Source organism: Bos indicus x Bos taurus, chromosome 4, assembly GCF_003369695.1.
Source record: "Bos indicus x Bos taurus breed Angus x Brahman F1 hybrid chromosome 4, Bos_hybrid_MaternalHap_v2.0, whole genome shotgun sequence".
Taxonomy (NCBI): Eukaryota; Metazoa; Chordata; class Mammalia; order Artiodactyla; family Bovidae; genus Bos; species Bos indicus x Bos taurus.
Genome location: NC_040079.1, coordinates 14,752,639 through 14,880,247, shown reverse-complemented (window position 1 = coordinate 14,880,247; position 127,609 = coordinate 14,752,639). Strand labels below are relative to the sequence as shown.

The window sequence follows — 127,609 nt, the reverse complement described above, 5'->3', positions numbered from 1 at the left end:
TTCCTGGTGAGAGGAACTGGTACTTGCCCACAGGTGGGTGGAGCTAGGTCTTGTCCCTCTGGTGGGCAGGGCTGTGTCAGGGACTGTTTTTATTGGGCAGCTGTTTTCTCAGGATTTTAAGCAGGCTGTCTGTTGCTGAGTGGAGCTGTGCTCCTGCCCTGTTGGTTGGTTGGCTTGAGGTGTCCTAGCACTGGCTGTTGGGTGGGGTCTTGGTGAGAAAATGGGGGCATCCAAGAGGGCTCACACCAGTAAGTGTTCCCTAGAACTATCACAACCAGTGTCCTTGTCCCTGCAGTGAGCCATAGCTGCCCCCTGCCTCCACAGGAGACCCTCCAATCCTAGCAGGTAAGTCTGGCCTAATCTCTTAAGAGGTCACTGCTTTTTTTCCCTGAGTCCTCATGTATATGAGACTCTGTACCCTCCAAGAGTGGAATTCCTACAGTCAAACCCCACTGGCCTTCAAAGCTGGATTCTCTGGAGCCACCTCCTCCTGTCACCAGACCTCCAGGCTGGGGAGCCCTTTGTGGGGCTCAGAACACTCACTCTTGGGGGAGAACTTCTGTGGTATATTTTCTAGTTTGTGGGTCCCCACCTGGTTCATTGGGATTTGATTTCATCTTGATTGTGCCCCGCTTGGATGTAGCACATCCTTTTTGGTGGGTTCCAGCATGTGTTTTGTTGTTGATGGTTGTTCTCCAGTTAGTTGTGATTCTGGTGTTTCCGTAAGAGGTGAGCTCACGCCCTTCTACATTGCCATCTTGTCTCCCCCCAAAGGATGATATTTACAGCTGAGACAGTGTTTAACATTATAGATGTAAATAGATGATAAATAAGCAGATGGGATAGAAAGATTCTGTTATGCAACTCAAAGAACTGCATGACATTGTCATATCAAAAATCATAATGATATATCAGCTTAAATGCTTAATTAGATCCTTTAGTTTGTTGAAAGCAGAGAACTAGACAGTCCTGGCCTTGCCATAGATTTGTTAGCCAGTCATTGTAATCACTTTGGTGCCCCTGAGGTTTTTATACTCCAGAGGGCAATGACTGCAATAAGGTGGATGAGACCTAAGGCACTTAAAAAAACACAGAAGGGAAAAGGGGAAGAATTGGCAGGCTTCTCAGGCAGATCAGTTTTAGGACACCGCATATACTTGCACCCACGGACCTTGTGAAGAGGGAAGACCAACATGCTTAAAGGATTACAAAGCAGTTATGATAAGACCATGACAAGCAGCTTAAAAAGCCCATAAAATAATGCTTACCTGTTTACCTCTGTATTCTTCAGAGTGGTGTTAAAAGCTGTACTTTTGCAAAAACTAATGAAACAAAAAGCAGGCAGGTCCAAACGTGCCAGGGAATGGGTGCTGTGGTCTGAGAAAATACAGTCTCTACGTGAGCCAAGAGAATCTGGCATATGCTGGTTGTATAATAGAGTGCAAAAGACCAGCACAGAATCTTGACTACCAGCAGGTATGTGTTTATTCAGTGATTCTAATTTTTCTATAGAAATAATGGAACATAGGATTGGGGAAGGATATTTTAATTCAGATTAGTGTTTTTATTCATTTTTAGATGTAAATATGTCCTAGTTGAAACTTTTTGTTTTCTTGATTCAGGCTTTTAACTGAGAACACAGTTGCCTTATCATCTACTGCCTTCTTGCCACTGTCCTTCCATATAAGGTCCACATAAAGGATGTTTAACACAACTATGACAGACTCACCCAAGTCAGCCAGACCTGAATGCAAAGGGGTCCAATGAGAACCTGAGTCCCCCCCCACACACACACCTTCTATTTAGTACAAACCTTATGTCAGATGAATGTCACTGAAAAACCAACAGCATTTCTATTCAAAACAGAGCAGATGTTTTATATTAAATATAGCTTAGTATAAAGTCTTTTGCTTCACCCCACAGCCAGTGTGTATGCATGGTTATAATTACTATGTGCCAGTGCTTTACACACACGACTGATTAGCTGTGTTCTCACCACCCGAGGAGCTAGGTAATACATGGTTGCGTCACTTGGAAGGTAGGAACCTGGCTTAGAACACAGAGCTAGCAGTGTTAGGAATTGACTCTATACTACTTTAAAATAAGTAACTGCACAAAAGGTTAAAAATAAGACGTGTGTGTACATCTCAGTATATAATGTTTTAAAGTGAACGTTCGTAGGAAGAAGATGTGAAACAAAAAGGCTTTGGTCTGGATGGGGTCCTCCTCCTGAAGTCGCCTGATGTGACTGAGAGCACGCAGTCTTGACTTTTTTTGATGGAATGGGATGGTTACTCCCAACTTCAGTTTCCCTTACCTGGAGTGTATCCAGACCGCGCAGCCTCCATCGTCACCCTAAGTGAGGTCAGCACCATACGTTCTGCTCATGCCTGCGGCTGCCACTCCTTCCCATCACAAAGGAGTGCAGCACACGTGTTCATGTTAAAATGTGAATTTTAATCGTAAAAACTGTTTTCTGTAAATATAGTTATATCAACCTCTCTGCATACAGCTTGGTTCAGATATATACAGATATGATATACACAGATGTTATCTGTAGCACAGAACATAATCAGTTCAAGAAACATGTGCCCGCTGGGATGAACCCCAGCTTTCCTTAGGCCTTCTAAATGATTACCACCGAAGAGAGAACAGCAGAGCCAGATGCAGGACATTCAGGGAGATGTATCAACTGTCTTACTAATTTCATCCTAGGAGCTAAAGAAACAAAACTAGATTCCGTTTCTCTTATTGCTATGACTCTTACACTGGGATATTCATCAAAATAGGGGTTTGACATTTAAGGCGACGGGGAGGCTATGCTGATCTTACACTTGGAAAACACAGAACTTCTCCCAAGTTTCTTTTTCAGAAAAGACTTACTTGTCAGACCGATTTAAAAAAAAAAAAAAATTCAGCCAACAAGCCTGAGATGTACAAAGGAGGTTAGTTTTGTTTTCCTTGACCCCATACCCCTCAGGTCTCCTACCCAGTCTTATCAAAAGCACAGAATCTACAGCTTTCCTCACTGGTCTTGGAGGGCTAGACTGAAACGCAATCTTTGATTTGGACAAAGGAAGGAGTTTTCACTCCAATGTCAACAATATATGTTGACAATCCGATAACTCAGTGACCAGTGTGTGGGTTTTTCATTTTGTGGATCATCTCTGGCTAGTTCATAAAACCCTACACCCCACCTCCGCATCCCCCAACTGTCCTTAGCAAAACAGATGTACCATTAGTGTAAAGAGGCATTCTATGGCAAAGAGAGGTGGTTCGTACCCATCTGTTTATGGTGATTAAATACATTTCCTGAATTGAGATCCTATTACCTGTAAAAGCCCATTCAGTGCTGAGCTTCTAGAATAAATGCTAAAGAGATGAGAGCAGGGCTTTACTTCTCCATCATCAGTTCTCTATATAGTACTAGAAAATTATTTCCTTTCTAAATGTGCAGTTTCATCTAACAGTCCCTGTATTCCAGCTCCAAAAAAATGAGCTAAAGTGACAGTTATAAAACTACCTCTGGCTCCCTCTAGTTAAGAGGCCTAGCAATCAGCCTGATCACATTCACCCCCTTTCGTACAGGAGTCTTACTTAAAGTTGGTGACTGTATGTCATCCTCCATAGGACTGTCAACTTTATCTCCTCAAAAGGCTGTTAGATTTCACAGGACAGTCCTTATTCACTCACCAGAACATTTAAATAAAAAACAAACAAAAGGGGGTCTCAGCTGCTTCCAAATGGTAATACTGCCCATTTCTTCCAGGATTATCATTTTGATATTTCCTTCCATTTCAACATCTGCATCCTCAATGCATCACATAGTCGTACCAATATAAAAATAAACTTCCATTTCTTATCAGAAAAACATTAACTTAATTCACAGTTAGCCTTTTTCCACCACACTCGGCCCTCCAGTAGCTCCTGGGAACAGAGGTATATTAGTAATACAAATGGAATATTAAAAAATCCATCCTTGACTTGGGAGTAAAAGGAGCCCTGAGCTCCTCTTCCCCTACACCTGAATCACAAAAGGGCTTTCCTGAAAGGAGAGGGGTGGGCTGGCCTGCTGAGGCGACCCCAGGCACACGGGAGCCTCAACACAGGGCACTACATGCAGGCAGAGCAGGAATGCAGAGAAGAGACCGAGGACTGGCCCTTTCAGAGTCCAGGCCCACAGCCAGGAGCCTACCGGGGAGATGAGAGCCCATTTGACACACACTGGTCCCCATATTACTACCTTTCCTGCCTGGTTGAGAACTGTCATCGCGCCAAGGCAAGTTCATTGTCAAGCTGAACGCTTGGTCTTATTCAGCAGCAACCCCCTCCACCCCGCCCCTTCCTGTACCTCTGTGAGTATGATCCTCCTGGGACGGGAGAAAGCACCTCAGTTCATTCCCTGGGCTCTGTGGTTTCTTTTCCTTCTTTGATTTAGCAGTCCAGAGTCAGGGCTGACTCTTTGCAACCCCATGGACTGTAGCTCACCAGGTTCCTCTGTCCATGGCAAGAACACTGGAGTGGGTTGCCATTTTCTTCTCCAGGGAATCTTCCTGATCCAGGGATTAAATCCACGTCTCTTGCATTAGCAGGAGACGCAAGTGGATTCTTTGCCACTTGCGCCACCTGGGTAGTTTCATTTCAAAACAAAAACAAGTTCCTGAGGTTCCCTTCTTCCTAGAGGGTTGTTGTACTGCCATTAAAAGGTTAACAAAAACTTCACATCACTGCCCTTTGCAAAAGCTTCCCCAAAGGCCTTGGTTTAAAGGTGAGTAAGCTCATCCTTTTTACTCTGTTTGAAGGGCTTTCAGTGTATTAAGACAAATAGCAAGTTTGCCCTCATAACCACCAGAATGAAAAGCTGGTTCAGCTATGATTTCATTTATCTTTACCTTTATCTTCTAGCTAAAACAGGTAGTTACACTGATCGATGACTCTTCACATGTGGTATTGAGAATTATCTGCACCCTGTGCTATACTTAAATTTCCCATCTTGCTTTTTCATGTGGGACAAACAAGTTATAAATGCAAATTCCTAGGCTAAATGATTTCTATCAATGAATTCAGCTTCCCTTCTCCAGCCAAATGGAAGACACGACGCCATGATGAATGACAGAGGCAGCCTTCTAATCCACAGCAATCACAACTTACTGAGGACTGTATGGGCACTTACCTTAGAAGGGATCTATGCCAGGCCTAAGGGGTGCTTCATGCTTAGCAAAAGCCAAAGCTAATTCAGAACTGTTATTTAGCCTATACTTTCTGGTCTGGGGAAAGATAAGTCCTATCATTTCTGATTCCTTCAGAAGAGTCCTAATCCAGAGGACAACTGGACATTGTCCCAAAGGCTGAAGAGTACCATCTGCCAAGCCTGCACAAGTGAAAAAAATCCATTTTTCCAGAACTTTGTCATATCCAACTAGACATCAGCAAACTCCAAGCCTGGATTCTAGGCCCACAAGGACTCTGACCACATAGAATTTCTCCTAACTTCATCCAGTGATGACCCAGTGGCCCCCACATCTCAAGTCAGCAATGTTTCCAGCTTAGGGCATGGCTCACAGCTTGGTTCAGCGGGTAAAGAATCACCTGCCAGTGCAGGAGACTCAAGAGACGGGGGTTTAATCCCTGGGTCAGGAAGATCCCTGGAGGAGGGCATGGCAACCCACTCCAGTATTCTTGCCTGAAAAATACCAGGGACACAGGAGCCTGGTGGGCTACACTCCACAGGGTCGCAAAGAGTTGGACATGACTGAGCAACTGAACACACACACACGTACAGCTTGGCTTTAGATCAGGCTTAAAGTTCCCCAAAAGGACCAAGCCAGCTGGCATAGGGTTGGGAGGAGGAGGTTTAAGAGTCGAGAGGGACAGAAGGTCACCATCAATCTAAGTACCCACACCTGAGTTTCCCAGCCAGCTCCTGAAGGTCACAGTAATATTATAATAAGCTCTGTTTCTACAGAGGACAGAGAAGGACATTCTTCAGTGACTTCCAAAAAAAAGCAGATGGTTTCTCTGAAAGTATTTCCATAGTGACACAAAAGTAGGTCTGGGTGGCTTCTAGCTTCTGCTGTGTCTGTGCAGGGAGCCCTGCCTGGTACCTCGCCAACAAATTCTCCTTTCAGAGACCTGGCAGCAAGTGATGCTGGTGTGCTGCTCACCTGAGAGACTGGGGAAGAAGGAGGGGTGGGGGGAGGCGTGGGAGGGAGCCTTCAAAAGATGAACTCCATCCATGTCTCCTTGGGGATGACAGTGACGAGGGTAAAACAGGGTAGAAGCGTGCTCTGCAGCCCAGCAGAGGGCGCTGCGCTAGATTCCTGGCCTCACCAGGAAGCTGGCAATGCAGGGAAGGACCAGCACTAGGGTATCCTCTTCAAAGGACTCTGTTGGGGAGGCGGAGGGGGTGAAGGGGAGCATAGGGGTTCTGCTCTGGGGTCAGCCAAACACAGGCTGCATTCGACTTCAGACGTGGCACTGCGATATGGGTGCACCCTCTCCCAGGGCCACTCCCAGCCCAGGGGATGCCAGATGGACGGCTGCCTAGAAGTGCACAGAGTTAAAAGGGGTGTGGAACCCTGGGCCCGCCATTCAAAGAGAAACACAGGAACCTCATTTTCATCTGATTACCTTTACATCAGCGGGTCTGAGCCTGGAGTTAACATAGCACAGAAACGAAAGCATTCGCATGCAGAAGCCCTCTGGAGCAGAAGGGCTTACAAAGAGTATTTGCCCAACAAATTCCCCAGTTCCACAGAACAAGGGCCTACCTGTGTCCTCCAAGAGAACCTGACCTTTCCTTTTACCCCACCCCTACTTCTGACTGCCCATCCCAACTTAGAAAGCCTTGAACCTTCTGATAATACTAAGAGTAACCATTACTTGACCCAAGTTACAAAGGCTGCTCCTTCTCCAGGAACAAGAGGAGATGGCCACTCTTCAAGGAAAAAGGCAGTGAAGCTTCAGCTTCTAAACAGATTCTTTTTTTTCTTCTGTAAACAAATATATTACTGAAATAGCTAAACCCACAGAGGAGAAAAATGTACAGTTTACATTTCAATGCCCAAACATTTATATATTTACATAAAAGACACTACCTTGATTAGTCAATGTCTGCATTTCCACACGTGAACTTCTTTAATCTTGAATTCTGTATCAGGGAGCTGCAGTGAGAATGGTTTTGAATAAAGCAATAAGCCCTACAAAGCTAGTCTCGAGACAAGACACATGATCCATCCATTTGAAAGTTATTTCTCTCTGACACTAGCCTGGCTGGAACTTGGTCCCGGACACATACACAGACACCTATTCCAATAACACAGCCAGGCAGGAATAGTGAAGGGGAGGAAGTTATATGTCACAAACAACCTAGGACCCCAAGTCAAAATCCTGAACTGGCCCAGAAGACCTCCACTCAACTCACAGGAGCCGGCTTCTCTAACAAACCATGGTTATCTCACCTAGGCTGACACCCACTGGACACTCCAGCCAAACAGAACAGGCAGGGCCGACAGGAGCTATCCCAGGTCCAAGCACTCCAGAGCACAGCAGAGCAACTCATCACTCACACATGGGGTTCCCAACCACTCCCCTGGGTACAGGCACTGCCACCTCTGCTAACAAGTCTGGTACTTCTCTGGTCCCAGTTTCCTAGCTTGAGGAATGTTGCCTCTGCTAAAGAGAAGTTTGTTTATAAAGGCTCCTTGCACAGCAGAGCAACTCATCACTCACACATGGGGTTCCCAACCACTCCCCTGGGTACAGGCACTGCCGCCTCTGCTAACAAGTCTGGTACTTCTCTGGTCCCAGTTTCCTAGCTTGAGGAATGTTGCCTCTGCTAAAGAGAAGTTTGTTTATAAAGGCTCCTAACTGGTACATATTCCTGTTGACATCAGCCCAGAGGAATGTGCCAGCCCGTCCCAGGAGGGGATTCAGAGAAACAAGACTATGACATGGAGCGGCCACTGTTAACTTAGAGAAAGGTTTCAAGGCTTCATTTTTACAGTTTTAGTTTTCAGCTGACTGAGAAGCCACCTCTCCCTGTCCTCTGTCTAGAGAAGCTTCATACCTGGTGACAGAAACATCCTTTGTCCCACTCTGAAGTCTCTACATGAACAGAGAAAACACAGATTTACTCTAATAAACCAGAAAGGGAATTTGACCGCAAGACAAGACTCCCAGAACTGATAAAAACCTTGGAAGGCCATCTGGTCTAGCTTCTGCTTTGGGCAGATGGATATGCAAGGCCCCACTGGACAGTGGTCTCGTTCTTGATACATCAAATGACAGAGACCAGACAGACTTTCCCAAGAGTCCAGCCAGGGTGTCCAGAGCTCCTGGTGATAGGTGGCCTTCACCCCATCACCTTAAGTCAATCATGAGGAGACGAGAGAGGCTGCCGTGATAACTCCTAAGTCTGAACCCAGCAGCAGCTCGGAAAATGGTAGCTTCCAACGACCTCCAAAATCAAGGTGCTCTCATCTTACCTCTTGGGAAGAAGGGAAGAAAGGAGATGCAAAAATTACATTTGTTGGAAGTATAAATACTCCTATGTGGCAATTAGAAATCAGGCCATCCCCATGTGATAGCGGCTCATCCTTCCTATGGGCAACAGGGGTTGTCAATGACCAACATGACGTCGATGCCGTAGGCCTCCAGCAGGTCCATAAGAAAACTCCGGTCTCCCTGGGGGTCTAAACCCATGCCCCGAGCATGCTCGGCTGTCAGAGTTTTGTCTTGACTGGAGGACACCTCCAACAAAGTCTGAAATATCCGGTTGTTTTGCTCAAGGAAAAACCTGCATTCACAAGACAAGACATGGAAAAGAGAGGGCAGAAAAGACACAAAAGTTTACCAAGTAAGCCACACATGGGGAACCAAAAGTACACTGTTTTGCTTCCTATACATTTAAACGGTTTCAAAAGTCAGATAACCTTTTAAAAGAAGAAAACAGGATAAAAGTGAAAAGAGTTACTCAAGTGCCACTGAGGTCAGCAAAGAACTGGTGTTAAGCCATTCTATGATTAGCAAAATCTCTGAGTGAGTGATGGCCTGACTGCCAGAAATCTATAGGAAGGTTCAGTTCAGTCGCTCAGTCGTGAAGGTTACTAGAGGTTTAAACACAGCTGTAGAGAGAGGCCCCATGAACCATGTTCCTCTCTTTCTGCTTAGTCCTAAGGTAAGAGAAAAATTAGACAGACAGACACCTGATAATGCAGTTCTGAGGTCAAGACTTAATGTGAGAAACTGAAATCTACCTTCAAAGTCCTGGATGGGTAATTAAAGCCAGTGACAGGAGGTGAGCCTTCCCAACACAGAGAAGGACTCTTAAAATGACTCTCCAGCCCCTGAGCCAACCACACAAAACAGGTGGAGCTCAGAGGTACTGGGGCAGGCACTGGGGAGTCAGAAGCCAGCCCCGGGGGCAGGCAGTGATGTAGGAGGGGGAGCGAGGCAGAGTTCTCCACAGCTCACCATCATCTGTGTATAACTCTGTGTTCCTTAGATGGCTTTATAGGACACCTAGAAAATACAGGACAAAGTTCCACTATGGTGAAGCTTAAATATAGTTCCTGTGTGTAACTGTATGTACATGGAACTCACATACAGTTCTACTATATATCACAATAACTTTTTATAGTAGATAAATTAAGATTTTTAGTTGGAGTTTCAATATCAAACTCTCAAAAATTACTAGAATGAATAGACAGAAAAGTAGAAGGATATAGTAGACCAGAAAAACACTATGAACCAATTCAGTGTAATTAAGATTTACACAATTTTCACCTAACAGTAAGATACAAACTCTATTCAAGTTCCCACAGACTATAAACCAGGAGACACTGGAACATATCCAGGGAAAACGAGGTACAAAAATTTCATGGTCTAAAGGTATTGAAATCGTACAGTCTGTTCTCTTACCACTGTGGAATTATGTTAGAAATCAATACTTCGATGGCTTTTTTGTTTTAATTTGCACAGGGCATATCTGAGTGTCACTGACTTATAGTTCTATATGAATATATGAGCCGTATTCAGATATGGTCTGATAACGTAACAGTCTAGACTTTTCATCTGTATTCCACAGAGCAAGGTGCTCAGTGCCCCAAGCAGCTTTGGGCGGTGAGGATTTTCAGATTCAAGAGAGATTCAAAAGCCTTGAGGAGACTCTGCTCAGCTCTCCACTCAGCTCCCAGATACTTTTACATCTCAACAGCAGGTGTGCATTAGAAAGTACACTTGATCAGAATCAAAGTTCTGCACCTTTGTTGCAACATCAAAAGCCAGTGCTAAGTCGTGTCCGACTCTCCCGATCCCATGAACTGTAGCCTGCCAGGCTTCTCTGTCCATGGGATTCTCCAGGCAATACTGGAGTGAGAGGCCATTTCTTCTCCAGGGGAACTGCCTGACCCAGGAATTGAACCCAGGTCTCCCACATTGCAGGCAGATGCTCAAAGGCAGAAACAGTTCTAACTGCAAGTGCTACTCCCCATCCCAAGACAGGAAGCTGGCAGAACTGTTTCCGGTCCAATTACATTTCTGTTCTTATCACCTGGCACTATTAAACACAGCTGTTTATGAATGAAATCAGTGCCTTAAAGGTATAGAGGCCACGGTTCTGATCCCGACCAACAACTGCTCTGGGGGGAAAGAAATGTCATTCAATTCAAGAGTTAAGTTTTTTATGATCCCATAATATTCCATACAAGGAAGTGCTCTATTCAAAGGCAGCAATGGATGACAAGCCCCCACATCCTGAGAGACAGCTTGTATGCAGCGGACATCTGGGTGTAAATGACCAATAGGAAGACAACTCCTGGGGCTCCCATTTCTCTTAATAACCTTTCCCTGCTCTTGAACTCTTCTGGGTGCCCCTAACAGCATTCTGGGGCTCAGGCTGACTCTGTGGAACCCAGCTCTAAGGGCAATAATGGGCATCCTTGCACTGCAGCACGTAATACAAGAGGTAATTGTTGTTTAGTTGCTAAGTTGTGTCTGACTCTTTGTGACGCCATGGACTGTAGCCTGCCAGGCTCCTCTGTCCATGGGATTTCCCCGGCAAGGATACTGGAGTGGGTTGCCATTTCCTCCTCCAGGGAATTTTCCCAACCTAGGGGTCGAACCTGCATCTCCTGCACTGGCAAGCGGATTCTTTACCGCTGAGCCACCAGGAAAGCCCAACACAGGAGGGATCCAGGCTAAAGCCGTCAAGTGCTAAGGGACCCTCAGGGAGGCCCATGACTACCACCCAGGCTGACTTACAGCACAAAGAGGTCCTCTTCACAAGGGTTGTAATCTTCTTCCACCTCCTGGGAATATAACAGCATCTGCCTGTTGGGAAGGAGATGACCATCAGCTTCTGGCGCAGCTACAAGGACCCCCAGGCCCCAGGCTAGGTCACTGGGCGGGCATCTGCATGGGTCACTGCCTCTCAAGGAGGAGGCTGAAAACCCAGAGCAACACCCCCACCGCTGCCCCGGCCAAAGGCAGGGACAGAAGGGGCAGCACAGGGCTTGGAGTCCAGGGCTGGGCCTGGCCCTGGGTAATCCAGGACGAGGGACAGCCTTTCCTAATTGTCATACAGTTGGGGTGAGGCCATGAAGCCATTTATCCCACCCCTGATACCAGCGTGCTGTTCCGGGCTTCACAGATTCTAGAGGCCACTAGAAAGGAGTCAGCCCAGGCATGCCTGCTGCCCATCAGTATAGGTGGGGAGCTTCCTCAACCCCCGCTCCCTGGGCAGATGGGCAAAAAATGTGCACAGAGGGAAGGGGCGGCAGGCAGCGGAGCTGGACCAGAGCCCCTCGGATGTCTGGACAGGGGCGGCTCCCCTTCCCCCAGCCTCACCTCTGCTCGTTGAGCCGCCGGTACTTCTCCCGGTCGGCGCTGTTGATCTTCAGCAGCGGCTGCAGGTGGTCGTGGTGCGTCTTCACGTTCTGGTTGTCCACGTAGACGTCGTAGAGCTCCCGCTTCTCCTCGAAAATCTTCTCCGTGGTGCCTGCGGGAGCTGGGGTTCAGGAGGTGGGGACCCCCCGCAGGGTGGCCCTACAGGGAACCAGGGACCCCGGGGAGGCGGGGGTGCCAGGGATGGGCGGGCCCCGTACTCACAGGCCACATAAGACACCTCTACCTCCAGGGTCTCGATGTCGGCCACGTTCACGTAGAAGAAAGGCTTGGACTCGGGCACGGTGCCCCCAATGCCAGGCAGGGAGACGTTGGCCAGGCAGCAGCAGCAGTACACTGGCGGGACAGCGGAAGTGAGGGCGCCCGGGGTCCTCCCTCCCAGCCTGCCCCCCTACCTCCCAGGCTGCCAGCATCACTAGGGTCTCCGTTCAGACACGGGTCAGTCTTTCTCTCAGGAGATCTTGCTTAGGATGTGGTACCAGTGACCTTCCCCCTCTCAGAACCCTTGCCCACGGCAACCCCTGCCTCTCCTGGTCCCCTCCCCTCTTCTGTCTGTGCCCCTCAGCCTCCTCTGTCTTCCTCTTCCTCTGGCTCACCTCCCCGGGCCAGCATGTTCCAAGTTGACACATTCCTCCTGATTCACACTCTCTCCAAGTGGCGGCACAGACAGCCCGGGCTGCCCCCCAAGGTCCTGACCCAACTAGACCACTGCCTAGCGTCCACCTCGAGAAGGTCTCAGAGCACCACACACATGTAGTGTCCAAGTGGACTCTATCACACCACCCCCCACCGTCCTTGTCATCCTAGACTCTTCCGCCCTGACCTCTCACACACATCAAAACCTTACAACCCAATCTGACACCAGCCTCTGCCAGCTTTCTCTTTTTATATCTGGAATCCATCCTCTCTGCTTTAATCCAGGCCCTTCTCTCTTCTGCCACCCGATCCATCTTCCCTATTGCCGGAGTCCACATTCTACTACATCAATCCAACCGTGGTCCTCCAGGGCTTCAAAGCAGTGAACCCCTGATACGGATCAGTCCCTCTGACCTTGGTCAAAAATGGAAAGAATGGGGCAGTTTCTGTCTCAGGGAGCTTGGGCAGAGTCCCTGACCTTGGCTTCTAGTTACCTCTATAGCATACAACGCCCACTGGAGGGGGAGAAAATATCAAAATGCGCTTTCGAAGTAAGGCAAATTTCCAAAGGATGAGGATCTGTTCGCCAAAGAACTTAATAAATTGAGACATGCAGCCAGCTGGGTGTGTGATCTGAAAAAATTAACAGAGGTGGGTGAGGGGGAGGGAGGAATAACTTGTTAGAAATATTGTGAAAAATATGCAATATAAGTGTGTGCTAACTACTCCTCCCCACCAAAAATGACCCAAGGTATAACTAAACAGATACACTAAGGGATGGGTACTTCTACATAAAACGGTATTTTTCACTTTGAAAGTCTTATCTTTAAACTAGAATTTTATCATTTAGCAGCTCCCCGAATGCACCGAAGTGAGAGTTTAGGATCATTAACTACTTCATCTGGGGAAGTGGTGCAGAGGAAGAGAAGCTGGATTGTAATATTTGAGTCTCTCCGGGATGACACACACCTTAGTGAGACCATTCAGCTCCCAAAGTGACTAAGCACAGGGAGGAAGGAAAGGATGAACTAACTGTCCTAGGTGACACCTCAAATATACAGGGAACCAGCTCCCGTGGGAGGTGACATGTGGAAACAGATTACAGGTTACCCCACTGGCACAAGGACTCCCAGCACCTAACCCCATTCCAGCACCTATCCCCACCCTCCTGCACCTAACTCCACCCTTGCACCTAACCCCACCCCACTGCCCCCTAACCCCGCCCTCTGCACCTAACTCCACCCTCTGCACCTAACTCCACCCCCTGCACCTAAACCCCACCTCCCTGTGCCTAACCCCACCCTCTGCACCTAACCCCACTCACCTACACATAACCCCACCCCCTGCACATAACCCCACCCCCATGCCTAACTCCACCTCCTTGTCCCAACTCCACCCCTGCCTCCTCTCAGTGCTGGATGCCAGGGCCCCTCTCAACTCTGAGGGTCGCCTCCCAGGCGCGCAGAGGAGCTAAGACATATTCCAGGAGCAACTGCATGAGCTCTGTCTAACCCAGGGGAAGTCAGAGGCCGGGGTTCTGCTCTGCCCTTTACTGACAGGGAGACCTCAGGAAAGCCAGCCCACGTTTCTGGTTCACTTTCTTTACCTGTAAAATGGGGATATTCCATCACATCCCTCATATGGCTAGAAGGACCACTTGAGAAAAGTCGTGTGCAACACTTGGCACATGGGAAAGCCACATGACACAACTGTCACTGACAAGACACCAGGCTTCAAGCCAAGTGCTCTGTGAATGTTTTGGAAGCTCACTTCCAGGACAAAGTGTGTAGTTTACAAGCCAGTGGAAGAAGCAGGCACACAAGCGCTTAAGCAACCAGCCCAATGAGAGCTGTGATCAAAGAGGGGCAGGGGGCTGCAGGAGGGCGCACAGAGGCCCTGGGGTGTGAGAACAAGCTGCTTTCTGGGAACAAGCAGCTGGGGGATGGGGGAGGGCCTGTGCCAGGGCAAATGGGCAGCAGCCCAGCTGCTGAGACGCGGCCCGAGGCTGCACCCCGACTGCAGGACACAACAGACTTCTGTGCTTTCACCTCAACACATTTCCCTTCTCTGGCCTTGGAGCTTTTACAGAGAACCTTCTTTTCTGGACTTGCACAGTTCCTAATTTTAGGTTTCCCTCCAACTTTTCATGTCAGGCACCCCATCCTCTTCTTACTCCCTAACTGTCGCTGGTAGGTCCCTCGGATTCACACTTCATCCCTCACCTTCCACCTTCATCCCCCTAGGAAATCCATCCACTCCTGGGGCTCAGTCCCCCGACTTCTCTCTCAGTTCCTTATTTCCCTGGGGGAGCATTTACTAGCTGCTGTTGGGCCTCTCAGAGAGGTCTCCATCAATCCTGCCTTCCTCTCACCTTCCAGGTTTTTCCTTCCCTCTAAGATCTGACCTCTACTTTATAAGTTTATTTTAAAATTTTCTTTATATATCTGTTCACTTTGTAAAAAAAAATTCATTGACCTATAAACTTACAGCTTTTCAACCAGTTGCAACATGTTATATTTCAATAGAAAGGTTACATAACAATTTCTTCGTATGTACACATATGTGATATATTTGAATAGGCTATCAAATATACCATGTTCATTAGTACTGTCATTTCTCACCCCTGGTCTTTTCCTCTTTTACATATACAAGCAGTGTCCCTCCAAACCCACCTCACCCCAAGGTAATACGTGTTAATAACCTACATCACAACCATCCATGTTTTTTTCCCACATTCATATATGTATGTGGACATGGATACATATATGTATGTGGATACATATATGTATATATGTTCATATATGAATATATCTACATGTTTGTACATACCCAAGGCAGTGATTATTTTACAGAAGTGATAACATCACATAGTTTTCAGCTCTTTGCTATTCTCTCACAGTACTTCCTAGTAGAGCATCCCTCGTCCACTGGTTATGCTCTAATTCATTACTCCGAATGGCTGTGTAATATACGGAGTGTTCTATTTGTCTGCCACTCTGAACAATATTGAATTAAACACGCTCATACGGACATCATGACACGCCGGTGGTTAACAGAGAGAAGACAGATCCTAAGGAGTGGGACTATCAGATCAAAGGGTGCAATATTTTGAATTTTAATAAGGCACTAACAAATTGTTTTTTTAAAAGAAGACTGTTCACATTTCTACCTGCAACCTATTAGTACCCTTTTCCCTGCATCTCCCAGGGTTTAACATGTCTGCTAATGAGCTGCCCACAATAAGGCAAAAAATAGAGGCAATTTCACTTTTTCTCCCTCTGGTCCCCTTCTTGGCATCTTGGGGAGAGGAATACAGGGCAGCCAGGTCAGATGCTGGTCACCTCCCTGTGGGTTTGGAGACAGCCTTGAACTCAGAAGGAAAAAGGGGGTCAGAGTTAGGAGTGAAGAGAAAGAAAGTAGGTTTTCATCAATACAGGCCCAGAACTGCCCTAATGATCCTCTGACAGCTTCTTAGTTATTGCCTCGCAGCTCATGCCCGGGAAATCTTCAAACTACATTTCCTAGACTCTTATGCCCGTGGCTACCTGTTAGGTTCTACCAATGGCGGGCAGTGACTGGAGACTGGAGGGCAGGAGGAAGCTTCTAGTTTCAGGGTCCAGCTTCCGCTGGTATTTCTCCAGGGGCAGAGGACACCTCCATTCTAGACTCCAGCTATTCCTGGCATCCCTGCCCACACCACGCCCAGGTGGTGCCTCCCTAAGCGGTCTGAGAACCACCTCCGCAGAGCCCCTCCTCCGAGCTCCTGCAGTTCAGATGTCACTTCCTGTCACTTTCCCCTCTTTCTTACTCCAGCCCCGGGAATGCATGGCAGGAAGCCCAGGTACACCACCAACTCCTCCCCCACTCATTGGTTATCTACTGCCTATCTATGCAATCCTCTTTTCCTCTTGAGTAACTTGCTTTTAACCACCAGAACATGGCAACACTACAGCACTGTGACTTCCACAATTAATACAACAGATTGTGACCTCCACCTTGCCAGCAGACTTTTTCACAGGTTGGCTTTGATGAAGGAAACCATCATGTTGGAGAGACCCAACGTGTGTGTTTGTTGCCGTAGGCACTAAAAAAGTCAGCAAGGCTCTCAGTCCAACAGGCCTCAAGGAACTCAATCCTCCCAACAACCATGTGAACTCACAAGTGGATATTCCCCCAGTCGAGCTGTCAGATAAGCCCCCAGTCATGAGGGACACCTTGACTACAGTCTTGCAGAGGGCCCAGCAAAGCCTGGATCCCTGACTCACAGAAACTGAGAGATGGGGCTCAGCTGGTAAAGAATCCGCCTGCGATGTGGGAGACCTGGGTTCGATCCCTGGGTTGGGAAGATCCCCCGGAGAAGGGAAAGGCTGCCCACTCCAGTATTCTGGCCTGGAGAATTCCATGGACTGTATAGTCCATGGGGTCACAAAGAGTCGGACACGACTGAGCGACTTTCACTGTTTTAAACCATTAATTTGAGGGCAACTTGTGATGCAGCAACAGATAACTATATAGGGTGGTAGCCACTGTCTGTATTTCTAGTGTTTAGGTTATTCTGTTACCTCTCTGTGACTTTGGTTTTCCAATTCCTGTATTACTGATTCTCTGTATTGAATCAGTCTGAAATACCTGGCATAGTTTGTGTTTTCCTAACGAGACCCTAATTGGTACTTATTCAGGTTCAAATACCATGGTCTAACAGTTAAGGTTCTTTCCAATCTGATTGCAACCTATTTTTCCACTTCTTTCTCCTGGCCAGATGACACTGATATTCGTCACAGTCAAACCAGTCTTCTCACACCCATGAACTCGCCCTGTGGTTTCTCATGCACATCCCCACAGGCAATGGAGTGGGAGGACTGAGCACTGGCCTTGGCACCAGGCCTGTGTTAATATCCTGGCTCTATCTCCTACTAGTTGTAAGGCCTTAAGCAAGTCACTGAATCTTTAAAAACCTCAGTTGGTTTATCTGTAAAACATGGATTAAAAAAAAATCCACTTTAAAGAGTGCTGCAACAGATACAGATAGAGAGTCAGCAGAACGTCTAACTCACAGAAGGTGCTGACAGAGTGCTGGACCACGGCCCCCACTGTGGCTCATGCCTTCTCTCAGCCTGGAGTTAGCATCCCTCACTTTCCCCTAGTTAAATACCTCAAATGCCTCTTCCAAGATACCTTCTCAGAGTCCTCTCAAAGTCACAGTATAATTTCTCTACCAGGGAGCCTGAAATTTCCACTGAAGTATCTTGTGGCCACCTGTAGGGGAGGGGAGAGGGGATGGAGGAGGAAGGTGGGGTGGAGGAGGAGGGAGGGGGTTAGAGGAGGAGAGGGGGTGGAAGATGGGGAGGGGAGGAGGTGAGGGGGGAGGGAGGAGGTGAGGGGGGAGGGAGGGAGTTAGAGGAGGAGAGGGGTAGAAGATGGAGGGGGGGAGGAGGAGGGGTATGGAGGAGGGGGAGGGGGATGGAGGAGGAGGTGGACGAGGAGGGGGGTGGAGGAGGAAGGGGTTGGAGGAGGGGGTGGAGGAGGAGGGGGGTGGAGGAAGAGGAGGGGGATGGAGAGGAGGGGGATGGAGAGGAGGAGGGGGATGGAGGAAGAGGAGGAGGGGATGGAAGAGGAGGAAGGGATGGAGGAGGAGGGAGATGGAGGAGGAGGAGGGGGAGGAGCAGGAGGGGGAAGAGAAGGAGGGGGAGGAGGAGGGGGATGGAGGAGGACAAGGAGGGGGAAGAGGAGGGGGATGGAGGAGGAGGAAGGGGAAGAAGAGGGGGAGGGAGGAGGGGGATGGAGGAGGGAGAGGGAGGAGGTGGAGGAGGAGGAGGCAGATGGAGGAGGAGGGGATGAGGAGGGGGAGGGCAGAGCTGGGGGAGGAGGGGAAGGGGGAGGCTCTTTGTACCCTCCTACCGCTGGCTTGGGTCTTTGGTTAATGGTAAATAAACATATTCTAGTACAAAGTAATTCAGAAAAAATACACAGTAAAGTAATATCAAAAATACGGTAACTAAGAAATATCTCAACTGTGGAAATGCTTCATTTTTAGTTCACTTGTCTGCCTTTAAAACTGAAGCAATCACGAGAATCAGATCCACGCATCACCCCAGGAGTCACCACAACTGGGCCCTCCATGTGGCTCTGCACCGCCATTACGGAAGTATTAGAAAGCACGTTAAGATAACCTGCCTTATGTTTTAAATAAGAACCAAATGCTGAGGTTACAATCCTGTTCTATCAAAAGCAGACTTTGGGTGTTAGCCCAAGACACAAATTTCCTTATTCATGAAAACAACAATCAGCAACTACTGTCCCCAGACCCAAGCCCAGGACTGCGTGAGACTTTGGCTGACCTACCTTCATCTCGGGGTACATGTATCGGTGGATGGAAGGCAGCCAGTAGACGGGGGGCAGGCTGCCACCTCTCCCCGGACCGGCGTGGAGCACCCCCTTCTTGTCCTCATAGAAGGCAGCCAGGTGAGAGTAATGACCCGGGGTCTCCAGCTGATGTCTGCACGAGACACGCGCACAGTGAGAACAGCTCAGACCACAGCCCTGCCACTCACTCCCCAGCCCCAGGGGCAGCAATACAAGCCTGGATAAACTAAAAGCCTCCCTTCCAGAGGCTGCCTAGGACACTTCCTTCAATGTTACAAGTTCCTTAGCAAAAGCTCTAAGATAGGCTCTGAAACTCCCTGACAGTGCTGTGGACACAAGCTCCTTCTCATGGGAAACAGGAGGAATTAACAGACTATTATTAACTAATGTCCATTGTTCTGGAGCGAAGGATGCTTCCCAGAGAATGGCTGTTGGTGATGAGAAGGGGAAACCTGGAAGACCACAGATGTTTCAAAGCAAGTTTGTCTTTGTTTAGAAAGCAAGTTTGTCTTCTTGCTTTGCTGTTGTCAAAGAATAAGAAGCAGCGTACTCTTCAACGTCTCACATAATGGAAGACAACTACTGGAGGTCGTGAGGGCTTATGTTTGAACCAAGTAATAAAGAGCACAAGACCTCTTCTCCCCCAACCCCATCCTGCACAAGGAGATTGTCTGTGGGTAATTCTGTCAACTGATCCCAAAGCCAAGAAAGCTACATTAAGGCCCTGGACCATTTGGTTAATGGCGAATCCAATCCTGCCTTGGGGTCAAGCACAGGAGGCCCATGGGTACCATTTAGGCACTATGTTTACTGAAAGTGTAAGAGAGGCTGAATTTAAAATGCAGTCATAATCCAGTATGACTGGTGTCTTTGGTTTTTATTTTTTGGCCACACTGTGCTGCATACGGGATCTTAGTGCCCCAACCACAGATCAAACCTGTGCCCCCATCAGTGGACGTGTGGCATCTTAATGACTGGACCACCAGGAAAGTCCCAACCAGTATCTTTGTAAAAGGGGAAATCTGGACGCACAGACACACACAAGAACCCGTGTGCAAGTGAAGGGTCGGAGTGATAAATCTACAAGCCAGGAACAGCCAAGACTGTTGGAAGCCAGGAGAGGAGCAACCACCAGCTTCTCTCTCAGAGCCCTGGGAAGAAACCAAGCCTGCTAACACCTTGATTTTAGACTTCCAGCTTCCAGAACTGTGAGACAATACATTTCTGTTGTTCTCAGTCATCACCTAGTTTGTGGTACTTTGTTACAGCAGCCTTAGGACACGAACAGAAGGGGGAAAATAAAAAACTAAAACTTTTTTAGTTCATTTAAATTACCTTAGAACTGTACAATTTCCATCATACTACAATGAAAGAATCAAAATAGAGCTTTACTGCGCCAGCGGAGGCTTCCCTAATTACAGCTGGCCCTGGCACAATGGTGACCGGAGGGCAATGCCCCCAGCCTGTCGCTGCTGGCTTCGCCCAAACGCCGTCATGCAATGTTCAGATTCAAGATCTGCACTGTCCACCAGGCACCCTGCTGCGCCCCACCCATCCCTGCTCCAGAGGGACCAATGGCTCCTGATGTCAAGGCTACAGCTGCCACTCTGTCACCGTGAGAGCTCAATGACATTACTGAACTTTCCCAAATCTGCTTTTCTTCCCGTAGATAGCAGTACCACCGCAGTATGATGGTGGTGTAAACGGAGCTGAGCAGAAAAAGTGCCCAGGACAGTTTGCGATATATTTCAGCTTCTTATGGAACACCTGGCGGGCTTCCCAGGTGACTCAGTGGTAAAGAATCCGCCTGCCAGTGCAGGAGACATGGGTTTGATTCCTAGGTGGGAAGGTGCCCTCGAGGAGGAAATGGCAACCCACTCCACTATTCTTGCCTAGGAAATCCCACGGACAGAAGAGCCTGGCGGGCTGCAGTCCACAGGGTTGCGAACAGTCAGGCATGACTGAGGGACTGAGCACAGCACACAAAAACTAGGTTCCTTCCTCCTCAGCATATGGGCAGAGTGTAGCCAGGCGCCCAGGGAAGGCTTGGAAACAGTGGGGAAATGGGAAGATTCAGGGCAAGCCCTGGAAGAGACCTTTAGGCAAATTTACATTTTAAAAACAAACAAACAAACAAAAAATCATCAAGTATACCCCAAAAATTCATTACTAAAATAAACTCCTCTCTGAGTGATAGCTCTCTACTTGGGAGGGAGTACAAGGAAGCAGTTGTGTGATGTAATAATAAATGACTCTGAGGGTGTGTGTGCTTATAATCATTTCTGGTTTTCTTTTATTGTGCTGCACAGCATGTTAGATCTAGTTCCCCGGCCAGGGATCAAACCCACACCTCCTGCATTGGAGGTGTGGAATCTTAACCACTGGACCACCAGGGAAGTCCCTATAATCCTTTCTTTCACTCTTAGAAATGTTCACAGTCTAGATGGGAAATCCATGAAGGCCACGCTGTGTCCAGCTATTCTGAGAAGATGGCAGACTTTAGACACCCTTCAAGGATATGTCAAAGAGACAAAAGCTTGATTACTAACAAAATAGCATGTAGACAATTAAGTTCAAGGGTATTTTTATTAGGACCTAATTTCCTTAAAAGGAACAGTGGGAAGCATTTTGTTGTATTTTTAATACTATTATCTTGGCTATGTTTTCTAGGTTCACTGTTCGCTGATTTGCTTCTCAATTAACAGTCTTACCTGTTTGACTCCATTAAACTCTATACTTAAACCAAGGGTCTAAAGAAAAGCTCACTATGAAGTTAGAATCTCTTACACTAAAAGGTAGTTTCAGAATCCTGTCCTCTGACAGCCTAAGATACCACTGGCTGATGGAACAGAATGAAGCAATGACATGGAGTATGGAAACGGACACAGACATACATATAAATTGGCAGTTCCTAGATACGTGTTAAACAGCCGTTTTATGAAGGCCTCAAAATCTAAACACAACATAGATTTTGCAACGAGCAAGAATGATTATCAAACCGTAACACCAAGATAAACCAAAAAGTACTAAAACAAGCCTGAGAGTTTAGATGATAAGCTGGGTTTCAAAGATGATTCAGGAGGGTGATCTATATGATGCAGAGATGAAGAAGCACAGGCCAAGCATCCATGGGAACTGCCCACGACACATGACATCATAAAAATGAGACAGTAACCGGCAGTCTGTGCTACTGATCTGAGCTGTGGTTCTGGGCCACATCAAGGATTCTTCTCAAGAACCAGAGACACTGGGTTGCTGCTTAGGCCCCTTCACTAACATGGCATAGGCTGTACGGCCACACCGACACTCACTGCGACTAACCCTGCCTTCCCTCAGCACACCGGGCCATCATGCGCCCAGTGTAAGCATCAGGGATCCCTCTGCACAGCAGTGACACTTCTTCACTCCCGACACTCATGACCGGTCTGAACCACTCTGTCTTCTGGCCTTGCAAGTACAGAAAAGCAGGCACTCCCGTTTATCGCTGGTGCAGTACTATCTTTCTGAAAGGGCACTTGAAATTTGCGTAAAAACTGCATACCCTGGATGTACCCTCCAACCCAATGATTCCATTTCCAGGATCAAGGCCTAAAGATCTGTATGTGGATACGAACAATCATTTGTTCATAAGGATATTCATGTTCATGGGGTGAAAAATAAGAACAACCTAAAAGCCCAAAAACAGTGAAGCAGGGACTTCCCTGGTGGTCCAGGGGTTAAGGCTTTACCCTCAGGGCAGAGGGTGTGGGCTCGGTCCCTGGTCGGGGAGCTCAGATCCCACATGACTCCCCGAAAACCAAAACATAAAAGAGGATATTGTAACAAATTCAGTAAAGACTATAAAAATGGTCCACATCAAAAAAAAAATCTTAAAACAGTGAAACAGTTAAATTGTGATACATCTATACACTGAAATGCTTACGTGCTGTCCTCTGTCACTTCAGTCGTGTCCAGCTCTTCGTGACCCCGTGGACTGTAGCCCACCGGGCTCCTCTGTCCATGGGATTCTCCAGGCAAGAATAGTGGAGTGGGTTGCCATTTCCTACTCCAGGGGATCTTCCCCAAGTGCTTGGAAACCACCAGAATGATGATAAGGACTATTATTCATGATACATTAAAAGGTTAAATATCTTTCAGTTAGAAAATTTAGACACTGAGTGACCTCAATGTTTTTTTAAAAAATTAATGTGTATGTACATATTTACACATGGGAAAAAGACCAGGAGGATATAAATGTTAACAGCAGATAGGTCTGGCTTGTGGGATCATGTTCGTTTTTAACCTGTTAGCCTTTGCCCGTTTTTCAGTTTTCTGTAATAACTCTATGTTAATTTTCTATCTAGTCTTTTTAAATTTTTCAATATGGAAAATTTCAAACATACACAAAAAGTAGAAAGAAGAGAATAATAGACCCCATTATCCACCACTTAGTTTCAACAAAAGTCAATATTTGATCAATATGGTTGTTACAGCTATACTTTATCCTCCCCAATGCCCATTACTCTTTTTCCTGAAATGTTTTAAAGCAGATCCCTTATAACATTTTACCCATAAATACATCAGTATGCATCTCTAACTAATAAAATCTTTAAAAATAATGTAACTATCATGCCATTATCTCACCCATCAAAATAATAATGCCTTTAACACAAACTAATAAGCAGTCCACTTTCAAATTATATCAACTGTCCCCTAAATGTTATTTTACAGTTGGTAGATCCTATCATGATCTAAGCAAGATCAAAAATGTGGTTACGTGTTTAAGTCCCTTTTATTTTATAACATGCCCTCATTTTTCTAACTAATCCTTTACAATTATAAAATAGTTCTCCAATATCTTCTGATTAATAAAAAAAGAATCATAGCAAAGACTAGGGAGATAGAGAAGTCAAGAGTTGTGGATGAAATACTAACAAAAAAAGGTTAAGATATGTAAAAATAAGTATAAAACATAGATGGAGTATTTTAGAAAATCAAGTCTAGTTAGTTTTTACAGAAGTCATTGCCACAATCATGTATTATCCCTGGCTACACCTGGGCTTTTATCACCATGCTTTCTCTCTTCCTCATACGCTCTCATGCAAGTCCTTCTCTTTGTGTTACCTGAGCCCTCTTTAATCATCAAGCTGGAAAACCTTTCTAGTTATGATTCAAAATCTATAAGCCATATAAAAGTATTGAATTCAGTGAAGAAAAAAAGAAAATGAAGAAAAATCTGCACAACAAAAAAAAGGAATGTGAAAAGACAAATGGCAGCAGCTTCCCTGGTGGCTCAGTGGTAACGAATCCGCCTGTCAGTGCAGGAGACGTGGGTTTGATCCCTGATCTGGGAAGATCCTACATACCATGGAGCACCAAAGCCCATGTGCCACAAATATGGAGCCTGTGCTCTGGAGCCCAGGAGCTGCAACTGCTGAAGCCACCCGCCCTATGAGCCTGTTCTCTGCAACAAGACAAGCCACTGCAGTGAGAAGCCTGCACACCCAACGAGACAGCAATCGCCACTCTCAGCAACTAGAGAAAAGCCCAGGCAGCAACAAAGACCTAGCACAGCCTAAATAAACAAATAATGTTTTAAAAGAGACAAATGAAAAAGTGGAAAAATATTTTCCATTTATATCACAAAGAAGAAAATCTCCATACTATACAAAGAACTAGAAATTAATAAGAAAAGACCAATGACCAAAAAATAACGTAGCAAAGGCTAGGAACAGTTCACGGAAAAAGAAATGGAAATAGCTCAAGCACATAAAAGGAGCTTGTCCTCACTCCTAAGAAAAATGTAAATTTATAATGTGTTTTATGGACTTCCCTGGTGGCTCAGACAGCAAAAAATCTGCCTGCAACGCAAGAGATGTGGTTTTGATCCCTGGTCTGGGAAGATCCCCTGGAGAAGGGAATGGCAACCCACTCCAGTACTCTTGCCTAGGAAATCCCATGGACAGAGAGGAGCCTGGTGAGCTACAGTCCATGGGGTCACAAAAGATTCAAACATGACTTAGAGAACAGCAACAACTGTGCTTTATGCATCAGAATGCCAAAAATCCAAAAGTTGTATTTTAGTGTGGGCAATGCTGTGAGGAAACAGTATTCTCCTGCATTACTGCTGGGCATGCAAAATGGTACAATCTCTGTGTAAAGCAATTTGACAGTATTAAAATTAGAAATACACATGTGTCGGGAGCTGGTGAGGCATTCCACTCATGACAAGGTCATGAGGAAGGAGGCTCGGCATACGCAAAGGCGGGATCGAGCCTCAGGAGTCCCCCTGGATATTCTCGAGCATCTAACCCCCAAAAACCAGAGTCTGCCTACTTTATTGCTTTGTGCTCTCACCTCTGACTCTACTGGGGGCTGTCCCCCACCACCATCTCGCTCTGTAAAAGAGTTAACTTACAGCTCCAATTAATAAAGTTCATGGGCAATTAGGAGTGTTTAAATCCAAACCCCTCAGATGGCTCTCTAACTCACCTGACAAGTTTACCCGGACTCCTACAGCTATGCATATGATTGTTTACAGTCTCCCAGCCTCAAGAGGCACGGGAAGCTTAAGATGTTCAAATAGCTTAGAGCCTCTCAGAAAGTTAGAAGCTGTCAGAATAAACTAGTAAAGGATTTCATTGATGAGCCAATGCTTGTTGCCAAGTTTTCACATCCCCTGTATTGTATCCTTGAATATGTATTAATTAATACAGTTGGTATGTAGAAAAAATAAGTAGTGGCCTTGGTGTTAGTAACTTTAGACCCTTAAGGTAATAAATTCTTTCCTTTGTTGTAAACCCATTACACATCTGCCCTATAGGAATGCAATTTTATCTTCGGAAGATGGCGCCAAACCTTAAAATAATTACTCTTAGAGAAAATAAGTCTTTGTTGATAAGTCTTTGTCAAGAGTCATAAAATATTAATAGGCCTTCTGGCCAGAAGATGATGTAAATCACCTAAACCATTTGTATACGATAAATTTGCAGGAAAGAAACCCTGGTTTTTGATAAGGATCAAAAACTGCTGACTTTGCATCCCCTATTATCCTCTATGTGTAACTTAGGGTATAAAAGCCCCTGTTAAAAATAAAGCTATGGGCCTTGCTCACCAGCGCTTGGTCTCCCCATGTCATTCTTTTCACATTCTGGCTGAAGTCTCCATCTGGAGCGCGGAACCCACCATGCTTACTAATTACGCCTGGGCTTCTAAGACCCACTCGAGAAGGTGTCTAGGGTGGGGCACCTTCTGCTATTCGAGAGGGCACCTGCGGCCTACGTAAGTGGTGCAAACTTCTTGTCTTGAAGTTTTATTGGTCTCCCGCGTAAACCAAGCTACTCAGCCTCTTTTCTCCACTGAATTTTCCTACTGAGCTATCTTCATTCTATTACTCTTTATATCTTTGATAAATATGTAAATAGTAGCCGACTCCGTCTCCCCTTCAAATACCCTGGATCAGCTGGGGCTGGACCCCGGCACACATGCCTTTTGAATCACCAATTTCACTTCTAGAAACTTAATGTACACATATACTGCTCACATGTGAAGTGATACTTGCTCATAGGTATCCAGTACAGCAGTACCACACAAAAGACCAAGTAAGAGACCTGAGTGCTGAAGAATGGATGCTTTTGAACTGTGGTATTGGAGAAGACTCTTGAGAGTCCATTGGACTGCAAAGAGATCAAACCAGTCAATCCTAAAGGAAATCAGTCCTGAATCTTCATTGGAAGGACTGATGCCAAAGCTCCAGTACTTTGGCCACCTGATGCGAAGAACTGACTCGTTGGAAAAGACCCTGATGCTGGGAAAGATTGAAGGCAGGTGGAGAAGGGATCGACAGAGGATGAGATGGTTGGATGGCATCACTGACACGATGGACATGAGTCTGAGCAGGCTCTGGGAGTTGGTGATGGGCAGGGAACGCCTGGCATGCTGCAGTCCATGGGGGTGGCAAGGAGTCGGACATGACTGATTAACTGAACTGAACTGAAGAGACCTGATAAAGCAAGCATGGTTCTTTTGTAATACAACTGTAATAAACAGTGAAGAAGGTCTCTGTGTATGAATATGAAAAGATCTCCCAGATATATTGTTGAATGAACAAGGCAAGGTGCAGATAACATGTATAATACGCTACCTTTTGTATGAAAGGGGGAAAATAAGAACGTACATTTGTATTTGTATATACACAAACACAGACTTAGGAAAAATGCATGGGAGATGAGCAGTGATGACCAGGATTACTGGATGGATGTGGGAACTCACTGAACACTTTGCTTTTTAATGCCAGTGGTTGATACTGCCACTCTCTTCTTCCCTTAGTAATAGAACCTTTCAAATTTTAGCTGGTCACATGACCAGCCAGTTAAATACCCCGTTTCCTAGACTGTCTTGCTCCTAAGTGGGGCTAGTAACTAAAACTTGGCCAATGAAATGTGGGCAGAAGTTATGTGTTCAATTTCTAAGATTTCTGCGTTGTTCCCCCTCCGGCAGCCTGGGACATGACCTGCTAACGGGGAATCTGTTTTTACCATGTGGGTGAGGACAATATTGTAGGAGATGGCAGGATACAAAACAGAAAGACTTGGGTCCTGAAATGACCCAGTGGAACAAAGCCTACCACACCGGACTACTTCCCTCGCTCTGGGATTATCATGCCAGGAAAGTTGTACTTCTGTCTCCAGGCCTGTCACTGTATTTTGGGTCTCTTTTTTACAGCAACTTAGCCTGGACTTGAGCTAAAGTAGAAAATGATATTTAGATATGAGTTTCCATGATCAACAATCGTTCATTGGCTTAGCAGCTGGCAAGGGAAAATGGTAAGAAAATAAAATTGCAGACTGACAAGCTGGTAATCCTTGTTATTACTGCGGCAAAAAATCTTTGCTAGAACATCAATAACTTGTAAGACAAGCCATGTGTCATCTGAACTTGTGCCTTTAGGGCAAACAGTGAGAAACAGAGTTCTGACGGCTCCTTGATGTTTTTAATGAGCTACTACAAGAGTTAAGATGAAAATAAGCAAGAACTGGTCAGCGTGCAAGCAGAAATAAATATAGCATAAGGGTGTACATTCTCAGTTCCACAATATGAACTAGTTGCGATTCAAAACATTTGGGACCCAGTGGGACTGGAAAAACCAATTTCTCTGGACCCGAAAAGCAGGAGGTAAGAATTTCTCTCAAAGCCTCCAAGAAATTCTCCAGTTAAGAATTCTTTGCCAGACATGAGCATCAGTTCATTTATAAAGATCAGATTTAGGCTACAGTCTCAAGACTGTTGCCATTAAAATGAGGCAAAGATGGGTTGACCACAAGCAAAGACCAGTAACTACTCCATAGTCCACTGACTTAAAAGCTCAGACTCAGAAGAGATGTTTGGCAGTGGTTATTTTTACCTGGAACTGACTGGAAGCAAACAGACCAGAAGCCTGCTGAGTTCTGAGGGGTCTGGACTGCCGCATGCTTGACTTGTACAAGCCTGGGACTTTTCTGGTCCCTTAAAGAAATCACTAGATTTCCAGACCTATACCTTCAGGAAACATGTTCTTAAGCTATGCAGCTTTCTCCAAAGTTCTCCAAAGCTGGATTTAAAAGCAGTAACAGTGGGAAACAGATAAAGAATCCCCTAGAAGGCAAAGCAGGGAGCCATGGAGGAAAATGGACAAGGGGATTCTAGTGACAGAACCAAGGTATAGCCAGGAGCTCCTGCTCTGTGACTACCAGACGTCTTTGCCATCCCTGCTGGGCAGAATTCCATTATCGTTATGATCTAACGACCGCTCGTATTTCTCATTCTCCTTTTTCAAACAGGAGTTTGAAATGGCTCCTACTCTATTTTCTATGTTGCATTTGGGAGGTGGGGAGTGGAGGACTTGACTGTTCTTTCACAGCTTTTACAAATAAGAGGAACCACGTCCTGACTGCCTCATATCGCACAGAAACCTTAGATTTTAGATGCCAACATTAACTGGATGAGACTCTGATGTCTCGGGATGGGAGGAATGTGCTGTGTGTGTGGGAAGAAGAGTACACACAGATCCAGGGGGGCAAATTGAAGCAGAGGCTGCTAAAGTTTCCCCTAAAACCATTCTTCTTCCTATACAGAAAAGGAGCCCCCGGTTTTAACCGGTCACAAGGCCACCCGATTAGAGACGACCCTCCCCGGTGTCCTTTGCTGTCAGGTGTGTCTTTGTGACTGAAGACTTGACCGTGGGTTATGAGAAGTTACATATGGAACTTCTGGCTTTTCCCTCCTACCTGTGGGCTGCAATGCAGACCTAGACACGGTGAGCAGCTCTGAACAGGTGAGGACATCTGAGAACACAAAAATCTCTCCTAGGATCTGGCAGCATAATAAGAGAAGCAGTGTGGGCCCCGAATGATTGTGGGAACAGCAGGCTGCCCACCCGGACCACCTGCCTACTTATAGACCATTCCATGGAGAAGAATCTTCTGTCTTATTTGAACCAGCGTATTTCAGGGCCTCTGTTACCACCATTTAGCCAGGACTCTAACTAACATAATACCTCCTTAAAATTTTGGGCTTTTGAACCATGAGAATGTATTGCCTCCTTGGAAAATTAATTTTTCAAGAGGAGTAATAAATTTTTAAGTGTCAAGATCCCAATAAAAATGTTCTTTTCCTCAGTATTATTTCTGAGACACAAAACTGAGGAAATATTTCAAATGCAGAAAAATATATATCACAGCTCCAAAATGCAGAGGAGCAGTTAAAAAAAATTAGAAACATGCCAACGCTCAAGCACAGGGAATAATGGAGTAGATTAATGGGACAGCTCTAACATTCGACAGCTATTAGAATAACCATCAGGGGCTCCCCTGGTGGCCCAGTCATTATGAATCCGTCTGCCAATGCAGGGCACACGGGTTCGATCCCTGCTCCGGGAAAATCCCATATGCCGTGGAGCAACTAAGCCCGTGTACCCCGACTGCAGAGCCTGTGCTCTAGAGCCTGAGAGCCACAGCTTCGGAGCCCACGTGCCACAGCTACTAAAGCCCTCACACCCGAGAGCCTGTGCTCCTCGACAAGAGAAGCCACCGCAATGAGAAGCTCGTGCACCACAACCAGCGTAGCCCCTGCTTGCCGCAATGAGAGAAAGCCCACGCGCGGCAAAGGAGACCCAGTGCAGCCAAAGGTGAATAAATAATTTTCTTAAACCATCAAAATGAAAAATACGTAGGACAATGGTAAGAAAACCTGAGCATAACTGGTGTTCATGAAGAAGGAAAAATGCAGAGGAAAAGCTGAGTGTTTCACAGTAGAAGAAAAGGTTCCTGAAATTAAAAGTCATGTCTCTAGATCAAAGGATGAACTATTCCAGGAAAAAAAAAAAAAAAACAGTTCAGAAACAGTTCAAAAACTGTTCAGATAAAGAATCTATAGGGACCTAGACAAAAGAGACTTTTCTGAAGCAACTAATATCAGGAGACAGCAAAGCAATATTTATAGTATCCTGAGAAGAAAAAAGAAAAGATATAAGAATCCTATACCTAGCCAAGAGTAAAGGGAAAAGACCAACACCATCAAGCACGCAAGATTTCAGAGAAGGCACCACCCATGGTCCTTTTATGACAAAAAAAAGTGCTTGATGGCAAAATCCAACCAATCAAGAAACGTATGAGGAGCTCAGCAAGTCACAGTTAAGCCCCGGATGTGGCTGTAAACATATAAATGAGACTTAAGAATCATGGGAATTATGATTACAGAACTAAATGTAATAAACCTCACAATATATAAAGTTAAGAAAAAAGAGGGGAGGAGTTCTGGGGAAAAGTATAAGATAACTGACTGACTGCACCTAAAACAACCTAAAAACACCAATGACCCCTACACAAAGATTTGTACACTTTACAGTATATACGCCATTTCTCAATAAGAATAATACTGTAGCTTCATGTTTTTCAGAGTCTTTTGTCTTAACTTGGGAGGAATATTCCAAGAAATAATACATCTTACTTAGTGAAAAAAAATATTCACTTAAAGTTTGACAATTTCTTCAGTTTCACTTACTCTTTTCCTCTGAAATATACAAATGCATTAAACCAATCCTACTTTTGGAAAATTATGTTTTTTAGAATGACAGTCACTGAATATTGACAATGAATATCTCATCTTACTGAGTGCTAAGATTTGGGAGAATTTTAAAAATTCATTTGTACTTTTAACTAATTTTTAAATAATAAACATTTTCCCCACAAACTACATTTCATATTCTTTCAAAGACAATGATCAAGACAGACAGTTATGTCAAAAATTAAAATAATGATATATTTTAAAAGGATAGGATGTAAAAATATGTATAATGTATGGTGCCAAGTTTATAAACAATTTTTTAAAGTACACACACAGACACACGCATACCAGAAGAGAGGCAAATGTGCTAACATTTTAACAGTGCTTCAGGGATTAGTGATAGATTTCTCCCCCCAAAACCTGAAATAAAATTAGGTTACTCACATGATGGAAAAAAATACAAAATATTAACAGTTTTGCAGCTTCTGTTAAAAATTCCCTTCCTATTAATCCCCTTCCATGATAATGATTACTCCAAATAATAAATGATGAGGTCTTAAAAGAGTTGAGGGTGGGAGTTGGAAAGGAGGTTTAAGAGAGAGGGGACATATGTATGCCTATGGCTGATTCATGCTGATGTATGGCAAAAACTAACACAACATTGCAAACAATTATCTTTCCATTAAAAATAAATTTTTAGAAAAGTTGAAAGTCTATTTGCCTGGGGCAAAGAGGTCATAACTGTGGTTGAGGGGAAGCAAAGATCACTGTACATGTCAACAAACTGATTAAACCAAACGGATGATAGTGTTAAAATAAACAAAGCAAAATCAACCGCAGCTTTCAATCGAGTATGAAGGATCAGTACGCAGGACGCAGGATGACACATAAAGACCACCGCCAAAGGCGTAAAACGTGGCCACAGAGGTTCCCGGAGAGGCACCTACTGCTCTGATGGGTGCACGACCTTTAACCCCGAGGGCCCATCACCATCCCCCCGCTGGCCCGCCGCCTCCCGCCCCGTCTGTGGGCCACGCACCGAACTTGGTTCTCCAGGAAGTGCATGTGCCGGTACAGCAGGGTGTAGGATGGAGACAGGATGCCCACGGACTTCATCCGGGCGCCACGCTCCAGCTCGCTTTCCACCGGCATGTTGGCGAAGCAGGCCAGGCCGAAGAAGGGCCCCTTCCGGAAATAGCTAAAAGAGACCCAATATGTAGCATAGCTCAAAATCAGAAATTTTATTTTTTTTTTCCCTTGACAAATGTGCTAAGTCGCTTCAGTCGTGTCCAACTGTTTGCGACTCCATGGACTGTAGCCTGCCAGGCTCCTCTGTCCATGGGGATTCTCCAGGCAAGGATACTGAAGTGGGTTGCATGCCCTCCTCCAGGTGGCATCCTCGCCACCCAGAGATGGAACCCACATCTCTTATGTCTCCTGCATTGGCAGGCAGGTTCTTTACCACTAGGACCATCTGGAAATCCCTTGAGAGGTGTCCCAAATAGAAGATTTAACTGTGCCCAGGGCTCTACATGAGAAAGTTCAGCCTGAGAAAAAACTTTTTTTAAAATCTCAGGGGGACAATGAGCCCAAGCCATTCAACCTTACAGATGGGACAATCAAGGCTCAAAAAAAAAAAAAAAAACTGGAACTCACTAAGGCTCATCCCACTGGAGCCAGGACTTGCTCTCCGAAAAGCCTACTGCTCAGCTGCCTTTGACCCCAGATCAATTGCCTGTGACCATGACCCTTCTTTCCTGCAATAACAGCTGACTTGATGTGTGACCTCTGTTTTATTAGCATAAACTGGGTTGATTCTCTCCTCACTTCCTGAGCCTCTGATGTTTTTAATAGAACATTCGACCAGAGCTGTCATTTGATTTCCTTCCCCTTTCTCACACTTGTGCCCGTCATGGTTCCAGCCCAAGGAGAAGATGAAAGCTACTCCGTCACCCTTATGTTCTAGTTGCTCCTCACAAGAATCTTAATCACACAGGACTACAAACCAGCCTTACTTAGAGCTGAAATTTCAAGTTTTAGCACAAACATGTCTTGAGTTAACCCACATGGAACCAAAAGTCTATTCTGTCATTAAAGCCAAACCTCAAGCGAGGATCAATCATTTCTTAGAAAAGGCAAGAACCTCTATGGCAGGAGTTCTTAATGTTTTCGGGTCATGGGAACCTAACAAAAGCTTGGGAGCTTCTTGTTACAAACCTGATATAAAAACACAAACCGGTACGTATATTTTCAGGGCATTTATACACACTTCCTGAAGATGCCCTGATGACAGCTCTTATTCTCTGGGGAAAGCAGAGGAGGAGCGGAAACAGTGCAGAGCAGACTGGCAATCAGCACTACTTACATGAAATCAGACTGAATTTTATGGGATCCGCTGGCCATAGACTTGAACTCCACACCTTCAAGGTCAATATCTTGGGGTAAGCACCATTCCACCATGTTTCCTGCGGGGAAGGGAAGATACAAGTTTAAAACAGACAAAATCATTCGAAGGGCTTAGTGCAGGGCTAAGCGCATGTGGCTTCCAAGTAAATGAACTGCTGACTCAGCCACCAAAATGCAGGCTCATCCCTCCACCGGCCACAGGCTGGCAGAGTGCCTGAGTCATCCTGCAGGCCAGGAGATGGGCACTGAAGGCACCTCTGATCTCTGCCTTTGAATGAACACAGTTCTTCTAGCGAGGCTGCTGGCTTCGCTTCTGCCATTCTGCTTGGCCACCTCCCAATCTGCTTTCTTTTGTAGCCTCACTTCAAAGGTGCATATTCTGACCCTCTACCTCCATTTCCTGGTCGCATACTCTCTCCTTAACCCCGCAGGATCCTGCTTCCATCTTGCTTTTCTATAGCTACTAATGATTTTGACAAACTTCCAAACTCTTTTTTAAATTTATTTTTAAAATGTATTTATATGGCCGCGCCAGGTTTTAGTTGCAGCATGCAGGATCTTTAGTTGCAGCATGCAGGATCTAGTTGCCCAGCCGGGGGTAAAACCTGAGCCCCCCTGCACTGGGAGTGCAGAGTCTTATCTGCTGAACCACTGGGAGGTCTGCCAAACTCTTTTCAATTCAAATCTTCATTGGTTTCATTGTGGCATTTGATAATTCCTCATAAACCTCTCCCATTTTTTCCTTGACTCCCACGATAGAACACTATCTTGGTTCTTTTCCTTCTTCTCTGGTCAGTATAGCTCTGCTGCCTTCCCTAACTCTCCTCCCTCCTCAAATGAGGCTCTTCCCCAAGGTCCATACACCAGTTCTTTGCTTCCAGAATTTAAGGGCTCATTCACTCATCCCTAATTACTGAGTTTCTACTGAGCCAGATGTTGGGGCTATGTCAAATAAGACATAGTCCCTGAACTCAAACAGATTAGATTTCAGGGCTAGATAAAGAGATAAAACAAGGAGAATGGTGATTACAGTTCTGGAGGTGTTATGCTAAATTCTATGACAGGGTATAATATGGGATTTTAGAATGTAGCAATGACAAGCCTCCATCAGACTGAGAGAATCAGAAAATTTCACAAGACCAGTGTTTCCTAGAGGCTTGAGAGGACACTACAGAATATGCCTGCTGTTTTCTTCCATATTCAAATTTTTTCCAAATAAAAATACTAAGATACTTGTGAAGATTTCCCTTTAGAACAAACTGCTTATCAACATGGCAAACCCTAATTTCCCAGGCAACAGAAATACCATTAATAATCCCTGACAACAATACTTTTCAGACAACTGTTTAGGGCATCAGAGGTCCACCTGTATACAACCCACTCTGAACAGGGCGGACATCAGAGGGAGTCAGCCTATCCTATATTCACAGCCTGCGGCCCTTTCAAGTAGTTAATTTTCAAGAGAGGAATCATAAACCCCAATGATGAACTAAAATAAAAAGCGTGGGAAAAGGAGTTATGATTTCACACAACAGGCTAGACCAATGTATTTGTCAGGGTTAAAGACAAGAAAAAGCATGCTGAACCAGGGGTAAACATGGGAGAAAGGTAAGGTTTCCAGCACCAAGGTCCCCTGACATGCCTGTCTTTCCTCTTAGCGTCCATGTCTACTGTCTGTTTAGTCCGGTGGCTTCCACTCTATGTCATGTCTCAGGAAACCCAGGAAACTTACAAACATGCTGAGACCCACTCCAAATCTACAGGATCTACTCCAGATCTATGATCTGTGCCACGTGGCTGCCTCTGCTGATGAGCCTCCTGTGTACAAGGTCCCAACTCTTTTTTAAAGTAATATTTATTTATTTATTTGGCTGCACCAGGTCTTAGTTGCAGCATACAGGATCTTCGATCTTTGATGTGGCAGGAGGGGTCTTTAGTTGCGGCATGTGGGATCTAGTTCCCTACCCAGGGATTGAACCTGGGCCCCCTGCATTGGGAGCAGAGTCTTGGCCACTGGACCACCTGAAACGACCCTCTAGTAGACTCTGTCCTCTCACTTATCTGCTGCTTCTAGTATTGGCTGCCTCGTTCCGTGCCCCCATGCCACTCCATACGAGGGTTCAACTCACTCTAACTTAATTCCCTTCCTTTAATCCAGCATGTCCACGAGCACTCAGTGACTTGTTAAAATGTTAATGCACCTAGACGTTGTGCTGAAGGATAAGTTTAGAAAAGTGCACAGATCAGAACCATGTGGCACATTGAGTTTTCCCAGCATGAACATACCTGGGTGAGAAGAACCCAGACCAAGAAGCAGGACGTTATCAGCACAGCAGAAACCCATCCGAGTCACTAACCCTCTCTCAAGGCTAATTATTATCCTGACTTCTAACACCACAAATGAGCTTTGCTCTTTTTGAAATTTACATAAATGCAATCATCATTTGCATTTAGAGAGCTCAGATTATGAACTCCTTATTGCAAAATTCAGACTTAAACTGAAGAAAGTAGGGAAAACCACTAGACCATTCAGGTATGACCTAAATCAAATCCCTTATGATTATACAGTGGAAGTGAGAAATAGGTTTAAGGGATTAGATCTGATAGACAGAGTCCCCAATGAACTATGGAAAGAGGTTTGTGACACTGTACAGGAGGGATCAAGACCATCCCCATGGAAAAGAAATGCAAAAAAGCAAAATGGCTGTCTGGGGAGACCTTACAAATAGCTGTGAAAAGAAGAGAAGTGAAAAGCAAAGGAGAAAAGGAAAGATATAAGCATCTGAATGCAGAGTTCCAAAGAATAGCAAGGAGAGATAAGAAAGCCTTCCTCAGCGATCAATGCAAAGAAATGAAGGAAAACAACAGAATGGGAAAGACTAGAGATCTCGTCAAGAAAATTAGAGCTACCCAGGGAACATTTCACGCAAAGATGGGCTCGATAAAGGACAGAAATTGTATGGACCTAACAGAAGCAGAAGATATTAAGAAGAGGTGGCAAGAATACACAGGAGAACTGTACAAAAAAGATCTTCATGACCCAGATAATCACGATGGTGTGATCACTCACTTTGAGCCAGACATCCTGGAATGTAAAGTCAGGTGGACCTTAGAAAGCATCACCATGAACAAAGCTAGTGGAGGTGATGGAATTCCAGTTGAGCTATTTTGAATCCTAAAAGATGATGCTGTGAAAGTGTTGCATTCAATATGCCAGCAAATTTGGAAAACTCAGCAATGGCTACAGGACTGGAAAAAGTCAGTTTTCATTCCAATCCCAAAGAAAGGCAATGCCAAAGAATGCTCAAACTACTGCACAATTGCACTCATCTCACACACTAGTAAAGTAATGCTTAAAATTCTCCAAGCCAGGCTTCAGCAATACATGAACCATGAACTTCCAAATGTTCAAGCTGGTTTTAGAAGAGGCAGAGGAACCAGAGATCAAATTGCCAACATCCGCTGGATCATGGAAAAAGCAAGAGAGTTCCAGAAAAACATCTATTTCTGCTTTATTGACTATGCCAAAGCCTTTGACTGTGTGAATCACAAAATGACCAACCTACATAGCATATTAAAAAGCAGAGACATTACTTTGCCAACAAAGATCCGTCTGGTCAAGGCTATGGTTTTTCCAGTGGTCCTGTATGGATGTGAGAGTTAGACTGTGGAGAAAGCTGAGTGCCGAAGAATTGATGCTTTTGAAGTGTGGTGTTGGAGAAGACTCTTGTGAGTCCCTTGGACTGCAAGGAGATCCAACCAATCCATCCTAAAAGAGATCATTCCTGGGTGTTCATTGGAAGGACTGATGCTGAGGCTGAAACTCCAATACTTTGGCGACCTCATGCGAAGAGTTGACTCATTGGAAAAGACCCTGATGCTGGGAGGGATTGGTGGCAGGAGGAGAAGGGGACGACAGAGGATGAGATGGCTGGATGGCATCACCGACTCGATGCACATGAATTTGGGTGAACTCCGGGAGTTGGTGATGGACAGGGAGGCCTGGCATGCTGTGATTCATGGGGTCGCAAAGAGCCGGACATGACTGAGCGACTGAACTGAACTGAATCATCATTTGTATTCGTGTCTTTTTTTTTTGCTCCATATTTTTTGCAAGATTCATCCATGGGGATGCATATAGCAATAATTTGTTCATTTATTATTTCCACGCTATGCTAGTGATACAACTTACATATCTACTTAACTGTTGATGCACACTTAGCTTGTTTCTTATTTGAAGCCATTAGAAATAGCACTGCTGTAAACAATTCCACACTTGTCATCTGGTGACTGCACATGCAGTAGCTTTGTAACGCATGACCCAGCTGGGCTAATACACATTTCTCAGAATTCCCTTCTTTGTACATTTCCAGTTGAGACTGGGAAGGGGAAGTGAAGCAGTAGCCATATTATGTTTGTGTGGGAAGGTCAGTGAGGGAGCTTCAGGTAAGCTGATACCTGTTGTTGCTTATCTTGTAGGCTCATCGCACTTTGGTGGGGGTGGGGGGCACCAGGTCTGCTGCTGATGGATCCTCTTTCCCTAGATCGCTTTCGGCTTCTGACTCACACCCCAGGTGTGCGCTTAGTTCCACAAAGAAGGGCATCAGCATCATCAGGCCAGGACACTACATCATTAGAACCGGAGGCAATGACAGACTGACTTGTTGTTCCTACCCACTCTCATGAGTTCCAGCTTATTCTCCTTTTCAAATTTCTTCTAACTGCTTTACTCAAGAGACCTCAATCAGATACAAAGACAGTAGCCTTATGCAGACTATCTACCCAGCTCCCACAAATGCACAAGATCAAGTCTCTGCAGTAAATCCCTCTATTTATCTCCAGTGGTTCTGTTTCTTTGACTAAACCTTGATTTTGACTGACACAATGTGCACACCTTTCTGTTGACAAAATCCCTGGGAGTGAAAGTCTTGCAAAACTGTTTGCATTGCTGCAAACTAAGAAACAACTTCAATAATTCCCAAAGCAGTGTTTCCCAAAGCTTAGGGCTTCAGCAAATATATATAAAGGGATTTTTCAGGTTAAACAGACACGTTCTGTTTAAGTTTAAACAGACAAGTTCTGCAGAACTTCTCAGAGCCTTAAATGTTATTCTGCATTATGAATATCTATGAGATCAATACCATGCTTAAAGTTCCAAAATTATTCTGCTGATAAACCTATTTTTAAGTAGCATCTTAAGGGTTCAATCTTATAGAAGGCTTTTTTTTTTTTTTTTTTAAGAAATACTAGTATATAACGGGCTGCAAGCTGACCCTTAGTACATATCACTGTACCTTTCTTATAGGGGATAGAACTTATCCTTAGCATGGCATATGGTCTTCCAAATGATGACTTTGTTTCTCTGTACCTTCTTGTAAATAGGTATGGCTACACAAGTAAATTCTGGCTAATGGGATCTGGACAGAAATTAGGTGTGTCTTTCTAAAGCATGCGTTAAAATGAAGGCGTATGCTGCCCCCTTCTTCCATCCTATTGCCTGGCATGTGGATGTAGAGACAAGCCATTTTGCATTATTCAGGTGAGGGCATCAGCCCACATATCACGAAAGGGAGGATAGAGCAATAGCCAGCATGAGTCTAGGTCCCTGGATGACCCCATGGATCTGAGCCGGCACTCCAGCCCTGGACCATTGATCTCCTGTTAAGTGAAAGCTAAACTTTTATCTTGATTAAGTCACTGTTAATTTGGGTCTCTGGTATTCATCTTTCCTGGTGGCTCAGTGGTAAAGAATCTGCCTGCCAATGCAGAAGACATGGGTTCGATCCCTGGGTTGGGAGATCCCCTGGAGAAGGAAATGGCAACCCATTCCAGTATTCTTGCCTGGGAAATCCCATGAACAGAGAAACCTGGCGGGCTACAGTCCATGGGGTGGCAAAAAGTCAGACATGAATGAGCGACTGAGCACACACACTTCTGGTATTCATGGCCAAACATATATCTTAATATATGTTAATACATATAGTAATACACCTTATACAGCTTAATACAGCTGATCTGAAGAATAAAGCCCCCAATTCCTCAGCTCAGTTCTCAAAGCTTCTTTCTCATTCTTCTGTGCCTGGCCAACCCTCATTGCACAGAAATTGAAAGAATCAGATGAAGGGAATGACACTCTGTTATTTGCATCCTTCACTGCTAGATGGATGCAAGCCCCTCTTGGTTGGGAAGGAAGGTCCATCACGGTCAGGCTGAATCACAGAATGGAGTGTGGACTCCAGGACACCACTCTGGGAATGGTTCTTTATCCCACAGAAAGAACATTTCTGCTGACATACTCCTTGAATGAAAGGAAAGTAGATAAATCTACTATGGCCCTCATCCCAGCCTAATACAATCACTCTCTTAGATGTCTGTCTCCCCAGGAGACTGGACTTCTTAAAGGCAGGAACTCTGCTTGTTTATCTTTATATCCCAGCAGAGCACAGTGCTTAGCATATGACAGGATGAACATTAAAAAACAAAAACCCAGCTTTACTGAGGACAAGCGTGATTTTTAAAAGCTAGTGGTAATGATACTGTGGTGTTTTTTTTAAGTTTTTTTTTTTTAATGTGGGACTGTTTTTAAAGTCTTTATTGAATATGTTACAATATTGCTTCTGTTTTATGTTTCGGTTTTTTTGGCTGCAAAGCATGCATGGTCTTAGCTCCCCAACCAGAGATCGAATCTGTACCCCCTGTACTGGAAGGTGAAGTCTTATCCAATGAATCACAAGGGAAGTCCTAGATATTGTAGTTAGGTAGAAAAATGTCCTTTTTCTCAGGATGTTTATTCTGAAAGGAGTGAAGTCATGTCTGCATTTAGTTTGAAATGGTTGAGGAAGAGAGTTTATATCTGCATTTAGTAAGTTCTGATACAATGCTTCCTGAATTTGTGTCAGTTGATATATATTGAGAATAATGTGCACACAGGGAATTTCACATTTGCTAATGCTAATAGATTCAATGTGATCTCAATGAAAACCCCAGTAAGCTATTTGTGGATATTGACAAGTTTTAATTCTAAAGTTTACATGGAAAGGCACAAGGCTGAAATTAGCCAGCACGATACTGAAGAGAACCAACTCTACCTGATTCTAAGACTGACTATAAAGCGACAGGAATCCAGACAGTGTGGCACTGGCACAGATAGATCAATGGAGCAAAACAGACAGCCCCAAAACATACCCACATGAATACAATCAACTGATCTTTGCCAAAGGAGCTAAGGTTATAAATGGGAAAAAAGACAGTCTTTTCAACAAGTGGTGTTAGAACAACTGGACATTCATATGCAAAAAATGAATCCAGACACAGACTTTACACAACAACTAACTCAATATGAATAGTATGCTTAAATGTAAAATGCAAAATTATAAAACTTCTAGAATATTAGAAAAAAATCTAGGTGACTTTGGGTTTAGCAATATTTTTAGATACATCAAAATCATCATCCATGTAGTTGTACTTCATTAAAATTAAAAACTTCTCATCTATGAAAGATGCTATTAAAAGAATAAAAAGAAAAACTAATGATGGGGTAAAATATGTGCAAAAACATATCTGATAAAGGCTTAAATCCAAATACCCAAAGAACTCTTAAAACTCAACAATAAGAAAACTCAATTTAAAAAATGGACAAAAGATCTAAATAGAATCTCACCAAAGAAGATACGCAGATGGCAAACACACACATGAAAACCTGCTCGATACTATGCCATCAAGGAACTGCCAATTAAAATAATGAGATCGTACTACACACCTATTAGAATGGTCTGGAATACTCTTGCCTAGAAAATCCCATGGACGGAGGAGCCTGGTGGGCTGCAGTCCATGGGGCCGCTATGAGTCAGGCATGACTGAGCGACTTCACTTTCACTTTTCACTTTTATGCATTGGAGAAGGAAATGGCAACCCACTCCAGTATTCTTGCCTGGAGAATCCCAGGGACGGGGGAGCCTGGTGGGCTGCCGTCTATGGGGTCACACAGAGTCGGACATGACTGAAGCGACTTAGCAGCAGCAGCAGCATGGTCAAAATCCAAGGGCTTCTTCCCTGGTGGCTCAGACTGTAAGAAAACCTCCTGCAATGCAGGAGACTTGGGTTCAATCCCTGGGTTGGGAAGATCCCCTGGAGGAGGAAATGGCAATCCACTCAGGTATTCTTGCCTGGAGAATCCCCATGAACAGAGGAGCCTGATAGGCTACCGTCCATGGGGTTGCAAAGAGTTGGACAGGACTGAGTGACTAAGCACACACAGAATGGTCAAAATCCAAAACGCTGAAAACACCAAATACTGACGAGGATGTGGATCAACAGGAAAGCTTATCCACTGATGGTGGGAGTGCAAAATGGTACAGCCACTTAGAATGACAGTTTGACAGTTTAGTTTACAAAAATCAAATATATGTGTACCACACGATCCAGCAACCATGCTCCTTCATATTTATCCAACAAGTTGAAAACTTATGTCCACACAAAAGCCTGTACTTTGATGTTTACAACAGCTTTACTTACAATTGTCTATAACTGGAAGCAACCAAAATGTCCTTCAAAAAGGTGAATGGATTAAAAAACTGTAGGATATCCATATAAAACACACTGTGCTGGGCTTAGTCACTCAGTCGTGTCCAACTCTTTGCGACCCCATGAACCTTAGCCCGCCAGGCTCCTCTGTCCATGGGGATTCTCCAGGCAAGAATACTGGAGTAGGTTGCCATGCCCTCTTTCCAGGGGTTCTTCCCAACCCAGGAATCGAGCCCAGATCTCCTGCATTGCAGGCAGATTCTTAGCCATCTGAGTCAACAAAACACCATTCAACAACAAAAGGAAATGAGCCACCAAGCCACACAAAGGCATGGAGGGAACTTCTTAAAAGCATATCGCTAAATGAAAGAAGCCAATCCAAAAAAGATATATTCTGTATAATCCTAACTATATGACATTTTGGAAAGGAAAAACTACGGACAGTAAAAAAAAAAAAAAAAAAGATCTGGGGGTAATCAGGGATGAATAACCAGAGCATAGAGGATTTTTAGGGCAGCAAAATCATTCCGTATGATACTGTTATGGTAGATAACCTAACACTGTGCATTTTTCAAAACCCATAGAAAGTACAACACAAAGAATGAACCCTAATGAAACTATGAACTTCAGTTAATAATAATGTATGAATACTGGTTCAACAATTGTATCAAATATGCCACACTAATGCAAGATGTCAATAACAGGTAATGTAGGTGGGTGGGTAAGGGAAGAAGGTATATGATATGGAAATTCTGTATTTGCTGCTTAATTTTCCAATAAACCTAAAACTGTTAAAAATAAAATGTATTAATTAAAAAAGCTAATAAATGAACTGCTGCTGCTGCTGCTAAGTCACTTCAGTCGTGTCCAACTCTGTGCGACCCCATAGACGGCAGCCCACCAGGCTCCCCTGTCCCTGGGATTCTCCAGGCAAGAACACTGGAGTGGGTTGCCATTTCCTTCTCCAGTGCGTGAAAGTGAAAATGAAGTCGCTCAGTTGTGTCCGACTCTTCGAGACCCCATGGACTGCAGCCTATCAGGCTCCTCCGTCCATGAGATTTTCCAGGCAAGAGTACTGGAGTGGGCTGCCATTGCCTTCTCCGTAATAAATGAACTAACCTAGGTTAATTATCCTGGGGGTAGAAACGATATTGTGGTTAGGCAGGGTAATGGCCTTTTTCTTAGGAGATTTATACTTAAGTATTTAGAAATGAAATGCCATGATGCCTGCAAGTTACTTTCAAACAGTTCAGAAAAAAGTATATCTATACATCCTCAGTTCTGCTCTAATGCTGGCTGAATTTGTCCAAAGCAAGTGACATATTAACAGTTTGATCACAGAGAATTTCATGTGTGCTGATATGTGGTTTTGATCTCAAGGATTACAATGTGCATACAGAAAACTGCACCCAGCTGCAGAAATATACAAGATGAATCCCAACACAACACTCAAACCCCTGCCTGCTACCTCGGTTCATCATGTGTGTTCTGAGCCACATTTACCTCCTCTAGTGTTACGACTTTCCATCCAATTTCACAAAGCTCTTTTCCACTGCTTCATAATAACTCACAGACTCCACCCTTCCAACAACCACCTCTGTAAGCAAACCACACGTCTTTTTTTTTTTTTAAGTAGAGTGCTATATTTAAAGTAGTGATGTATTTCTTAGCTATTTAATATATGTACAGTCGTCCTACCACTTTTTATTATGTTCCTATGTTTAAAGTGTTACTCAAGAGGTTTTTAAATGCTGTGCCCCTCACCCCATCTTCCCCATAAATGCTATGGTTTTTACTGCAGGATTTGCTTAGCACGGTGGTTTTTAGAAATGCATATTTCACATCATGGTAGAACTGACTTTACAAGGATAAAGCAAATATGGCAAAATGTCATCAAACGGGGAGTGAAGGATATACCTAAGTGAGGGACATACAGGTTTTTAAAATTTCCTAAGGTGTAAAAAAATTCAACATATGAGAGGGAGACAAGAAGATAGAGTAGAAGGACTTGAGCTTACCTCCTCTCACAACTACCTGTTGAACAACTATCAACAAAAAAAGACTGGAACCTATCAAAAAAGACACTCCACATCCAACACACACAGTCACAACTAGATGTTCTTCCAAGGACAAACCAGGAAGAAATGGCAAATACCAACAGACTAACCACAAGTGCTGAAATTGCAACTGTCATTGAAAAACTTCCAACAACAGAAGTCCAAGGCTAGATGACTTCACAGGTGAATTCTATCAAACATTTAGGGATGAGTTAACACCTGTCCTTAGGAAACTCTTCCAAAAAACTGAGGAGGAAGGAAGACTCCCAGACTCATTCTATTAGGCCACCATCACCCTGATACCAAAACCAGACAAAACCAACACACAAAAAAGAAAATTACAGGCTAACATCACTGATGAATACAAATGCAAAAACCCTCAACAAAATACTAGCAAGTCAAATCCAACAGTATATTAAAAAGATCATACACCATGATCAAGTGGGATTTATCCCAAGGATGCAAGGATTTTTCAATATCCATAAAACAATTAGTGTGATATACCATATTAACAAACTTAAGAATAAAAACCATATGATCATCTCAATAGATGCAGAAAAAGCTTTTGACAAAATTCAACACCAATTTATGATCAACAAACAAACAAACACTCTCCAGAAAGTGGACACAGAGGGAACGTACCTCAACATAATAAAGGCCATGTATGACAGATCCACAGCTAACGTCATACTCAATGGTGAAAACATGAAAGCATTTCCTCTAAGATCAGGAACAAGACATGGATGTCTACTCTTGCCACTTTAATTCAACATAGCTTTGCAAGTCCTAGCCATGGCAAACAGGAAAAAAAGAAATAAAAGGAATCCAAACTGGATAAGAAGTTAAACTGTCACTGTTTTCAAATGACATGATACCATACATAGAAGATCCTAAAGACGCTAGTAATACCAGAAAACTACTAGAGTTCATTAATGAATTCAGGAAGGTTACAAGATACAAAATTAATACAGAAATCTCTTGTATTTCTATACACTAACAACAAAAGATCAGAAAGAGAAATTAAGGAAACAATTCCACTTACAATTGCATAAAAAAATAAAATACCTAGGAATAAACCTACCTAAGGAGGCAAAAGATCTGTACTCTAAAAACTATAAGATGCTAATAAAAGAAACTGAAGATAACACAAGCAGATGCAAAGATACACCATGTTCTTGGATTGGAAGAATCAACACTATCAGGATGCTTATACTATCCAAGGCAATCTATAGAGTCAATATAATCCGTAACACATTACCAACGGCATTCTTCCACAAACTAGAACATTTTTTTTTTTTAATTTGTATGAAAATACAGAAGGCCCTGAATAGCCAAAGCAATCCTGAGAAAGAAAAATGGAGCTGGCCCCCTGACTTTAAACTATAAAGCTACACTAATCAAAACAGTATGGTACTGGCACAAAAGTAGAAATATAGATCAATGGAACGGGAAGCCCAGAAATAAACCCACACACCTATGGTCAATTAATCTAGGACAAAGAAGGCAAGAATGTACAATGGAGAAAAAAGTCTCTTCAATAAGTGGTGTTGGGAAAACTGGACAGCTACATGTAAAAGACAGCTACATGTAAATCAGAATATTCTCTAACACCAAACACAAAAATAAACTCAAAATTGGTTAAAGACCTATAGGTAAGGCCAGATACTGTAAAACTCTTAGAGGAAAACATAGGCAGAATACTCTTTGACATAAATCACAGTAATATCTTTTTGGATCCACCTCTGAGAGTACCGAAAAACAAAAATAAACAAATGGAACCTAAGTAAACCTAAAAAGCTTTTACACAGCAAAGGAATCATAAACAAAATGAAAAGAGAACCCACACAATGGGAGAAAATATTTGCAAACAAAGTGACTGACAAGGAATTAATCTTCAAAATATACAAACAGCTCATGCAACTCAATATTAAAGAACAAACAGCCCAATCAAGAAGTGGGTGCTCAGTTGCTCAGTCGTATCCGACTCTTTGCTACCCGTGAACTGTAGCCTGCAGACTCCTCTGTCCATGGGGTTTTCCAGGCAAGAACTGTAGAGTGGGTTTCCATTTCCTTCTCCAAAGAAGTGGGTGGAAAATCTAACTATGTATGTCTTCAAAGACGACCTACAGATGGCCAAAAGGCACACAAAAAGAAGCTCAACATCACTAATCATTAGAGAAATGCATATCAAAACTACAGTGAGGCACCACCTCACATCAGTCAGAATAGCCAACATGAAAAAGTCTACAAATAAATGCTGGAGAGGCTGTGGAGAAAAGGGAAGCCTCCTTTATTGTTGGCAGGAACGTAAACTGGCACACCCATTATGGACAATACGGAGGTTCCTTAAAAAAGACCTACCATATGATCCAGCAATCCCAGTTCTGGGCATGTATCTGGAGAAAACTATAATTTGAAAAGATACATGCACCCCAGTGTTCACTGCAGCCCTACTTGCAATAGCCAAGACAAGCTAAATGTCCACTGACAGACGAACGGCTAAAGGTATGGTACATATCAATATATACCATGAAATAGCAGTCATGAAAAAGAATGAAATAATGCCATTTGCTGCAACATGAAAGGACCTGGAGATTATCATACCAAGTGAATTAAGTCAGAGAAAGACAAATACCATATATTTATATGTGGAATCTAAGATGAAACAAACGAACTTATTTACAAAACAGAGACAAACTCACAGGCTTTGAAAACAAATTTATGGTACCAAAGGGGAAAGGTGAGGAGGAGAGATAAATTAGGAATTAGGTATTAACTGTGAAGGAAAGTTATGACCAACCTAGAGAGCATATTCAAAAGCAGAGACATTACTTTGCCAACAAAGGTCCATCTAGTCAAGGCTATGGTTTTTCCAGTGGTCATGTATGTATGGATGTGAGTTGGACTGTGAAGAAAGCTGAGCACCGAAGAATTGATGGCTTTGAACTGTGGTGTTGGAGAAGACTCTTGAGAGTCCCTTGGACTGCAAGGAGATCCAACCAGTCCATTCTGAAGGAGATCAGCTCTGGGATTTCTTTGGAGGGAATGATGCTAAAGCTGAAACTCCAGTACTTTCGTCACCTCATGTGAAGAGTTGACTCATTGAAAAGACTCTGATGCTGGAGGGATTGGGGGCAGGAGGAGAAGGGGATGACAGAGGATGAGATGGCTGGATGGCATCACTGACTCGACGAACGTGAGTCTGGGTGAACTCCAGGAGTTGGTGATGGACAGGGAGGCCTGGCGTGCTGCTATTCATGGGGTCGCAAAGAGTCGGACACAACTGAGCGACTGAACTGATTAACATACACAAACTACTATGTATAAAACAATCAACAAGGACCTACTGTACGGCGCAGGGAACTCAATACTCTATAATAACCTCTATGAGGAAAGAATCTGAAAAAGAATGGATATATGTTTGTGCATAACAGAAGCACTTTGCTGTACATTTGAAACTAACAACACTGCAAATCAACTATATCCCAGGATAAAAGAAAAATGAAAAAATGTATCCTATGAATTAAGGAACATAACTGAAATAACAGAGTTGGGAAAAACCATAAGCTAAGCATAAAGGACTTTGCAAAAGCAAAAAATAATTGAGACAATGTGCTATATTTAGGGGGATGAAGCAGCATGATGGCTAAAGGTCATTCTTTAACAGAAAGAAAACACGATGCTCAAAAATTAGAAGCCCGTTTATATAAGAAACTTGTACAGGCTTAAAGGAAAGTGATTTTGCAAAAATAACAATCCTTGTGGTGAGCCATGTAGGGCCAGAAAAACCTCACACAGAATGCTACCTACCGCAGGCTCAGCCCTCACATGCAAAGCCATTCCGTTTTCCAAATCTCACACTTCAGGAACCCAGCCAGGGAGCTGAGGCCTGGCAAGATTGAACAGGAGGGCTGATCCCAGGGGTAAGCAATTAAAGAGAGGGGGCGATCAACAAGACAGGTGCCTTGTTTCCCAGCTTGCTCTCCTTCCATCTCCAAGTCTCCCCCTGCCTTGGGCCCATCACAGGTACGCACGGGCCCTGCCTAGCCTCCCGCTGCTAAGACAACTTATGTGGAGGGATGGACATGACAGCACGAAGAACAGACGTGGCAATCTGCTTTGTGTGCCTTCAGCCAGTCATTCAATAAATATTGGTGGAACATAACTTGGCAGCCTGGAGCCAGATGCTGGGCTGGGGCAAAGAACTTGCACTAACAGATTACTGAGTTGGCAGCTCACTGAACCCAGGGAAGCTAGACGACAATGCTGAGCCTGGTTGTGGATGTAGAGACGGTCTGAACCCCATGGCCTGGTGGGCCAGGGCCTCCCAGGGTTGATGTTTCATAAGCTCCTGTGCTAGGTGAGATGTACTCTGTCTTATCTCCTCCATACAGGGCTGCCTCTATCTTCTCTTTCAGTCAAAATGTGGAATGACCACCCCTCGCCCCAGCATATTTGGACTTCATCAACCATCATTTCTCCAGAGAGAAGAGAATGTCAGCTGCCACTGTTGATGCCTGCGAGAAAGCTGATCTCAGAAAACCGAAAGCGGAGAAAGCAATGGTCTTGAACCAAAATAATCTCTTTCTAACGGGAAATATGTGACTTTCCTTCCTCCTTTTCTCCTTCCTTGCTAGGCGGTTCCCAACCAACAATTTCCTCCTGAGGTCTTGATTTCATAATCAGCGACTGATGCAAAGGTCCTGTTACCACTCCTTTGACCTCAAGTAGGGAGCTATGTACCAGTTCTCCTCTCAGAAGAAATGTGCCTTGATTTTCAGTCTTTCCTTCAGGTTCCACCCATCAGCATACATACAGGCCCTCACTCCAGTCCAGAGGTACAAAGGAATCCTGTCTCATGAAAAAAGGCAAGAATCCAGGAGTGCTCGTGGTCCCCACTTCTGCAGTAGGCCTCCAACCCCAAATGGAAGAAACCTCAGAAGCTTACACGGTTCAGATTCTAACACCAGGGATGTCAACAGCCCATATCATTCGACTAGGTCTTACATAGCTTTGAATTGTCGTAACATCACCTAGGATGAGAGTCTATCCAAAGCCAAGGAAGAAGGGGTCAGGATAAAGAAACCTGAGGCAGGAAGAAATTAATCCCGGTGATTTCAAGTCAGCCATATGCCAATCCATGGCTGAATTCCAATGCATTAATTTTACATGGAAGAAACTTTCCATTTCACGGACGCCGTATCATTTTGCACCAGGCAGTGGTGTGGTGTGACGTGGGAAGGACCACAGACATTGGATGCAGGCAGAGCCAGCCTGCCTCTGGGTTCTGCCCCCACCTCTGCTCTGTGACTTAAGATGACTTCACGGCCCCGTGCCTGTCTGCCTCATGACTGCGAATGCTGTAAAGGATTGGATAATTCCTGGTCCATGGTGGGCATTCGGTAAGCGGTGGGTGTTATGACTTCCCCTCCTACTTGAGTCTCCATCAGCTTTCAAGAGAAGAAACAGAAGTCACAGCAGATGGTCAACAACTGACTTCTCCCTGAAAACCGCAAGTAGGTGAATCACCAACAGCCTGGGAAAGAGTCTGCCAACATGGGAACTAAAGAAATCCACCAGTTGTAATCCACCGACTTCTGACTGAAAGTACAGAGAAAAGCCATGGCCGAATTACATCACTTGAAGAGGCTTGCTTGCCTTGGCTATCAGAACCAGCCTTCTCTTGGCCTCTATGAGCTGGCCATCCCTAGGACTGCTCTTCTTGCTTCAAAACTACACTCCAAATTTTCCACTCTCATTCTCCTCTGTCACTTTCCCACCAGTGGCTGGAGCCATTTATTATTTGCACGAGTCAGATGACCTGGGCAGTCCTCCAAGTTATGCCTCAGATACCACACCTGGCCCTGCCTCCCTGGGCCTCCGTGTCACTGTTGTTAAAAAGAAAATAGCTTGTGTTTTGTTGACTGTAAGGAGAATGTATGGAGGTTAAAACTTGTGCATGTGAGTGATTTTAATACTATAGTCATTTGAAGCATGCACTAAATTAAATAAGGGGTTCAGATGTAACTGAGGCACTGGCTAGAGGTTGAGGGAGGAACAGGTAATTCATCCCTAATCAGGAAGAACAAAGGAAAAAGAGACATCCTATAAACCGCGGCAGGTGTCCCACCCCTCAGTCATCCCCACATAAACACACACACACACAGGAGTTTTCCCTAGACACCCACAAAATAACTCTGAGGAAAATGGAGCTGTTGAAAGTGGATCTCTTATAAACAAACAGTCCAACAAGGCTGAATCACAGGTATCATCCATCGTAGGTTCAAAGCTCTACCTGCCTCAGGCCCATACACAGGCCCTCAGTTGCACGGTGAGACGCTATGTCACTTTCATAGAGGGGGTTGGGGAGGGGGGAGGCTGATTTCCAAGCATGGTATTACCTTTTCCCTTAATTAGGCAGAGGAAGAAAATTTAGTTCCTAGAGACCCAAAGAACAGAGTCAAAGCTCTAAATGATGGGTTGGACACAATAAAAAAGCAATATTCTGGCTGCCAATCTCTCCCACCCGGCTCGTAGAGTCAGCATCTGGGCCTGCTTTCAATAGCAGCTTTGTAGCCCAGATGGCCGGCACCACCACATCCCAGGGACTCCCTGCTCCAGATAAAGACTGAGTGTGTCAGCGAGTGAGTGTGTGAGAGAGAGACAGAGAGGACGGAGCGAGAGTGCGTGTCAGAGAGAGGGAGGCTGTACCTCTCTTGACCCTGAAGCCCTGGTCCTCACATCATCTATGGAGCCAACAACCATAATCTTCAAACCGTAGCTCCAATGAAAATAACATTCTTTATGCCCCTACAGTCTTCTCTGATTCTTCCTACAGATGCTCAACCCCAAACCTGTATCCAAAAGTATATACTCTCTTATTCCCATATAACAGTCTGAGAATCACTGAACATTCCCTGTTCAAGTGTGTGTGTGTAACCAGGTCCACTTCTCCCTCTCACCTGTCCAAGTGTGTGTGTGTGTGTGTGTGTGTGCGTGCGTGTGCGCGCGCGTGCGCCTGTAACCAGGGTCCACTCCTCCGTTTCATTCCCTTTCAGCGCACAGACCACTCACGCCCTGACAGATGACCCACAGGGGTGGATTCTCTCCTCCCCATCCCTTCTTGTACTCTCGCAGGCTCACACACCAACGTGTTGTTACCTGTACCAGGAGGGAAGATGAATGAAATACCCACGGCCTGGGCAGTAAGCGCCTGGGGAGGTTTGGGGAGAAGGGAGAAAGCTCCGAGGGGAGGACGCGGAGGACACAGTGGGAGACGTGGGGCACAGATGGGCGGTCATAGAGACGACAGTGTCTCCTATGTAAGAACTTCTGTGATACGATCTGATTTGGGTAAAGAAGCCAGTGTTCACTTTACTACTTTGGCTATCATAGGTTTAGGAAGGCACAAGTCTTGGTGGACCAAGATTAAACAGCAACATAGAGCAGACCTGCCTCCATAGCAGGATAAAGGTTGAGACACTCAAATGAAACTGGGAGACAGAAGCCTGGCCCCAGTGACGTCTGCCTGGGTATCTGATACCTCCCTGGGTATCCGAGGGCCTATGTGTCACCTCTGCAGCCCGAGACTCCCCCAGCCCTCACACAAGGGACAGGCTCTCTGAGGCCCTCGTCCCAGTGTTGACCTTTGTGGCCCTGGGAACCCCAGGAGCATTCATTCATTCATTCATCCCATCTTTTACTTTTAGGTGCTTCATCACACAATTTTTACTCAATACAGATACTATCAGAATTTTTTTTTTTTTTTTCAGAATGTAAAGTGCCATTCGGAACTAGGATAATGACGAATGAGAATTATGGGCAGGAAACAGCAGCTTTCCAAAAAAAACAAAAAGTATCACTCATAATTAAAAACACACTCTGTCTCCTGCCCACCCCACTTTCTCCCATCCTTTCCCCTCTTTGCACACAGTTAACAGGAAAAGTTAGGAGGGCAGATGTTCAGGTCATGTTGAATATACTTGAAAGACAACCAGACTCACAGCCACAGCTAGTTAATATTTCCAAATTACTTAATCATCTTTGTTCTGTTTGCTCATGTATAAAATGGGGTATAAATGATCATCCAGTTAGAACGGTGGTGAGAATTAAGTGAAACACCATTATGGTAAAACACCTACACAAATCAAGTGTCCAAATGCCTGTTACATCCCTTCTTTCCACACTAATCTCAATCTGAAAGCCATTACAAATACACACTCGTGTACATGTGTGTCTCCACACAAATACTTACACACATACCCACAAAACCATGCGCACCAGCTGTGACTAACAAGGCAGGGGGAGGGGCCCAGCTCTGAAGTACTTTTCGGTATTATTAACTCCACCTGTGGTCAGCCCAGTTGTTTTTTTTTTTTTTCCGCCTCCTCCTCTACCCCTCTGTCTCTACCCCCAGTGCAACCACTGCTAAATCAGATCCTGTGAATGCTCCCTCTCCATTTCTTCTAGTTACTCTTAAACACTTTTCAGAAAGAATTTCATGTGCACATCTATGTACAGCAGGAATAAGGAATATTATGAGTTACAAAATAGTATGTTTTTCTCTAGCGATAAAGGTTACTTCGGTCAAAAAAGAACAGTTTTCCTGTCTGGGAGTCCCAACCATATGTCAGTTAGGCAGCCTATGCGATGAGCATTAAAAAACAAAAAATAGAAAATGACAGTATGTACTACATGTGAAAGGGATTAGTTCTATTTCATGAAACTTTAATTTCAGTTACATATGTATGTATGGAGCAAACTGATTGGTATGTACAATGAATTTCATATGTTGGGTCACAGTCAAAAAAGTTTGAAAGCCATAGGGAAGGGGCCAAGGAATCGCCAGGAGTCAGAAAGCTCTAGTCTCCCCACAGCTGTTCCTATTTCCTCCTGGGCCTTGCTGAGTTCTAATCCTGCCCATCTTCTGACATCCCAAGATCCTCACCACTTTTCCTTTCCCTTTCATTCCATCGCACCCTTTCATGTTTTTCAGAAAGGTTTCTACAGTTCATCCTTGGAGGACCAGGTAGGGACCTAGAGAAAAAAGCTGACACTCCACATAATTAGACACTCCACATTCCAGCAACTTCAGTGGACTGAGAACAGAAAGACCCATCTGGGTTTCTTAACCCCAATTCCATGGACAGAGGAGCCTGGCAGGCTCAGGTCCGTGGGGTTGAGACTAACCCTACACGACTGAGCGACTAACACTTTTCAGAACCATGAGCTCTCCTCCCTCCACTCCTGAGAGCCGAACCCTTCCCCGACCACCTGAGGCTCTCCGAGGGAGGTATTAGCGACTGAACAACAACTTAACGCCTTCACTTTTGAACCCCAGGAATTCGCTCACCAGTAAAATGCACACTTCCTTACCGGATGGTTAGGCTAAAGATTATGCGAGATCACCCTTTAACTCTCCAAACACACCCGCAAAGAGCCTACCGAGGAGGTTTCTCTTTTAATCCGTCCCCAGCTTAATCCCTCCGTGCCATCCCTTAATACTCCAGGCGTTAATTCCTCAAAATAATGCCGTCAGAGAGACTGAACTTGGGCGCTCACAAAGTTACCAGGCGGAGAGGGATGGGGAGCGAGGGCGGGAAGCAGAGAACCTGGAGGCTTAGGACGATCTGTTTCCGAAGGAGTTCACCTGGAGGGGTGGAGGGGCGTTCCTCCTCTTCACAGGAGAAACCGATGAGCCAAGCCCGAAAAGAAAACAAAAGCTAGCGTGCCCGTGGCCACGAACAGGATCCTCTATCACCACAGAAGTCCAAACAGGACTGTGGGGACTGGGGCGCCGGCTGGGGACCCGCCGGGAGGCAGCGGGACGGAACGGGAGAGGGGGGCCCGGGGGCGCAGGGAACAAAGCCCCACGCCCCCAACCCGCTGAGGCACCCCCTGCCCGCCCGGGGGGCCCCCAGCCGGCGGGGAGAGGGGTGCAGGTGTGCGGGTGCGCGCGCAGCGAGCCCCTCCCCCGCCGTCCCCGAAGCCCGGTTGGGGGACGACCCTCGCCCCGGTCCCGGGGCGGCTCTCACCCGAGCGGGGATCGAAGGTGACCACGAACACGGCCACCACCTGGTCCTCCTCCACGTCTCCCAGCTCGAGGCGCCCCGGTTGCCGCAGCTCCTCGGGCTCCCGCCTCCTCGGAGGCTCCGCGGCCGCCCAGCCGCCCCCACCGCCGCCCCATCCCCGGCCTCCAGCCTGCGGGACTGGGGCCCGCGGCGGGGAGACGGCGGGGCCCTCGGCCCAGCGCAGCAGCGGCGCCGCGTCTCCGCGCTCCACCATGGCGAGGCGAGGCGCGGCGCGGCGGCGAGGAGGAGCCGCGGGCCGCGAGGGGCGGGCGCAGGGGCGGGCTGCGGGAACTCCCCTCGCCCGGCGGGCTGCCCGCCGCCGCCGCCCGGGCCTCCGCGCACCCGCCGCGCCGCCGCCGCCCCAGGCCCGCACCTGCCCCAGCCGCCCCGCCCCGCGCCCAGCGCCCTCCCACCCCGCTCGGCTGCGTGCCGATCCCGCCCGAGGAGGCGTCCTCCCTACCCGCTTCGCGGAACTGCGTGCCGGGTTTGAGATTTCACGGATGCATCTGCGCTCTCCGGGATGGGGAAAAGTGCGGTGACCGGGACGCGAAGCCACTTGCATCTGTCTACCTGTGCTTTCTCACTTAAGATTCCGTGGGATGACCGTACCGCCGTGAATTGTTATTCGCCACCATTATTTTGCAAGTCCCCTGGACATGCAGACCGTGACAGATAGGTGTTACATAACCCTCGATGTGCAGCCAGAGCTCCCGCGGTGCTGCGAGTGAAGCAGAAGAGGGGAGCCGTGGCTGCCCGCGTTGTTTGCACTTGGGATGTGGCCTGATCCCCTGAAGCTGTGGGATTTGGTGTCCGGCCAGGAGCAGTTGTGTGTGTATCACCGTGTCCGTGTGCCCTTGAATGGGCTGGAGAGTGCCTGACCCTGGTCTTCCTGGACCCTGCTTGGGACGCCATCCATTGCAGTGACTTAGTCTTTACAGAGAGTGGTGGACCGTCACTTACTTGCCCTTGGCGCGGGGTGGGGGTGGGGGCGGAGAGGTTGCACTAAATAATCGCCGTGAGGAAAGCAGTCCCTATTCTTTAGGGTAGAATGCTGCCCGGATTCTGTACTGTTCTTAATTTTGGTCTGGAAGCAGCAACCTTGGGTCATCACTGATGATCTCCTTGGGAAGAGGGGTTAGACCGTGTTATCACTGCCCTTCTGGCTCGTAAATATGACTCTTTATCAACACCCCCTGGGTGACAACTAGTAAGCAAATCCACTGGGTCCTTCTGAGGGCAGGCGAAAACCCCAGGCTGTCCTGAACCGTGGAGAAACTGGGTGTCTGAACTAGTCTCTCTCCTCATCTTATTCTTTCTCATTACTTTAATGGCTATTCCTATTTTTCCCACCTCCTCTGATGACATAACCACCAGATTTACCCCAAGGGTTGAGGCATTCAAAAATGTTACTTCTAAATAGAAAATGGAGGTTCATAGAATATCCTTAATCCATTCCTAAAGCCATCAGCTTTAGTCTGACTTTCCTACCCCCCCACCCCCCCACACACCAAAGGACTTCTTTTTTCTGATTTTTTGTGTGGACTCACCCCACCCAGAATCCCCTAGTTTTAATACCCTCAACTTGTATATATATATACCAGGAAATAAACTCATAATCTCCATCCCAATTGATTTTCTGTATAAACAGAAGACCAAAATGTTCACACCCTAAATCTAGCAGCTTTTCCAATCTTCATTTAAGCAGAAGGTCTAGCTCACGGTGAGCCATCGTGTCATTCTTAAGACCTGTGAGTGCTCAGTCACGTCTGACTCTTTGTGACCCCGTGGGCTGTAGTCTGCCAGTCTCCTCTGTCCATGAGATTTCCCAGGCAAGAATACTGGAGTGGGTTGCCATTTCCTTCTCCAGGGGATCTTCCCTACCCAGGGATCAAACTTGCATCTCCTGTATTGGTTCTTTACCACTGAGCCCCCAGGGAAGCCCTGCATAATGGGTGCTCAACAAATATTTGTCAGCTAAGTAAATGAACGAAAGTAGAGACTTAAGCCTCTATACAACTGGCCCCTCCCACCAGGCTTAATCTAATATCTTGCACATAGAGCTCAAAAACGTTAATGATGCTGATGACACCTTGCTTAACACATTCACAGTATGAAAGAGGCTCTGTACCTGACCATCAGATTGATCTTTTCTGTGTCTATTTATTGAATTTCACAGGGTGATAGGAAGGGAACTAATTGAACTTAGCTGTTGGAATAGAACTGGAGAAACTAGTGTTGAAGACAAGAAGAAATAAAGATCTGTCACATTCAGAGACCTGAGGATAATGTTGAATTTATTTTATTTTCTGGTGATGCCACACAGCGTTGTTGTTGTTCACCCTCTAAGTCATCTCCGACTTTTTATATGACTCCATGGATTGCAGCATGCTAGGCTTCCTTGTTCTTCCGCTCAAGCTCATGTCCATTGAGCTGGTGATGCCATTCAACCATCTCATCCCCTGTCGCCCCCTTCTCTTGCCCTTAATCTTTCCCAACATCAGGGTCTTCTCCAATAAGTTGGTTCTCCACATCAGGTAGCCAAGTATTGGAGCTTCAGCTTCAGCATCAGTCCTTCCAATGAATATTCAGGCTTGATTTCCTTTACGACTGACTGGTTTGATCTCCTGGTGTCCAAGGGATTCTCAAGAGTCTTCTCTAGCACCACAGTTTGAAAGCATCAATTCTTTGGCGCTCAGCCACACAGCATACAAAATCTTTATTCCCCAACCAGGTACTGAATCCATGCCCTCTGCAGTGGAAGCATGGCATCGTAGACACTAGACCACCAGGGAAGCCCCAATGTTAAATTTTTTAGTGAGTTCCCCTAGAATCCCATATATCTCAAATTTTAAATGAAATTATTTTACTTTTCCAAATACCAATATGTCTACATTATGTAAAACACATTGCATAAAACATATCTATATTATGTATATATAATATATAAAAATACAATGTATATAAGATATATATTAAAGTATTTTTGCTTTATCATCTTACCACTGAGTTGGCCCCTGTTAAGATTTTGTTTAGTCTATCTCATCAATTGTAGGGTGCAAAATTTTTCATCTGTTAGGATTGCTATGGTGGCTCATGTATGCTGCCAGCCCTGCTGAGGTCTCACAGGGGAGATGTGTGTCTGTTTTTGCAGCCGTCTGAGGCAACATCAACCTGAGCTGATGCTCTGAGTTAAATTCTCTGCTGGAGGTTCTTTGGACCACCCTGGTAGTGTGAATTCAAAATGCAAGCTAGTGCGAGCCCTACCTTGTAATTCTTAGGTGAGATACTTTTTTTTCTTCTCTGCACCCAATGACAAATTTGAGACAAGCAAGCTCCCTTGCCCAGCCTTCTTCTCTACATGGGAGGTTTATTTGTCGAAGCTATGTAGACAACATCATATTAGACTCAGCATCACGGGCATTTTTTATTCTCAGTGGTATGTGAAAATAACAGTAAAATAATGGTATATCTTAAAATAAATGATAGATTTAGATGTTTTTCTTCCTGAGTGTTTACATGTTGAAATCATACTGTATATCAATTTTGTATTCTTTTTTCACTTATCAAACTGTGAATAATTTGCCATTCATCATTTTAATGGTTCCCCTTGTATGCATTCTGAAAATTTATTTACCCATTCTCATTGTTGGACAATCAAGCTTTTTCCTTTTTTTGCTGTGGCTGAATTTCACTCTGAACTCACAATAGGTAGCTATTCTATGCCAAGTCCTGCTGTGAAGAAAACAGACATCCCTTCCCATCAGGCTTTCAGCCTAGCAGACAAGGCAGCTATCAGGAAAAAAATGAAATCTAGAATGAGGGACGACAAACAGGGCAAGTGCAATCGGTCGCTCAGGCTGCTGACTTATGACAGACTGCCAGAGGTGGCCAAACCGGGTTAGGGTGCGTCCATATTGTGATTGGACTGCCAAATTGTTGAGTCACAGGTGTACAAGGGCCTCAATCTCACTTCCCTCTCATCCCAATTAGATCGTGCCATTTAAAATCTTTTTTTTTTTTTTGCCAGTTGTCAGATGGCCATGGTATTTTAAATTAATCTTTTGTGACTGAATCTAATCATGGTTTTGAAATAAATGTTGGTGTTTTGTGGTTCCTCTTCAGGGTAGTGTCAGAAGACACTGTCTGAAGAATTGTTATCAACTGGCATGAGTTCTTTATGCAGCAAGAATATTCACCTTGTATGTATGTTATTAATGTAGAATTTTAATATATGTATGTGTGTGTGCTGTGCTGTGTGCTCAGTCCCTCAGTCGTGTCCAACTCTTTGTGACCCCGTGGACTGTAGCCTGCTAGGCTCCTCTGTCCATGGGATTCTCCAGGCAAGAATACTGGAGTGGCATGCCATTTCCTATTCCAGGGGATTTTCCCAACCAAGGGATCAAACCTGTATTTCTTGTGTCTCCCGAATTGGCAGTCAGGTCCTTTACCACTGAATTACCTGGAAAACCACATATATAAATTCACATATAAATTTCTGTTTCTAAGAGAGGTAGTCTTCTTTCTTTACTAATTTTTTTTTAAAAAGTCATCAGCTATTTCTTTGACAATCATTTTCCCATGTGAAATTTAAAATCATTTTATCTAGTTTCAAAAAAACTACGAATTATTTTCAGGTCAAACTGAATGAGATTTGACCCCTAAATAATGCAGGTTTGAACCACATGACATCTGCTGGATCACCAAAAAAAGTAAGAGAGTTCCAGAAAAACATCTATTTCTGTTTTATGGACTATGCCAAAGCCTTTGACTGTGTGGATCACAATAAACGTGGAAAATTCTGAAAGAGATGGGAATACCAGACCACCTGACCTGCCTCTTGAGAAACCTGTATGCAGGTCAGGAAGCAACAGTTAGAACTGGACATGGAACAACAGACTGGTTCCAAATAGGAAAAGGAGTACGTCAAGGCTGTATACTGTCACCCTGCTTATTTAACTTATATGCAGAGTACATCATGAGAAACGCTGGGCTGGAGAAAGCACAAGCTGGAATCAAGATTGCCGGGAGAAATATCAGTAACCTCAAATATGCAGATGGCACCACCCTTATGGCAGAAAGTGAAGAAGAACTAAAGAGCCTCTTGATGAAAGTGAAAGAGGGGAGTGAAAAAGTTGGCTTAAAGCTCAACATTCAGAAAACTAAAATCATGGCATCCAGTCCCATCACTTCATGGCAAATAGATGGGCAAACAGTGGAAACAGTGGCTGACTGTTTTTTTAGGCTCCAAAATCACTGCAGATGGTGATTGCAGCCATGAAATTAAAAGATGCTTGCTCCTTGGAAGGAAAGTTATGACCAACATAGACAGCATACTAAAAAGCAGAGACATTACTTTGCCCACAAAGGTCCATCTAGTCACGGCTATGGTTTTTCCAGTGGTCATATATGAATGTGAGAGTTGGACTATAAAGAAAGCAGAGTGCAGAAGAATGGATGCTTTTGAACTGTGGTGTTGGAGAAGTCTCTTGAGAGTCCCTTGGACTGCAAGGTGATCCAACCAGTCCATCCTAAAGGAGATCAGTCCTGGGTGTTCATTGGAAGGACTGATGCTGAAGCTGAAACTCCAATACTTTGGCTACCTGATGCGAAGAGCTGACTCATTTGAAAAGACCCTGATGTTGGGAAAGATTGAAGGCAGGAGGAGATGGGGACGACAGAGGATGAGATGGTTGGATGGCATCAGTGACTCAATCAATGGACATGGGTTTGGGTGGACTCTGGGAGTTGGTGATGGACAGGGAGGCCTGGCATGCTGCGGTTCATGGGGTCACAAAGAGTCGGACATGACTGAGCAACTGAACTGAACTGAACTGATGAAGGCAAAACTTCAGTGTGGGGATCTTATCATTGGATCAGAAGTAGGAAGAAATGACTGAGAATGTTTGGGAAAATTTTTTTGGACTTCTTGTCTCTGTGCACTCTCTCTTAGTTGAGGGAGGAGCTCAAGATAAAGTCTCCTTCATGGCTCTTGGCTTTGCTGACCACCCTTGTCATGGGAGAGCTTCCCTGGTAGCTCAGCTGGTAAAGAATCTGCCTGCAATGAAGAATGACCCCGGTTTGATTCCTGGGTTGGGAAGATCCCCTGGTGAAGGGATAGACTACCCACTCCAGTTTTCTTGGGCTTCTCTGGTGGCTCAGCTGGTAAAGAATCCACCCGCAGTGCAGGAAACCTGGGCTTGATCCCTGGGTTGGGAAGATCCCCTGGAGGAGGGAAAGGCTACCCATTCCAGTATTCTGGCCTGGAGAATTCCATGGACTGTATAGTCCATGGGATTGCAAAGAGTCAGATATGTCTGACTTTCGGTTTCTTTTTGATTTGTCTTGGGAAGAGGGCTCTTAGAAGCAGGAACACCCGGGACCCCTGGATGGGTCCAGGACTGGGACAGCTGCACCCGTCTTTGGACCTGCTCTAGGCCACAGCCGCTGAGGAACTGTCCAGGTTGCTAAGTAACACATGTCACATGTCCGTAATGAACGTGTTCTGCTTTTCTCTAAGTTATTGCAAGTTTCCACCCCAACACCCCTCCCCCACCCCCACCAGGGTTGAAGCAACATTTCCGGATTTCTGGTTGTGATGAGAGACTGAGCAAGATAAGTTCAAGGAAGACAATGGGGTTGAAGCCTGAGGGATGTTCGAGATATCACTGCCTCGACTTCCTATTTCCTCAGTGACCTGGCAGTGACGCCTCTACCTGTTAACGAGGCCCGCAGGCCCTTTCCTGAAAACCTTGACTGCTGCTCTGTTTCCTCTGTGGTTGTCGTTCAGTCGTTCCGTCGTGTCTGACTCTTTGTGACCCCATGGACTGCAGCACGCCAGGCTTCCCTGTCCTTCACTATCTCCCTGTTGCCTCTACCGGGCACATGCTGGAGATAAAGGTCAGCTTTTCTCCTCTTCCCAGAAAGTCTGGCGGTAAAAACGCCCAATTCTTACCTGGGAAACCAGACCCCCCAGTGGTTCCCAGTGGGAGAGTCCTATCAAATACACCATGATCCAACATTGGTATTTTTTCAGAGTCTGGATTGACTGACTCACTCTTAATTCAGTCTTCAGGAAAAAATGTGGCAGAGCTTCACTTTAGCTTGTTCAAACGTTTTTTACATTTCTCCTTCCGGATTGAGGAGATCAGGTCGTCATGTCCCTTCTTGAAGCAATAGACTCTCAAATATTTCCCATGGCCTTAGTTTTACTTTTGAAAAGGAACGGTATGCCTTTTCAATGTAAATGTAGATTTCTGCTGCTGCTACTAAGTCGCTTCAGTCGTGTCCGACTCTGTGCGACCCCATAGACGGCAGCTCACCGTCCCTGGGATTCTCCAGGCAAGAACACTGGAGTGGGTTGCCATTTCCTTCTCCAATGCATGAAAGTGAAAAGTGAAAGTGAAGTCACTCAGTTGCGTTCAACCCTCAGCAACCCCATGGACTGCAGCCTTCCAGGCTCCTCCGTCCATGGGATTTTCCAGGCAAGAGTACTGGAGTGGGTGAAATGTAAATTTCTACCTCTTGCAAATCCGACTGGAATTAGCTGGATTTTCCTGCTTCTGTTCTTCCCATCAGAGATTGTCAGCGATGTTCAGAGCCGTCAAAATTGAAGTTTGGTCAGAGCTCTGAGTTTGGGAGCTTTCTCATCACTCAGCAGTGTCAGTAGAATGAGAGCTTTCCCCAGGCACGTGGTTTGGGGAACCTGGCCCTGAGATTCAAAGATGAGTTCCTCCTTGTGTATCTCACTCCTGAGGACATGACTTTCCTGCTCTGCAGAAATCCTTATAACGATATGAGAAATGTTTGAATTAAAAAAAAAAAGTCCAATACTGAGTACTTTTAACAAAAATTGAGATACATTAATTTTATTTTCCCAAGTCCATTCAAAAACAGCTTATGGAACACCCATAACGTGTTCCACTTTAAGAGAAAAATCCTTCCCTCGCTTTTCCTCTTATTGCCACAGATTATTTGGGTTCCCCTTCTGACGTCTCATCTCAACTGTGATGGGAAGCTTTGTGCCTGGGATGGGAGCCTATTAACACGCGCTGAAGCAAAGATGCAATCTTGCACAATGTAAAGAGGATAAGGACAAAGAAAAGAGTAAAGTGTGACACCAAAAACAACAGGGCTGTGGACCAGACAGAGATGTGCATCTCCAGGGACCCTTGGGCCATCAAGGTCAGTGACTGCCCAATCCTGACTGTTCTATTTTCCAGATTGGGAAAATTTTTTTTTGTACTTGTTATTATAACTAGTTGGGATTTCCAGGTGGCACTTGCCGGAAAGAACCTGCCTGCCAATGCAAGAGATGCAACAGACGTGGGTTTGATCCCTGGGTTGGGAAGAGCTCCTGGAGGACGAGGTGGCAACACACTCCAGTATTCTTGCCTGGAGAATTCCATGGACAGAGGAGCCTGGCGGGCTACAGTCCACAGGCCCACAGAGTCAGACACAACTGAAGCGACTTAGCACGCATGCATGCATTATAACTAGTAATATCTGAGGCCTTAGCGACAATCATCAGTTCAGTTCAGTTGCTCAGTCATGTCTGACTCTCTGCAACCCTATGGACTGCAGCATTCCAGGCTTCCCTGTTCATCACCAACTCCTGGAGCCTATTCAAACTCATGCCCATTGAGTAGGTGATGCCATCCAACCATCTCATCCTCTGTCATCCCCTTCTTCTCCCGCTTTCAATCTTTCCCAGCATCAGGGTCTTTTCCAATGAGTCAGTTCTTCGCATCAGGTGGCCAAAGTATTGCAGTTTCGGCTTTAGCGTCAGTCCTTCCAATGAATATTCAGGACTGATTTCCTTTAGGATGGACTGGTTGGATCTCCTTGCAGTCCAAGGGACTCTCAAGAGTCTTCTCCAACACCACAGTTAAAAAGCATCAATTCTTCAGCACTCAGCTTTTTTTATAGTTCAACTCTCACGTCCCTACATGACTACTGGAAAAACCATAGCCTTGACTAGATGGACCTTTGTTGGCAAAGTAATGTCTCTGTTTTTTAATATGCTGTCTAGATTGGTCATAACTTTTCTTTCGAGGAGCAAGTGTCTTTTAATTTCGTGGCTGCAGTCACCATCTGCAGTGATTTTGGAGCCCCCAAAAATAAAGTCTGTCACTGTTTCCACTGTTTCCCCATCTATTTGCCATGAAGTGATGGGACCAGATGCCAAGATCTTAATTTTCTGAATGTTGAGCTTTAAGCCAACTTTTTCGCTCCCCTCTTTCACTTTCATCAAGAGGCTCTTTAGTTCTTCTTCACTTTCTGCCATAAGAGTGGTGTCATCTGCATATCTGAGATTATTGATATTTCTCCTAGCAATCTTGATTCTATCTTGTGCTTCCTCCAGCCCAGCATTTCTCATGACATACTCTGCATATAAGTTAAATAAGCATGGTGACAATATACAGCCTTGATGTACTCCTTTCCTGATTTGGAACCAGTCTGTCGCTCCATGTTTGGTTCCAACCATTGCTTCCTGACCTGCATACAGATTTCTCAGGAGGCAGGTCAGGTGGTCTGGTATTCCCATCTCTTGAAGAATTTTCTGCAGTTTATTGTGATCCACACAGTCAAAGGCTTTGGCATAGTCAATAAAGCAGAAATAGATGTTTTTCTGGAACTCTCTTGATTTTTTGATAATCCAACAGATGCTGGCAATTTGATCTCTGGTTCCTCTGCCTTTTCTAAAACAAACTTGAACATCTGGAATTTCACAGTTCCACATCTCAAAATTCCATCTGGAATTTCCACGGTTATGTACTGTTGAAGCCTGGCTTGGAGAATTTTGAGCATTACTTTACTAACATGTAAGACGAGTACAATTGTGTGGTAGTTTGAGCATTCTTTGGCATTGCCTTTCTTTGGGATTGGAATGAACTGACCTTTTCCAGTCCTGTGGCCACTGCTGAGTTTTCCAAATTTGCTAGCATTTTGAGTGCAAATTCATCTGCTGAGTGCTAATACACGGAAGGTGAATGGCACAAGTTTCTGATAGAATTACTACTGATAACATAAGATCTAGGTCATCATGATGGCATAGTTGCCGCCCTAGGCAAACAGTGCAGTCCTAAATAAAGGTAATTCAGAATTCAAGCAAGGCAGAGAGGAAAGGCAGGGGTGATGGTGAAAACAAATGGACCAACCCTGTGCTCTGCCTGCAGGCCTGTGATCCAGACTGTTTCAGGTTAGTCTCATCCTCCCTGAGAGCAGAACCAGTGTCCAGCTGCCCTGGAGAGGTGAGAATGACTAGTTACGACCTCAAGAAGGGAAAATTGATAGCCACCAAGGCTGTAGTGAAGGAATTATATCATATGGCCTCCTGGTTTGTAAACAAGAACCCAACTCCAAAGCCCAGAATCTCAGTTAACAGGAACTTCTTTGTGAAAAAGTGAAAGCATTAGTTGCTCAGTCATGTCCGACTCCTTGTAACCCCATGGACCCCACCAGGCTCCTCTGTCCGTGGAATTCCCCAGGCAAGAACACTGGAGTAGGTTGCTATTTCCTTCTCCAGGGGATCTTCCTAACCCAGGGGATCTTCCTGAAGACTCAGGGATCAGACCCAGGCCTCCTGCATTGCAGGCAGATTCTTTACCATCTGAGCCACCAGGGAAGCCTGTGGGATGCCAGCTCTCTGACCAAGGTGAGCAGGGAGCTACCCTGTTGAATGATCTGGAAAGTCGGCATAGCAGGAGGGACCGGGAAGGACAAAAGAAGGCTTGGGTGCTGTGCACACCTAAAAAGCTGGGGCATGAGAAGGTTTTTAGCTGAGAAGACACTTTCGTATGTCCCTAGTTACTCTTCTCTTGGATTAAGCTCCTCATGAGTTCAGGTGGGGAATAGGAAGAGAGTGAGAGGGGAGAAAGGAGTGGAAGGATTGGTAAAGAGAGAGAAGGTGAAAAGTGGGTGCCAAGTAATGGGTGACCGAAGACCATCAAGAGATGGGACAGTGAGTTTGTTTCATTCAAGACCAAACCCAGGACCACCTTGGGGGTCCAGTGGCTAAAAATCCCTGCTGTCAATTCGGGGGACCTGGGTTCGATCCCTGGTTAGGAGCTAGATCCCACTTGCTGCAGCTGAGAGTTGGCATGCCACGGCTGAGACCTAGCACAGCCAACTCATCCTCACCAGTTCTCTCACTTTGGGTCCACATCTGTCATGCAAGTACTTTTTCCTGTCCAGTCCCTCCAGAGTCTCCCCTGAGGGCACCAGGGGCTCATTACATCATTTTTGTTTTTCACAGATTGCTTTCACACGGTTTCTCCTATAAAATGATATCAGTGGCCTTATTTTGCTCCTCAAAGTGTTTTTTATTTTTATCCCCCACCCCCATATGGACTACTCTGAGAAAGAAATTGAATAACGTATGTAAAAGATATCTAAACAGTAAGAAAATACATTTTACAAAATAAGGCATTTGGGGCCCAAGTAGTCACCATTTTCTAGTAATACATTTATCTGTTTCTGGGTTGCTGATCTTTCTACCTTTCCTTTTTCTTTGGGGTATAAAAATGTGTCCAGTTCTCTAAAAGCTTTAACTGCTCATACCCAGGGGTGAGAGGAGAGTGTGGAGATGCCTGAATTAGGACAGTTGTGTCTGGTAGAGATCTCAGGTATGTGTCTGTTAGAGAGATGAACTCCAGCCAAGATACGTTAGCTGCCGTTTGACGATTATTATGCTATCCAGGTGATACTGAATTCTAAGGAACTGCTTTTACCCACTGGGCGGGTGGTGAGTGGGGGGAGAGAAGAGGGCTGTATTTCTAAATGGGAGGTAGAAAAGAGTTGATGTCTTTCCAATAATAAGCTTGTTCCTAATTAGCAAATGTGTGTTTTTAAAAATTAATTGTAATATTTTATTGTTAAGTAAAATTACAGATACCAATGTGTATGTTTAAAGCCATGCTAAAGTAAAGAATCCAAGTGGCTCCCTAGTAGTTGGTAGCACGTGGGTTCAGGGAGACTGCGGGAGTTCTATACATAAATTGGATTTAATTGCTCAAAAAGTTACTGCAGCCTTCTTTAATCAGAATGGAAATAGGGAGAAGCTGAGATCTTACAGGTGCACGGTACTTAAGTGAGAAAACCAACGGCATGTCTCCGTGTAGCTGTTAGTTGGCCGAAGGAAAGCAGGGCTGGAACTGGGGAACGTGTCAGCTTACATTCTCTCTCCTCCTTGTTTCAGTAGCTCTGTTTCCTTCTGCTAGGCCTTCTTGCCCAGGTGGTAAAGCTCTTTGGCTGAGATGGGTGACCACAATGAGAACAAAGAACTGAAGCAGAAGTTAAACTTTTCCTGTTGTGAAGAGGAGCATGAGAACAAGGGGCAGGAGGAAGCACAGGAGAGCGAGGAGGCCCAGACTCAAACCCCAGAGAGGCCTAGAGGTCAGGATTCAGAGGTGAAGCTCACACCTCCCAGGACGCCCCTTGGTAACGAATATGACCTCAGTGCACTTTACGAAAGAGACCAAGCGAGTCCAGATCAGGGTCTCAGGACTCCAGTGTCACACTCCCTCGCACGCCCTGAAACACCACCAGCCCCACCAGACAAGAGCAGGCCGTCACACTGCGAGAGCCCCTTCACTCCCAAAGTAAGTTCACTATGGGGGGAGAGGGAGCCAGGCCACCTAGGCCTGTGGTCCTTCAGTTCAGCTGATAGAGAATGAGGGTGCAGTCCTAGGCGTGTGACGGATGTGCTTCATGCTCTGTATATGTCTTCAATTATGTATTTGCTGGTGAAAATGAAGAAGAGTCGAAAGCTACCATAAAACAGAATTAAGTATCTTGCCAGCTGTCTACTGAAAACCATTGCTGTAGGCCCCAGATAAATCTTGGATGGGGAAAACTTTCCTAGTGAAAGAATACTGGATCTGGAAAAAATAGAGGTCTATAGGCCAACTTGTACTCTGTTGTTGTTTAGTCGCAAAGTCATGTCCAACTTTTTGTGACCCCCTACGAGGCTCCTCTGTCCATGGGATTTCCCAGGTAAAAATACTGGAGTGGGTTGCATTTCCTTTTCCAGGGAATCTTCCCGACCTAGGGATCAAACCCATGTCTCCTGCATTGGCTGGCAGATTCTTTACCACTGAGCCACCAGGGAAGCTCAACCTGTACTCTACCTATGAGAAAACCAAGGTCTTAGGAGAAAAACTGGCCTGTTATTCAGCCAATGGGAGCGAAAGGACTGGATATGCAATCTTTGGAGCTTAGTCTATTGTTCTTTATATTATGCCAACTAGCTGTATTTTTCTGTGATTATTTACTATTATTGCCTAATATGTTTACTTCACTGTTTGAACATATATATATCTATATATATCTTTGCTGATGCTCTTTTCAGAAAGAAGTCCTCACCCTTTCTTGGTCTAGTGATGAACAGGCTCTTATAGGTGAACAAAGAGGTAATGTTGATACTACTTTATAACTTGAGGATGGCAACAAGCAAAAGTCCCGAGAAAGCATTTTCCTTTCTCTTTTGCTGTGCTTGGTCTCCTATTACATCATGCATTCTATTAAAGCTAGGATTGGACAGGGGTACCTCTGATAGACTGGTGCCATGGCACAAGAGCCTTAGGCCTGGAATTAGCTCTGCTTCCTGCTGGCTCAGCTTGAGGCACTTAAGATCACGGCAATAACATCTCTGCTTCCAATGGCAGCACAGTCACTGTCAGAGGTCTCCTTTGTACCTGCTGAGGGTGGTTGCCACATCTACCAGGAAATACCAGGCTTCTTGTCTGAGTGGTAGACAAATTACTTTCATACCTTCATGCATCCATCTGTGGGGTTTTCAATGGTCCCTATAACCAATCAATCATCCATTTATTTTTTGAGAACCCACTGTGGGCTGGGAGCATATGGCAGTCTCCAGGAGGGGAGATGTGTCTGCAGATACCATGTGGTAGGTGATTCAGGAGTGGTCAGAGTTCTCTGGGTGGATTGCTTCTCAGTGGCTGGTCAGGAAAGAAATGAAAGTAAAGCAAGTATAAGAAGGTCAATGAAAGTTGGTATGGCTTTAACGCTTGGCATTTAGGGGGAGAGTGGATACAGAGCATATGGTTCTGAGCAAGAGTGCCCAGGCAAGGAGACGGCGTGGTATGTGTATTTTCATTCATTCGCTGAAGACTTTTAACACCTTGATATGCTAGCAGACCTTCTGCTGATAAGCCACACACTGCCTCAGCAAGTGCCTGCAAAATGGTGTGAGGCAATAGCTCACTGTAGTTTTGACTTGCATTTCTCTAATGATTAGTGATGTTGAACATCTTTTCATGTACCTCTTGGCCATCTGTCTGTCTTTTTTTTTTTTTTGACAAATGTCTATTCAGGGCTTCTGCCCAGTTTTTGATTGGATTGTTTGTTTCAGTGATATTAAGCCTCACAAGCTGTTTGTCAATTTTGGAGGCTAAATCTCTTGTCGATCGCATCATTTGCAAACGTTTTTTCCCTATCTGAGGGCTGTCTTTTGATTTTGTTTATGGTTTCCTTTGCTGTGCAAAGGCTTTTGAGTTTAATTAGGTCCCCTTTGTTTATTTTTGTTTTTATTTCCATCATTCTGGGAGACAGATTGAAAAAGACATATAAAAGTAAGCAATAATAAGTTAAGAGCAGGTATGCCAGAGGAGTGGTAGTGTGGTGAAAATTAATGAGGCATGAAGTCTCAAGACAGCCAGGAAACCTTTCCAAAGAAAGCAATGTTTGAGAGCAATCTTACAGAATGAGTTGGAGTTTGCTAGGAAGAGAAGGATTGAGCACTCAAGGCCAAGGGAAAAATATCTACTGAGTCCTGGAGGGAAAATATCATGCCACACCTGGAAGACTACATGTTATCCAGAGCAGCAGGGGTCTGGGTGTGCGAGGGGGCGGGTAGAGGGGCAAGAGTAGGTAGGTAGGTAGGAGCTAGACCAAGATTTTATCCTGAAAGTGTTGAGAGAGCCAGTAAGTGGTTTTGGTCAGAGGCATTTTTGAGAAATCATGACTTTCATGTGAAGGATGGAATGGAGTGGGAGAGACCAACGAGGCAGGGCAGTGTTCACAATAGATCTGTTGAGAAAAGAGAAGGGCCTCTTCTCAAAAAGGCCTGAACTAGGACAGTGGTGGATTGTGGTAAGCTGAGAGATGTTTAGGAATCGGTAACTGACTTGATGGAGGGGTTGCTGGGAAAGGAGTGGTCTCAGGCGCTGTGAGGCTTCCTGCTTGTCTGATTGAGTAGGTGGTACTTTGAATCAAGGTAGGTGACATTAGAGGTTGTATAGGTTTGGAGAAAGAGATATGGTGTAAGTTGTTGGATACATGGCTCTGCACTGCAGGAAAACAACCCCAGTTGGAGAGCTATACTTGGATTTCACCGGCATTTCGGAAGCTGTTGAAGCCATGGGTGTGTTTAAGTTTATGTAACCTGTCTGCCAGAGTAAGAAGAGAAGTGGTACAAGTTAGGAACTCTAGAAATACCAAGATTTAAGGGACAGAAAGAAAACAGAGCCTGGGAGGGAAACTGGAAAGCAACCGAAAAAGTACACACTTTATGAAAAATATAGCTGGGATCAAGATCAGAGGAGAGAGGCCAGGGTGATGGTAATTGGTGATGTTATACTAAAGATGGGCTTCCCAGGTGGCTCAGTGGTAAAGAATCGACCTGCCAGTGCAGGAGATATAGCAGATGTGGGTTTGATCCCTCAGTCAGGAAGATCCCCTGGAGAAGGGAATGGTAACCCACTCCAGTATTCTTGCCTGGAAAATATCATGGACAGAGGAGCCTTGTGGGCTACAGTCCATGGGGTCGCAAAGAGTTGCACGTGACTGAACACACAACACACGTATACTAAAGACAGGGATGCAGAGCAAAGGAGGATTGGCTTAACTCAGCCTTGCTGCAGGGATAGGACCAGAAATCATGTGAAATGACCAGGTTACCATAAGGCCTTCCTAGCAAAATTATCTAGATATAGAAGAGTTTCCTTAGGGGGTAGCAAGTTCCCTGTGGCTAAATGTGTGGAACACTAGTTGACGACTAGTGTAGGAATACTGTAGCAGGGATTCAAGCATCAGGAAGCTAACAGTTGGTTCAGTTCAGTTCAGTTGCTCAGTCATGTCTGACTCTATGCGATCCCATGAATCACAGCACACCAGGCCTCCCTGTCTATCACCAACTCCTGGAGTTCACTCAAACTCATGTCCATCGAGTCGGTGATGCCATCCAGCCATCTCATCCTTTGTCATCCCCTTCTCCTCCTGCCCCCAATCCCTCCCAGCATCAGGGTCTTTTCCAGTAAGTCAGCTCTTCGCATCAGGTGGCCAAAGTACTGTAGTTTCAGCTTCAGCATCAGTCCTTCCAATGAACACCCAGGACTGATCTCCTTTAGGATGGACTGGTTGGTACTGGGCCTTAAAAGTCTTTCCCAGTCCCTGTGATGTTGTGTCTTATGGGAGGTTGCCACCTTCTCTCACCATCTTCGGAAGTCAAGGAGCTATTCCCCAAATTTCCTTTCTCTTAATCACTACTATAAGAGCTGCTACTTACACAGAACTAGCTATACTCTCTGGGACACACTTTTGCTTTCCACCTGGTCCTCTTTCCATGTTTTCAGTCTGTTTTATTTCCAAGCAGAGCTCATTTTCATCATAAATCTTCTTGCAAACTGTGTTCTTTTGGATTTCAAAAGGATTACTCATAATTCTGTCACTCTGGCAACAAAATCTGTATTAATATCTTTCCCTATATTTTAAGTGGTGTTCACAAAATCAGCCTTCATGTTTCTTGACTAGGAATTCCGGTACTGTCTGCCTTGATACGAACACTTTCCCTTACTTTTAGCTGAAAGGTTTCTAGGCCCTTTTTGTTGTCTTCGAATTGCAGCAACTGGAATTTTATGTGCACTGTTCCAGGAGCGGGTGCCCTACTGCTTCGTACGTGACAGGTGTAATTTTATTTTCTGTGATAATCAGCATCACACACACACAAAATTGTTTCAGAAAAATGATTTACTATAATTCTAAATTCGCTTTCTGAATCACATTGACCATTGAGAAATACCATATTGTATAGTTTTTATTTCTTTTGAACCAATACTCAACCCTTACAGTAAACTTATGGGAAAATTGATCGTTGTTGATGGCTTTGAACAATGATAGCCCCAAGGTTGTTGACCCTCTGAACTCTAAGACCTATGTAGTTAAGTCGCTCAGTCATGTCCGACCCTTTGTGACCCCGTGGACTGTGTAGTCTACTCTGTCCATGGGATTCTCCAGGCAAGAATACTGGAGTGGGTTGCCATTTCCTTCTCCAGGGGATCTTCCCGACCCAGGGATTGAACCCAGGTCTCCTGCACGGCGGGCAGACGCTTTAACCTCTGAGCCACCAGGGAAGCCTAAGACCTATGTAAGCCCTTATCAAAACTCTTCACTGAGTCCATTTTTCCTTCTTTTAAAACAATGTTAGGTTACTATGTGTACTCTGTTGCTTCCTTCATTTCTGCTTCTATCAATCATTTGATGAGTATTTATTAATAAGTTCAGGATACATTCCTTGTAGACTCACATCTTTAATTACCTTTTTATGTAGTGAGTCATGTTGTAACCTAGCTTCAGCTTCTACACTCAAAAATCATGGGCAGAGACAATCAAAATGGTAAGAATTCTTTCTGAAAGAGCCTCACAATACAGTGGCTATAGTTAGTCACTCAATTGTGTCCTACTCTTGGTGACCTCATGATCCCTAGTCCGCCAGCCTCTTCTATCCGCGGAATTCTCCAGGCAAGAATACTGAAATGAGTAGCCACACCCAAAGATTGAACCTGGGTCTCCTGCATGGCAGGCAGATTCTTTACCATCTGAGCCACCAGGGAAACCCAGAGTAATTATACTGTGAGGTAATATCTTGGCCCCAGGGTCTACTACTGTCCTCTTGAATCTATACCACAGCCATTCCTCTGGCTCCTGGTGCTTAGGTCATAATAGCATCCTGCTGTCTCATCAGAATTGTTTGATTTCTTACCTCTGTGGTTTGATTTAATTCTGGTTAGGTTTTAGGCTGGTGCTCGTTCACTGTACCCCACTTGGAGTGGTAAGTCCTGCATGTTTTCCTATGGATTAGTATGCTAGTTACAGCCCTTGCAGAGCCTTGCATCTTAAGGGCTTAGACTATTCCTTTTCAATCTCTCTACCCCATTTCATGGAGCTCCTCTCAACTGGTGCTACATTTTCAGTGGAATTGGAAACTTCTTCCATGCTTAGTCTATGAAATCTTTCCCTTACAAAGTGATTGTGAGCTGCTGACTAGTGGACTTCATGTTTTTTAAGAGCTGGAATTCACCCTTCAGCACTTAGCCCAGCAAGAACCCAGGTCTCCAGAATTACAGGCAAATCCTTTACTGTTTGAGCCACCAGGGAAGCCCACCTGCTACTTGCTGCTGCTGCTGCTGCTAAGTCGCTTCAGTCGTGTCCGACTCGGTGCGACCCCATAGACGGCAGCCCACCAGGCTCCCCCGTCCCTGGGATTCTCCAGGCAAGAACACTGGAGTGGGTTGACATTGCCTTCTCCAATGCATGAAAGTGAAACGTGAAAGTGAAGTCGCTCAGTCGTGTCTGACTCTTAGCGACCCCATGGACTGTGGTCCACTAGGCTCCTCCATCCATGGGATTTTCCAGGCAAGAGTACTAGAGTGGGGTGCCATTGCCTTCTCCGATCTGCTACTTAGTAGGCAACAAATATTGGTATGAATAACTGAGGGGAAATTAAAGTATACACTCTGGGAGCCAAAGTGCCGGGTCTTTTAGAGTCATTTTTGTTTGTCTAAGCTTCAGTGTCACCTTTAAAAAGCTGGAGGTAGGACTAGAACTGGTGGTCTCATAGCTGGCTAACCAGAATCGCCCAGGGGAAGCAGGTGGAACTTGACACAAGTACAGATTGCGTGAGAGTTGTACACCAGTGTGAACGTACTTACTGCCACTGAACATACTGAACGTAACAGTTAAGTATGGTTAAAATAGTATGTTTTATATTCTGTGACTTTTACCACAATTAAAAAAAAACATTAAAATGAAAGTACAGATTGCTGTTTGGATCCCATGAATCAAAATGTCTAGAGGTAGTCTGGGGATCTGTATGTTTCACAAGAGGACTAGTCACCATGCAACTAGTTTGCACTGCACCAGGTACCCTCTAAGATCCCTTTCAGTGTTAACTACCTAACTGATACAGAATCTTTTTTTTTTTTTTTTAAATTAACTCCATTCTGATGTGCCTTTTGTCATCCTCATTCAGGGCCAGGTGAGCCAGTCAATGATTTCTTCATCAGGGAAGCCTCTCCCCCGAAGCTCTAAGCATCTGAAGCTCACACCCGGCCCCTTCATTGATGAGATGACCTCATTGGCTCTGGTCAACATTAATCCCTTCACTCCGGAGTCCTATAGAAAACAATTCCTTAAATCCAATGGCAAGAGGAAAACCCGTGGCGATCTGTAAGTGTCCTGTTGCTATGACTCTTGAGAACTGGTCTTAACTATTGTCAAAAGGAAAGGAGAGTGTTAAAGACTAGCAATAAACAATGTCTGTTTGAATGATAAACATTATGTTTATATATACCCTCCTTCCTAAATGTCAGTGTTGGCTATAACCTTCTTCATCACAGAGATCCTAACACCTTTCCATAAGGAAAGAAAGAAAGAAAGAAAGTGAAGTTGCTCAGTTGTGTCCGACTCTTTGCAACCCCATGGACTGTAGCCTACCAGGCTCCTCTGTCCGTGGAATTTTCCAAGCAAGAGTACTGGAGTGGGTTGCCAGAAGTGCATGGTAAAATGCCTTCTCTTGAAAGAACAGAGCAGAGTAAGTGAAGATCTGACTTTAATATTAGGAAGTGTAACAGGCGGTGGAATTGCTCTCAAGGGCTCCCCTCTGGTTACTATGAAGCTTGCAGTTGGGGAAGGTGTCGTTCTCATTTCAGAGAGTACATTGCTGTTTTGAATTCAGTGGTATGACTGGCAATGAGAGCTATAGAGCCAGAATTTGAACTCCTCTGCAGGTGATGGAAGATTGGCTGAAGAGAAAAAGAGCGTTGCTTTTGGAGGTGCTAATAGATGGAAAGCTGACTACACTATTCTAGAAAGGTCACTCGGTGGCAGAAATTGACTACATAAGGAGTTTGCAGATTACTCAGGGGCTTTTTTTTTTTTTTTTTTTAAAGTGACCCTATCCGTATTGGAGAAGGAAATAGCAACCCACTCCAGTGTTCTTGCTTGGAGAATCCCAGGGACGGGGGAGCCTGGTGGGCTGCCGTCCATGGGGTCACACAGAGTCGGCCACGACTGAAACGACTTAGCAGCAGCAGCAGCAGCATCCATATGTGAGGGAGTGAAGGGGTACTTGCTTTCATTTTTATTTATTTATTTTTTGGCAGCATATGGGATCTTAGTTCCCTTACCAGGGATGGGGGAATCTGTGCCCCTTTCAAGGAAATGAGGAATCATAACCACAAGACCATCAGGGAAGTCCCACAAGGACATTTCTTTATCTTCAGTGCTGCTTTTTTTTTTTTTTAATAGAATGGAAGCACCTCTAAAACAGGCCAGTCTTTTGTGCTCAGATGTACTTGGCAAAATAAAGGTAGAGCTAACAATCTTAAAGTCTACAGAGCATTTAACGTGCTGTGTTCTTTTGGAATCAGTGACCCTATATTAATCAGCCTTGTAGCCAGAATAGGCTTCTCTCAATACTGTTTCTTGGATCTTAAGTAAATAGGACTCGAGCACAAGTACACTGGATCTATTCTTGTTACTGAGTATTCCACTGGTTTTTAGCTCTTCAGGATTCTTTGTAAACCTGCAGAGTGAATGGACTCATCTCTCACTGAAGCTAGCAGGAAAACACTGCTGATTTGAATTCCTGACCCTGAAAGTGATGACACTTTCATAAAATCACTTAGTGACTCTGAGAGGGTATTTTCCCTTCTTTTTCATTGTGGTGGTGTTATTTTATAAAGATTAGAATGTAGTATTAAATTTAAGTCACAAGTTTGCCTGCATCAATTTCTTTGTGTGAGTATAATCTCCTCCATTTGCCATTTTGACCCTGTCCTTGTCCAGAAAAGAAACCTAACTGATCTAGAAACTGAAATTTTGTTTAAAGATTCCAGAATGCATCTGCTCATGCCAAAAGAGAATATCCATCAGAGACTTCAGCTTATTGAAAAGTAATTGAAAACATCTTAGCTAGGATTAGAGTGCATTTTGCTATGCCTACAGTCAGCTTGTGAACCTAAGACAGGCCAGGCTCTGGGGAGGCAAGCATGGCAGGGGACATGTTATACTGTGGGGCTGAACAGCCTTAGAGTTCCTCATATGTTCTGTAAGCTCTCTTGACTCCATCTCAGCATACCTTGTTCTGTTTGTCTGAAACCCTTTTTCTTTTCTCTTAGCTGGTTCCTCCTCATTTTTGGAATCTTAGCTTATATATCCTCTTTTTTGCAGAAAGGCTTTTACTTTCAAAATAGAGTACATAGTACTGTCTAGAGTATTCTTCATATCTTGTTTTTAATACTGTCCTAGGTTCTTGTATTAAAAACTTCTGTTTATTCCTGCTTCTAAATATAGACTGAAGAGGGAGAATAATTGTCTTACTTACTTGTACTGTACCCAAACCCAGCACAGTACCAGGGTCCATAAGTGTTAATCATACACTGATAATCATTTTTTTCCCCCCAAGTGAGGAATCCAGTCCAGGAGAAGGCAAGGGAGAACAAGGGCTGCCTGCTAAGGTGAGCACTGCTCTTTGGTCCAGATGTTGTAACACAGCCATTTCATTCTAATACCTCTTCTTTCTCCCTCCCTCCCTCCCTCCCTCCCCAAACCTTGACACTTGTAGTAAATATGTCTTGCAGGTGAATTTATCTGGACTGTAACCAGGGTCTATATTCTTAGCTAGTTGTTACTTTATCAGACAGTGTCTAACATCTATACTGCTGAATCATTACCTTGGACTATTCTTAAATTCAAAGCTACTGTTTCTGTCTTTGATCTGGGGGAAAGTTCTGTATTCCTGGGATATAGAAGTAAAGGGAACATCAAGATATCTAAGGTCCAAAAAGGAAAAAAAAAAAAAAAAAACAGAAAAATAGCGTAAAGCCAGAGGTTTATATGTAAAAGTTTTAGCTCTTAAATGTGTCAATATTTATTGATTTTATAATGTTCACAATCTTTGATCTAATATCACTCATTTGATAATCTAAACTAAGAAAATAATGCCGTAAATATTACCACCAGAGATGTTTGTTTCAGCCTTAACTATAAGAGCAGAAAAGAAAAGAAAATAGGGGCAGTACCAAATATCCAATAATGGAAGAATGGTTATGTAAATTAGACCATAAAGTCAGTGGAATATTAAATTGCCATCAAGGTGACATGTTGGACATAGGCATGTTTTCATGATATTATAATGTTCAGTGTCCGTACAGGGCAGGGAGGACAATGGGGAAGGGGCGATATGGATAGTAAGCTGGTACTTGGTGTCTGAGATGAGGATATAAGGGAGCAGGTAAGCACTACCAGAGCCTTCAGGCCTCTGATCAGAGGTGAGGATTCCTCATGGGAAACAATTAGGTATGTCTCATTCTATGGCATCATTTCACAAAAATAATCTTACTGATAGAGGAGACAGAGAAAGGGCGGGCAGCTGGAGCAAGTCCAGAGGTGGAGGAAATTGAGCTTGAGACTGGTAAGGGCAAGGGAAATTATCGATCTTGTTGATGAAGACTGACTGGGCTTGGATGTTGAAAATGAAGAGCTGGTAAGAGTCAAGATTTTTTAAACATTTAAAGTTAGAAGGAAAAAGTTCTTGCTAATGGAGATATTGGGAAAAGGTGATTTCACAGGGATGAATCAGTTTGGACTGAGATTCTTATAAATCTATGGATATTTCCATCATCAGCTACTGTTTACTGAGAATTTATATATATTCGTGATATATGTGATTCTCAAACAATATTTGAAAGGACCATGAGACATAGTTGCTCTGATCCTCATCTGACAAATGAGACAACTGATACAGGAGTTCAGTGACTTGCTCGAGTTCCTTACTTAGCAATGAGTGATGTCACGGTTGGCCCGTAGGGGGAGCGGTTGCTGCAGCTGAGCACACAGTCTGAAATAAATCAATTTGACAATTTTGTTCTCTAGACTAAGGCTTTGGGGGAAGCAAACTAAAAAGTATGTTTATTGCACTTAAGATGAAACATTAGCAGCCAGAGTGTGAGACAAGTAAGCAAGAGGCAAAGCGAGGTGTTCTGTTTGGCATCCTCCTCCAAGAGCCCGTCACTCCTTTCCGCTGAGGACAGTAGCTCTGGCTATGGGGGCAGTGTTCCCTCCAGGGACAAACAGAGGGAAGAAGACCCAGGCAGAGGAAATAATACAGAGTAAGATTTAATAAGTTAGCCAAGAGAAATGTCGGTACAGCGTTGTATGGAAGGCTATAAAGAGCACAGAGAAGGTAGTCAGCAGCTGTGGCAGGGCGGTGGGAAAGGGGTGCTTCTTGCCACCATGAATATTGACACAGACAGAATCCAATGGATTTGCCTCAAAAGTATTTTTGGAAACTTAGGGAAATTGAGGGATATAATATGCCTTAATTTTATTCTAAACTATTTCACTTTTTGCTAAAATATTTCAGAGATGTGTCTTACGAGAAACCAACATGGCTTCCCGCTATGAAAAAGAATTCTTGGAGGTAGAAAAAATTGGGGTCGGGGACTTTGGTACAGTCTACAAGTGCATTAAGAGGCTGGATGGATGTGTTTATGCAATAAAACGCTCCACGAAACCTTTGGGAGGATTATCAGATGAGTGAGTACCTTTAAAATGTACTAGAAATACACACTTGGATTTATCAAAACATTTTCAATAAGAGCACTGATGTCATTTGCTACTGTTAAAAATTCAACCTTACCACTGAAAGTTGTCTCACATTTGTAACCTTTCTGAATTTTTAAGATCAGAGATAAGTTATTTCCTGAAATATACCATGAGCAATTGGAATTGTGTTGTTTGTTTGTTTTGTATTTCTCATGGCTTTTACTACTGGTCTTACTACTTTTTTTTTTTTTTTTCTCTAATGAATGGATTTAGGAAAGGATCTTCTGGTATCTGTTTAGTTCATCAGAAATACTACCAAGTTATTGTTGACTTACTGGTTATCTCTACTTTGTATTAATAATAAATTCAACAGTCAAGTTTGAAAAACTCCAAGCCAGGAAAAACTAACAAAAATTTAAATTTCATTCCTAGAACTAATTGTTCAAAAGTTCTTCCTTTTCACAAGGAAAACAAATATGTTCAGATTCAGCCATTGCTTTTTGTGAACTCTGGGAGATATAATACTAAAATGCCGAATCTTAGTCTTTGGAATTCTTCATTTATATACTGAAATCGATCAAGCACTGCATTTTGCTTCTTTTTTTGTGTGTTGGATTTCCTATTCCATGATGGATATCTGTCTTCAGGACTGTCCCTGTGGCTACATCATACCAGCAGAGTTTAGTATTGACTATAATTAAGGCTTCCCTGTTGGCTCAGTGGGTAAAGAATCTGCCTGCAATTCAGGAGAAACAGGAGGCCCAGGTTCGATCCCTGGGTCTGGCAGATGCCCTGGAGTAGGAAATGGCAACCCACTCCAGTAATCTTGCCTGGAAAATTCCAAGGACACAGGAGCCTGGCAGACTATAGTCCAAGGGGTCGCAAAGAGTCGGACACGACTGAGCGACTAAGCACACACACAGCAACTGTCTAGCTTTCATAGGGATGGTAGAGGGCCCATTGCAATATCCACAATCAAGCACGTTTCTTGTTAAGCCCATCAGGGTTTTTAGATTGTGAAAATTAGAATCAAAACAAGTCTGCTCCTGAGGTAACGGACACCTAAGATGCCTCTCTACATATATCCTGTTCAATGAAAAAAAACGTGGACTTGGGCCCAGGACAACCAAGGTTCTGGTCTTAGATCTGCTATCACCAGCTCAACTTTGGGCCAATCACTTAACCTTTTAAAGGCGTCATCCTTGTTACTGTATCATATAGAGGAGTTACAAACATTAAATGTGGTAAGATAGTAAGTAAGCAAGCAGTGAGCATTCAACAAATGTGAATAATGCCTCATATCTCATCTTTAAAGAATTTGTATGTGTGTTATTTTCAGTTTCCTCAATGCTTTCCCGTCTCTTAGGACTCTGGCTATGCATGAAGTTTATGCCCATGCGGTGCTGGGACAACACCCCCATGTGGTGCGTTACTACTCTGCGTGGGCAGAAGATGACTACATGATCATTCAAAATGAATACTGCAATGGTAAGCATGTGGGCTCATATCTATGGAGAGGGAGGATTAGCTTTTAAGTCTTTGGGAAAAAAAAATCTTTGCTTTCTTCTTTTACTTAATAGCAGGTATAGCAGAATCATATCTAAAAGTCTGTACTACTGTTTTGCTTAGAAGCAGAGAGCTGGAGGAAATGAGTTGAGCTGGAAAGGAATTTCAGGCTTATGCTGTAAGGTGCTTCTTTCAAAGCTGATGTGTAGTTGGTACATAGGAGCTATCACGTCCTTCACACTTTAATTAATACTTAGAAAACTTTTATGCTAGTGGTTTGAATGGTAAATCATCTTTTTACCATTTACTAGGTGCTCTAGAAGAGGTAAGCCATAGTCTCTACTATTTTGGAGGAGGGAGTGGTAAACTTACATAGCCAACTTCTGATTAATTTGGAAGTGGATTCCTGTGTTTGGGGATTGTTCATGTTTCTTGCTGCTTCTTACTTTGGAGCTTTAAGTGTTCTCACAAGAGTAGGGGCATGGGGTGGGGTGCTGGGACTGAAGTCTAGTGACTTCAGATACATCCTCCTAGGTTCTTCAGGACTATGTATACACAGTAACCAGTAAAACTTCTTTCTGGGCTACTTAAATCACAAAGTGTGGTCCTTTGGATTAACATATTTCTAATCCATGATTTAATAGTTCTTATCTATAATTAAGGGGTTACATAACAGCAGTTATGTGTTGTTATTCTTGGAAATACATTTTCATCAAAACATCTAGGGATATAGTAGGAAAGTGCTACCAATTGGATAGAAGATCATCATCGTTTTAGGATGCATCCACATTTTGCAATCCATATTTTAGCCCCAGTAATACTGGATAATGGCATCCCCCCAACATATACACCTACCCTGAGTTTTTTTTTTTTTTTAATGGTGCAGTCTGTCTTTGGGTAAGTTTAGTTATCACCAGATAGCCTGGCTTTTGAGGACAGTGATCAGTGATAAAGCTTCAACACTGTATATAAGATTACTTTCACCAGTAGGTAAGTAAATAACATTATGAGATGCTAGAAGCATAGAAAATGATACACATATTCTACGAGATAATAATTTGGCATCTTCCTTGTTATTTCCTTATAGCCTGATTTTCCCATAGCCTTACTTGTGAACTTCAGGAGTTTTTTTCTTTAATAAGCTCACCCCAAATCCCTTTTTATAATAGTTTCTTTGGGTTAAAACGAAATGGACCCTTTCCTTATACTTGTGATTGAGTAGTTGAGACCTTTTTTTTTTTTTTAAATCATCTCTTAATTTCTTCTTATCATAACCTGAGAGTCCCTATTCTTTTTTTCTTCCCTCTCTCTATAGAGAAGATTGATTTTATTTCCGTAACATTTACCTATTTACAAAGATAATATCAAATTTAAAAATCAGTCAGTAAAGCAAAATTAACAAATTTTAACCTGTGGGCAATGTAAAATTTTAACTGGGGCAATGTAAAAGTTTCAAATTTTCAAAAAGAATAAGATGAAGCAACCTATTACAAAATCATCTCATTTTTTTCAACATTTGAATATCTTCTTCGGGCTTGACACTCTATTAAGCTTTTGGGTGCAAAATCCTGTAGAGTGAGGTAAGTTCTTACTTCCAGAAGCTTTATTCCATTTGCTCTCTTACAATGAGCACACAAAGTGGCCGGAGATGGTGAACGCGGGCAAAGGTAGCAGGGTGTGGTGGGATGGGCCTGGGCTTTAAAGTCGGCAGACTGGAGTTCAAAGCCCAGCTCTGTCACATAGCTGCCTGCCATGCAGGAGACCCCAGTTTGATTCCTGGGTGGGGAAGATCTCCTGGAGAAAGGATAGGCTACCCACCCCAGTATTTTGGGGCTTCCCTGTGGCTCAGCTTGTAAAGAATTTGCCTGCAATGCAGGAGACCTGGGTTCGATCCCTGGGTTGGGAAGATCCCCTGAAGAAGGGAAAGGCTACCCACTCCAGTATTCTGGCCTGGAGAATTCCATGGACTATGCAGCCCATGGGGTCGAAAAGTGTCAGACACGACTGAGTGACTTTCACTTCAGTTCAGTTCTCTCAGGATCACTGAGACATCATTTAATCTCACTGAGTAAAGAGACAGTAATATTTACCTGAGTCATTTGCGAAATTATCAACAGTGTATGTCAAATGCTAGCACATCATTAAGTCCGAATACATAGTAAGAACATGGTAATACTTGTTATTAGCATAGCCTGAGAAAATGTCATGAAGGAGCTAAGACTTGAACGAGACCTTGCAGGAGGATTCCTTGAGTTTATGGAAGCAGAGGGAAGACCAGCATGCAGGCTAGAAGCATGGACTGGGCTTGCGTCTGGCCTAGTAGATAGAAAGGAGACTAAACAGGACTGAGCTGACCCCGTAGGAGGAAGTCAGACCAGCAAGGTGAAGTGTGGGAAGCCTGTAGTGGGCGTTGAAAGCCAGCTAGTGAGTGTGGACTAGATAGATGTAAGATACTATGGGAAATCAGTGTTTGTTCATTGTGGTGCTTCAGCTAACTTCACTCTGCTGCTGCTGCTGTTGCTAAGTCACTTCAGTCATGTCCGACTCTGTGTGACCCCATAGATACTTGCCAACTCAAACGTAACTGAGATTTAGCAAATGTAATTCACATACATTGAACCTTTCAAATGTGAACTGATAATGGAAAATAAAGCATGCTCTTTTGTGGGACTTCCTGGGTGGTACTAGTGGTAAAGTACCCCACAGGCCAATGAAGGTAGACGAAGAGACACAAGTTTGATCCCTAGGTCGGGAAGGCCCTCTGAAGGAGGGCTCAGCAACCCACTCCAGTACTCTTGCCTGGAGAATCCCATGGACAGAGAAGCCTGGCAGGCTGCAGCACATAGGGTCGCACAGAGTTGGACACGACTGAAGTGACTTCGCACACTTGCAAATCTTGTTTGTCGTTTTGGATAATCCATGTTGAGACTTTTCCCGGTGGTGGTGGTGGTTTAGTCGCTAAGTGGTGTCGGACTCTTGTGACCCCATGGACTGTAGCCTGCCAGGCTCCTCTGTCCAGGGGATTCTCCAGGCAAGAATACTGGAGTGGGTCTAAGTAAAGGATAAGAAATCCAAAGTATGTGTCAGGTAGCCGGTGCTTCTTTCCTTCTGCTCCCACATTCTCTCTCTCCCGCTCTGTCTCACCTCTCCACCCTATGTCCTGTTTCCCCATACCCACCCTTACCTACCCATATCGACCCAAGCCCCTCTACCCAGCCTCTCATAGCAGTCAGGGTGGAACATGCACGGTTACGGTTTTAACTTCAATTATAAATTAGGTGATGTAGATAACATAGATTTTAACTGTGAGAGACTAACAGTCATCTGATTTGCCTCTTGTCCCTCATAAACCCTGAACCAATCACAAGTTTCCACCCTCTCTGCCACCCTAGCCAAGGTCCCCTACAAGGTCACCTCTGGGCCAGCCTCAGAAATCTGAGGTCTCCAGTAGCCGGCTGATTCTGCAACAACCAGGATTCTAACCGGCTCAGCGCTGGATAATTACTCTCTCCCTGTGTGTGTGTGCGTGCTCAGTCGCTTCAGTCATCTCCGACTCATTGTGACCCTATAGGCTGTAGTTCCGCAGGCTCCTCTGTCCATGGGATTCTCCAGGCAACAATACTAGAGTAGGTTGCCATGCCCTCCTCCAGGGGATCTTCCCGATTCAGGGATCAAACCCGTGTGTCCTACATCTCCTGCTTTGGCAGGCAGGTTCTTTACCACTAGTACCACCTGGGAAGCCCAATCTCTCCCTAATCGCAGAGTATTCTTGTGACGTCTTCTGGCGTAGAAGTTTTACAGAGCACGATCCCCTAGAATACTGGTTCTCACATTTGCTCAAGTGATGTGACATCCAGAAGTTGGAACACCATGAATACAGGTTATATTTTCCCACCAGATAAGGGACAATTTTACCAGCAGAAAAGTAGGCTTGTGTCATTGGCAGCAAAGTAGCATAGTAAGAATACAAATACATAAATAAGACGTGCTGTTGAACTGTTGGCCTGCTTTTTGCATTTCATTGTCAGAAGGTATTTGCTATTTCTTTGTTTTGGCATCTGTTAGGTCTTATGAGCAGACAGGAAAACAAGTATATGTTTTTCTGAAGTATCTTTTCTCCTACCAAGTGGGGCGAGTACATTTATCTAAAGGAAGGAAGTCATCAACTCATCTCACAAAGATGGTTTGAAAAGAACTGCCTGGGAGCTGGCTGTATTCCTCCTAGGGCACCTCCTAAGGCACCGAGCCAATGCCAGGGGCTACCTTGGGTTAAGGAGCTAAGGCTTCAGTGCACCCGGGTGAGATTAGGAGGGATGAAGTTTACAGTTCATTCAGTATTGCTATGTCTGTAAATGCATGAAAGTGAAGTGAAATGAATTAGTCACTCAGTCATGTCTGACTCTTTGTGACCCCACAGACTGTAGCCCGCCAGGTTCCTCTGTACATGGAATTCTCCAGGCAAGAATACTGGGATGGGTAGCCATTCCTTTCTCCAGGGGATCTTCCCGATCCAGGGATCGAACCCGGGTCTTCTGCATGGCAGCTGGATTCTTTACCATCTGAGTCACTGGGGAAGCCCCCTGTCAATGGATACTTCTTGTTAATACTGTTTAGTAAAGAACAGTTCATTATGCTGTTCTATAAGTGTGTGGACAATCAGTTTTAGCTCAAGCAAAATAAGGATATTCTAATACAGTAATATGAATGAATACTTTTCAGTAACTTCTCTTCTACTATTTTATCACTTGGCTAACTTTAACACTACCTATAGAGATTCTAAGTAATTGAAAGTGCTGCTATCACTGGTCTAGTTCCCCTTACTAAATACCTAGTTCCCCTTACTAAATACCTATCACACTTCAGGGGATTAGAAATCCCTCCACTTATAATCTAAAGGAACATATTAAAGGAATGCTAAGTAACTTACGATGCTTATTTCTTTCCATACATTTCATAGGGGCCTTCACTCAGTCTTTCCCCTCTGTTGCCAGGATAGACATTCAGTTCAGAAAATACTGATTACATGCCAGACCATGGGACAGGAAGGATGAATGAGCTGTGGGCCTGTCCTAAAGGAACAGCCAGGCTAGTGGAGACCCAGGGGCCTTGATGCAACCTCCCTTTTCCTCCATCACATCTCATAAACTCATCTGAAACTTCACCTCAAGGTGGCTTTGTTTATAATAACCCCAATGTACTCTTTATTTATTCTTCCTTTGTAATGTCATCTACAGTTCATAAATTCTTTCCTAAGGTGATTCCCAGGGAAAAACAAAAACCTTCTACTTTAGCCCTTTTTTTTTTGTTTGTTTCTGAAAGGTGCTGAATTTGCCTTTCTGAATTTATTTGAATGTGGCAGTTCAACCTTTACATTCAATTTTACATAAGAGAGTTTTAAATATAGATTTCCTTAAAAGTACAGTTACCATCTCAGACCCTACTGCTCTGATACACACCTGAAGGGGGGATTTACAGGCCTTATAACTGATGGGGGTCCCAGAATTCCCTAATTTGACTGAGGAGGCTACAGACAAATGCTAATTAATGAATCAAAAGGTTGAGAAGCATTCTAATGCCTTAGGGCAGGGGCATCTGAGGTCAGGTAGTCAGATGAGCTCAGGGCTTATCTTTTTATTGACGACAGTGATAGAGTTGCTACAAACAGTGGCTCAAAGAGGGTTTAGGTGTACATGGAGGTTTTATATTTTCTTTGGGTCATCCATCATTAAATGTTCTTATTTCGTGATATATATTTTAATGGAAGGAAACTTGAAATCAATTACATTAAAGTTACTAATGGCCTATAATCACTAGCTTGACACCAGATTGGAATTATTCATCGACACCATAGTAGCTATATGACTAGGCCTGGCTGATCTTCTGTTGATAACAAGGTAAAGCTTTTTAAATGTTAGTTGGGGGCATACTCAAGGCAATAGAGCCACATATTGGTTACCTAGGATATAGCATTTTCTTTTCCTCTTTAAAGAGGAAAGCCCTTATTCTTTCCAATATGTTTGTGGTATAGACAGGGAGCTGATATTATGTTTCACACCGACACTGAAGCAGTTTAGACTTGTTCGACTGAGTTCATTCATGAGGAATGTATTGAATATGTACTAGGCTTTCACATATAAGATTCACACTTTTTTCTCTCACTTGGTGGGGCTATTCTGTTGTTCTTTCCTAGGTGGGAGCTTGCAGGCTGCAGTAACTGAAAACACAAAGTCTGGCAGTCATTTCCCAGAGCCCAGACTCAAGGACATCCTTCTACAGATTTCCCTCGGGCTCAAATACATCCACAGCTCCGGCATGGTGCACCTGGACATCAAGCCCAGTCAGTCCAGCTCTCCTCTGCTCCTCTGGCCGTGTTGAATTCCTTCCCCATTGTTGTCAGAATCTGTGCCTGCATGACTGTCAAAGAGGCTGTTAGCTGGCAGAATCCCTCCACGTCCCTCTCCCCCTGCCCACATTCCAGTTAAAGAGCTTTAACTACTTTCCCATTGCGCCAAGAGGACAGAAAGAAAAGACTCCCAGATAGTGAAGCCCAAGTATGAAAATAAGTATTGAATTTACTGCATAGATAAGAGACTGCATCCTGACTGTTTACAACTAGTGGGTTAAGGCACTCATGCATGTGAAATGCAAGGAAATGTTGTTACTATCCTGTGTTGTTGATTATTTCTTTGTTTTGAGGTCACCAGCCTCTTCAAAGAGGTTTGAGGTTTAAGTTCCACTGAAATAGGTATTATCAATCACTGAGCTGTTTGGAAGTAGTGTGAGAGATTCCATGGAGGAAAAGAAACCTTGGTAGTCTTGTTACCTGCACACACAGAAGAGGAGGAGGATTGAAATGTCATTTACAGAAAAGAATCTCTGAGGTGAAAAGGTTTAGGAATCATTCCTTACTACAGTTCTGTATTTTTTTTCAGGTAACATCTTCATTTGTCATAAGATGCAAAGCGACTCCCCCGTAGTCCTGGAAGAGGCTGAAAATGAAGCTGATTGGTTTTTCTCTGCTGATGTGATGTACAAAATTGGTGAGTCTGTGTTGTAACTTGATTGGTATACTCTTATCCTACAAAATGTATGCTGATGACTCTAATCCGTTTATTCCAGTTTTAAGAAAAACATGCTTTGAAAGAACTCTACTTCTTTTTTCTTTTTTTAGGTGACTTGGGTCATGTGACATCAATAAGCAATCCCAAAGTGGAAGAGGGGGACAGTCGCTTCTTGGCTAATGAAATTTTGCAAGAGGTATAGATTTGGAGAACAAAGGGTTTTTAATAGTCCCTTGAAATGTTTGCAAAGAGGGTGGCTCAATCAATGGATTAATCACCATTTTTACTGTTTTTTTGTAAAGGTCCTTTGCTATTTCTAATATTTTTTAGAATTCTTAGCATTATGAATTTCCTAGCAGGAAGGAAGCCTTTATTGGTCCAACCCAACCTTTATCATGCGACTAACCTTTTGACAGCACCACCAGTCTTGGTCACTGAAATGGCCTTCAGTTATTGCTCATCTTTTAACATGTCTATGAGTCTGGCCTAGGAAAGATATAACTTTCTACAGGATGATAGCTGGGGGAAAAAAAAGGAGTCTTTCCTCTTTATGATCAGTCAATCTAAGTTTCAAGCCTCTTTGAACCTGAGAGAACAAAAGAGTACTGAGATTCTGACTCTGACTCTTCAGGGCAGCATATTTTTAAAAAAATTTTATTTAGTTTTTAATTGGAGGGTAATTACTGTACAACATTGTGATGGTTTCCGCCATACATCAGCATGAATCAGCCATAGGTACACATACATCCTCCCCCTCCTAAGCCGCCCTCCCACCTCCTTCTCCATCCCACCCGTCTAGGTCATCACAGGGTACCAGCTTTGGGTTCCCAGGACCAGGGCAGTATTACTCAGGTGGACTGATGCCCTGTCCTCTGTCTTCTCTAGAAAGAGACTACCAACCATAGCAGATACGACCTCCCCACTGTGTTTGTTTAAGGTCATGCGCGTTCAAGCAACTCTCTTACCAGTTGTGTTTTAGACCGGACACTCTTCACTTGGCAAAGTAACCAGCCTTCCTGTCTTCTGTTTTGAAGAATTACCAGCACCTCCCCAAAGCAGACATATTTGCCTTGGGGTTGACCATCGCGGTGGCTGCAGGAGCAGGGCTGTTGCCCACCAACGGCACCGAGTGGCATCATATTCGTGAGGGGAACCTTCCAGACATTCCTCAGGAGCTCTCCAAGGAATTCCACCAACTACTCGAGGTGCTGTCTCTTGTGAAGAAAAGATGGAAATGTCTTTTTATTTTTTTTAATGTAATGGCAAATAGATGTCCACCTATTTCTGTGTGTAAATCATTCTTAGAGTTAGTTGATACTTATACTTACTGAGGAGCTCAGTGTTGGTTCTGTGCTAGGTAATAAGTATATGCTAATTCATTTAATTCTCACAACAGTCCAGAAGGTGAATATTGCTATTCCAAATGCCAGTAAAGGAAGACTGAGTTTCAGCAAAATGTTGTGACTTGCTCAAGGCTACATACTAAGTAGTGGAGCGGACTCTGAACATTGCTCCTCAAATGGAAGGGTCAGTGTTCTCTTCATTATTTGAAACTAATTGCTGTTTACAGTTAGGTATATTCTACTGTATTCCAGTCATCGTAGGCTATAGGCATCCTCTGAAGATAAAGGCTATAGGAATACTGTCATGGTGGGATATCCTTAATTAATCTTAAGTGAAAACTGGACACATGGTGGAAGTGAGTGAGCTGAACTAGCAGTTGGGTAACCCAGGTTTTAGCCTTGGTCCTGTCAATAACTCGGACAAGCCACTTTATCTCAGGACCTCAGTTTCCTCTCTTGAAAATTAAGGCATTAGACTAGTTCATCATTCAGTTAGCTTTAAAAGCTGATACTTGAGAAAGTCAAAGGTATGGATGATGGATGCTATCACATATGGATGGTATTTCTGTCCTGGGTGGAGCTAAGTTTTCATTTATTTCTTCCCTTTGCACAAAGGAGAATTGAGTTTCAAAAAAACCCACCAGCAGAAGCTGGGTTGGAGTTGGTTGGGTGGGGGGATTTTCCTAAGAATGAAGCTTCTGTTTCCTCCCTTTTGGTCCCACCTCATCAGAGCATGATCCACCCTGATCCAGCAGAGAGACCGTCTGCAGCAGCTCTGGCCAAGAGTCGAGTCCTCTGTCCCTCCCTGGGGAAAACAGAAGAGCTTCAGCACCAGTTGAACTTGGAAAAGTTCAAGACAGCCACACTGCAAAGGTAGATTTTTGGATGTTGGGGTTGAGGAAGAACCTATTTATGCGGTACTCACAGTGACACAACTGGTCTGGTGTATCTTTTCTATGGATTCAAGTGGAATCCAACATTGTGACACAGAGGCTCCTGCTCACAAAGAGGGGCCCTGTGTAACAAGGGGCTGGATGCTCTGTGAGTAGACAGCTCAAGAGAGACAATTCCAGTTAATGCAAATGAATGCAAGGAAATACTGGTAAAGAAAAATTAGGATTCTAAGTGACAACAGTGTTCAAGTAACTGGTAGATGACTACCCAAAGTAAGATAACCATAACTAAGGTGGGAAGAGACCCATTAGAAGTCCATTAAATCATGGGGCAGACAGATATTCTGTCTTGATTGTTACAGAGCCTATGGCTGATTCATGTTGATGTATGGCAGAAGCCAATGCAATATTGTGGAGCAATTATCCTTCAAGTAAAAATAAATAAATTAAAAAAACAGCAAAAAAAAATTCTGTCTTGACCCATGTTTAAGACAGAGGTATTTTTCTAAGCCTAAGGAAGCAATCCTATTTCTTATGCATGTAAGCTTGTATTCATGCATGCATTTATTAATCTATTCCTTCATTTAACAAGTAGGAATTAATTAGATAGCATGGACCTGGTATTATAAAGGTCAGGCAGTGATGGTTGAGCAGGATCCTGAAGGCATTTTAAAATAATCATTACATCCAGTGAATTGTTGAAAATATAAAAGGAGATGAAAAGACCCAGCATCAGGGGCATTTCCAATGAGTCAGTTCTTCACATCATGTGGCCAAAGTATTGGAGTTTTAGCTTCAGTATCAGTCCTTCCAATGAATATTCAGGACTGATTTCCTTTAGAATGGACTGGTTGGATCTCCTGCAGTCCAAGGGACTCTCAAGTGTCTTCTCCAACACCACAGTTCAAAAGCATCAATTCTTCAGGGCTCAGCTTTCTTTATAGTCCAACTCACATTCATACATGACAACTGGAAAAACCATAGCTTTGACTAGATGGACCTTTGTTGGCAAAGTAATGTCAGTTTTTTAAATATGCTGTCTAGGTTGGTCATAACTTTTCTTTCAAGGAGCAAGTGTCTTTTAATTTCATGGCTGCAGTCATCATCTGCATTGATTTTTGGAACCCCCCCAAAATAAAGTCTGCCACTGTTTCCACTGCTTCTCCATCTATTTGCCATGAAGTGATGGGACTGGATGCCACGATCTTAGTTTTCTGAATGTTGAGCTTTAAGCCGACTTTTTCACTCTCCTCTTTCACTTTCATCAAGAAGCTCTTTAGTTCTTCTTTGCTTTCTGCCATAAGTGTGGTGTCATCTGTATATCTGAGGCTATTGATATTTCTCCCGGCAATCTTGATTCTATCTTGTGCTTTGTCCATTCTAGCATTTCGCATGATGTACTCTGCATATAAGTTAAATAAGCAGGGTGACAATATACAGCCTTGACATACTCCTTTTCCTATTTGGAACCAGTCTGTTGTTCCATGTCCAGTTCTAACTGTTGCTTCCGGACCTACATATAGGTTTCTCAAGAGGCAGGTCAGGTGGTCTGGTATGCCCATCTCTTTCAGAATTTTCCACAGTTTATTGTGATCCACACAGTCAAAGGCTTTGGCATACTCAATAAAGCAGAAGTAGATATTTTTCTGAAACTCTCTTGCTCTTTTGATAATCCATGGATGTTGGCAATTTAATCTCTGGTTCCTCTGCCTTTTCTAAATCCAGCTTGAACATCTGGAAGTTCACAGTTCACGTACTATTGAATCTGGCTTGGAGAATTTTGAGCATTACTTCACTAGCGTGTGATATGATTGCAATTGTGTGGTAGTTTGAGCTTTCTTTGGCATTGCCTTTCTTTGGGATTGGAATGAAAACTGACCTTTTCCAGTCCTGTGGCCACTGCTGAGTTTTCCAATTTTACTGGCATATTGAGTGCAGCACTTTCACAGCATCATCTTTCAGGATTTGAAAAAGCTCAACTGGAATTCCATCACCTCCACTGGTTTTGTTCGTACTGATGCTTCCTAAGGCCCAATTGACTTCACATTCCAGGATGTCTGGCTCTAGGTGAGTTATCAGACCATCGTGATTATCTGGGTCATGAAGATTTTTTTTGTATAGTTCTTCTGTCTATTCTTGCCACCTTTTCTTAATATTTTCTGCTTCTGTTAGGTCCATACCATTTCTGTCCTTTATGGAGCTCATCTTTGCATGAAAAGTTCCCTTGGTATCTCTAATTTTCTTGAAGAGATCTCTCGTCTTTCCCATTCTGTTGTTTTCCTCTATTTTTTTACACGGGTTGCTGAGGAAGGCTTTCTTATCTCTCCTTGCTATTCTTTGGAACTCTGCATTCAAATGGGTGTATCTTTCCTTTTCTCCTTTGCCTTTAGCTTCTCATCTTTTCATAGCTATTTATAAGGCTTCCTCAGACAGCCATTTTGCCTTTTTTGCATTTCTTTTTTTGGGGATGGTCTTGATCCCTGTCTCCTGCACAATGTCACAAACCTCCGTCCATAGGTCTTCAGGCACTGTCAGATCTAATCTGTCTATAAGATCTAATCCCTGCAATCTATTTGTCACTTCCACTGTCTAAAATATACTTAAGTCCAATTTCTTTTGGATACACAGTCCATCTTAGAATGATTAGCTTTAAAGTCCTCCCAGATAATTTCTTGGCAATGAGTTGTGGAAACTCTAATAAAGACTTTAGTGAAGTAATCCTTCCTTGTAAGCAATTTCCTAATATTTGTTTTTTTTTGCGCTATTTCTGCTAACAAATACAAATATATATGCTGTCACAGGACTATAAGTATTCCTTAAGGTGTGGTGTGTATATCTGTGAAGCTGGATGTGGACGCACAGGTGTGTGTCATCAGTCCTTCCCAGTAGTGAGCACCCATCATGGAGATGAGGCAGACGCCTTCTTGAAATTGTCTAGACCAGGGGCTGGCACACTCTTCTGTAAGACCAAGGTAGTATTTTATCCTTTGTGGGCCATATGGTCTTAGCTGCAATGACTCAACTCTGCTGGAGTGATATGAAAGTGATCAGAGACCATACAAAAATGAATGTGAATGGCTGAATTCCAGTAAGACTTTATTTACAAAAACAGGTGGCAGGCCAAATTTGACCCATGGGCTGTCCTTTGATGACCCCTGTAGAGTCATCACCTTATTTCTCTTTAATTTTAAAGATCATTTATGCCCCAATCAGTAGAATTCTGGAGAAGTACCACTCCAGTACTCTTGCCTGGAAACTCCCTTGGACGGAGGAGCCTGGTAGGCTGCAGTCCATGGGGTGAAGAGTTGGACACAACTGAAGCAACTTAGCAGCAGCAGCAGTAGAATTCAGCAAGGCAAACTTGCAATGTGTTGAGGCACTTGTGTGCTAGCCCTTTCTAAAGATAATCACAGGAGTTAATTTTCTATTCTGTGTATCATTCATGCTTGTTTTTATAAATACTGAAATAAAAAGAAAAATCTATGCTGGTTTTGATCATAAATATCATCTCTAATTTAGGACCGAGAAATGTACACTTTTCCTTTTTTGTTGTCAGGGAACTGAAAGAAGCCCAGCAGGCCCAGTCCCCCAAGGATGGCCACAGTGTACCCGGGGTCTCTGATACCCCCACCGGGTTAAGAAATGCCAAATGTCTGGTAGGAGGAAAGAGTGCCAAGTCTTCAAGCTTCACCTCGGGGCAGACTTCCCCATAAGAATGTCTCTCCAATCAACTTACTCTTTATCCCCAAAATAGATACTGGCTGTGTCGACCTTTCTTGTATAAAGGGAGGAACTAACAGACTTGAGAGGCTGAAGATTTCAAGAGCCACCCTAATTTAGCATTTTCAGCCAAGATCCTATAGCCACCAAGGCTTCCTAGCAGCACCAGTGGCAGGTACTACCATTAGCAGCCATTTTTCTTCTCTTGTTACATCCCTAACACCACCTGTAATCAGCTCAGTGACTCCTCAGATTTGCTGATGGTCAACAGGAAAGCATGGGCCTCTGAACTGAAAGCAGCCGCCCCCCCACTCCCCCCCAGCCCCTGCAGCCTGTGGACTACGAGCCTGCCCTACCTACCTGCCTACCAACCAAGGATCCCAGGGACTCTCCTGGCACACAGAAAGAAAGTCAATTTTGTTTAGAGTTGAGGTAGCATTTTTGTAAGGAAGTATGCCTGGATTTCAACAACACTTCCCAGGGTAGGTGATTTTATTCCTCAAAAAATTCTCAGTCGCTTTGAGAGAGTGGTTTTCCTACTGTATTCTCTGAACGGAGACAATCCCTTTCTCTGATACTGTTTTTACCAAGTAAATGACTTCACTATGTGAGGTAGGTAGAAATAAGACTCTATGTGACTTGAATTTCTGAACTGGCTATTAACTTATGGAACAAAAACACTGGCTAGAGGGTTTGAGGGAAATCTGATGTGGTTTGTTGTCCCCCAATCTATTTGCTTTGATTCTCTTGTAACTGTTATAATGGATTTTGATTTTTCTGAGTGTTACTAATTTCTCCTGGATTTTATGAAAAGTTGGCTTTGATTCCTGTGATTTTATCCTATTTTATCCAAATTCTTTACTCTGTATATATATTCAAAGGAAATAGAACATTTGTAAATAAAGTTTTTTTTTTTTTAAATCTTGTCCAAAGCCAAATAGGAATAAAGCACTCTTCTTTGTAAATATGTAACTAACAAAGACTGAGAAATGCATGTTGGAAACCACAGTAGGTAGGAGAGAGAATTTAGTAGGCTAGGGCTAACAGCCCTTGGCTTTAAGGTTCAGTTTCACAGCCTTCACAGCTAATAATGGCCAGGCTATGACCCAAAATCATGTTGGTCACAAAAGCATTTGAGAACAACTAGTTGTGTCTTTTAATGATGTTACTCCTGTTGTGGCTTATAGGCTTTTTGGCTACCTTATTTTCTTCTTTCCCTTAATTTTTAAAAGCAAATTAAGTTTTAAAAATTGAATAAACCAGTGAACAAATCATCACATCATTCTTATGTTTTGGAGTAGTAATTTCTTCCCTGCAATTAAATGAGATATAGTGCTCTGTACTGCCCATTGACATTTTAAAAAATTAGTCTTTATTCAAAATTTTTTTCTGTATACACTTGTGTATTTTATTTTTATTTATTTTTAAAATATATTGGAATATAGTTGATATTTAGGTTTTCAAATTGAATTTATGTCTTGCCTCCCTGACAATAGCCATGTCCCTTGCAGTATAGTGCAAGGTCAACCACACTTTGTGATTTATAAACAGGTATATTATTGAGTAAGCAATGTATTGGACTTCCCAGGTGGCGCAGTGGTAAAGCATCCACCTGCCAATGCAGGAGACACAGGAGACCAGTGTTTGATCCCTGGGTTGGGAAGATGCCCTGGAGGAGGAAATGGCAACCCACTCCAGTATTCTTGCCTGGAAAATTCCATGGACAGAGGAATCCGGTAAGCTGCAGTCAAAAGGGTTGCAAAGAGTTGGACATGACTGAGCAACTGAGCACAAGCAATATGTAGCCCCAAGTTCTGTGGCTACACCTGTCTTCTTCAAGTGAAGTGAAAGTGGCTCAGTCGTGTCCACTCTTTGCGATCCCATGGACTATACGGTCCATGGAATTCTCCAGGCCAGAATACTGGAGTGGGTAGACTTTCCCTTCTCCAGGGGATCTTCCCAACCAGGGGTTGAACCCAGGTCTCCCGCATTGTAGGCGGGTTCTTTACCAGCTGAGCCACCAGGGAAGACACTGACAACTATTACTAGGGCCTGTGACCCCTTCTCTACAGTGTTCTTCAGAGCCTCTTCTAGCACCTGAATGGATCTGATGCCAGACTGTTGGTTTCCCTCCCTCCCTCCCTCTCTCTGCTGCGCTCCACGGTAGCAGGAAGTCACCAGAAGAGCAAGAAGCTGCATAGACACTGCACGTGACACGGACTGGGTCTTCTCTGGGCTCAGGGCTTAATCTCTTCCATTTCAGTTGGAAGTTGACCCCTGGCCTCAGTGAGAAGCTCCATCCTCAGGCATGAAGTTCTGTTCCTTAAATATGAACACTGACAATCAGGTGCCAACAGATCATCTTGAGTTTAAGAAACCTTATAAAGAAATACTACTGGGCTTTCCTGAGGCTTCCCTGGTGGCTCAGTCAGTAAAGAATACACATGCAATGCAGGAGACTGCCTGCAATACAGGAGTCCAGAGTTTGATCCCTGGGTTGGGAAGTTCCTCTGGAGAATAAAATGGCAACCTACTCCAGTATTCTTGCCTGGAAAACCCCAAGGACAGGGGAGCCTTGCAGGCAACAGCCCATAGGGTTGCAAAGAATTGACACAACTGAGTGACTAAACCACCAATGTATCTACCAATTCCTAGAAGCTGTTTATCTAAAAGCTGTAGAAAGATGAACACTAAAAGATAAATGTCAATATTTTGGCCTGAACAATTAGGTTTAAAAAATCTCTGTATGAACCATTATGTCAATCTTTAATTGCATAAAAATTGTTAGGTTTTTTGAAATTCAACAAAAAGTAGCCATGATTAACTATAGAGTATTGCTAAAGTAGATTTGAATCACTGTAAAATAGAAGCTAGTAATCAGGTTAGGTAATAAGTGCTGTAATTTTTTTCCAACAGTTATTATGAGGCTTCAGGAAAAACTGATTTAAGAGCAAAGTGAAAACTTTGATTAAAATATATAAAAAGTGTACTTGTACAGCATTGGAATTGTCCAAAGCTTCCTATCTGTGAGAAAGCATTGCCAACCATGGTTTCTACCAGTTGATACCTACAGCTGAGACTTTCTTTTAATTTAGGGGGGGGAAAAAAGGCAAGGCCAAAGATAGCTCTGTGGCCTTGGGCATACACTGTAGACTTGTCTCTTTCTCAGCTAGCTTTGCAAAGGATGAAAGCCCTGAATTATTCCACTAAGACCAGCGGTAATGGTAGCTGACTAAAGGCACAATGCTTTCACCACTTCTCAGTATTGGGAAGGTCCTTCCTTTCTGGGTCCACGGATGAACTACAGAGCTTATGATTATGTTAAAGAGTGGGTGGAGGTCTCTGCACATCATGAAGAGGTTTCAGGAATTCCTCACCAAAATGCAAACTGTAGATTTCTTGCAAAAGCAGTATGTTTAATAAATTTTTTTCAGCTACTCTTCCAGATTATTATTTTTTTTAATTTTCTTATTTCAGGCCTATTTGAGTATCCTTCTGTGTTCTATTTATTTGTTCTTGCCTGTGGTCTACTCTTGTTTAAAGCACAACTGCTGACTGGATATTCACAAGAAGGTCCCTGTTCTCTAAGAGCTCACAGTCAATGCGGAAGAGGAGGCACCTTCATGGGCATTTAAATTTTAATACAAGATAAGACTTAGGGTGTAAAGAAAGTGAAATGGGAAAACGAAGGATGATTTGCATAAAGAATTTTGAAATTACAGGAAAGAACTCTTCTGATGATGAAGACAGAGCAAAGCAACACTGAAGTATCTGCCATGTTGGGAAGGAGGATCTATTTGATAACAGAAGATGTTTTAACTCTATTCTGCCATGATATCATACATCTTAATATGATTTTCTTTGTCAAAGAAGACAGCACTTGCAACTTTCTCCAGCCAACAAAGAATGTGAATTGATAATTCCCATCTGAGAGAGAATTCAGATTAGCCCAGATTCCCCACTAAGATATTATTCATAAAGTTTTGCATGTGACTTTCAATTTGCACAGTGCTTTCTGCCTTTTTTTTAAAAATAAACTTTTCCACATTCCTTTCTCCAAAGTGTTTGTGAACAGAAAGAAAGAGGGAGTGATTTGAGGCCTAATAAAGAACTTTTAAGGCCAAGTGATTGGATGTGGATGAGCAAATGTGGGTGATCAGGAAGAAGTTTCAAAGGTGATTTCAAGTTCAGGTCTGGCAGAATCTTGGCACCATTAAAACACACAAGGCACTTAGAAGAGGGAAACTGGCTTTGAAGGAAAGGATGAATCTGGTTTTTCACTTGACTCAACAGCTCAAGTGAAAGTAGGATTTTAAAATAGGAAATCATCAGAGGGCAAGTTACAGTAGTAAAGGGGGGCATGTAGGATGATTAGTGTCTGAGCAAGGCCTGAAGGCAATTAACATGGTATGTTTCCAGGACAAAACATGTTGAAGGTAGAAGTAAAACAGGTAAGCATCATGAAATATATCAACTAGGAAGTCATACTATTAAGACTGGGTTAAGGTATGTGTTGGAAACCACATGAAATAGTTGATATTTTTTCCTTTTAGGGCAAAAATGGGCCGTTGAAGAGTTTTAAGTAAGGTTCTGAGGAGATTTGCTGATTAGGATGATGTGGCTGTACCTTTTCCAGAAGTTGGACAGTGCCAGGACCAGATGATGGAGAGGCCCGGGGAGGTGCCCCCCAGCCTGTATTCTGCAATCTGTCTTCCTTCTTTCCCCTCTGTCAACAAGGCCAGGATTAGCGGGCACAAGACAAAATTTAAGGGGTGGCTAGGAAATCCAGCATTCAAGACTAGTGCTTCATTTTAAAATTATTAAAATTAATGAAATCCACAATGAATTCTAAATAAAGGCAAGATCGGTAAGCTTAAGTTAATTAAGAATGCCACTTCCTCGAGAAAAATTATCAGAGATGGAAATTCTTGCAGTTGGAAATAAGGTAAGCAAAGGCTTTTGAAAATATTATCAGTTGTTATACTTCCAATCAAGGTAAAATTATAATTTTGTTTTTGGCGTTAAAAAATAACAGTGTTGTGAGTTTTAATACACCTAATTTTTAAATATTCAATATTTCTTCAAGTACTTTAATGTTCTGGGGAAAAAATGTTCAAATACATAACATGTACATAGGCGTGCACGTTTTTCCTGGTGCCTTAGGAATCTACTTGGCTTATATACTGTATTTAATACAAGTTATATTTTATTCACGGATGTGTTCCTTAATTCTGACTTTAAAATATTGCACTAATATTTATTTTGATACCCCCCCCCCCTTTTTTTGTGACCCTTAAATTTTGCACTTTCGGCTCTTTCCCCATGCCTTTTTCTGTTTTATTTTTATTTGTTACTGTTTTTTTCTTCTTGTTTTTGGAGGCTTGATCCTTTCTAGTTTTTCCAGAGGCACAGCTATCCTTTGTTTCGCTCACGTTGCCGAGTCCTGGGCGGACCTCGGAAACTCTTCAAATACAGTAATTTCATTTCATTACAAAGTTAAAATCAGGTTAGCGCGCCAATAGGCAGTGTTGATATATTGCTCCCGCCCGAAAGGAGGCTCCCGGAACTACCGCGTTAAGGGGGCGTGTTTCCCGCAGCGCCGGCTGGCTGCATTTTCACGATGCACTCAGAAGACTTTCCGGTTCTTCCTTCTCGCGAGCCTTGAGTCCCGGCAGCACCCGGAAGCGATTCCCTGCCTGGAGGCTGTGCGGACCAGAGTCTCAGGTAAGGGCGGGAGAAAGGGCGGAAGGCCGCAGTCCTGCGTTAGGTGTGCGTACGGCTGTGCGCGGGCCGGGAGGAATTGCTTTGTCGGCGTATAGACCTCCTCTTCTTGCGCGGAGGACTCTGTGGTTTCGTCTCACCTCCCAGGCCCTATACATTGTTGGTTGGGAGCGTCGGGTTTGAGCAAGGGGGCCCGCACATTTCACCGGTGAGACGGCGAAGCCCAGGGATCGCCTTGTTCTTTGCAAACGGGATTGGAGGCAGTAATTTTTGCGGCAGCACGTTCCAGATTGAAGCGCCATGATAACATTTTAGTATTTGCTGAGCTCTTTGTCTTAGGAGCTGTTTTAGAAGTATTGGGTGTAACAGTGAAGAAGCAGAAATCCTTGCCAGAAGGGAACTTGCGTTTTAACTGAATTTGGGAAAACAGTGGAATAGAAATGGGGGTAGAATCAGAATTTTTGTATGGGTTAAAAGGAAGTTAAGGGGGACCAAAAAAAAAAACCGGAAAGGTGCGAGAGATTTTGGGGAGTGGGAGAGGATCCTTGTCTAATGTGCAGGGGCGTAATATGTTACGGTCTCAAGGTTCGTTGCGTAAAAGCCCTGAATGCCGTTAGGAATTTAGGACTTCAGTGAAATCGTGTTCTTGCTATAGGATATAATCTCTTTTTCTTCAGGAAAAGACTAAAGATTAGATTGGAAGAAGAGAGAGTAGAAGCCATGTTTCGAAGACCTGTAGTACAGGTAATCACTTCTCCATGTTAATGTTGAGATGTGTTATTATAAACCATGGCGATCACATTTCTTTAGGGTTTTGCCTGCAGAGGCAGAAGTCTTTTGAGCCCACCTGTCTTATGTGTACTTAGTTGATATGAGGGTTGGGGACAGATTTTGGTGGTAGATTGCAAGCTCAGTCGTTTCTGACTCTTTGCGACCCCCATAGACTGTAGCCCACCAGGCTTCTCTGCCCTTGGGCTTCTCCAGGCAAGAGTACTGGAATGGGTGGCCATTTCCTGCTCCAGGGGATCTTCCCGACCCGGGGATCGAACCGCATCTCTGGCATCTTCTGCATTGGCATGCAGATTCTTTACCACTTGAATAAATAGTGTTCATTAAAGCAAAAACAAAACGTTTCTAGTTTACTCACATATATGATGAGAGTAGTTAACTTTTTAAAACGTGTTACTTGTGTGTAGAGCAGTTAGCATTTAAAGTCCTTATTGATCTAAAGTCTATGAGAATTGTTTCAGCTTTTTTTTTTTAAATCACGTGGTTTGTTTTCTGACCACCTGCTTCTTTTGTTGTCAGTCTGCCTCCCCCACCACACGCCATCTCCCTCCTGAGGAGAGCAGGTCAAGTCTCAGCAACTCTACAGATGAACTGTGTTCAGAACTCCTCATTTCACCCAGTCAGGCTCCTCACCTAATCTCTTCAGTCAGTCTAGCCAGCCTTGAGTCAGCCTAGACCCGCTTTTCCTCACTTACCTCATTTGGGCACCGAGTTGTATAGATTCTCCTTTATAACACCTCTCGTAACTCCCATCTTGTTAAGGAAGAATCATTTCCTCAGTGGAACCTGTTCAGGTCTCCTCCACTCTGCTGCAGAATTGGCTGTATATCCTTGGATCCCTGTTTTAACTTATACATACTTTTAAAATATATACCTTTTAATGTGTTGAAACGTGGAAAAGTTTCTCGTGTCTTAATACACAATTCTACAGTATTAAGGTAAATTTAATACCATATATAAAAGGGTTAAAAGTTTAGTTTTAAAAAATTATCCCAGTTAAATAATTCATTCCCTATTTTTGCTTCTCTGGTAGGTCTTGATTTTTGTGTGCCCCCAGTGGGACAGATTATTATTCCATAAAACATGTGAGCTCTGGCTCATCTGAGCATCAGGTTAGTACATTTCTAGAATCATGACATAGGTACCAGTTAGCAGGTTGATTCTTTAGTATGTGGTAACTCATATTTTGGCCACCTCATGCGAAGAGTTGACTCATTGGGAAAGACTCTGATGCTGGGAGGGATTGGGAGCAGGAGGAGAAGGGGACAACAGAGGATGAGATGGCTGGATGGCATCACTGATTTGATGGACGTGAGTCTGAGTGAACTCCGGGAGTTGTTGATGGACAGGGAGGCCTGGCGTGCTGCAATTCATGGGGTTGCAAAGAGTCGGACACGACTGAGCGACTGAACTGAACTGAACTGAACTCATATTTTTATTTTTCTACCCACCTTCTGCCCCCAAGCGTAGTGCTGGGATTCCACAGCCAAAAGTACCCTGGAATGGGTGTTGTTTCCATTGGTAGATACCTACTGTATGTTAACAGTGCCACTTCTGGACACATGTTTCTCTGATATAATGGTTAGCTCTCTGAATCCAGTAATGTTCTCAGTAATGTGTACTCAAATCTTGGCAGTAGCCCTTGAACAGAGGCAGCAAAGGGCAGTGGGAAAGCCAGCAGCCTTGGGGTTGGGGGCCCTGAGTTCCAGCTGTGACTTGCCACTTCTTTCCTGTAGGATTTTGGGCAAGTTACTCACTCTGTCTCTGAACTTCATTTTTGTCATCTGTAAAGTGGTGGTAATTTTACATAGTTTATAGGTTTATTCTGAGGATTAATTGATAAGAGACAAAGCACTTACCTAGTATTCATTAATGATGAACTACTATGGACTATAGCTTGCCAAGCTCCTCTGTCTGTAGAATTTTCCAGACAAGATACAGAGTGGGTTGCCATTTCCTTCTCCAGGGGGTCTTCTCGACCCAGGGATCGAACCTTCGTCTCTTGCATTTGGCAGGCAGTCTTTACCACTGCGCTATCTGGGAAGCCCTTTCAGTAATGATGGCTTTGGTTATCACTGAGTGCTACTGTTACATGGCAGCGACTGTCTTTCTCTGATAGACTGATTTGAACAGTCCTATTTTTGTACTTAATCAAAGAATCATGTTTGTTTATCTTAAATTTTTTCCTTGGGGCTGTCAGAAGCACCAATTTTTCCAACATATGTTGTTTACCGTTTTGTGTGCAAGCACAGAAGCACCATGCTGCTGCTGCTAAGTCGCTTCAGTCGTGTCTGACTCTGTGCGACCCCAGAGACGGCAGCCCACCAGGCTCCCCTGTCCCTGGGATTCTCCAGGCAAGAACACTGGAGTGGGTTGCCATGTCCTTCTTCAATGCATGAAAGTGAAAAGTGAAAGTGAAGTCGCTCAGTCGCGTCTGACTCTTAGCGACCCCATGGACTATAGCCTTCCAGGCTCCTCCGTCCATGGGATTTTCCAGGCAAGAGTACTGGAGTGGGGTGCCATTGCCTTCTCCGGAAGCACCAGAGAGGCCTGGGAATGGACTCTTGTGGACTCCCCGAGGCTTCTTTGTGCCTGTGGGCTTCTGCAGGAGGCTGCCCCTGTGTGTGGTCCTCCTGGCTGTGGGGTTTCCCCAGTGGTTCAGTGGTAAAGAATCTCCCTGCAGTGCAGGAGATGCAGGAGATGTGGGTTCAGTCCCTGGGTTGGAAAGATCCCCTGGAGGAGGGCATGGAAACCCACTCTAGTATTCTTGCCTAGAGAATCCCATGGACAGGGGAGCCTGGCAGGCTATAGTCCATAGGTTTGCATAGAGTTGGACGTGACTGAAGCCACTGAGCATGCATACGTGCCTGGCACTGTGATGGGTGCACCTCTCTTGTGTGGGTGTGTGCCTTAGGGGCTGCTGACTGGGTGGTGACCAGGTGTGAACGGGTCTTCTGTTTACACTTGCCTTTGCCCCTGTACTAACGCTGTTTTACTTATTTGTTCCACTTTAGGTACTTCGTCAGTTTGTAAGGCATGAGTCTGAAGTAGCTAGCAGTTTGGTTCTTGAAAGATGTAAGTAGTAGCTGATTTCCAGTTTTTACAGCAATGTGCTCATGTTCTCAGATACGTTGCAGAAGAGGTGCATCCATGGGGTTATACTCTGTTAACCGTCATGCTTTTGGTTCATATCTGCCTCTCTGTCCTTGGCTTCTTATCTCTTCCTATCAGGCTGCAGGAGCCTTCTGTAAACCTGGTTCTTCTTCCCTTATCATACACTTTTTACCCACTCTTATTGTCGCTTTCCTGCCGAAGAAATTCCTTTGGTCCTTTTTGGTTATCTAAGACATCCAAGGCTGTGTGCTAGTTGGCTGAAGCCGTGAACGTTTGTGAAAAGTGATTGTTTCACAGAAAGAGTCCCTGTATTTATAAAGATTTTCAGATCTCAATTTTGTTCTTTTAACCATACAAACAGTTTAAAAATTTTTTTAAAAGGTATTTAAAAGATGAATTGATGGTTTTGAACTGTGGTGTTGGAGAAGACTCTTGAGAGTCCCTTGGATAGTAAGGAGATCAAACCAGTCCATCCTAAAGGAAATCAGTCCTGAATATTCATTGGAAGGACTGATGCTGAAGCTGAAACTCCAATATTTTGGCCGCCTGATGCGAAGAACTGACTCATTGGAAAAGACCCTGGTGCTGGGAAAGATTGGTGGCAGGAGGCAAAGGGGACAACAGAGGATGAGATGGTTGAATGGCATCACTGACTCGATGGACTTGAGTTTGAGCAAGCTTCGTGAGTTTGTGATGGACAGGGAAGCCTGGTGTGCTGCAGTCATGAGGTCGCAAAGAGTTGGACACGACTGAGTGACTGAACTGAAAAGAAGAATTTAGATAAAGAGCTTAATGCTTGTTTTGTGGGGTTCTATGGATAGTTTCTCCTTTCTTATCAGTCCTGTTTTTTCCCCTGAGCCTCTTTTTATTTGCTCCTCACACTTGTTTTCTGACCTTCTAGTGCCTGGGTTTTGCTTAATGCCGAGATTGAAGTTGAAGTAGTGGTTGTAGCTGTTCCTCTTCTGGACATTTCTGTCAGTCTTATGTTATCTACAAATTGCTTTTCAGCTCTGAATCGCGTGCAGTTGCTCGGTCGAGTAGGTCAGGACCCTGTCATGAGACAGGTAGAAGGAAAAAACCCAGTCACGATATTTTCCCTAGCAACAAATGAGATGTGGCGATCAGGGGAAAATGAAACCTACCAAATGGGTGAGTATAAAAGACTGGGGTTTTAGTTTTATCCGCAGCAAATAGACATTATTTAGTGTGAATTGTCTAATTAGATACTTTAAGAATACTTTCGGAAAGGATCTTCCCTAACTCTGTCCTGTCTCTTAGAAACCATGGCGTAGCTTAGCTGGACATGATGTCCTTTTGCAGTTGTCCTTTGCATTTGTAACCACATTCCCTGTCCTTGTGATTCTTGTGACTTAGGTGATGTCAGTCAGAAGACAACATGGCATAGAATTTCAGTGTTCCGACCGGGCCTCAGAGATGTGGCGTATCAGTATGTGAAAAAGGGGTAAGTTGAAGAAGGAGGGAGCTTACAGGTTGAATGGTTTAAAATACAAACTAGGAGCGTGTTTTCATGGAGTCTGTAGCTCTTCTATTTATAAAGTACCACTCATTACTTCGGGTTAGCCCAAGAGGTATTTATTCAGTGCTTAATACTGTATGTGTAGTGTCATATGTGACTAGTTTAAAGGTTTTAACATGGTTTAGCCTTTTAAGAACTTAGAACTTAGGACAGTAGGATGTGAACTTGAACAGCACTGATGAGGTGAGAGAGAAGGCAGAGGGCGCCGTGTGCCTGTCACGGGTGCAGCAGTGCTCATGAGGGTTCCCAGGCCACCATGGCCAGCGACCCCAATGCTGGCTGTCTTGTCCTTGGCATCACGTGGTGGCTTGACAGAGGGTCTGGGAGGTTGGGAGCCTGATGCAGTGAGGTATTCTGGTGATAATTCAGGGCAGTTAGTTCATATTTGATAATTTTATATGAACTTAGCAATTCCGTTTTGAAATGTTTGGATTATGTATAAGAAGTGTCTTTTCCAAACCCTCAGAAGGACAAAAGGTTGTGTTTAACAGCAGCTGTAGTCATAGTTTAGAAATGTATTATAGAAATAAAACATTTCATGAAACATAAGTTTAGCAATAATTAAAATTTCTGTTTTTTTCAATAATCGCATACCTTTTCTTCAGATGAGCTTCCATTGTCGTGTGTGTATGGTATGTAGAGGACGTTTCAAGGAAAAGGCATCGATTTCACATGCTGGTTGGTGAATCTGTGTGGCCGTTCCCTTTGGCACCCAGTCGTTTTACTAGTCTGCTTTCTGTATTGTGCAGTAGCAGTGCTGTTAAATTCTGAAATTGGTGCCACTGTGGCCATTTTCTACCCTTTAAAGTCGGCGTTACATTTGTCTTCTAGTTCAGCCTTTTAGAGAGTGCAGAATAGTCTTAGTAATTAACTCTGGGTGAAATAATACTAAGCTGAAAACTTGTATTTTGAATTTTAATAATCTAAAGTCATTTGAGAGTAAGTTCATGAACCTCACTATAGAAAGGAACTGAAAAATAAGTGAAAAAAAAATCAACGAATCTGTTAGATAATTCAGGGTCAAAGGGGATAGAAAAATCACATGTTGGAAATCAATCATAGAGATTTAAATGATGCTCTTCATTTTCAGGGTCTTAAGGTTGCTTTTTTTTTTTTTAATTAAAACTTGGAACTTTTTTTTTTAAACTTCATAAGGGTCACAGGCAGCTAAAGGATGAAAACATCCTTTTTTCCAGTGTGGCAAGGCAAGTCCACGTGTACTTTATGGTTCGGTACTCTTATTCTTTGCCTGTGCCTCGTGGCTTGCAGGATCTCAGTTCCTGGATCAGGCAGTGAAGGCGCGGCGTCCTAACCATCAGGAAACTGTTTTAGCGCTCTTAATTCTGAATTTTGAGAAGTGGTATGTGTGATTATCTATTTCATCCTTGAAGACTATACTCATTGCTCTTTTCTGACCTGGCTCTCTGCTGTAAAGCATATTGAAATCTCCAGACTAAAACTGGTAAATTTTATTTTATCAGGTCTCGAATTTATGTGGAAGGGAAAGTAGACTATGGTGAATATACGGATAAAAATAATGTCAGACGACAAGCAACAACAATTATAGCTGGTAAGGCTCTTGTGATAATCGCTATTCTTTTTTTTTTTTCTTTGAACGCTTGGCTATGTTGCAGCCTTACCTGAGGCTATTAGTACTGATGCTTATGAGATTGTAAGGCACCTCACCAGGAGAATCCCGAGTGGAGTTTGTGAGCCTGCTCTAAGTTTCTGTGTATATATATCTCTTCTTTCAGAAAGCGATCTCTGTACTCACAGTTTTAGTTCACAAGTAACTTTAGAATTATCCATTGCACTGTTGCCTCTTTGAAGGACATGACCTAAATGGAAAAGCATGTACCAAGAAGAGTTAAACTAATACTGGCATCAGACATTTGTACAGCTTCATTCAGAGCCTGTTTGGTACTTAACATGATGATTTTGTTTTAAACTCCTGTTGTTCTCATTAAACAAAATACAAAACAACATGGAAACATGGACGCACAGAGCTTAAAGGAGGTTAAGAAGATATTCTCTAGAGGAGAGTGTTCAAGCTTTTCTGAAAATTCTGCAAGAATTTTGAAACCAATATATACCCCTTTGAACATGTTTAAGTTGACATTAAGAGTTTTTTTCAATATAAAATTATGTTGCTTTTAAAGGTATTAAGGGATCTAAATACCATAACAATTGGGTATCCATCATCATTAAAAAGATACAAGCTCTTCGACATTTGGAAAGTTTATGATTCCCTTTTCTCTGAACTTGTTTTTCAATCCCATTTTCTCCTTAGAAGTGTATCTTAATATATCTTAATATAATCTATTGTATAGTCAAAAATATTTTATTATTTTATTTTGTTAAATGTAACAAAAGTACATACATAAATAGAAATTTTAAAATATTTTAAAAAACTTTGTGATAGTGAGGCTCTGAATATTGGGTTTCTCCTTGAATAGGTTATCATTACAGTTGTTTTTAGAACATAATTGACCAAAACAACTGTAATATGTAAGTACAAAAGCTGTAACATTTTATTGAAAATGTGTCTTAATGAGATAGATGATGCATTTTGTTGTCTTTTGGATTAATTGCTAAAATAAAAGTTATTAGACATTCTGTTTTCTTTTTTATGGATATAAAACTCAAGAAACTTTATTTTCTTAAGTAGATGAGAATGAAAGAGCTATTTATGAGCCTCTGAGATATGCCAAAATTAGATATTTAAAAATTAACTTTTTATTATGGAAAATGTCAAACATACACAAAAGGAGAGAGGAGTGAAAAACAAAAGCTCCTGTCACGCAGCTTCAACAGTTATCAGCAGATGGCAAACAATATTTCATCTATGCACCGGCCTACTTTCTCCCACCTGGATCATTCTGAGTGAATCTGAGACATTGTATCATCCATAAATATTTCAGTAGGTGTCTCGGAAATGTATGGATTCCTCTTTATAGTGCTATTATCAGAGCTAGTGTTAAGAACTCATTATTAAATTTATCTTTTACTAGATGTCATAGTATTGAAATTTTTTTGATTGCTCCATGTACAGCAATCTATACATTATATTACATGGTTTATATATATCTTAAGTCTTATTTAGGGCTTCCCTGGTGGCTCCGAGGTTAAAGCGTCTGCCCACAATGCGGGAGACCTGGGTTCGATCCCTGGGTCGGGAAGATCCCCTGGAGAAGGAAATGGCACCCCACTCCAGTACTCTTGCCTGGAGAATCCCATGGAGGGAGGAGCCTGGTGGGCTACAGTCCATGGGGTTGCAGAGAGTCAGACACGACTGAGTGACTTCACTTCACTAAGTCTTATTTAAAAAAAAAGAATTTAGATTTGGGAGGCTAAAAATCTGACAACTTAGGTCTCCTAACCGACAGATTTTCCTTTTTCTCTTTGAACTTGTTCTAGAGTTCATGTCTTAACTACTATGCCTTATTGATAAATTATAATTTGTTATAAATAATAAGCATATATTTTCTTACTACTTTCTTGAAAGTATATTGACCTTGAGAACCAATATAGGTATCTTCCTCCCCTCATTATTAAACCTAAGAGAAGGTTCTTTCTGACCAGTTTGCTTTCATATTTCTTGAGTGTCTTGAGTAAATCGCTTCCTGCTTGCCCTGTTCTTCCTTGGCTCATTCTTGCAGAGGTATCTAACTGTTTAAAAATTTTTTTTCAGACCTGTGTATGGTATAAAGCTATGCCTGTGGTTTCAGCAGTGGAAAATCAAGCTTTCTAATAAAATAGTTGACATATTTATGAAGCATTTAATACTTTCATCTTCCACTGTAAACCTATTGTGTGGGCAAATTTCAAATTTAAATTGTGTGAAGTTTTATAAACCAGGTCAAAGAGAAACATTTCAAATTATCTGCCATTTTCTTCTTGTCACTATTATTCACCAGCATGGATGATTAAGCAATTAACATAGGGTTATGGCTAACAGTAAAATGAATAGGTCTTTAGTACCCTTAGGATGGAAGGGAATAGAGTATAATTTGGCTCATCTGTTTTATAGGCTATGTTTTTTTTCTCTTAGAAATCAGTGTAACTTAAAAATAACCACCAGCAGGTGGCAGTCTTGTCTTTTTACATAGTGATGTCAACTTGGATAATTTCTTCTGAAATAACCATTCTGTACCAAAATACTCTAGTTTTAGAAGACTGTAGTCATGAACAAATACTCAGTTATTGTATAGTAACCATTTTTTGGATAATTCTACAGTTTTAAGAATGTCAGTGTTTCAGGATTATGTAGAAGGTACTGCTTCTTTTCTTTTGCTTGTTCTAAACTAATTGTTTCTGGGCAACCTTTTAGGAGCAGTGTCTGATGTTTTTGGATAAAAATGCTCCCTCTGAAATATTGATTACTAGAAAATTTCCCAGGAATAAATGTGTAAAACTCATTTTGTTTTAAAATTTAAAAGTAAGCGTGTGTTCTGTATGAGTGTTCAGACTTAAAAAACACAAATAGATCTGTCTGTCCTGATGGGGCCGTATTGAACCCCGTCCTTCCCCCTTCCCTCCAGCATGTGGTATGTGATGCCACGATCCTTTTCTGTGTTAGGATGTGCTCCTTGGTTTACTGGCATCTGTCTGAGTGTTGCAAGCATCAAAGTGTGTGACTAGCTCTTTTGTAGAAAGTTACCACTGAGAAGACCTTTGCTACCTTCAGGGAAGACAAGAAGTATCCCACCTTTTCTCACAAGGTCTGAATTATTGATAAACCGTCAAAGCCCAGCTTTTACCTCCATTATGCCTATCACATATACCTGTTAAGAACATCAGTTAGTTCACTCGCTCAGTCGTATTCGACTCTGCGGCCCCATGAACTGCAGCTCACTGGGCTTTCCCGTCCATCACCGATTCTGGAGCTTGCTCAAATGCATGTCTATCGAGTTGGTGATGCCATCCAACCATCTCATCCTCTGTCGTCCCCTTGTCAGCAGGAACCTAGTATTTTGAGAATTTGTCTAAAGTGTCTGGTGACTAGCACTAAAATACGTATCTGGTAAAAGGGAATGATTAAGTGAGGTGGAGAAAGAGTTCTGAAAATAACATTTCTGCTTTGGCTTCTTTACAGATAATATTATATTTTTGAGTGACCAGATAAAAGAGAAGCCGTAGACTGGACGATTCTTCTCTGGCCGGCGTTTGGTACAGTCTCATTTCCAAATCATGCTAGTGTTTATAGTTTCAAAGGACAAGAATTAAAATACTCTTCGTTGTAAAATGAGTGATAACGTTTTCCTGACCGTCACTCCCCTTCCCCTTTTTGTGTCATGAACTCTGGTAGCTCCTGCCTGTTAATGGTATTCACTGATTGTTTATTCTTTAAGAGATGGTTTCTGTGTACAAAATTGTGAACTTTTAGGTTCATCCATGTTATGGCAAAGGGATGAATGTCCTTTGGGAAGGGCCCCCCCGCCCCCCCACTTTTTTGTGCACGCTTCTATTATAGCATAGAGTCAACCACCACAGTGTTTTTGAGTATTGCTGTATGTCAGACATTTATCCCATGGTTGTAGATACTGATTTCCTTATCTGGTTTATAGACCAGAAGCCAAGGGCTGTATCTTCTTCGTGTACTTGCATGTTTAACCAATACTTTGCAAAGAGTAGGCAATAAATGTTGACACGTGAATGATCCCAATAGGATAATGAGCTTTAGCCCAAAGTGAAGGGGTTTGCTGAGCAGCGGTTAGTATCTAACCTAAATAGCTTCAAGACTAAGCTACCTCAGTCCCGTCTTTTGTCCTTGGACAGTTTCACTAGTAGCATTCATCAAACAGTTTACCACTGGGAAAGACCTGAAGTGCAACTGGGGTGAAATTGTCCATCTCCAGGAGGTGATCCAGGGGCTCTGGTTTCACTGTTTTCTGTCTTTCTAAGCCCCTGTTCTCTGTTCTTTTCGTCTCATGCGGAGCGCTCTGTTTAGGGAGCCCCCTAAACCCCCTCTGGCACTGCGTCTGTAGGTTAGCGCCCCAGGTATGCGTCCCTTTAATTTTTCTACGTGGTCTTCTGCTGTACATGCTATGTACACTTGGGTACACACAGTCACTTTCATTATAAGATTCTGAAAATCACAGAGCACTAAGAATTTACTAGTAATGATTATATAAGATAAACTCAGTGATTTAAATGCATCTTGTACTTTCTGAAGTTGGCATCAGTCCCTGCCCGGTGTGCGCACTCCTTTGCTGCTGTGTACAGAGGCTGGCTGCTGCTGGGCAGGTTGTCGGGTCACACGGTAGAAGTCCCTGTTCTCAGGCTCCAGCTCCGCCTCTAGCCCAGCCTGGTTATTTGTGTCCCAGGCTGTGTGTCCTCTCCCCCTGCCTCTGAGTGTGGTGTTCACTGTAGCTTACATCCTGCTGGACTTAAACAGGAACCGCATTCACATGTTATTTTATGGGCCCTTGGCTGTTCTAAGGTATCTTCTGCACACTTCAACAGCTTTTTGTACTCATACTACAGTTTGGCTAAGGAAAATTGGAGTTCCCTAGTTTATCCTTTACATGCCAAGATATGGGAGAAAATTACTGTTTCCTCATATCAACCGTCTTTAAATTTAAATTTTTTTTTTCCAGCCACCTTTTTCTTTTCCTTTTTCCTATAACTGGGACCATTAATCAGCATGTTACATCTGCCCTCTTGGTTCCCACATTAAAACTGTCTGGTGTTGTAGTACTCACTCCTTGACCCCACATTCCTTAAAGCAAAATTGTAAAGTAGATAAAATTTGTCTTTGGGACAACTTTTATTCTTGTCCTCAGCAAAGCTACTTTTATGCCCCTTCAAAGTTGTAAGAGGTCATGCATATAAGTATTCCTGTTTAAACTGGGTGATGAATCTGTGCTTTGGGAAAGTGACATGGTGAACAAAACAGCTTAATTGCCAAGTGATTGTGAGTCCGGGGCAGTCTGGTGCAGGGGCCAGAGAGTGTGTCCTCCAGGATCTTGTGAGCTGAGGGGCTCTTCTGCAGACTCCCACTGAAGTTCACTTGAGAGGCTTTGAGGTGGGCAGTGGGGCGTTCAGAATTAGGTGTTCAGGGCGGAGGCCTCAGCGTGCACGTGATGCTACAGACCTGGGGTCCACAACCTGGGGGGCTGTGGGAGCATCAACTCTGCCCTCCCCTGCAGGCAGCCCCGGCTGCTGAGAAACCTCCTGTGGTTCCCAGGCTGGTCTCAGAGGAGACGGAGAATCCAATAGCAGTCATGGACCGTGGGGGTCTTTTTCCTTATTTCATGGTCTTGCAATGTCAGGGACCGTACCTGTAGAAGACTGCTCTGTGACTTTGATTTTGGGATTCCATGTTAGTTTAATGATGAGTATGATATGGGGAAGTGTGGGAGAAAGAGTGTCAAACAGCATGTGTGGTTTGAAAATATATCCCGTATTTGAAAAAGAAGTAAATGATAATAGATATATACCTCAAGAAGTCTAGAAGGAGAAAAACAAAATGTTCTGATGATCTCTGAATGGGAAGATTGTGTATGTTTTACTTTACACTTTTGTGTATTCTTTTTTTTTTTTTTTTTAAGCATTGAGTATGTATTACTTTTATAATAAGAAATAAAGCTGTTTACATTTTGGGGGAAAAAAAAACCCAACTTTTCCATTATTTCCAAGCCAGGCTCTCTCTCATTCACGTCACGCTTAGAAACGTCATCTTTTTTTCTTTTTTTCTTGTATTCTCCTCTTTAAGTATATACAACCTGGAAGGGTTGACTTTAAAGACTATCACATATGAGATCCACTATTTGCTGTGAGGTGCAGTTCTCAGAGAGTCATCCTTTTCTTAAAAATCGCTGGGTGCTTACTTTTCCAAAGACATCCAGAATCATCAAAGACATTTTCCTGTGGCTATTTTGGGGATTACCTGTCATTGCCAACTGGGTTTCAGCCTAACCTTCGTAGCTCATTTAGGGGAAATTAATAGTAGTTTTTCTCACTGTTCCTAAAAGATAACATGCAGTTCTTGAGGGCAGGGTTGTCTTTTACTCAGCCTGCCCTTTTACCCTTGTCCAGCTCAGCCTGGCGCAGTGATGGCTTAGGGCTTTGTAAATGCGTATTCTGTCAGACTGCACTGGGACATTGACATGCAAATGAGGGCAGGATCACCTTACTTGTTTTCCTGTCAGGGTTTGCATTATATGCCCTGAAGATTGGTGGGAGTAACAGCAAGCAAATCATCATAGAAAACAACAGATCGTCACAAGGTTAGTGAGTTATAGAGAAATATCTTACAAGGTAACAGTAATCATATTAGTGGCTGCACACCAATCCCTGAGCTAAGTACTTTTTACTATTGACTCATTTAACTATTACACTAAGAAGAAGGTCATATTATCCCCATTTTATAGGTGAGGAAACTTGAAATTGAGAGATTAAGACACATGTCAAAGTGGTGCAGCTTGTAAGAGGCACATCTGGGGTTTGAACTTGGATAGGTGAGGTTTGCATTTTGCTTTCTGCCCGTAGCCTTCTTAGGGGCTTCCCTGTAGCTCAGCTGGTAAAGAATCCACCTGCAGTGCAGGAGACCCTGGTTTGATTCCTGGGTCAGGAAGATCCCCTGGAGAAGGGGTAGGCTGCCCACTCCAGTATTCTTGGGCTTCCCTGGTGGCTCAGTTGGTAAAGAATCCACCTGCAGTGTGGAAGACCTGGGTTTGATCACTGGGTTGGGAAGATTCCCCTGGAGGAGGGCATGGCAACCACTCTGGTATTCTTGCCTGGAGAATCCCATGGACAGAGGAGCCTGGTGGGCTACAGTCCATGGGGTCACAAAGAGTTGGAAATGACAGCTACTAGGCACAGCGCAGTGTAACCGCTTTCCCACTCCTGTTGACCTTGAATAACCAGAACCCCACTGCTGACTTCTGCCTGGAGCCCCATGCAGGGTGCATCTGAATCACACCAGGATTCCATACCTTCTAGGCTTTATTTGAGGAAGAATTATGAGTGATGGGGAAATACCACCACCTCTTCAGTATTCTTTCTCATTTTCAGTTTAATGATTCCCACAGGAAAATAAATAACAGTTAATATCCCTACCAGGTTATCTTTACATATTCCTCTTCTTTTTTATCAAGCAGTGTCTCTTTACTGGTTAAAATAAGTTCAGGGTGTCTGCTCCTTTTATTGTTTCCTCCAGTTGTTTCCTTCCTGCTGAGTGTTAAGATGGTCCGGAAGATTGTTCAAAAACTTGTCAGGCTCACTTTTTAGAGAGAGACTTTTGGCTGGCACCAGCATCATTGACGTCCCCTCTCATTCTCTTTTTACTGTTCATCCATTAGCTCTCTGCCATGCTTTGAACCTCAGGGTCCTGCTTGTCCATATTGGTCTACATCTTGTTGCTTTCTTGGTTTTCTCCTCTACCTGTCACTTGGGGAAAAGGTGGTCTGTCATAATAGTTCACTGAAGGCTGTGCAGTCACAGAGCCTGCATTTGAATCTCTGCTTTGGTCAGAGCAGCTGAGTGAACTCTGGTGAGTTTCCTAACTTGCCATGCCGTGATTTTTGTTGTTTTGTTTTCCTGTGAATAAACCAGGGGTAATAGTAGTCCTACTTTTATGGCCCTCCTGTGAAGAACATAGTAAATAATACATGTAACTTATATAGCACATAGTAACTGCATCAAGTGCTCAGTACGTACTGGATGTTATTACTGTTGTTACGGTTATTTTAAGTAAGGTGTATTTCTCTTCCAGCCACCACGTCCATCTCACTGAGTCTCACGGGATCCCAAGAGGGCATTTCTGTTTATTGTCCTTTACCTTTTTGTGGTGGTATTATCAACACCCGTGGATTTCTGAGCACATATTCCACTGTGGTCATTCTTTTTTCTTGGCTTTGTTGTTAGTCTTCTATGTCTATTTCCCATTAACCTGGGCATCTTTTTAAACACAGAAGCCACGTGGGCACCTGTCATATGCCATGCATCCATGCAGCCAGGACATAAGGCTGAATATAACAGGGCTTCTGCATTGAAGGAACTCACGGTGTAGGATGGCGGGGCTTGGGTGGGGAGGACGAAAGCAGGAGGCTGTGTAGTCAAGTATGATAGTCACAGTAGAAACAGTCCTGCGAGGCACAGAAGAGAATAGTTGGGTCAGAAAGCAGCATGAACAGAGGTCCAGAAACTTAAAGGTCTATGAAACATTCAAGGAGAAAACACAAAAAGTAGTTTGAGGCTAGACTGTGAAGGGTGTTGAAAACTTGTAGAGAACTTTGGCAGTAGGAGCCTTAGAAGGTTTCACAACAGGGACATCTCATCAGAATTGTCCTTTAAGAACTGGGTAGACAGGGGAAGGGTTAGAAGGAGGAAAGCAGAGCTACTGAATAAGCCTGGGAAGGTTTAGTAGAATGGGGATGAGAGGTAACATGATGGCCGTGTGGGATTCACGTGGACTCATTCATCTGTGTGCCTACTATGTGCCAGATCCTGTGCTAGGCCCTGAGCGGGGGACGCAGAGAACACGTAACTCCTACCCAGGATCTAGTGGTGACAGAACACGTGCGCTGATGGTAAGAGAAAAGTCAGAAGAAGATTTGAAGCTTCTGCTTGGGCAGCTGCGGAGATAGTGACGTTTTTATTTGAGACTAAGGAATGTGGGCGCTGGGGCCTTGAAGATCCCCCTTCATGGATTCAGCCTTGTTGTGGTGAAGGGCCTTGCATAACTCTCTGAAGCTGTGAGCCATGCTGTGCAGGGCCCTCCAGGATGGACAGATCATAGCGGAGAGCTCTGACAAAGTGTGGTCCACTGGAGGAGGGAATGGCTAGCCACTCCAGTATTCGTGCCTTGAGAACCCCATCAACAATATGAAAAGGCAGGAACATACAACACTGGAAGATGAGGGCCCCAGATTGTCAGGTGTCCACTATGCTACGGGGCAGGGGAGGGCAACAGAGGGTGAGATGGTTGGATGGCATCGCTGACTCTATGGACATGAGTTTGCGCAGGCTCCAGGAGATAGTGAAGGACAAGGGAACCTCACATGCTGCAGTTCACGGGGTCACAAATAGTTGGGTATGACTTAGCTACTGAGCAACAACAACAAGGAACATGGATGTGGGAGCAGATTTGAGAAGAGGGAAGATACTGAGTTTAGTTTTGTTTAGTTGTAGACTTTCTAGCTTATATTTGGGAGGGTGAAGATTAATGAGTCTGGTGCTCAGAAGAGATGCTGAGGCAAGAGTGACATTTTTTTCTTCCCTCCAGACACATTGTAAGCAGATTTTTGTGAGGTAACCTTCAAATGTGGCCAGGATTCCAGCTTTCTGATGTGGAAAGCCATATTGTGGGAAAGATTTCCAGTTGTCTACTTTCTACAATATGGGGTTGGTTTTAATCAGGAATGGTATGATGACAGACACAAAGGCAGCTGTCTGTGAGAGGAGTTCCTTACTTGCAGTTCCCGAGTGGAGGGCATGGGCCACACCATGCACACATGGGGAGGTGCCAGGGTAAGTCAGGAGGCAGCGGGAGCAAGGGGGAAGCGTGGGTGAGACAGGATAGGGGAGCCGAACAAGATTAGTGTTAGTCAGCTCGCATAGATTTCAGTAGGCAGTGGGTAGTGGGTGGTCCCTAAGTGTCGGGTACCTGGCCGTGGGGGATTTCAGGCAGAGGAATAGTGTCCTGGTGAGGGCTATGAGCTCAGGAGGCTGATGAGGGCTGTGAACTCAGGGCTGCTTTGATGTGCATATCAAAGGCATGCTTGTGGGCAACTCCTCTACTATTTCTAGGAATCTCCTACCATTTGGGGATGGGGTGGGGGCAGTGGCTCCCATGATCTGCCGGGCCCCAAGATGTCAAAACATCGTAAAATACAGAAAATAAGACGCATTGTTTAAAAGAAGAAGCATGCATTTGCTGCCCAGTATCTGTTATTCCTTCTACATTTACGGAACCCATACTTTTTGGGGGTGACAGTGTAAACAGCAAAAGTACTGCATTCCTGTTCTCCTTTGCAGTTAAGAATTGCTTGGGGCTGGGGGCTGGGGGGGCGGCGCGTGTAAGCAGAAGTCATCTGTTGGCATTTCCAGGAAAGTTCCTTCAGTGACCTAAGTCTGCCGGGAGGCCTATCCTGTGTGCTTCTCTTCACTGTCATCTGACTTTCTTGCCTAAAATGTGGCCATGGTGGCTGAATCTCCGGTAGCCATCTTGAAGCATGAGATGGTCTTCAGGCTGTGGAAGAAAGAGGAAGCTGGGATCCGTGATGACCATGGAGCCACCACACCAGTCCCAGACAGTCTACTTCTGGACTTCTTTTGGCAACACAAATAAATCTACCTTGTAGCCACTTGTTTGTGCTTTGCAGTTAAATCTAATTAACGAATTCATGCATTTTTAACCCTTTATCTCCATACAGGTGATCAGCTCATTACTCTCACCTTTGTCTTGCATGACTCTCCACTGAGAGTGGAAGGGATCTTACTTCTGCTTACACAGTCCTCCAGGCTTTTCACTTACCATCTTATTCTGAATTCGAGGAGGAGATTGGGATATAAGACCTACACAGCACCTTAACAGCGTTAAAAAGAGTGAATCTGAGCACCCTTATCAAATAAATACTGTGTAATGTTGCTTGAAGTCCCTAATGAGGACCCTTAGTTTAACAGCTCCCTGTTAAATAAAGGAGCACTTAAGAACAGAAATACTACCCTCATACTTCCCCTGCCAGTATAGTAGACCAAGTAATCTGGAGTGAGATTTCCCAGAGGAAAAGTAACTGAATCCTGAGTTTAACATAGTTTTTATTGCATCATTGAATGTCTTAATTGAGGCTGCGATAACAAAGTACTATAGACAAAGTTACATAAACAACAGACATTTATTTTGTCACCATTATGGAGGCAGGGAGCCCTAAGATCAGGTGCCAGCATGGTTTCTTATGACGCCTGTGCTCCTGGATTCAAGGTGGCTGCCATCTACTGTGTGCTCACATGACCTCTTGTTTGTGAGTGCTGGTAAGGAGAGAGCTCTCATGAGGAACTAATCCTGTTGTATTGGCACAGTGAGAAAGGGGGGGGAAAGTGTTAAGATAGCAAAGAAAGTTGCAAATTTTGGGATTCCATAGAATATACAAGGGAATCAATAGATGAGTAATTAGGAGTTGCTGGAAATAAGATCAGTATATGAAAGTCAATTGCAAACAGCCAAGAAAATGTAATTTCAAAAAAGATCGTATACACAAGCACATCAGAAGATGGAAGGTGTCCTCAAGTGTGTGGTCCCTTTGGAGGATGTTATAAAACTTTTGAAATGCATGAAAAGACAAACTGGTACGCCATGTTTATTGGAAGCATCAAAATGTAAAGATGTCAGTCCTCCCCAAGTTGATGTTTTATAGATCAGAAAATGCCTAGAAGTGTTCTGGGGGCAACTGGATGAGCTGATAGTAAAGATGTATTCTTGAGCAAAAGTCTGAGACCAGGCATTATGCTCCTAAAGAGGAAGGGTGAGATGGGGGCTTGCTCTGCCAGGTGGCAAGGCAGGTTTTTTTTTTTTTAAAGTAATAAATGAAGTATAATATGGGTGCAGAAATAAGCAAATAGAACAGTTGTATAGAATAGAGAACTCAGAAACAGGACATGCATATATGGAAATGATAGGGTGAAAGTGGCATTATAGATCACTAGATTATAGATTATTCAATAAATGTAGAAAAATTTATTATCCATATAGGAAAAAAATGAAGTTGAATCTCTACATCTTATACAAAAGTCAATTCTTGGTTATTTAAAGAGGAAAGGAAAAACAAAATTTTAGAAGAAAGTACAGGATAATGGCTAGGTTTTTAAAAATAAAATCTGGAACATAGAAACAAGCGATAAATGTAACTTAAAAATAACCTTTTTAAAACACAAGTCACCACAAAGAAAGCAAAAGGACAAGTCACAAACTGGCAGAGAAGATATTTGAAATAATACACCTGAAATAGTCTGGAATATAGAAAGGCCTAGGTCGCTAACAGTCAGACACGACTGAGCAACGCGACTTTCACTTTTCACTTTTCCCGCATTGGAGAAGGCAATGGCAACCCACTCCAGTGTTCTTGCTTGGAGAATCCCAGGGATGGAGGAGCCTGGTAGGAGGCCGTCTATGGGGTCGCACAGGCTCCTCCGTCCCTGGGATTCTCCAGGCAAGAACACTGGAGTGGGTTGCCATTGCCTTCTCCAATGCAGGAAAGTGAAAAGTGAAAGTGAAGTCGCTCAGTCATGTCTGACTCTTAGCAACCCCATGGACTGCAGGCCACCAGGCTCCTCCATCCATGGGATTTTCCAGGCAAGAGTACTGGAATGGGGCGCCAGCAGCAGAGAGCAAAAAGTAAGAGCTGGAATGTATGAAAAACACAAAGCAAGAAAATGAGAGCTTAGTAAGAAAAATGGTCAAAGACAGAAGCACTTAACAGGAGAAATAAATTGTCCACTAATGTATGAAAAACTAGTCAATCTCGTTAATCAAGGAAATGCAAAACCAGAAACTTCAATAAACTTTCATTTTAAGACCTCCGTGCTAGCAAGTTTCAACACATTTGATAGAACAAAGTGTGAAGGAGGATGTTGTAGACCTTGGAAGCTAGTGGGGGGAATGTAAATTGACACCTTTTGAGGGAGATAACTTGCCTTATTTGAGAAAACATTTTGACATTAACTTGTAATGTTGACATTTCACCTAGTTATTCTACCTTTAAGATAGACTCTATAGAACAGTCTTGACCATGTAGACTAAGAAACAAGTCCAGAGGTGATCACAGCAACAATACGTAGTAGTACAAAACTGGAAACAATCCAAGGTTCATCCACAGAGAACGGGTAAATAAATGCTTACCCAGTGGATTATCATACTAGCTGAGTAAATACAGTTATCTCATAACAAGGATGATTTTATAAACATATACTGCATTAATATCAGGTTGCAGAGGATATTTGTATAGCATGTTTTTCAGTTCAGTTCAGTCACTCAGTTGTGTCCGACTTTGTGACCCCATGAATCGTAGCACGCCAGGCCTCCCTGTCCATCACCAACTCCCGGAGTTCACTCAGACTCACGTCCATCGAGTCAGTGATGCCATCCAGCCATCTCATCCTCTGTCGTCCCCTTCTCCTCCTGCCCCCAATCCCTCCCAGCATCAGTTATACAGGTTAAAATCAAGCAAGTATACAATACTTTTAATAGATAGGGACCTGTATAATAAAACTATTCAAAAAGGGAAGGAGTGATAAATACAGAATTCAAGGTACGCTTCCACAGGAAATGGGCAAGGCTCGGGTAGGACAGAGAGGCAGCATACACACGTGCCGTGGTACGACACTTTGTGGATACCTAAGTTGGATGGTGGGATTACGGGTACTTACTTTGTTTGCTTTATAGCTTACTTATATGTTACATGTATTTTTATATGTGTTAAATATCACATTAAACAAATAGCAGTTTTCATAAAAATATCCCAAGTATGGTTAGTGTATAGGGCAATGACCCTGTTAATAGCTAATGTTTAAAAAACACTCCTGGGGATTTCCCTGGCCATTCAGTGGTTAAGACTGTGTTTCCAATGCACAGGGCCCAGGTTAAATCCCTGGTTGGGGAACTAAGATCCCACATGCCATGTGGTGTGGCAAAAAAAAAAAAAGCTAAAAAAAGCCTGCATTTTACATTTTTGTACTCACTGTCTTATTTAATTACTGTAACACTTCTATGAAATAGGTGCTAGTATGCCTGTTTTACAGATGAGCACATTGAAGTTTAGGAAGATTCGTTTGCTTGAGGTAATATAACTAATGAGCAGAGCAGTGGCACTCAGATTTCAGATCTAGGTCTGATTCCAGAACCTAGGTCCTTAAACAATTCATTCATATTGACTGTCTGCTACCTCCTCACTTTATTTATTTCCAACCTGAGGATCAGAGAGATCAAGAAGTTTGCCAGATGCCACCCACACAATTAGCTTAAAGCATTCCTATGGCAAGGGTACAGGTATTGTAGGTTGCTGTCTTCGGGGATTTTTCCAATTTATCAGATCACCAATTGATAAAATGTGTTATACAGATAAATGAGGAGGAATGTTAAAGGCAGAGAATGGGACCCAGATGCTTCTCAATGAAACACCTGTTGGTTTAAGGTACATCCCATCGGAGAAGGCAGTGGCACCCCACTCCAGTACTCTTGCCTGGAAAATCCCATGGACGGAGGAGCCTGGTAGGCTGCAGACCACAGGGTCGCTAAAAGTCGGATGTGACTGAGCGACTTCACTTTGACTTTTCACTTTCATGCATTGGAGAAGGAAATGGCAACCCACTCCAGTGTTCTTGCCTGGAGAATCCCAGGGATAGGGGAGCCTGGTGGGCTGCTGTCTCTGGGGTCACACAGAGTCGGACACGACTGAAGTGACTTAGCAGCAGCAGCAGCAGCAGGGATCATTAGGAACCAGAGCAGATGAAGCAGTGTGATACAAAAGAAAGGGGCTCTAAGATCTTGTCCCTGACTAACATTACTGCTCCAGGCCCTATTTTTTTCCTGATATTTATTGAGGTGTCACCAATAGTTGGTTTTTGAGATCTTTAGTTAAGGCAATGGATTCTGAAGCCAGACTGCCTGGGTCAGAATCCTTGCTGTGCTGCTTTACTAGCTCTATGAGAATCTCTGAGCCTTAGTTTTTTCCTCTTTAAAAATGAGGACAATAATAGAACTCATCTCATGTATTGAAAATTAAATGACTTACTCCAGTTACCTTAAAACATTTTGTAGCATGTAATTAAGTGCTATGTACATTTATTATTTTACGAGTGCATGCTTAGTTGCTCAGTCATGCCCAGCTTTTTGAGATCATTTGGACTGTAGCCTACCAGGCTCCTCTGTCCATGGGATTTTCCGGGCAAGAATACTGGAGTGGGTTGCCATTTCCTCCTCCAAGGGATCTTCCTGACCCAGGGATCAAACCCACATCTCCTGCATTGCAGGCTAATTCTTTACCCACTGAGCCATTGAGGAAGCCCATTATTATTTTATATGTGTTATATATTGGTCTGTGGATATATTGGCAAATAAATCACCACCACCATTTTCGCTTCTATTTTTGTAGTGCATGGAATTCCCTTTTCTTTACCTTGCCTGCCAGGTGAAACTCCCATTTGTTTTAAGAGATGTATCTCAAATGTCATCTCTTCTTTCAAGCCTGTGACTATTCCAGGGAAAATTTGTTCCCTTGTCTGTGCAAACATGTATATTTTGTATCTATCTCTTAAAACATTGGTCATATCATTTTTTTGTAGATATGTCTCTCTTGTTTACTATTTCCATGAATTCCTGTACCTAGTACACTGCCTGTCACATTAGTAGATGCTCAAGAAATGTTAGATGAGTGAATGGCAGTACAGAAATAAGATTTAACTTCTAGTTCATCTATTTTCCATTATTTTTCCTGAAATCCAACAAAATGAATCCAGTATTAGAAAATGAATCTAAAGCTTGAGATAAAAACAGTAATCAAACTTCTGGGAAATATATTTATTCAATATGTATTTATTGAAGTTCTGCTGTATTCCCAGGACTGAGCTTAGGGCCCGAGTGTTCAGTGAGTAAAACTTCAAAAGGGGGCATTATTAATAGTTACTTGGAGTGACAGTTACATAACCATGATTGCCCTAGACAAGTGGGATATATGATCACTCTTATTACAGGAAATTTATACTGTAAAGAGGAAGGTTGTCCAGAAATAACCCTCGGAGTTCAATCTAGGTTGCCTGGACGACTCACTGTCTGGGCAAAGAGAGTCTCTTGCACTTACATGAAGCACTTACTTATTTCACATAAGCTCAGTTCCTTCAGAAATGATGATGTTCTCCTTCTAACACTGGGAACAAGAACATCAAGGTCTTCAGGTGTTGGTCAGGTGGCCTTCCTGACCACTGTAGTAGCTGGCTTCCTAAATCCAGATTTTTCTGACATTAAGCAGACTGCTTATTTTCCTACTGGTGATTGCTTTCACACTTTGATTACAAGAAGTGGGACCAACAGAGAGGATGAGGTATCTCTCTGGCATACGTATATCCACTGCTGACCTAGCAGTGCCCAGATCCCTGGGTGTAGTCCAAGGAGAATGAGGAAGAGCCAGGCTTTCATTTCTGTTGTTACCTAGAAGGTTCTTCTTCCTCCAATAAAGCCTGTTTCTTAACTCAGACCATGTGGTATTAGACAATTTATTTTGAATTCTGTTGAATGCAGAAGGTTATTTAGAAGAGGTTCTCAGTATACAATACATTACGCATGTCAGGAAGCATTTAACAGGAGACTTCCTGTGTGCTGTTTTGGATCTGTCATGAATCCTCTGTCCCTTATTAATTCCTGAATATTCAGGAATTAAGAGGAGTTGGCAAACTGCTCCTAGGGCTGAGGAATGCATGCACTTACTTTGTTAGTTTTTCCATACGGTGATAAGTAACTATTTATGACCCTCTTCCTTTTTATAAACCATATGGTAAAAGTGATTATTTACAACTCTCTCTTTTTGATATGGATTGCCTTATGATAACTTGTAAGTCTGGACTTTTGATTTTTATCTTTGCTGAAAATAGCTACTCTGTAAGACAGTATATATACCCACACTGTTGAATAAAACACCTTTGCTCCATCAGAGCTTGGGTCCCCGTGTCTTTCTTTCTTTCTTTCTCTCTCTCTCTCTCTGGCTAATTCTCTGGAGCATAGAAACCCATCATGCTCACTCTCCTGCCTGGGCTTCTAAGACCCTCTCGAGAAGGCGCACTGTGCCTTCACACCCTTGAGAGGGCGCCCAGTGCCTTCGTGAGTGACGCAAGCTCTGTTTCAAGAGCTTTATTGGTTTTTGGCATAAAACAAGGAATATCAGCCTCTTTCTGTCTCTCTTTTACTTTCTTATCGTCGACTCCAGACCACCAGGTTCCGGTCCATTAAAGGACCTCAACATATGAGGAGTTTATGGTTTGTGTAGTTGTACTGGGAAGCTGGGCAAGTGTTTTAAGTAGTGGAGTGGAATGATCTAATTTATATGTTCAGAGGATCATTCTTTTGGCTGTGTGGAGAATATATTATGGGGGAAAAGATTAGAAGTAGAGAAATGAGTTAAGAGGCCATGAAGCAGTTCAGAGGAGAGATCGTGGAAGTCTGTACCAGGAGATAGGCAGTGGAAATGGAAAATTATCTGTGTTATTCGTGTTAGCCACATTCAGAATGTGTTTATGCATATAAGGTTTGAAGGTGGGCCTTCAGGATCCTAATTAAATGCTCATTTAGATTTATTAACTGGATTACAAGATGGTAGAGGAAAATGATGTGCGCTCATCTCATTCTCCTGTGAGAATTCCAAAATTAGAACTTGCTGTTGAACAACCATCAATAGGAGAATGTTGGATCCCACCAAAAAAAGATACCCCATGTTCAAGGGCAAAGGAGAAGCCCCAGCAAGATGGTAGGGACAAAACTGTGTTTAGAATCAAACCACATACCCACCAAAGATGCTCGGAGGGCTCCAACAAAGCCTTGTGCACACCAGGAAACCCCACAGAGACTGAGCCAGGCTTGCCTTTGAGTGAGTGTCTCCTGCGGGGGTGCAGGTCAGCAGTGACCTGCTGCAGGGGCAGGGGCTCTGGGTGCAGCAGACCTGGGTATGGCATAAGCCCTCTTGGAGGAAGTCACAATTAACCTCACCATAGAGCCACCAGAACTTATACAGGACTGGGGAAACAGACTCTGGGAGGGCACAAACAGAACCTTGTATGCACCATGACCCAGGAGAAAGGAGCAGTGACCCCACAAGAGACTGACCCAGACTTGCCTGTGAGTGTCCAGGAGTCTCTGGTGGAGGCGTGGGTCAGTGGTGGCCTGCTGCAGGGTTGGGGGCACTGAGTGTGGCAGTGTGTGCATGGGACCTTTTGAAGGAGGTCGCCATTATCGTCATTACCTCCACCACAGTTTCAGTTCAGTCGCTCAGTCATGTCTGACTCTGTGACCCCATGAATCACAGCATGCCAGGTCTCCCTGTCCATCACCAACTCCCAGAGTTCACTCAGACTCATGTCCATCGAGTAGGTGATGCCATCCAGCCATCTCATCCTCTGTCGTCCCCTTCTCCTCCTGCCCCCAATCCCTCCCAGCATCAGAGTCTTTTCCAATGAGTCAACTCTTCGCATGAGGTGGCCAAAGTACCGGAGTTTCAGCTTTAGCATCATTCCTTCCAAAGAAATCCCAGGCTGATCTCCTTCAGAATGGACTGGTTGGATCTCCTTGCAGTCCAAGGGACTCTCAAGAGTCTTCTCCAACACCACAGTTCAAAGGCATCAATTCTTTGGTGCTCAGCTTTCTTCACAGTCCAACTCTCACATCCATACATGACCACAGGAAAAACCATAGCCTTGACTAGATGGACCTTTGTTGGCAAAGTAATGTCTCTGCTTTTCAATATGCTATTTAGGTTGGTCATAAATTTCCTTCCAAGGAGTAAGTGTCTTTTAATTTCATGACTGCAGTCACCATCTGCAGTAATTTTGGAGCCCAGAAAAATAAAGTCTGACACTGTTTCCACTCTTTCCCCATCTATTTCCCATGAAGTGATGGGACCAGATGCCATGATCTTCGTTTTCTGAATGTTGAGTTTTAAGCCAACTTTTTCACTCTCCTCTTTCACCTTCATCAAGAGGCTTTTTAGTTCCTCTTCACTTTCTGCCATAAGGGTGGTGTCATCTGCATATCTGAGGTTATTGATATTTCTCCCGGAAGTCTTGATTCCAGCTTGTGCTTCTTCCAGCCCAGCATTTCTCATGATATACTCTGCATATAAGTTAAATAAGCAGGGTGACAATATACAGCCTTGATGTACTCCTTTTCCTATTTGGAACCAGTCTGTTGTTCCATGTCCAGTTTTAACTGTTCCTTCCTGACCTGCATATAGATTTCTCAAGAGGCAGGTCAGGTGGTCTGGTATTCCCATCTCTTTCAGAATTTTCCACAGTTTATTGTGATCCACATAGTCAAAGGCTTTGGCATAGTCAATAAAGCAGAAATAGATGTTTTTCTGGAACTCTCGCTTTTTTGATGATCCAGCAGATGTTGGATCATCGAAATTTGGAAAACTCAGCAGTGACCACAGGACTGGAAAAGGTCAGTTTTCATTCCAATCCTAAAGAAAGGCAATGCCAAAGAATGCTCAAACTACTGCACCACAGTTTGGCCCCAGGTAAATAACAGGGAGGGAACACAGCCCCACCCATCAACAGAAAACTGGATTAAAGATTTACTGAGCACGGGCCCGCCCATCAGAACAAGACCCAGTTTCCCTCTCAGTCAGTCTCTCCCATCAGGAAGCTTCCATAAACCTCATCCTTCTCCATCAGAGGGCAGACAGACTGAAAACCACAATCACAGAAAACTAACCAATCTGATCAAATGGACCACAACCTTGTCTAACTCAGTGAAACTATGAGCCATGATGTGTAGGGCCACCCAAGATGGATGGGTCATGGTGGAGAGTTCTGACAAAACATGGTCCACTGGAGAAGGAAATGGCAAAGCACTTCAGCATTCTTGCCTTGAGAACCCCATGAACAGTATGAAAAAGGAAAAAGATAGGATACTGAAAGATGAACTCCCCAGGTTGGTAGATGCCCAGTATGCTACAGGAGATCAGTGGAGAAATAACTCCAGAAAGAATGAAGAGACAGAGCCAAAGTGAAAACAACACCCAGTTGTGGATGTGACTGGTGATGGTAGTAAAGTCCAATGCTGTAAAGAACAACATTGCATAGGAAACTGGAATGTCAGGTCCACGAAGCAAGGCAGATTGGAAGTGGTCAAACAGGAGATGGCAAGAGTGAACATTGACGTTTTAGGAATCAGTGAATTAAAATGGACTGGAGTGGGTGAATTTAACTCAGATGACCATTATATCTACTAGTGGGCAAGAATCCCTTAGAAGAAATGGAGTAGCCATCATAGTCAATAAAAGAGTCCAAAATGCAGTATTTGGGTGCAATCTTAAAAACGACAGAATGATCTCTGTTTGTTTCCAAGGCAAAACATTCAATAATCACAGTAATCCAAGTATATTCCCCAACCAGTAATGTTGAAGAAGCTGAAATAGAACAGTTCTATGAAGACCTACAAGATCTTCTAGAACTAACACCCAAAAAAGATGTCCTTTTCATCATAAGGGACTGGAATGCAAAAGAAGAAAGTCAAGAAACACCTGGAGTAACAGGCAAATTTGGCCTTGGATTACAAAATGAAGCAGGGCAAAGACTAACAGAGTTTTGCCAAGAGAACATACTGGTCATAGCAAATACCCTCTTCCAACAACACAAGAGAAGACTACACATGGACATCACCAGATGGTCAATACCAAAATCAGATTGATTATGTTCTTTGCAGCTAAAGATGGAGAAGCTCTATACAGTCAGCAAAAACAATACCGGGAGCTGACTGTGGCTCAAATGATGACTCCTTATTGCCAAATTCAGACTTAAATTGAAGAAAGTAGGGAAAACCACTAGATCATTCAGGTATGACCTAAATCAAATCCCTTATGATTATACAGTGGAAGTGACAAACAGATTCAAGGGATTAGATCTGATAGAGTTCCTGAAGAACGATGGACGGAGGTTTGTGACATTATACAGTAGGCAGTGATCAAGGCCATCCCCAAGAAAAAGAAATGCAAAAAGGCAAAATGGTTGTCTGAGGAGGTCTTACAAATAGCTGAGAAAAGAAGAGAAGCTAAAGGCAAAGGAGAGAAGGAAAGATATACTCATTTGAATGCAGAATTCTGAAGAATAGGAGAGATAAGAAAGCCTTAGTGATCAGTGCAAAGAAATAGAGGGAAACAGTAGAGTGGGAAAGACTAGAGATCTCTTCAAGAAAATTAGAGATATCAAGGGACCATTTCATGCAAAGATGGGCACAATAAAGGACAGAAATGGTATGAACATAACAGAAGCAGAAGATATTAAGAGGTGGCAAGAATACACAGAAGAACTATACAAAAAAGATCTTCATAACTCAGATTACCACAGTGGCGTGATAACTCACCTAGAGCCAGACATCCTGGAATGTGAAGTCAAATGGGCCTTATGAAGCATCTCTGTGAACAAAGCTAGTGAAAGTGATGGAATTCCAGTTGAGCTATTTCAAATCCTAAAACATGATGCTATGAAAGTGCTGCACTCAATATGCCAGCAAATTTGAAAACTCAGCAGTGGCCACAGGACTGGAAAAGGTCAATTTTCATTCCAATCCCAAAGAAAGGCAATGCCAAAGAATGTTCAAACTACCAGACAATTGCACTCATCTCACATGCTAGTAAAGTAATGCTCAAAATTCTCCAAGCCAGTCTTCAACAGTATGTGAACTTCCTGATGTTCATGCTAGATTTGGAAAAGGCAAAGAGATCAAATTGCCAACATCTGTTGGATCATTGAAAAAGCAAGAGAGTTCCAGAAAAATATCTATTTCTGCTTTATTGACTACGCCAAAGCCTTGTGTGTATCACAACAAACTAGAAAATTCATCAAGAGATGGGAATACCAGACCACCTGACCTGCCTCCTGAGAAATCTGTATGTAGGCCAGGAAGCAACAGTTAGAACTGGACATGGAACAGCAGACTGATTACAAAATCGGGAAAGGAGTATGTCAAGGCTGTATACTGTCACCCTGCTTGTTTAACTTATATGCAGAGTACGTCATGTGAAATGCCAGGCTGGATGAAGCACAAGCTGAAATCAAGATTGCCAGGAGAGATATCAATAACCTCAGATATGCAGATGACACCACCCTTATGGCAGAAAGCAAAGAAAAACTAAAGAGCCTCTTGATGAAAGTGCAAGGGGAGAGTGAAAAAGTTGGCTTAAAACTCAACATTCAGAAAACGAAGATCATGGCATCTGGTCCCACCACTTCCTGGCAAATAGATGGGGAAACAATGGAAACAGTGAGAGACTTTAATTTTTTGGGCTCCAAAATCACTGCAGATGATGACTGCAGCCATGAAATCTTTTAATTTAACATTTGCTCCTTGAAAGAAAAGTTATGACCAGCCTAGACAGCATATTAAAAAGAAACATTAC

General features: G+C 43.6%; 3 protein-coding genes across 5 annotated transcripts; 2 read left to right on the top strand and 1 right to left on the bottom strand.

The window, feature by feature from the left end:
- Positions 1 to 6,615: 6,615 nt before the first annotated feature.
- On the bottom strand, positions 6,616 to 55,458 carry KIAA1147 (KIAA1147 ortholog). 2 transcript variants are annotated; one of them, XM_027538813.1, is made up of 9 exons: positions 54,441 to 55,458; positions 33,290 to 33,389; positions 31,964 to 32,122; positions 18,883 to 19,036; positions 13,035 to 13,173; positions 12,109 to 12,240; positions 11,848 to 11,998; positions 11,263 to 11,331; positions 6,616 to 8,797 (listed from the first exon to the last, which is right to left on the bottom strand). In XM_027538813.1, exons 2-9 carry the CDS (start codon positions 33,382 to 33,384, stop codon positions 8,602 to 8,604), a joined length of 1,095 nt encoding a protein of 364 aa, XP_027394614.1. In that variant the 5' UTR covers positions 33,385 to 33,389; positions 54,441 to 55,458; the 3' UTR covers positions 6,616 to 8,601. The 2 variants fall into 2 exon arrangements, with proteins under 2 accessions (XP_027394614.1, XP_027394613.1); XM_027538812.1 differs by lacking the exon at positions 54,441 to 55,458 and adding an exon at positions 53,945 to 54,209.
- A 10,657-nt stretch (positions 55,459 to 66,115) lies between these two features.
- On the top strand, positions 66,116 to 93,558 carry WEE2 (WEE1 homolog 2). Its single transcript, XM_027540327.1, has 11 exons — positions 66,116 to 66,579; positions 73,248 to 73,444; positions 75,684 to 75,735; positions 77,643 to 77,815; positions 79,191 to 79,312; positions 85,521 to 85,667; positions 86,263 to 86,370; positions 86,502 to 86,587; positions 87,426 to 87,596; positions 88,465 to 88,607; positions 92,184 to 93,558. The coding sequence occupies exons 1-11, from the start codon at positions 66,235 to 66,237 to the stop codon at positions 92,338 to 92,340; spliced, it is 1,701 nt and encodes a 566-aa protein (XP_027396128.1). The 5' UTR covers positions 66,116 to 66,234; the 3' UTR covers positions 92,341 to 93,558.
- Positions 93,559 to 97,989: 4,431 nt separating this feature from the next.
- SSBP1 (single stranded DNA binding protein 1) lies at positions 97,990 to 108,757 on the top strand. Of its 2 annotated transcripts, none has more exons than XM_027538811.1 (7): positions 97,990 to 98,071; positions 98,746 to 98,812; positions 101,872 to 101,932; positions 102,980 to 103,120; positions 103,346 to 103,433; positions 104,990 to 105,078; positions 108,604 to 108,757. In XM_027538811.1, the coding sequence occupies exons 2-7, from the start codon at positions 98,789 to 98,791 to the stop codon at positions 108,645 to 108,647; spliced, it is 447 nt and encodes a 148-aa protein (XP_027394612.1). In that variant the 5' UTR covers positions 97,990 to 98,071; positions 98,746 to 98,788; the 3' UTR covers positions 108,648 to 108,757. The 2 variants fall into 2 exon arrangements, with proteins under 2 accessions (XP_027394612.1, XP_027394611.1); XM_027538810.1 differs by lacking the exon at positions 97,990 to 98,071 and adding an exon at positions 98,086 to 98,276.
- The last annotated feature ends 18,852 nt before the right edge of the window (positions 108,758 to 127,609 follow it).

Coding starts and splice junctions, on each gene's coding strand:
- SSBP1 (XM_027538811.1), top strand. CDS start 98,789: ATGTTTCGAAGACCTGTAGTACAG. Junction 103,121..103,345: donor AAATGAAACCTACCAAATGG/GTGAGTATAAAA, acceptor CTTGTGACTTAG/GTGATGTCAGTCAGAAGACA. Junction 105,079..108,603: donor AGCAACAACAATTATAGCTG/GTAAGGCTCTTG, acceptor GCTTCTTTACAG/ATAATATTATATTTTTGAGT.
- KIAA1147 (XM_027538812.1), bottom strand. CDS start 54,194: ATGGTGGAGCGCGGAGACGCGGCGCCGCTGCTGCGCTGGGCCGAGGGC. Junction 33,390..53,944: donor CACCTTCGATCCCCGCTCGG/GTGAGAGCCGCC, acceptor CCTTCCCCGCAG/GAAACATGGTGGAATGGTGC. Junction 13,174..18,882: donor ACATGTACCCCGAGATGAAG/GTAGGTCAGCCA, acceptor TAATTTTTTCAG/ATCACACACCCAGCTGGCTG.
- WEE2 (XM_027540327.1), top strand. CDS start 66,235: ATGGGTGACCACAATGAGAACAAAGAACTGAAGCAGAAGTTAAACTTT. Junction 85,668..86,262: donor GCACCTGGACATCAAGCCCA/GTCAGTCCAGCT, acceptor ATTTTTTTTCAG/GTAACATCTTCATTTGTCAT. Junction 86,588..87,425: donor CTAATGAAATTTTGCAAGAG/GTATAGATTTGG, acceptor TCTGTTTTGAAG/AATTACCAGCACCTCCCCAA.